The 144,179-nt window shown below is 42.6% G+C and overlaps 1 protein-coding gene across 1 annotated transcript; it reads right to left on the reverse strand.

Annotated features, from left to right (window-relative positions):
* Window positions 1-4,687: 4,687 nt before the first annotated feature.
* pdzrn3b (PDZ domain containing RING finger 3b) lies at window positions 4,688-106,809 on the reverse strand. Its single transcript, XM_079241841.1, has 10 exons — window positions 106,003-106,809; window positions 94,982-95,068; window positions 91,831-91,938; window positions 12,845-13,092; window positions 10,471-10,558; window positions 9,784-9,882; window positions 9,645-9,707; window positions 9,444-9,545; window positions 9,038-9,154; window positions 4,688-7,072 (listed from the first exon to the last, which is right to left on the reverse strand). The coding sequence occupies exons 1-10, from the start codon at window positions 106,714-106,716 to the stop codon at window positions 5,576-5,578; spliced, it is 3,123 nt and encodes a 1,040-aa protein (XP_079097967.1). The 5' UTR covers window positions 106,717-106,809; the 3' UTR covers window positions 4,688-5,575.
* Between the last annotated feature and the right edge of the window lie 37,370 nt (window positions 106,810-144,179).

Here is a 144,179-nt window from a genome sequence, read left to right on the forward strand (position 1 = left end):
ATCTCTGCTGTTTTATGTTGAAGCCTGGGACACTGCTGTCCTACTTAGAGTCAGGAAACACAACCAGAATGTTTATTTTGCTTCAGGACTTCAGTTTACGTCTATTCTGAGAATTCTGTTCAGACCTGAAAAAATATAAAAACAACTTTAATACGTCATGTGAAACTCCACGTGAGAGATGAGAGATGGACTGAAGGACGCAGCAAAAACAACAAAGTTCAGTCAGAAGAATAATCCAATCAGCTGCAGCGTGGTACTAATAACAGATCAATAACAGAAATATATAATCTCTCATTAATCACTGTGTTTCTGTTGGTCTTATCAAAATAAAACGAGACATTATAAAACCTTTTCCCCCTTTCTTGATTTTTATTTATTAAGGAAATGAAGCTTTCTAAACCCGCAGAACCGTTTGTGAGAAAGTAACATCCCCCGTAAAGTCTTGAGTTTACTGTGATTAACTGTATTTTAGTTTGGGAAGCTGAGTTCAGTTTCACTGACCACACACAGGCCTGATCACTGCCACATCTGTGAAATTGGGAAATCACTTAAACAGAACCTGTCTGAGAAAGCAAAGCAGACTGTGAGAGAAAAGAAACATATCATGCTGCGATCCAATGAAATGCAAGAACAAGTGAGAAACAAAGTGAAATATATCACTCTGGAAAGGGTTATAAAGTAATTTCTAAGGCTTTAGGACTCCACCAAACCATTTTGGAGCCATTTTCCACACATGGAGAAAACTAGGAACAGTGGCAAACCTTTCTAGGCTTTCCAAAATTACTCCAAGAGCGCAGCAACGACTCATCCAGGAGGTCACAAGAGAACAACATCTAAAGAACTGCAAGCCTTGCATTTCTCAGCTAAGGTCAGTGTTCATGTTCAACAATAAGAAAGAGACTGGGCAGAAATTATATCCATGGAAGAGTTCCATGACCAAAACCTTGACTGGACCAAAAAAAAAACACAAAAAAACTAATCTCCTGTCAGTCAAGAAACATCTGGATGATCCCCAAAACTTCTGGAAAAATATTCCTTGGACTGACCAGACAAGTTTAACTTTGTGAAGTTGCACATCCTGTTACACCTGGTGTTAAAATAAAACTGCTTTTGCTAAAAAGAACATCATGCCAACAGTCCAGCATGGCGGTGGTAGTGTGATGGTCCGGGGCTGCTTCACTGCTCCAGGACCTGGACGACTTGCTGTGATGTATGGAACCATGAATTTAGCTGTCTACCATAAAACTTGAAGGACAACGTTCGACCATCAGTTCGTAACCTCAAGCGGACTTGGGTTATGCAAGATGACAACGGCCCAAAACAGACCAGTAGGTCCAGCTCTGAATGGCTTCAAAAACAATATGAAGGCTTTTAAATGGCTGAGTCAAAATCCAGACTTGAATCCAATTGAAATGCTGGTGTGACCTGAAAGGGGAAGTTCATGCTGGAAAAGCCTCCAATGTGCCCGAGTTAAAACAATTCTGTGGAGTAGAACGGACCAAAACGCCTCCACAGACATGTGAAAGACTCCATTTCAGTTCTCACAAACATTCAGATGCAGTTATTGCTGCTGCAGGTCGAACAACCAGTTATTAGGTTCAGCAGGACAAATACTTTTTCACATAGGACCATCAAGGGTAGGAGAGTTATTTTCCACTGACAAATAAAAATCACCATTTACAAATTAAATTCAATACAGCTTTATCTGTATAGCGCCACTTCAAAACAATGTTGTCACAGGGCACTTTACATACACGAATCAACATACACATCATTTCAAGCCAATTCATACATATCCTATAATAGAAAACCAACTGATTGCATCAAATCATGACTTGGATCCAATCCCCCATCCTGAGCTGCACGCGGTGACAGTGGGAAGGAAAAAACTCCCCTTTAACAGGAAGAAAACGTCCGGCTCAGGGAGGGCAGCCATCTGCCTCGACTGGTTGGGGTGGAGACGACAGGAAAGACAGAACAACATGTACAACTGTACTTATTCAGGAAGAACTACAGAAAAAAGAAGAAATGAGTTAGAGACGGCAATATTGTCATGTATTTATATATTAATATATTAGAGTAATAGAGCGAGGTACTTTTCAGTGCATCAGGTAACATCCCCATTGCTACATAAGTAATGGATGGCTAGACTACCCATAACTATAAGAGCAGTGAGCATAACCTGGACAGTTGGGTCCCGTACATGCAGACTCCAACTCAGGAGATGCTCATATCCTAACTATAAGAATCATGAAAAAGGAAGGTTTTCAGCTCGATCTTACAGGTGTGGAGGGAGTCTGCCTCCTTCGTAGTACTCTTTGAGACTCTAGGAATCACCAGTAAACCTGCAGTCTGAGAGCAAAGTGCTCTATTTGGAATATATGGAACTAAGATCTTCTCTGTACAATGGAGCTTGGTCATGGAGAGCTTTATATGTGAGGAGAAGAATTTTAAACTTTATCCTGGATTTAACAGGGAGCCAGTGTAGAGAGGCTAAAACTGGTGAAAGATGATGTCTCCTGCTAGTCCTCATCAGAACCCTCACCGCAGCATTTTGGATCAGCTGGAGACTGCATTTTATATTAAACTCGTTGCCACCATTTTTACTATGGTGTCTCTGAATGAACACCTGTGTGAGCAAAGAGCCCTCTGCTCTGATGGAGAACTGTTTGAGGTCATAACTCCGAAAAGCACCATAGAAGTAGACAGTTCACATGTAGTTGCCTGTAGTGCATCATTGCTGCACTTGGATCAACACAAACATAAAAACATGTTTATGTCTGGAAGACGTTTGGCCATTGAAGGCTGCCGTAGATTCTCAGAACACTATACCCATCTTTACCACTAGATGGCAGTATTTCGACACACTGCACCTTTAAGTCCTGCCAGTTGCAAGGCAGGGCCTTCATGTTTTGGACTTGTCCAGGATATTTCAGAGATGCTTGCTTGGACAGGGTTCAACACGTCAAACATTTCTTCAACCTGATGTGGCAGCTTTAACATCATCTACACCTGCTGTGTTTTTCCTGCTCGCAAATGCTCACTGGGAATAAAGAATTCACTGTTACCGTCAAGAAGTTACCATTAAGACGTGTTACCAGATGCAGATTCAGATAGATAAGAGGAAATTAGCCACACAGGTACTTTTTTTCTTATTTCTAACATGTCCTGTCCACCATCATAGCAAAATGATGGTCAGGCTGCTGTTTGCTGGATGGATGGAAGAATGAAAATTAAATTGGTTTTTCATTCAAAAATTAGTATTTTGAGCAATAAAAACCACAGTTTTAATTACTTGTGATGACTACCACTTAAATTGTTGTTAAATTTTGTGTTTTTAATTAAAAATTTATTGACAAATTGGGAAAAACCAGGTCTTGTTTTTCATCATGTAGAACAGGGGGTTCACAAGTCCAGTCTCAAGATCTACTATCCTGCAACGTTTAGATACATCTTTTGTCCAAACGCCTGAATCAGATCGCTGAATTCCCTCATCAGCATGTCATGCAGAAGACTGGTAACAAGCCATTTGTTTGAGTTAGGTGTGGTGCAGAAAGATGAATCTAAAAGTTGCAGGATAGTAGCTCCCAAGGACCAGACTTGGGCTCCCCCAATGTAAAGTTAATCTTGGTGCTTTTCTACATCATGAGAAAATTTAATGATAATGATTCAGCAGCTAGAAAGTTACAAAGTCAGCTGATCAGCAGATAGAGATCTGGAAAATACAAAGCGGATTATCACAAGAAGCACGTATAAAAAAGAATGGAAAACCCACAGAATCACACAGGTGTTGGTCTCAGTCAGAGGAAGAACCCAACTTAAAGGGGTGCTATTATGGTATTTCAAGTTTTCTGAGCTTTCTACAGTGTTACATTGTTGAATCTTCATCAGACATGTGAACGGTTTTTTATCACCTAAACGCATGTTTGAGTTTGAGTTCCAGCACTCTCTCCGTTTGGTTTCCGTGGCGACGAAAAACGCATCGTTTTAGAGTTTTTTCTACTTGGAAATCCTTGTGACGTCCCGGGGGATAAGGTTCGGTGATTGGTTACCTTCTACTGGTTAACAAGGGCATGTACAAATACATCAGGCGGGTGGAAAACGTGGGATAAAGTTATTTCCAACGATGGCTGGTGAGTTTACCAAAGAGAGACATCCTGCTGCATTCGTTGCTGTGGGTTGCTGTTTTCCACTTCGTTTTCAGGCTCTGATTCAGGTTCCAACATGTAGGGCTGTATGCTGTGTGTTGACATTGTATTTTGTTTTTTTATTGAGTTCATATGAGCCTAATCCTTCTGTTTATGAGATGTTACAATGACGGCGAAAGCAGTTGCGGTGCGCGCTCCCGATGTAGTGCAGTGGCGGGAGGCGGGGCTTAATGCGGAAGAGTCTCAATCCACTCGTTTTGCCCACAGGCTGATCTGACAGCCTACGGAGAGGGCCGGTCTGAAGTAAATAAAGCCATTTGTGACGATAACTCGATCAATCCCAGCCCTTCTGATCTCAGAAATAAAAATAAATTAGCCTGAAATGCACATAATAGTTCTACTTTAAGGAAGACCCGAGCCAGAGAAAGGCCCCAGCCAGAGTGCCCTGTAACCATAAGACCCGGCCTCAGGACGCCCAGACCAGGATTTCAGAGCATTTCCCAAACATCAGAGAACCAGATTCTCATTTTTTCTTCAATGTCTTTAATGACAAACAACATTTCAAAGCTCATCATATATAAAACAATAATTTATAACTTCTCTCATTTTACACAACTTAAATTGTTTGGCTATCTACGGATTCTTCCAGCTGTTATTCTGTCTGATAAATGAAATCCTACGAAAGCAAAACCAGTTAAATGTGAGCTTAAAGAAACACAAGACGTTTGAGTGGGAGAAACATCTCTAAATGTACGTACAGGACACTGTAGGGTTAGGGTTAGGTGATGACGTTTTCCTCATCATTTAACAGGTGGTACATCACTGATGGGACTTAACTTTGGGAAATTAGCACCATTTGAGAGAATTTAAAACAAAAAAAATAAAAACAATTTCTTTTTTTTTTTTTTTTTACAACTTTTTTTTCAATTTACAAAAGTCCTTTTGAAAAGGTTTGACTTTTCTACCTTTCAGGGAATATGACATTGTTTCCATAAAAGAATTAAATGCAACAGTTAAAAGATATAAATATATATATATATATATATATATATATATATATATATATATGGTAGGAACAAAATAAATGGCGTAAATGCTGCCTGCTTTAAGTTTGGCACACTTTCTTTACACACTTTCAAAACCATTCACAAAGTCAAATATTGTGTTTTTTTTGTTTCTAAAAACACCCAAAAGCACAAGCACAAAGGTAGAAAAGGTTATTGAAAAATGGTTTTAAATCATCGTCACACGGTAGCCAAGTCCCATCCAGCTGAGTCCAACCGTCTCTAAACGGACCTCCACACCACCTCAATGGTGGAAGAAATTTGTCCAGAAAAACTTTCCTGATTTCCTATTTACACGTCGCAGGAGGCAGGAACCTCTACCCTGCTGGTTCTGGTTTATGTCCAGTCTAGGCTGTTCTCCTCTTAGACTGTGGTCACCGACAGGAGCGAGTTGTAAACCCTTGTGCCATCTGGTGACTTGGTGCCGTGGGTCAGAAGTTCCTGGATGGTCATCCAGTTGTCAAATATTTTCTTGTTCCTCTTTTTCATCATTTTTTTGTGACTGAGTTCGATGATGTTCGGCTCCTTTTTGTCCTCGGGGCCCGTCGGCTCCTTCAGGCAATCTGCTCGGCTCTGCTTCATGAACTCTCGGCGCTGCCTCTGCTCCTTAGCTCGTACCGCGTGCTGCTTCCTCTCCTCCTTGCTCCAGTAGCGGCCCATCTTCAGCTCGCTCAAGGCGTCATCGTCAGTGGTCATGCCGCTGCGCTCCTCGTGGATCCGGAGAGCGCGCTCCCTCAGCAGCTTATCCCGAACGGGTCGCTTGGTGATGTATCGCGTGCCGTCACTGCGGATCTTCACCTTCCACTCCATCTTGGGCTCCAGGTCGCCGGGGCTGATGGGGTCCCTGCACATGCTGACCAGGCTCATCTGACTCTGGGCGTATTCCACAGCAGACTTCTGCTGGATCAGCTGCATGTAGCTCTGGTAGTGCTGGGCATGGGCGGGGATGTGAGCATGCTTGTACGGTGAATGGGGGTGGGAAAAACTACGTCCACTCTTACTGGACTCTCCTAACTTCCTTTCCTTGACCTCACCATCTGGATCCTTGGAAGAGCCTCTGGTCCGACTGGGACCACAAGCCTCCTGGACAGGGGACAGGAGAGGTTTGAGCATCCTGCCATTGGACGGTCCGGCTGAGCCCTGGTTCTCGGCTCCTCTACGAAGCGAATTATCCGGAGACAGCTCCAGAGTCAGAGGGGTGCTGCGGCAGCTCTCTCCGGTGTTGTAGGCGCTGGAGCTGTCCTTGTCAGACTTCTCAGGCAGCTCTGTGATGTCCGACAACTCGTGGCGGCGAGCGTCTATGCTGGTGTTGTAGTTGCGGAAGCCGCTGTTATGGAGCATCCACGACTCTCTGCACTGCTCCCTCAGCTGCTGCATCTTGTGAGCACGGACGATGTTCAGGCACTCCAGCTCGATGCTGCGCAGCTCCTCGTTGAGCAGCTCTAGCTCCTTGTCCACGCCCTCCTGGTCCTGGGCCCCTGCGCCGGCACCCTGGCTGCAGAGGCCCTGCGCTCCGCCGCTCCTCATCTGACACTTGAGCTCCAGAAGCTCTCTGAAACGCTCGCACTCGTCGGCTGTGATGCCCAGAAAGTCCGTGTCGGCGTAGTCGGTGGAGATGAAGGATTCGCCGCTGAAGGGCAGGTCGGTGCTGCCGAGCGTGTCCTGGCTGTAGGTCAGCTTTCTGCAGCTGCCCAGCGTGTTGGAGGCCGTGGTGGTTTGGTCGTCGCAGAGGTTTTCTTGCTCAGAGCTCTCGTCGTTTCGGGTGCTCTCATCTGTGCGACCGACGCCGCTGTCCTTCTCGTGGTGGTTGGAGAGCAGTGTGGCTGTGTCTGTGGTTCCTCCATCTTCCTCGAGCTTCTTCTGCAAAACAAGAAGCAGAATGAAACACAGGAAGAATTCTGTTAGTGCGGAAGTATGTAACCTCACAATGGGCTTTTAAGTGAGTTTTTAACAGATCCTGTACAGTACAAAGTTACTTTTGGCCTGGTCATTTCATACTTTGTCATGACGGTGTGGGGATATGAGCTGCAAATCAAACAGTCGTTGTTTTAACAGAGTACATTAAACCAGCAGTTCTTCGCCACGTGATCATACTTGGGTCTGGAGCACAACCTAGAGAGCCACAAAAACTTTAAGTTTTAAAGCTGTCGGCTACGAGGGCTGTGGGGCAGCATGCGTTATCAGCTGCAGATGAGAGACAGTTCCTTCCTCATCCACTAGGGGCTCCAAAACAGAGCAAATCCCCATAGACTCCCATGTTAAAAAGACCAACTTCACAGCAGAAATAAACATGTTTACAGCCTGGTTCAAAAATCCGTTTTCAGTTTATTAGGTCAGGTTTACCTTCATAACAACTGTGGGGGGAATGAATTTTTTTCTAACTCGCCCATTTAAAAGTAATTTAATGTCTAAGTTCGGCATATTTAGGGGCGTGTCATTTTGATTGACAGGTACCCCATCTCCCGCTTTAAGTAAGAAAAACGTAGAACAGACGCGGTTTTTAGCCGGTGAACAATGTGACTTAGCTTTAGCCTGCTTACCTCTGTTAGCTGGTTAGCTCCTGTTATTTCCAGGTTAGCATGGTTAGCTCTTAGCTACAGAAAGCTCAGAGTTCGCTAGATGTCAATCATCCACCATGACACTCACAGCGCCCCTCTCAGCTCCACTTCTTTGCCCATATTTGTATTTTCCGGGCAAGACGACATGCATGACAGTGCCAAGATGGCGATGGTAGGAACCGCCCACTGAGCTTCAATCCAGCTCTTCAGAAACCTATGGGCGACGTCACGGAGGCTACGTCCATCTTTTTATATACAGTCTATGGTTGCTATCCAAGAGAACTCAGCTGCAGTACAGTTTCCCACCACCTGATGGCGGTAACGCATCAGTAAGTTGTTTAACAAACTCTAAGCAGAAGAAGATGTTCAGCTAACTGCTAGCATGTATTCAAAAATATAGAAAATGATTCTTTTTTTTTTTTTTTTTTTTTTTAAAAAAAAGGGGCTCCAAACATCTGACTACTTTTAGGGTTTAAAGTTTGATTCAGTATGAGTCAACATAAACAGAGGGCTCGATGTGGGGAGTGTTAGCTAATGCTAGCTAATGCTATCTAGCACAATATCACTGAAATCTCCATATTAAAGCAGAATCCTGAAACCAAACATCCAATGAGAAAGCTGCTAGAATGTTTTACAAACAAACTAAAGAAGGTGCAAACAATCCTTCACCAATGGCAACTCTTCAAAAAGTCTAGTTTATTTCATAAATACAATATTTAAACCTTTGATTTATTAAAGCATACAGGCAGACAAGTTTATATAATTGTATCCTTTTCTTTTTTCTTTTTGCATCTTGTCATGTAACTAAACGGATAACCTGAAAGTGGTTTTGGTTTTGTTATTTACGACAAATTAGGTGTGATAAGTTAAACCAGAACAGTGTTGATGTTTGAATAGGTCCCAGTATCCTGCAGTAACTCGGGACTCCGTCTCTGGAATGAAACAATCATCAACAAAAACAGCTGACTTGCTGTACAGTTTCACCTAATCGAGCACATCCACGTCCCAAAGTGGACATTAATATGGCTTTGTAATGGTTCCTCAATGTATCAACAGATATTCATTGAAAATATTTTAACGTGAACTAAATGTTTATACATAAACACAAATATTTCAGAGTCAAGGATCTGTTACTCATGACAAATCTGTCAAATCTATAAATCTATAATCTACAGAACGTTTATAAATCTATAGATTAACATTAAGATTAGTCCAGGGTTGATTATGTAGCTGCTGCAGCATGTTGTAAATATGTGTGTGTACGTACCTGCTGCAGCATGCTGGCAGTGAACTGCATGGCCTGACGGTGCTGCTGCTCCAGCATGTCCATGTGGAGGTCGTCCAGGAAATCATTCCTGTCGTCGTCCAACCAGCCTTCGTCCAGCTAAGATGCAGCGTAGAGGGAAAAACATATCATGAGATTCTCATTTTATCCTTTCAAGCTTTTTTTAAATAAAAAAAAAAAAATTAATAAACAAAAAGTCGAGAATAAGGGCTGTGAGGGAGACGATACATCTTGCATTAAAGGCTAAAATATAAAGTGTTTATGATCATTTTCCGGGTTTTCGCCTGCTGTTCTAACCTCAAAGTATCGTTAAAGAGATCATACAAACAGACCATATTTATGATTTGTTGCTATTAACATTTACTGAATGTGCTGACATGCTGATTACCTGGATCTCTGGTCTGGCCACTAACAGAGAGATATTCTGGTTGTTCTCACTGGTCAGCAAAGCCACAGCCTCTTCTCGATTCTGGATCTCAACGCCATTGATCTGAATGGATGGAAAAACAAGTTGAAAAGCCAAATCTTTGTTGAACTCAAAGTTTCCTGTTTGTACGTTTATGCTAAGATGGTAAAAATGAGATATTACCTGTATGATTTTGTCACCTTCTCTGATTCTGCCGTCCTTCGCAGCAATGCTGTTCGGATCAATCTGAAGGAAACAATCGTTATGTAGAGCCAGTTGAACATCGTCAGCTGGAGTTTGAGCGATGCCCTACAACACTGACCTCACTAATATAGATCCCAGCTTCATCCTCATCATCAGTTCTGTAACAGATGGTCAAGCCGAGCTTGTCCTGGATGTTGGCTCGGTACAGATCCACCTCCTGATAGGGGACAAATTAAACCTGGAGTAAATCATTGTGTCAAAGACTGAGCAGAATTAGCCGTTTGGTGTATAAATTAGCTTCTGTTCAGACTGAATGAAACAATGAAAAGCAACAGCTGTAATAAGTGTTTGCAATGTTTGAAGTTGTGACTGCAGTGCATCTGCCTTTGGCTTCAACTCTTTGCTGTTTGCCTTTGAGTCGCTCCTTGATTATTGCTAACAACAGACTGAAAGTGGCTCAGGGTTAATGAGAGGGGGTGTTGGGTGGGTGGAGGTCAGAACAGCAGTGGTCAGCGTCATCACATCCATCACTGCAACCCTATTATTTGTGTCATATAATTACCCAGCAGGTCTCATCTCCACAGCATGGAGCAGAGGGAGACCTAATAGTCCCTGTCATAATAAGTACTGATGCCACCGTTGTACATCTGCTAGAACAAATCAGCTCCGTTCCTGTCTGGCTTACATCTCCATTTCTATGTTCATCAATAACTAGGGGCTATTAGGACTTGAGACACTGAGGTAATCTTTATGGACTATAATAACCCACTTCTGTAGCAAAGTCAGAATGAAAATAACGTCTTACCTCGTACTCCAGCTCCTCGCGCTCAATGTCCTGTTGTATGCCTTCCAGGAAATCATTGGGGTCAAAGTACTCATGTGCAGGAGAATGCCTAAGAAAAGACAAAGAAGGTGAGATCAATTAGAAAAGAGTGGCATGCAAATAAAACACAAACACACACACACACACACACACACACACACACACACACACACACACACACACACACACACACACACACACACACACATACATAAGGAAAACAATGTGCCAACACGTTTGTCTGGGTTAAATATTTTGACTGGGGGAAGTAATGACAAGTTGAGGAAGAAATGGTGTTTAAATCAGATATATTGAAGAAGCACCCACAGGCTAAACACAAATTAGCATGCTGGGGTATTAATTTGACTCAGAAATCAATTAAAATATCTCAATTATCCACTGAAGGGCATTTGCTGCTGCTGTGGAGTTCCCCAAGCTTCCCAAGTACCAGAACCGAACACACACAAAAATCATTTTCCTACCTCTGCACCAAGTTCTGTCCTACCACTACAATATGTCCAATCAACTGAACATGTCCTACCTCTGTAATAAGTTCTGTCCTACCACGTCAAGATGTCCTACCACTGCAACATGTTCTACTGTTTACGTCCCTTCTTCTCTTTGGTACTCTGAATTGTCTATTTGTTTTTATAATGCAAGTGAACCCCACATGAATTCACTTGCGGCAGTTTAATTTTTAGATACACACAAGGGTGCGAATAAGCAATAACAACAGAAACCATACTGTACTTGGAAGCAGACTGGTATAGATCCAAAACACAGTGCAGCCTAAATAAAAGAAACCCCTCCCAGCTTCATTGAAGGACTGTGCATGTGCATGGATCTACAACCTGGTCTTTGTTGTATGTGTTTTTGTGTGGTTTTACACACACACACACACACACACACACACACACACACACACACACACACACACACACACACACACACACACACACACATGTAACTCAGGAGGAGGAGCAGTCGTCTTTCAACTGGAAAGTTGGGAGATAGATTTCAGGCTTCCCCTGACTATGTGCTGAAGTGTCCTTGGGCAAGTCAACCCTGAACCCCCACTCCCAATGTTCCTGTCGAGGTATGAGCGTGTGTGTTTTCACTCTCATATGTAAGTCTGCTAAATGACTATAGAATAGAATAAAACAGAATAGCAGAGTCTTAATTTCTTCTGAAATTCCGATTGGGACATCCCCATCCATCCATCTTCTGCCGCTTATCCGGGGTCGGGTCGCAGGGGCAGCTGCCTAAGCAGTGAAGCCCAGACTTCCCTCTCTCCAGCCACATTTGCCAATTCTGCGGGGGGATCCCATGGCGTTTCCAGGCCTTGCCGAGAGATATAATCCCTCCAGTGTGTCCTGGGTCTTCCCGGGGTCTCCTCCTGGAGGGACGTGCCTGGAACACCTCACCAGGGAGGTCCAGGAGGCATCCTGACCAGATGCCTGAGCCACGTTCACTGGCCCTTCTCGATGTGGAGGACTACTCTGAACCACTTCTGGATGACCGAACTCCTCATCCTATGTCTGAGGGAGGAAACTCATTTCAGCCGCCTGTATACGAGATCTCGTTCTTTCGGTCACGACCCACAGCTCATGACCATAGGTGAGGGTAGGAACGTAGATCGACTGGTAAATCGAGAGCTTCGCCTTCTGGCTCAGCTCCTTCTTCACCATGACAGACCGGCGCAGAGTCCGCATTACTGCAGACGCTGCACAGATTACACGCTCCATCCTTCTCTTACTCGTGAACAAGACCCTGAGAAATTTAAACTCCTCCAGTGGAAGCAGGACCTCACTCCCGACCCGGAGAGGGTAATCCACCCTATTCCAGCTGAGGACCATGGTCTTAGATTTGGAGGTGCTGATTCTCATCCCAGCAACTTCAGACTCAGCTGCGAATCGCTCAAGTGAGCGCTGGAGATCACGACCAGATGAAGCCAACAGGACCGTGTCATCTGCAAAAAGCAGGGACCCAATCCTGAAGTCACCAAACTGATTCACCACCTCGGCTGCACCTAGAAATTCTGTCCATAAATTTATGAACAGAATCGGTGATAAAGGGCAGCCTTGGCGGAGTCCAACCCTCACCGGAAACCAATCTGACTTACTACCGGCAATGTGGACCAAGCTCTGACACCTGTCGCACAGGGACCGGACAGCTCGTACAAGAGGGGTCCGGTACCCCATACTTCCGGAGTACCCCCCACAGGAGACATGGTCGAATGCCTTCTCCAGGTCCACATCTTTGGACATCCCAAGAGATGTGATTACATGCAAAGTAAATCATTAAATCCAAACTTGATTTCATGCCAACTGTTTTTCCTTCATGAGTGGGTACTTACTCCACTGGTAGCAGATACTCCTCCAGCTCTGTCATGGGTGGGGAGGACGAAGGCAACTTGGTGAGGGCCATGATGTGCTGCAGGGTGATGTCAGTCTGGGTGCTGATGTCTGAGACATCAGTGGTCGGGTTGAGTAGTTTGGGGTACGGGGCCCGACGGAGAACCTGAACCATAATGGGCTCCTTGGCGGTGCGGAACGCCTCCACCGCCTGATCGTGGGTGGCTTTAGAGACGTCTTTGCCATTGACCTAGAAGAAGAAATAGAAAGCTATAACATTTTTCCCCCAAAATGAAAATCCTGTTGCTGAGAGTAATGAAGGGATTTCTCATCGTTTTAATCTCGCATTCATTATACCAAATGGATCCAAACATTGTCTTGATTATGAATTACCGTGCTGTTTGGAAAACGTCACATTACTGCCTCAGCTTGTTTTACAGGTTCAAAATTGGACCAAGAAGAATAAGTCATTAATTAAGTATTTCTTTCATTTTTAAAAAATGAATAAACAGAAAGGAATTTAATTTAATAAATTACAGTAATTAGCAAAACATTTATCTGATTAATTCCTCCGCTGAGGATAAATTCGGGAAGTTGCTACTGTCCACCTTCTAGTACCAGGTATGATCTTCTTTTTGATTCCTAGTGTGATTGACTGAACAAGGGGGAAACATTCCTCTTTTCTCCATATTGACATGAAGCATCACAGATAACTCAACTTATTGACTAAAGTAGCCGAGGGGCCCATGTTGTCTACGACGTCAGTGCTGAGAGCATAAAGACTAAATTCAATCCTCACTGGAAGTTCACTTAAGAAACAGTTATGAGTAAAAACTGTTGTGATGTACTCTCATCCTATCCTGCCACTGACTTTTTTCTGAAGCCATGTTTTTGTTTGTTTTTGCTATGGCAAACATGATCATGTGACATTGATTAGGTGATGAATGTAAGGTTCACTAAATAAAAGCAAAGTGTTCCCGCAAATGTGTTTGATTCAGAGACACAAAGAGCGGTACGTTCATGTTGAGCTTATCCCATGTTGAACGCTGTGCATGTGGATCCTGCTAACAAAAACCAAGAGGAAAAAAAGAACTGCGTTGTTTTCAAAGGATTATTGATCCACTTTCAATCAGTGCATCTTATAAAACAAATTAATTTATGATTCACGACGTGTTGACAGATTTAATAGTGCTTCAGTTCGCTGGTTTCCTCTTTTTGCTTCACACACACACACATCCTTCTACTTCCTAGAGCCTGGTGATTAGGCAAGTCACGAGTCTTCAGCATTCTTACTGACATCCAACACACATGCAAGGAGAATAATTATCTGATAAACCCATGGCTGGTTGGTCTGCATGCCTCTGGCTGGGATGATCTCATCCCAGTTCACAGCCTAGTTTGCAGACTTAACTGTGCATCAGTAAACAGCAGCAACATGAAAACAGCTGCAGGAAATGATGCTTGTATAAAGGCTGATAAGGACAATGTGAAAACAGCTCCTATCTGAGGAGAAATGATGGTGATGTGGCCACTAAAACACAGCAGATTAATGCTAATCCTAACCCTGCAGGATAATTGGATTATCTTGGTGGACTTTAAACTCTAGCTTCTACTTTGCCCCAAAAATTTGCAGAATAAAAAGTATTGTCAGGTCTTTGCTTTTATGTCCAACACTGATCTAAAACTAAGATGCAACAAATAAAAAAAATAAAAAAAACGTGTTGCAACATGGAAGAAGGAATGCCATCCTGCTGGTGTCCAGTGTGAGCCGTGACAGCCCTCTTCGTCTCCCACAGCGACTCATGATGTTGCACATCAGCTGAGGAATACAAGCAACTCCTGCTGCACGCAGGCTGCAACGCTCCAATCTGGTTAGCGAAGCAGAGACAAAGCCTTCACACCCCTTCTTGCCTAACCCCCGACATTCTGCCTCCCTGCTCTTAAAGGCGTGATTCTCCTCCCATCTGTGGATGGTGGAGGAGGCGGGGGGGTTCAACCTATTCACTCGGCTCACCTCTGACACGGAGCAGCCCACAGGGAAAAACACGCAACCCTCCCTGGACACACTGCCGCACCACCACACCAACCCTGTCCTCCTACCGGTGGCGTGATCAATCTCAGTTCAGCTTCCTGAGACACACAGTTTGCATCACGCTAATGCAGCCAGAGACGTGAGGCGTCTGCCAACCTCAACTTTCCCATGTGGACACCGGAGCTGCTGCGTCCTCATGTTAAATCCCGCTTTATGATGGCATTAATTAATTCTACATTAAAAAAACGACAGCGATGATTTGGATTTGGCCGTTACGAATGATCAGAGTTTGGTCAGTCGTCAGCCTGTTTGGTGGTGAACTGTTCTGTAAACTCGTTTCAAATCTTTTCATTTGGAAAAGGCAAATCATAAACAAACATCTTACATGAGTTTCATATGTAGTTAACATATTCCTTTTCCCTTTTTTACCTCCCTTTCCTTCTTCCCCTTCTTCTTCACCCCCGAATGTGAAAAAAAAGAAAAAAAAAAAGAGAAACAAAAAATCTAACATTCCGAAGGTAAGTTTTTCCTTCTGTTCTCCTTTCCTATACCTATTTTATTAATTTAAAGAACGGATACAAACAAAAAAGGGGGACATAAGCAGGCTCCAACACAAAATTCAAAGTACTCTACTAAGGACAAAACCCCCAAAGAGGAAGGAGAGAGGAAGGAAAAAAAACAAACAAACAAACTGTACTGTGAACTCATCGTCTCTCAAACACAAACTAATGCTGATGTGCAGGTTCAAATCAAATTCACTTTATTTATCCGTTAGGAACTACTTTCGCAAAGAAGACAACGCTACAGACACAATAAAGACATTAAAACATATATACATAACACGTCCATTCATACTGATCATCACCATAAAAACAGGTTAACGTGCTCAGAAAACGCTTGTGTGCCAAGCAACCACCATCATTGTCTTGTTTTACTCCGGATGAACCGAAACGGCTTTAAGTTTTCATTCATGCCTCGTTTTAATCAGCTGACGTCACCGAAAGCAAAATGAATGAAAAGTAACAGAGTATCTGAATTATGAAAGGGATCAGCTGATACCCCCCCTTTACAGCTGCAGGACTTTCATGTGGGGAGGGGGGGGGGGGGGGGGGGGGGGTGTTCAGATTCAACAAATAAGAATTTATACATTTTAAACAAATGTTGAGAGAGATTTCTGTTCACCCATCACTCAGTCTTTAATAAAGAGCAAAGTGGCTTTTATTAAAGAGCCAGTGTCTCGTTTTCTTAGTGTGGGGGTTGGGGCTGAATGGATGGAAACTGAAGAGGAATCCCTGAACACTTCACACTACTGACGAGCATTTTAACGAGTGCCTTCTCTTCCACCTCTTTCAATGGTTCTTTTAAAGACACTGATGTGGTTTAAGGCGTGACGACTTACTTTCAGGATGGGGGCGGTGGGGGTGGGGGGTCATCTGTATCAGGTTTGAGTAGCATGGTGAATGTAGGTCATCCTACTTGCAAAGCACTGACAATTCTCTCTTTATTTCATTTTAAACTTTAATATAAGGAGGAAAGAAAAGTTTAAGCAGGAGACAGATTTCAGCATGTTCACACTGTAAAAATCTGCTTCTTGTTGTTTTTAACGCTGAAAACCCTCCACGGTGCGAGTCTGCACAAACACAGCCGTCTTTATTTGCAGCAGTGGAAGCTTACAGAGGATTACAGAACAAACAGCTCAAAACTGAGAACTCTATTTTCACTAATCAGGCAGAAGCATGAGACAGAACGTGCACCTGAACTCAACACAGCCTTCTCTGCCACGCCGAAGGAGCCCAGCTACTGTTTCCTTTTTCCAGGTTCCTAGTGATGTACACTACACAGGTACACAGGTACATAGTGATGCTGGAGCTTTCATTAAAAATCTTTTATATACTGCAAATTGAAACAACAGCTGACATTATGCTTTGATTCAGGCCTTTCAGATACTTTGCTGTCAGTAGAAAGTTTCATAGTGTTCCACAATACAACTGGGTTAAGTCCATAGATTGTATACAAAGATGGAGCCTCTGTAAAATTCCAAAAATGGGCAAAGAGGTAGAGCTGAGAGGGGGCTGTGAACATGGGGGTGGATGATCAACATCTATCAAACTCTGACCTGCCTCTAGCTAAGAGCTGTCCGAACTAAACTGGAGCTAACAGGAGCTAACCAGCTAACGGAAGTAGGAGTGCTAAAGCTAAGTCACGTTAGCCAGCTAAAAACCGTGGTTGTGCTACATTCTACCTTCTTGCAACAGGACGTCGGGTACCTGCCAATCAAAAGGACACATCCCTAATTATCCCAAAGAAGTTGTAAAAAAATCACTCCCCTCACAGTTGTCATGAAAGTAAACCTGATCTATTAAACCTAAAATGGTTTACAGGCTGTAAACATGTTTATTTCTGCTGTGAAGTTTTTAACATGGGAGTCTATGGGCATTTGCTTTGTTTTGGGGCCCCTAGTGGATGAGCGGGGAACTGCAGTTTTCTAACACTTCTGCAAATGCTTCACTTTTAACCACCAGAGGTTGCTGCTTGGTTAACTCACAGCTGGAGACATCACAGTTAGTGCAGATCCTGATGTTCACAGCACATGAACCAGACCACACGTCCCCACAGAGGGGTGTGAATTACAAGCTGTAAATTAGCTAGTTAGCTCGCTACACACTGCAGCAAAATAAATTCATTCCTTTCTTACACCATTTGATTCAGGGTTGTGAGAAAAATGGAGTTAGCAGGTTAGAGACACCTGGACAGGTGACCAGTCCATCCAAGCTGTACATTTTCTGTTTTCTGTTATATATATATAACTTTTTTATATTTTGTTTTTTAATGTTTTTATACCACCTGCACAACCGTTTTTTTTTTTTTTGTTGTTGTCCTTTTTTCTCACTTCTTACAATTGTTGTTTATATGGGGCAAATAAAATCAATAAAAATAAAATTAAATATCTTCTTCATTTATTAAACTAAATCATTTTAATGTTTTAAAGAATAAAAAAAGAAGCTTTATTGGTGACACAATAAAATTTTCAAGGTGGCTAGCTAACTGTTTAGCTAGCTAATTAGCACTGTTGCTCTTGTAAATAAGATAATAAATAAGTTGCTCAATTTAGTCTAAGTTACATAAACCCAATTTTAAAACTGAGAGTTAGTTTTAGCGAATCGTTGCTGCCTTAATCAGTTTGCCCTGGCTGTATCATCAGGATATTTTATGATGATTCAGGACCTCTGATCCTGTCTGACATTTGCTTTAGGATGACTCGATCAAGCTTTCCTCGCTAACCACCTGCTCTAGGGTAGAACAGATGTGACAGCACAACGGGGCAAATCTTAGCTGTTATTAAAAACACAGAGCCAGGCTCCAGTGGCCACACTGGGGATCCCTCCTCAAAACTGAATATCTACAAGTCCTTCTTTTCTTGGTACTGGATTTAATGACAGGGAGGTGGGGGCATGGGGGATCTTGGACAGGGATGAGGGAGAGCAGAGGACTGACAGCATGAAGACCTAGCTTTATGAAAATATTTCCATCTGATTCTTCTCCTGATCCACAAGATGCCATACTGAGACCATCTGGCATGAAGACAACTTCTGCTGGGACATATTTGCAGCTTTCAATAGTAGATGTGGCTCATTAGGCAGTTTCAGACAGTAACAGTTCTGTCTCATATATAAACTTATCAGTCATCAGACCAATTGCTTTCTCGTAGAAAACGTTATCATTCTGCAAGACACAAAGAAAAAAAAACAACAACAGAGAACTAAGAAAAAACAAAAGTCCAGTCCAGTCCAGCATGGGTCAGAGAGAAGAGCCAGTTTGTGCCAGGACTATAATTAAGCTCTGGGTCTTCTAAGACCTGCAGCGAGATGCCGCAGAGCACTTGTGGAAAGATGAAGTGACTGTAGAAAAGACTTTCCAAGGCTGTTGCCTTAAAATCCTTGAGAAAATAAGCTGATCTCACATCTCTGCATGGTGCTTACCTTCAGCTTTGAATAAAAGACCGGTGGGTCTGCTGCTGTCAGAAGTGTTAGCTTTAAAAGGAACCCTGGGTTTGCTGCAGCTCAGGCCTTAAATGTACACCATGAAAAAGAGGAAACTGTACAGTGTTGGCTATGTTTAAAAGACCTTAACCGTGTTTGATCTGCACTTTGGTTTTATTGACAGTCTGCAGGTCCTTCCAGACAGTAATGTTTGCAGATATCAAAGCTCTTAATCAATTTTATACAAACTGACTGTAAAAGTCCTGCCAAGTCTGCTGAAAGGCCTCCAGGTGAAATACGACATGCAGGTTGTTGACTTTTATAAAAGCCTGCAGAATCATATTTTATATGCTTCCAATACGGGAGAAAGAGCTTAACTGTTTAATGAACTGGAAAGATTTCAAGTGTTCATGGATTATTAAGTCCTCTGAGAGACGATGAAGAGAGAAGAGTGGGCCGTTTGCCAGCCTCTCGGATGTACATAAGTATTATCAGTTAGAAGAAACAAGGCAAAATAAGACTTCCCAGAATACCCCACACCCATCCACCCTTCCATCCTACGAGGGACAAGTCAGAGATTTGCTCATACTTCATCCCTGTTCGCTTGATAATGAGCAGCTACAGTGGAATATTAACATGTTTCCTGTGTTTAAATAAATAGTTGATTTGCCTGAGTGAGACACTTCACATCAGAAGAGATAAAGGAAAACACTTTTTTTTTTAAAATAAATCCAACAAGAAGTGCATCCTGCAGAATCAATACATCAGGAAACGGGAACAATTTCTGCTACAATTCTTTTTAACCCTCTTTCTCATCAGCAGTAAACTGGTTAAACTGAACACTTTTTATATATTTACAGTCATATACATGGCTGGCTTGACCTCACACATGACATCATTCCTACAAATCTACTTTCAGACAAAAATAAATGAACAAATAAATAAGATTAAAGGTAATGGCTGAGGAGATTAGTAAAAATAATAATAACTAGAAAACAGTGCACTGCCGTGTTTACATTGTGTGGAGTGGAGGGACATGTATGTTTGGAAGCTGGAGACCTGAATCCTGGTCCTTCAGACCCAAACCCACCTCTGTAATAAGGACTGGTAATACAAAATAGTTCCTGTTGATATGCTACTATCAGTTTATGGTGCTTTTACAGTGATTTATTTTCCCCTTGAAGGAAAAGCCTGATTGTACCACATGTATTATTATGGTTATTAATGTAAGTTTGATATGTATTTGAAAGAAAAGCTTTTAAAACAATAATTAATTAAACTAATGAGTAAATTCAACAAAAATGACATAAAATTAATCTTTTTAAAAACATCAATTAAACTACAGATTAAATAATTAAACTAAAGATTAAGTTATTATGAAAAACTTAAAATCCTGCAACCCTCAATTGTACAAAGCGGTTAAGAAAAGAATGAGTGAATAAGATAAAAAATTATATGTAAAATAATATATCTATCTATCTATCTATCTATCTATCTATCTATCTGTCTATCTATTTATCTATATATATATATGCAATAATAAGCATTTAACTACTAAAAAATCCAAACTAAACCTCATCATTATGACATCAAGACATCTGATTGACTGCTGTGATCATGTGATGCAGAAGGAAAACAGGTGGCTTCACACACCGTTTTATTGTCTAAAACTCTCAAAAAGTAGAACTAATGGCATGTTTTCTGTCAGCAAGATTGTATCTACATCTTTATAAAGTATCAATAGGGTGATATCAAAGTATCGACTCTGGGTATCGATACGCCAATCCCACAAGTGTAATTACTACCCCGTCATGCAATGTATGTAATATTTAAACATACAAAGAGTGTCACAGTCTTAAAGTCCTTTAGCTAACCTAATAATGGTTAAATTCATGTTCACCTCTTAACCAGCTAGTTTCAGTTTTAGGTTAGGTTCAGGATGGAAAACTGGAATTAAAAATTAAAATTAATAAAAAGCCATATTTGCCTGAAAGACAAGTATTTTAACAAAATGTTACTTGTCTTTATTAAACATGAACAACACAGAAATAAAATTGAAATAGTTAAAATAACTTTTGGAAGGATGAAAAAGCTACGAATGGAAAAGGACAATAAAAGAAAAATCTGATAATTACAGCTGTTAAGTCAATATCTCCAGACATAATGATGGTTGTTGCTTTATAGTTTCTTTTAAAAGAAGTAAAAATCTTAAATTCCTAAAAGGTGGGTTCATGTGGTTTAATATATTTATGGAAATTTAAACACAATAATCATAGAATCTCCGATCTCCACTTGCACACCCTGATAAAAAAGTATTGCTCATTTATCTAATAAATGCTGGCTATATTTTTCTACAAAGATCCCCTTGAAAATGTCCTGGGATCTCTATATGGGGAAGAGACCCCTAGTTTGGTAAAGGTGGCTTTAACAAGTCCAAGTAAGGCTGGCATGGATCATCCAAAGTTCCACAATACCCCCCCAAAATAAAGTCAAGGCATGCATAAGCTGGGTCACCGTACCTGGCAGACTTCATAGAGTAGTTTATATTTCTCCTTGGGCTTCCTCGGGGTGCAGAGTCTGCATCCCATGATGGAGGAGACCCCCCCACCCAGGACCCCTCCAGTCGTACCAGCAGGAAGAGACAAAGCAGATTTCTGACTTCTTTCTGTCCGGTGCTGACAGAGTTGACTCTGGCTGACAGGGCCGACCCCCCCACCTTGCTTTCCCGGCTGGCTCTTAAGGACCCCCCCCCCCCCCCTCTCTCTCTCTCTCTCTCACTGGTTCTTCAACACTTGCCCCCCCCTTCCCCTTTTAACTCCTGGCTTCCACGCTGCCTCCGTCTCCAGTGCTCTCCTTCTTACTGCTGACTGTTGGAGGCCGAAGCTCCACTACATACACCTCCCCATGTTTATTAAGCAGCAGCTCATTGATTATTAATGTGGTGGTGGACGTGGGTGGGAGGCAGAGAGGGGGGGGGGGCTTACACCATACTGAAATCCTCTGAATTAATAAGCAGCGGCATTAGATCCAACATTCAGAAACAAGCAGAGTGACAGAACAGCTTTTCATTTCATGACAAGGATGACATGTTTCCTTTGATGCCCCCCCTTACACACACACACACACACACACACACACACACACACACACACACACACACACTCTCCCCCACTCCTCCCGGCATGCTTATGAGTTTACACTCAGAGCTCTGCAGCTCGCTTATTGAAGCATTGTCCCAGATAAATTGGCTCTCGGTGACCTCTGCTATGCTGATCCAGCCCTGCGTTCTGCTTTGTTTCCCTGCAAACATTCGGCTCAACGCCACAGAAAACAAATAAAGCAGACAGAGATTTAACCCTCTCCTCTCCAGTGCTGCCAGACTGAAGCTCTCTGGCTTCTTTACGTCGTCCTCCACAGATTTTGTGCCTCAAAGTCAGTGGAAATAAATGTCAATTAGCAGCCAATGAAGAAAAACAAAGGTTTTATAAACTGTTTTCAGCTTCAAGACGTGGAAACTCGATTCCACTTTCAGTGTGAAAAATGATGGGCTGCCGAGTTTAATCCAGAGTCCTAAGCCTCGTACCTGGACTGACTTCATGGTGGAAGGTGGGGGTGGAAGGTTAGGGTGGTCCTGTGAGGCTGAAAGTGAGGCTGCCAGATGTGTTTTCTGATTCCTATCTGCAGTAATTTTTTTAATCTATGCATTACTTTCCATTTAAAGCAGAATTTCACAATCACAACAACAGAATCACACCAACACTTGTGTAATAACTCGCATCTTCTTCCAATTAATCTGGCAATTTTTAAACAAATCTCATCTCACTTCAGTCCTCCTCTGCTTGTTCCCACATCTCCCTGTGCAAATACCCGAGCAGATTGTGGAAAAAGATGCGTACAGCTGAGACAGGCTGGAGAGAAAAGCTGCCTCGGGGCAAACACTATCTGTGTGAACTCAACAATCGTTCATTATTACTGGGAGCTTTGCTTGTCTGAATCCTAGAGGCTCAAACTTTCATCCCGACCAGCATGAAAACTAATTCTACGCTCACATTAGCTGCAGTGTTGTGCCCGGGGCAGGGATCAGTGGAGAGTTGTAGCCGGGCTAATCTTTCCTTCACACCCAGATTATCCCATTCACAAAGTCAGATCAGAGGCAGCGCTCGGATACCAGAGGCTGGCCATCAGTATGAGGACGTGAATATTAATAAAAGAAAATCTACAGCAGCAAGCCTGATCAGAGATTTTGTTTCCCTCTGGATTCCAGCGGTGTGCTGGAGCCTTTAACTCATTACTGGCCAGACATGACAGCATCAGAGGCGGCTGTCGCTGTGACCGAGACCAAAACATCGAAACGTCACCTGCTTTCTTATGATAAATGCAAACATCTGGATCTTCTAAATGAAGCTAAAAGGTCAGATGTTACTGCATCCTTTCAGACTGTCTGGATTCTGGACATCTGACGCCCAGCTGGATCATTCACACAGACCACCTTGTGTTGTGTCGCTCCGACTGGACCCAGTTTAGGAGTCAAGACTTTTAAGTGGAGGGATCATAACTGTATAATGCATCTTCCCTGCATCTCCATCACGTTACGTGTGCAATCAGAACTTCGGACCAAACCAAAACCATTCAAGTTAAAGGTTCAACAAAGGTTTAACTCGAGGTTAAAGCTTGTCGAGGTTACTGATGCTTAAAGAACTGAGGCCTACGATGGAAACTTGGGTCTGCACATCATCTCCCACATCATCACACCACCTCTGCTGGACATGCAGTTAGCCGTTTTTTTTTCTCCTTACGCAGGAAACTGATTATCAGCATCTCCAAACGTTTTCACTTTGCTTTCTTCTGTGTAGCAACCAAATAAAAACTTATTCATGAAACGTTTTGCAAACGCTATTTGTGTGTTTGTGTCTTTTTTCATTGCGTAGCTATAAATTCCCGGTCATCTCCTCTCTTCTTTAAGCTGTGGCATGTAAACCAACGCATTCAATTACCGTAGTAATCGACCAGTTAATGAGACGAGCTGCTGGACTTTAGGAAGCCTCTAAACAGGATTTACATCCAGCTTTTAGGAACAGCTTTAACTCATCAGCATGTGTAACTCTGACTGGCAGAGCTGCATCCAGCTACAGGCTCTCCGTGTATTCGCTGTCTAGTGTCACATGACCCACTGAAACGACATAACCTGATGGCTGCAAGCCGCTTCGTGACAAACTGCAGAGACATTTATCTCAGTCATCAGAGGAAAGTGCCGAATTTCTTAAAACGTTGGTCTTAAGAGGGTGTGGAGACAAAGTCTGCAAAAGGTGACGACGTGGCAACACGCAGAGAAACTGAACACTGATGGCTGGAAGAGATAAGACCAAGCAGAAAGCTCCACGTCCATGTTGCCTAGATGGACTCTAATGGTCAGTCCAGACAGCAGGATGGAGGGACGAGGGAGGGCTGCAAGATGAGGAACCATAGGATGGTGAAAGTTCAACCGACTAAAGGAAATATCCGTTCATAAAGATTAGATGAGTTTCCAAGAATAAAAAGATCAGTAACATTTGGAAAAAATAGATTTCTTCTTAAACCTGCAGCTTAGAGATTAATTTTGGAGGAAATATAAGGTTCATGTGACTTGCTGAATATTCAAAACATGCAAAGGGTTACAATTCAAGCAAATTATAATGTTAGAATAAATCTTAAGAGAAAACACGTCAATGTCAACTAAATATATAAAAGAAAAATGAAAAAAGATAAATAAAAAATAATACTAACTCCAGGATGTTAGCAGGCTGAAGCTGACCTCCGTGTGAGGAGCGTGTAGAAAGAAAACACGTTATGAGTCATGAATGATTTTAGGAATCTAAAAGACAGTGTTGTGGAGAAGAACCAAGATTTTATTGATTGCTTCTAATAAAAATCTAAAACAAGGAACTGGTTCAGACTGGATCCAGTCTGTTTAACAATGGTTGAACATACTACCAAAGCATGTAGTATGACTGAATGACATGAATATTGTAAACATGAATAAAGTAAATATTCTTAATGGACAGCAGTCTGACCTTCATCTTTATTTTCTTGTTTTTATCATTTTCAGTTTACATCACATTCAGTTCACCGTCATTTAAAAAAACACAGGACACGTTAGCAGGATCGTGTCTCTCAGGTGGGCCAGGCAATATCTTTGGAGTTTTTTGGGATTTCGTCCTGCGATGGACAGGCGAGCCGTCCAGGGTGTACTCTGCCTTTCGCCCAAAGACTACTGGGATAGGCTCCAGCTTCCTCGCGACCCTTCACTGAACTAAGAGATTAAGATAATGAATGAATGACTAAATGAATGTTTTGGGATTCCCTGGGATAAGCTGGAAGAAGTGGGCGACTGTACTTCAGCAGGAAGAGGAGTCGTCTTCCGACTGGAAAGTTGGGAGATCGATTCGACGCTTCCCTTGACTATGTGCCGAAGTTTTCACGGGCAAGACACTAAAACCCCAAGTTGCCCCCCAATGTGTTTATCGGGCTATGAGTGTGTATGTAAGTCCCTTTGGATAAAAGCGTCTGCTAAATGACTGTAGAATAGAATAGAATAGAATAGAATAGAATAGAATAGAATAGAATAGAATAGAATAGAATAGAATAGAAATGGATAGATGGATGGATGGATGGATGGATGGACGGATGGATGGATGTATCGATAGATGTACAAATGGATCGATGGATGGGTGGATGGATGGATGGATGAATGGATGCATGGATGGGCGGATGGATGGATAGGTGGATGGATGGGCGGATGGATGGATGGGCAGATGGATGGATGGATGGAGGAAGAGATAACCTTAAACATCTTGAAATTATCATCATATCTTCCATCTAAAGTGGAATTTCTCCCAGCAGTTAGACCATCGACAGCATGCGGTTATAAGGACTCGATCTGCCTCCACCTGGCTGATATCAGCCCTGTGATCTGCAGGATATGAGAGGAGAAAGGATCTGCAATGCTTCCTGCTAATGGAGAAGCCAGATGAGCAAACAGGAGTGTGAGAGGATGTGAGAGCTAACAGGAGGGATGTTAAACAGAGGTGTGAAGCAGAAACAAGAGGGAGGGAGAAGACATGAAAGTGAAATGAGTCTCCAGAATAGGGGGGGGGGGGGGCGCGAAACGTGCCCACCTCTGAAAACTGCAGTCAGCATTGTATTCTTGTTTACAGATTGAACAGTTTAACTGCAGATTAAAAGTATTAATACTGCCATCATGGCCTCATCAGTGTCTGATATATTCAGATATTACCCCTTACACACTCGAACGGCTGCGTATGACACTGGGTATTATTGAGTTTTTATTTTCTACGCAGTCAGACGGCTGTGCTGCAAGACTAAAACAAGCATAATTTTGCTCTCGGCTGAATAAAACATCTTCAGGCTTCTGTCATGTTGCTACCACTCAGATGCTTGTTTCAAACATTCGTTAATTTGGTAGCTTTCCCATTTTTACCACCAAGTTTTAAAGCTGAGAACAAAGTCAATCACAATGAGCTATAAATGATTTCCTGTACTTTGAGATAAGCCTGTATAGATGCTAACTGGACGCAGGCAGTGCTAATGTAGCTCCTGCAGTGAATCGCTTGGTTTGATCCCAGCAGTATGCTCTCCTACCTGCCACCTCCTTTAGGAGACCCGTCTTTAACTCCATAAAATGGCTGGTAAAATAACAATCTAACCTTTGTCTCTGCTTCTATGTGGTGGAGAGGAACAACACATTACTAATTATGTGCTAATGATCTGAATGCCATGACATTCTTGCAGAAGGTAACTCACACCGCTTGTCAACACAGCTATTAGGTGCGATATTAAAAGGATCTTATATTTCATCCTGTCCTGAGCTGAGAGCAGGGCTCCAAGTTCGACACAGAGCTCCTATCACCAGCTTATCCTCCAACCTTCATCACCCCGGCTGCTCCAGCATGCTGACAGCCAAAGTCACCTGCAAAACCTTCCAGATAGACGGGAGAAAATGTGGGTACAGAGCAGGCATGAGCGGTGGGCAGAGCCGGGAGTTCACAGGGGAACAGAGATCAGAAGAAGCACATTTTCCCAAACAGTTTCATACCTGACTTGTAAGATCTGAGAATAGAAAGGGTCTTTTAGACACCATTAGGTTTGGTTAGCGCGTTGTTTAGGCAATAAAAAGCAAACTGGGAAATTCTTTGAAAGCAAGATCTTTTACCAAACAGGAACTTGAAAGATTCCTGCGCAGGCTCCTTTTCCAGTAATGAAATCACTGGACATAGAAATAATGTCAGACCCTTGAACAATGCCTACGCACAACAGTAAAATCGGTTTGGTTTCCGAAGAGGAAACCAGGAATGAGTCAACCCGTGTGGGCGAAAGGTTGTGCCGAGTGAGTTATGGCCTAATCTCATTACTTTACAGCGTCCTTCCAAATGAACAGCTCCGAGTAAGAGCTCAGGTCACTGGAGGGAAGTGACTGACATGTGGGTTGACATCACTCAGATATCTGACCAGACTTAGCCCCAACCCAGACAGCCAGGCTGAACTGCCGAAGTCCTCCATGATGAATGAGTCCGTTGCCCCAGAGGGGAGACGTTATGTTTTACACACATTCCTGTCTTTAGCTCTCGGCAGGAAATTGGATGAAATTGCTCGTGATGCAAACTAGATGTCTTGACCAGTCTGTAAATCTCTTTACTACGTGACCTCTAACCCATTAGTCCAGCCGAGGCGGTGACCCCTACGGCCCGGTGAGCAGTGAAGTCCAACTGGCAGCCTCCCTGTTGGCTTTTTGCTGAACTGGTGAACCATTTCAAAGAGAGACGTCTACTCCAGTTTAGATGTGTCAGGCTTACCCGGCTGCTCCTCACATCACTTTAACCAATGGTTAGCACTTCATATGTGGCTGAACAAACTTCAATAAAAAGGAGGTGGAGGATCATTTAGCCTTTGCACAGTTTTTTACAGTCCCTCGGCCAGAGGTAAGCGCGGTAAACCAAACTAATCCAACTCAGAAGATCCCAAACCAACGAATCCCAAAGGATTCCTCAGAAAATTTCACTTAAAGATGAAAATCTGACAGTTTCATAGATTTAATTTTACATCAATATGTTTTCTCAGTTCCTTGTTTTTTGTAAGTGAAAATAACTGAGTGAAGTATATATCTGGCATATGGTGAAGACACGTCTGTACCTGCCTTTTATGGCCGTTTCGGTATTGGTGAGAAACATCTGCTGTTAACATCTGCTAATATCTGGAATCTGGGGTCCTTTGGAAAAGTGCTTAATCAGAATTAAGTTCTTATAAATGGATATGTCAGGGTCATGAGCAGGACAAGAAATACACCTTTAACACCAACCAACAGATGTTCATGGAACATGTGATGGCATCGTGAAGATAAATAACCAAAATGATAAACTTCGTTCATCACCTGCCAGACTGTCCTGAAAGTTTTCATTTATCTTCATCATGATTAATCCTAAACTTGCAGGTTGGTGGGGTCCATTTGAATCTCCGTATGTGGGTATTAAGAGGCTCCATCTCAGGAACACAACATCTGGGTGCATTTTTTACTGATTCTGCTGCATTTGGTGTTAAGACTGATCGTATCTGAAATCTTTAGATCAGGTCTATAGTTTGTATTCTCCAACACAAACACCAACTTGTTGGTAAAAAGGATGAAATTGATCAAGTTTATCCAAGCGATCAACCTGTGCTTTATAGCTTGCTCTCCGTCCTGATGTCCAGGACCAACATCTGAAGTCCTTAAAAAAACAGCCAGCAGGATGCGTTACAATGTGGTAGGGGTGTTAAATATGGTAAATTATGAGCCTTCGGTCCATACTCTGCTTTACATTTGGACATATTCCATGTTTGTCTCTGGTGAGCTTGAATGAGATGAACTCTGCGATGCCCTCTAGTGGACGTGCTGTCTCACCGCGGGTTTCATGCTGCGTTCCATTTGACTCGAAAGTCGGAAAACTTGGAAAACCATTGGCAACAGTTCCTAATGTTAGCTGAGAGACAACATCTAATGCTTTTTATTTAGAGTTTTGTACATGCAGGTGTTTTATATACATAGAGGTTACAAATCACTGCATTTATGACCAGTTAAACAAGAACATTTAGACATACACTACCAGTCAAAAGTTTGGACACACTTTCCTATTGCATTAAATAGGAAAGTGCGTCCAAACTTTTGACTGGTAGGGTAAATGTACGCTTACTCTTTGCTTCACTCACCATTTGCTGGGCAGCCATCTTTACTAGTTAAAATTTTAAACTTGGCATCTGGTCCGACTTTCAGAGTCAGATTTCCAACTTCAGGGAGCATTCATGTATTTCCCACCAGGAACTCAAAAAAATCTGACATCCATGTACAAATCAAACTCAGCAGTAGTACACTCGATCACACAAGGATTGTCTCATCATGCGATAGTTGGTGTTCTTGTTAAGTGTACAATAAACCAACAAAGAAGTTATTTAGCAAGTCCAACCGGGTCAAAATCAAATCAAAGCAAACTGAATTTACGAAGCACTTTTCACACAATAAAATGAAGCCAGGACTAAAAAGATCTGCCCATTAACACACTCCACATTTCCACCACACACACACACACACGCAGGAAACAGGTCCTTGAGGACCAGGGTTGGGGATCCCTGGTCAACATGACCCCTGGCGTAGAGGGCTGCTTCTGAGGAACACTGGAAACCAGGTAAAAATAAAGCAATAAACTAAATATCCACATTAAAACAATAAATACAAAGTAAAAGCCCAATAAAAAAGGTAAGTGTTGAGCCCATTCTCTTAAAACATGAATGTTATTTGTTCGACTTCACGTGGGCTCAGTGGGGATGTCTCTCTCAGCAGGCATATGTGGTGTCAAAACAATACAAAATGGTGCAGATTTTCACCTGAAACACTAAAGTCTCGTCGTCTACAGAGTCAAGTGAGACGCTTTCTCACCTGAATGGTTTGTGCCATTAAAGGCACATGGCTCTCAGAAATGGTGGCTTGTGTCTTGCTTCTAACATGATGTGTGACCCTCACATAGCCAACGTTTTCAAGACCTCGCTAGTCCTCAAAGAAATGTACACTTTCGCCCGCTGTGGTCACAATTTCTGATGGATCACAGATTTAGGTGTGACCATGGCGCTTCCGGGAAACGCATCATGGTGGAACCACTGCGACTAGAGTAGCAGGGGTGCTTTCACGTTTGGTGGAACTGTAGATGAGCATGCACAGGACTCGTGTGAGCAGTGATGTTTGACATGTTTGATATTTCCTTCCGTAAATAGCATAAATGAGTTAGTCTTTCATCTTTGTCCCCTGGAAGGAGACCATTCCTCAGAGTACTGAGAGCAGATGTGCTACTGGCTTTAAGAAAGGAGGTTAGTGGGTCTAGATGACGTTGAAAAGAAAAAGAGACGTTTACTTTTGGTGTAAAAGATTGCCATCCACAAGATGTAAGTGTTTCAAGGAAAGAATATCTGACATATTTTAGGCTATAACACCTAAAATATGAGGAAAAACTATGATTAAATCTGAAGATTTTTATCGTGAAAAATGTCATTTTTAATTCAAATATTGTGAAATTTCTAAACAAACAAACAAAAACAACAAAGAAAAAAAAAAATCAATGTTGAGTGTGAATGTTGCAGGATATTCTACGTGATTGAACAAACAGGCATGAGTGGTCCATGATGAATTATATTTCCCCCAATAAATCTCTCTCTAACGCTTCCCGTGAAACATCTGCTCATGACAATACAAACCAGGTTTGCCTGAAGCTAATTTAATTATCAGCTGCCAGCAAATGAAAGCATGTAGACGCTCCTGTTCCCTGCCGGAGCAGCCAGGCTTTTAACAAAGGGACATGCTAATGACATTAGCGCAAATGGAAAATTCATTTGCTACATATGTCAATAGAAGTATTGGAGCGATTGTGCAAAGTGGTTTTTAGAGTGCAAATACAGACAATTAGTGTGTAAATGTCTCGATGCACAGTTGTGTACTCGCGGCTGTAAAATGAGGATCCTTTCCTTTCTACACGATCAACCTATCAGGACATTTATAGACACCTTATTATCATTTAAATTATTATCACCTAAATGAAAGACGTTAGAAACTACGGCGGTGGTTGGATAACAGACCAAATGCAAAACGCAGGTTGAAAACATCAGCTGGAAAATGGTGCCGATGTTTTCTGGGATTTCCACCCCGTTGCAACTTCAGCGCTGCTGAGAGGAAGATCCAGTCCATTCAACTGGAGACGGAGACACAAACATCTAATGTTTGGAGCGCAGAGGTGGACAGTAAGGGACCGCAGGCAGAGAGGGACAACATTCTGGGGGTGGACATGCAGGGAAGAGGTGGGAGTACGAAGAGACAAGAGGGAAGGCTTAATGAGGAGATGGGGCGGTGGTGTTGATCTTTGACCTCTCAGATCCCTCGGTGGTCTGACGGGCCTGAGTTCAGAGGAAGGATTAAGGAAATCAGGAGTATTAATGAGGACAGAGGACACATTCATAAAGCACCTGGACCTGGACATTGTCTTTACCTGCAGTGGCTTCCTTCAGCGGGACAGAAGGAGCCGATGCAGACAGATATACAGATATGAAGGATAACGCTGTCCCTCTCTTAATGTCACTTTTGGAAGACATGTCCACATATATAATGCATGTTGATGTTTGATCTGAATATTATATTATATTATATTATATTATATTATATTATATTATATTATATTATATTATATTATATTATATTATATTATATTATATTATAGGGGTGTGACGATATGCTTTTGTCCCGATTCGATTCGATACGGATTTTTTTGGGTGCCGATTCGATTTAAATTCAAAATTCTTCAATATTGCTGATTTTTGTAAATTTAAAAAGAAAAACTGTATAAAAATTCTTTTTTGCTGGTTATTTTTCTTCCTTTCAATGTGGAAAAAACAACATAGCCAGACCATCATTCTGCTGCTCATATGTCCAAGAAGACAAGTAAAAAGATTAATAAAAAAACAAAAATGACAAAAAATCTATAGTGCATTCATTTTATTTATTTGAAAAAAATTTGTGAAGAAAAAAACCAATTTCCGATTTGATTTTCCCACCCCTATTATATTATATTATATTATATTATATTATATTATATTATATTATATTATATTATATTCACACATCATATTTACACATCACAGCAGCCAGATCATGATTCTGCCGCCGCTGTGCTGGAACACAGAGAAGTCTGACAGAAAAAACGGTGCGATCTGAAAGTGTGCTGCTGTGATGACCTCCTTCCCTGACAAAAGTGCTCCTGGACCCTCTTAGAGACCCGACAAGGCCAAGAAAGTAGAGGTGCGTCTGCAGCCGTCTGACCTCGGCTCAGTACAATCCCTTTTAGTTCTAGAAAACGCTACGCTTCCACGTCTCCTTCCTACAGAGGGACGTTTAAGTTAACGAGGACGCCACATGTTGGTATCATCTTTCACAAGTTTTCCTGCTGGACAGAGTCACGTTCATGACTGCCTTCTTGAAATCACATGCTTTCAATTACTTCTTCAGTGTGTGTGTGTGTGTGTGAGGAAGGGACTTAGGAGCTCTGAGCACACACTGCAGACTTTGTACCTGTCAGTCAAGCCAACATACATGGTTTAGGTGCCAAGCATATGACCTGTGTGGAAATAAAAAGCTCCTCAGAGCAGCAGCTGCAGAGTTCAGGAGGAATTATAAAGATGATGTAACTTTTATAAAGATTTTTATGTTTTCTGATGAGCTTCTGCTCCTCAGCGTCGCAGCATGTTTAGACAAAGTCATTTTAGGAACATTTTTACTGCTGCAGTTACTTTTGCGTCAGTAAAAAAAACCCACGTGTAAGTGAATGCATCACCTCATGTTAACAGGCTTTCAGCTCCATCTGTCTTTGTCAAAGTGTCCGGCTATTAAGGAGTCCCTCCTCAGTCTCTAGACGTTCTTATCTGCTGCTCCCTCACAGCACACCATCATTCAGGCTGCTCCTGACGGCCGAACCAAAGGAGAAAAAGAACGTAGAGAAACAAGAACAGTGGATCTTTTCTGTGGCGGTGAGGCGGTGAGCTGAATGAATTGCTTTGGGTGTGAAGGAGGATGAAGATGCTAACGCTGTAAAACATGCGGTTTGTGGTTTTTAGAGAAAGAAAGCAACTGCTGTTTTTTCTCCATATATTATTTTAATGATCTTTTTCTGCAGCCGCCCTCGTCTCGAAGGAAAGAAGCGAGATGCACGATGCGTTACACTTCCACACTGTTTGACGTTCACACAAACAACTAGAAGCTTTTCTACATGCAGAGAAGGAAAACGTAGCGATCTGACCGCTTGTTTTAACAACTAGCTGTCTGAGGACAGCAAGGGGACACAAGGGGGGACACAAGAGGGACAGCAGGGGGACACAAGAGGGACAGCAGGGGGACATAAGGGGGGACACAAGAGGGACAGCAGCAGAAAGTGACAGAAAGAGCTGAGATACACACAATACATCCCGTCTCCATGAGACTGGATAACACACATACATACATATATATATATATATATATACATATATGGCATTATGAGGACATAAGGGGGACAGCAGGGGGCAACAGGGGGACATAATGGGGACATAAGGGGGCAACAGGGGGACATAAGGGGGACAACAGGGGGACATAAGGGGGACAACAGGGGGACATAAGAGGGACATAAGGGGGACAATGCCAGCTTCCATACAAGCTTATAGTTCCAGCAGATTACAAAGCTGCTCTTTTTACACACTTTCAGAGGTTTGTGCATGTGTCTGTGTGTGTGTGTGTGTCTGTGTGTGTGTGTGTGTGTGTGTGTGTGTGTCCATGTTTCAAATGACCAGACAGCCATGAAGGCATCATCTGAGAACAATAACAATGGAGACACTGGGCAAGATCCCAGTCGCCAAGGAAACACGACCTGTTTCCGATGGTCTCCATGGCAACCTGCATCCAAAAAAGTATCCAAGGCTCACTTCTAAAGAACAACTTCCAGTTGTTTGAACTTTCTGTGTGGAGTGGAGACGTGAACGTCGGGATCAGCAGCAGATTTCCTCTTTCTCAACATGTTTACATAAAACCGCCTCCCAGCTCCAACCTTTCATCTGCATCATAATTTGTCATAATCTCCTCCAATTAGAACGGGGATAATTACCAACAGCAGTCAGAGCAGGACTGTGCACGCTGGGGTGTGTGTGTGTGTGTGACTGTGTGTGTGTGTGTCGGGGGGGTGTTATGCAACCAGAGCTGGATTCAGAGATTGGCTCCGTTCAGCGGCTTCTGCTCTGACTGAGGAATGAAAATAAGCTTTCAGGTGGATTTTTTCTCTCTGAACATCCGCTTTCATGTGGATATAGAGGGCCCACATGGGGCTAATGGGTGTGAGGGGGGGGGTTTAAGGATGGCATGGAACATGTATGATGCTTGTATGTATTTAGGGAATCAGGACACCAAGCGCTGCCATGCGTATCACCGACAGAGCTGCTGGGTAAGCAGTGGAGCAGAGATTAACTCCTGATTACATCATAAATCTGCCCCGAACTGCTGGCATCTGCTAATACATGCAACACTGAGGTTTACCCCCCCCCCCCCCAGCGCCTCAGTGACATGCGTGGAAAAACAAACTTAGCCATGCGCACTCTCTTACTGTATATTCCACCAGCAGTGGGGAAATAAACAGCTTTACAATGTGAAACAGCCCGAGGCCACTCAGAGTTCAGCCGATGTCCCACGGTCCAGACTAAACACGTCTAATTCTGCTCCTATTAGACAAAGAAGTCATGAAAGTTGGGAGAGGATGGAGGAAGAAGCTCCTCAGGGCTAAAACCCACCCGCTCGTCCTGAACGTAGTCAGAAAGAAAGCATGAAGAAGTCAGGACAGAACCTGGACCTCCATCAGGCCTGATGCCCCGTTACAACCTGACATGTTGTTACTCTGATGGACTCTGCAGGGATTTGTGTCCAAAAACTCCCAGAAGAAGAGTAAACAGTCTCACCTTCTCAGCCTAATACAAATTCATCAGACTGAAAATCTCTCTGTCTCAACGAGACCGTGTCCTGCTGAAGGGATCATGTGAGGCCAGAGAGGAGCACAGCTGCATGTCTACAGAGCCACGTCGCCACCTGCAGGCGAGTCGGAGCAACCAAGGAGCCAAATTCCAACTATCTTCAGCTTTCATGATGCTGCAACGACTTTCACAAAGCAGCACAAGTGAAATAAAAAGGGGTGAAAAGACAGAAAACAGAAGGAAAACAAGGAGAGTAAGAAGTGGTTTAATCCCAGTTTGTGGTGGTGTGGGGAGGGAGGGGCCACACTGGTGTTTACCTGCTAAATTCTACAGCCGCTCATCAATCTCACACCGCCTGTTCCTGCTGGCTTCTCCTCCCTCCATCCCTCTGTCCCGGCATCAACCAGCTCCTCGACATGTCGGAGGGTGTCGACGTGTCTGTTCTGGGGATGTTTCAGCTGCTTGTGTCGACAGTGGGAGGAGAGCGAGGAGGAGGACCAGGGGAAAGGAGCTGTAGGAGCTGGAGCCATGGCTCCAGTCTAGCATGAATAACGTGTCTGGCTGCATCCATGCCCTCAGGGAGGGAAAAACAACATGTAGCATAACACACTGCTCTCTCCCACCTCCTCCCCTCTCTGTAATCAGTGTGTTCAGATGATCACTTTCCCCCCAGTTAACGAGCATCTCCCAGTACCAGCCCAGCTGCTCGGCGCGGTGATGACAGCAAAGACAGGAGGGCAACTGGAAAAGGACTTCCTGCATGTGGGACTGGAGACCAGCAGCAAACTGGGCAACACGAGGAGGGCTGGTGGGGGGGGGATGCAGGGGACGTCCCACCTGTTCAAACAGCCAGAGCTGTCCCGAGGAAATGAAAACTTCCATCTCCTTCCCCTTCCTCACCCGCTCATTCGCTGTGTTTCCACAGCTGGAAACTTCTCCGCGTGCACGTCTGCACATCTGCACAGAGCCGAGGAACAAAATCCCACCATGCATCTGTTTTCTGCTGCATGTCAGAAGGAGTTGTGCTGTTCAGTTTGACTCGGAAAGTTTTGTTGGTCAGTCTGCGGAGCGCATGCCGACGCGCACCGCGGCTTTCCAGCAGAGGTCAGCGCCACAACCCATCTGACCTGCAAGAGCTGCTCCCCCTGCACCATTTTTTAGCCTGGAAAGGAACAGCTGAACTGCGCCCATCGCCGTGACGATACTCCATACTCCCTCCAGGCGAATGGGGGGGGGGGGGGGGGGCTGATGAAAAAGTAGAAGCTGCCGGCAAGCGCCGTCTTTTATGAGCCTCTAATGTTCCCACATGCATCTGTCAGGGTTTTCTGTTATTTATCACCGTTGTTGCAAGTGCTCCTCAGCGGGCTCATGGGGGTGGGGGGGTCGTAACGGGAGGAGAAGCCGTTAATGTACTCTGTCACCCGTTCACCTCACCGCAGGCTGAAAGGTCTGATCTGCTGATTGTCAGATGAAGATGGGGGTGTGTCTGATCACAGCTCTGGCTGTGTCCTCACCATGTCTGACAAGACTTACACTCTTTTAATACCGCCCCCCACCCCCCACCGACACCGCCCCCCACCGACACCCCGGAGCGTCCACCTGAAACCTCAGATTACACCTTTCAGAGGAGTCGTAAATCACAGCTTGTTGGTTAAATGTTTTTGTGTCAGACGTAAAGCATGAGCTTGACAGGTGGGGAAAAGTGAGTCAGCTAGTAAAACGGGGGGGGGGGGTTGCTGCGGTGGAGAAGAATCAGCTAAAAGCTTCACCTTCCTGGAATCAGGACTGGTTCTGGAGTTGCACGATGGCACGCTGTCCACCAGGGGGCGCTCATTCCCTCCGATGCTTTGCAGACAGGGGGGAAAAGCAGCTGGAAAGGAGTCAGGAATGATCTCCACAGGGGCCTGGATCCAGATTTAAACCTCAGCCTGCAGAGAGAGGGGCGACCTGCACTCCTTTAGCAGCTACAGTTACATATAAAAAGCATATTTTCAGGAGCGTATAAATACTTCACTGAGCTGCCGCGGTCGCAGCTAAAACTTGTAAATCCCTTCTCATTTGTGAAAATATTCCATTGTCCCAGGATTATTAGCTGAGCACAGCTCCTTTACTGAACAATGCAAGAAATAAAGGGAGGAGAAAACAATACGCTTTTCAAGATAAAGTCCTGTTCAAGTATTAAATCTGCTTGTTTTGACGGTGCGAAAGACCACACATGAGGGGAGGGAGAGGCGCTTAGACGAGGAAGGTTTGGCTTTTAACCGTTTCTGCAGATGCTGCTGACAAAGTCAGGCTTTGCATTGGAGAGCTGGGGAGGCGGAGGGTGAGAAAAGAACAGCTGGATGCTTAAAGCTGCGGTTCGTCGGTCCCTCAGGGCAACGACGGAGAAACAATCACGCTTCACAGATCAGCTGAGCCGTCAGGCAGGAAGCAGTTGGATGGTAGAGGCTGGAGAACAGAGAACAGAGGGGATGCAGCTTCCCACCCCAACGCAACACATCGTCAACTCATCCAGAGGGACTCGGTGCTGCATCCAAACCCCCCCCCCCCCGCCTCCCAGCTGCCTGGCCTGTGTGTGTAAACAAACATGCTTTCATTCTGCTTCAACCCTCAGAGGAAAAACTGGCTCTGAGATATGCCTCTTCACAGCAGTTTCCCCTGCACTGGGGAGGAAACCAACCCAGCTGTGTGGCGTTCATGACTGATGGAGTCCTGTGATGTTCTGGGCGGAGCCTGGACGCGTCGTGACCCGGCCGGGCGACGCTTGCTGTTATTTCGGTGAAACTACTGAAGCCGCAGCAACCAGAAGCAAGTGGCCAAAATGTAAACAGATGATTTTGGCAGCGAAACTGAGGCGCTGCTGTAATTACAGCAGGTCAGGAGGAGATGAAAAGATTCAGGGAAAGGGAGGAGAACTGGGGGCGGGAGCCTGTTTGGGGCGGGGTCTGCACGGTTCTAACTGGTGCATCGATGTTTATCTTAAACAGAGTCCCGTGTTGGGAAAGAGGGGAGCACATCACGTCAGCGCAGTGGCGGATTTAAGAGATTTGGGGCCCAGGGCAAAAGTAGGCATGGGGCCCCATGGTAAATATCTTCCTGACTACCAGTAGTTCAATTTGTCCTCTGTGGAGGACCTTTGTAAACCTAAATATTTTCATCTCCCTGAATGCTACTGAACTAACACCTTTTGGTCTTTAAAGAGGACATTTAGTGCTTTTAAATGGTACCTCATTTGTGGAGGTGGAGCTTTGTGAACTTTCTTTCTCTTTTCAAGAAAAATGGCCTCCATTGCAACAAGCATGTTTTATGGGAAGAGCAAAAGTGCATAAAACTTTTCTTTGTGCTGATTTTTACTTGAAATTTTGTAGTTATATTTTCGTTGAATATTTTATAAACACATTAAATCGTTTCTTAGATAAATATACATACATATATACCACAATATTTAAAAGTTTAAGCAATGTCCTCCGTAGTGGACATTTGTAGTTACACATTTTTTTTTCCCTGGTAGTCAGGAGGATATTGCACTTTCTACTCCTCTACGGTATATTATTTAACAAACAGCCAGTGTAAAAGTCTCTTTGCTGACTGAGAGGACCGTCTATAATGACAGGGAAGGGTTGCTTCACTTGATGGTATGAACCGATCATTTATTGTGACGAGTCCTTCTTTCAGTCACAGATCAACTCACTGACCGCATCACACACACAGACCACATTAGGTATTAGTGCGCCGCCCTATATACCAGAATTGGGGGGGGGGGCGAGACACACAATAATCAAAAACATAATTTTTGTTAGTAATAAGTAACTAAGTAATAAATAACCAGAAGTGTATGACAAGTTTTATGGGGTCCTAAAGAACTGGGGGCCCTTGGCAACCGCATAGTTTTGGCTAATGGTAAGTCCGCCGCTGTGTCTCTGTCGCTATCGGAGTTCCGATAACGACGTTAGAGAAAAGTCTGCTCCCTCTTAGAATTACATTAAAAAGAAGTAAAGTTGCTCCCAACATAAGTCGATGTTTGCTGCGACCCGATGACTGGAAGAAAAAGCTCCATGTGAAACACGTTCCAGCCAGAAGGAAAAACGAATACAAGCGTCTGACGGGCAGCATTGTTCGCTAAACCTGCTTGAGTCCTCACAGTGATACCTCATCCAGCTTTTTCTGACCTTTTACAACATGAAAGCTTTGATCTGAGGAGGGAAGACAGGAGAAGACCCCCCCCCCTGAGGGTTTATGTTGGACGCTGTGACTGATTACAGGTCATGCTTAACGTTCACTTTGCCAGAGATTTCTCTGAAAACAAGTAATTCCTGGAGTTTCCACTGTCGAAAAGCCGAGCGACCTCACAGTTAGATATTTACAGAATGGCTGCCATTTTCACTAATTCACGACCACGCGTGTCCCGATCCGTCATACACTCCCTGGAGCGGAGCTCGGAGGGAGTCACGCTCCGCTACATCCAGCTCGACTCGGACTCCTCTGATCTCTGCTGGGCCTGAAATCTGTCGCCGCTCTGATTGACAAATCAACAAGCCGGGGGATTTATCCTGGCCTCAGGTAGCGGCGCAGGAGTCCACGACCTGTCTGCCGGGGGATTAAGGCTCCTTTATGCCCAGATTACACAACAAGTCCCCCCCCCCCGCCTCGGTTTGTCGGGGGGTTCTGAGTGGGGAGGGCCGTCAGGTGTGCCCTCGCAGATTAGCACAAAGCTCCTGGTAACGAAAGAAAGGATGATCGCCCTTTGAAGTCCGATCAGACGGGAAAAAGGACACCCCCCCTTCCGTCTTTTAACAAACGGAGGTTCTTGATCAAGATCCATACTCACACACACACACACCCGCACGCACACACACACACACACACACACACACACACACACACACACACACACACACACACACGGCTTCCTAAGAGGTCAGAACCGACAAGGAGGATCTGGATCCATCACTGCAACAGCCAGAAGTGACAAAGGAAGTCTTGTTCTTGACTCTCTTCCCCCTCTCTGGACTTTCCGGTTAGAATGAGTCGGCTTTGAACACCAAGTTTCAGCAAATGGGGAAATAAAAGGTGCTAAAGTGTGTGAGAGGATGTGATTCAAACATCGGGATTTTCTCAACAACAACAAAAAAAAAACCAAACAAAAAGCAGAAAAAAAGGGCAGAACTCGTCCTTTATGATGCATTAAAACTGGCAAGACTGTCAAAGCAGAAACAATGGCCAAAGGGGGGGTTGGAGGAGCACAGAGGCGAGGAGATGGGGGGTGAGGAGGTGAGATGTTTGTCAGAGCAGAAGCAGGAGATGCTCCTGATGGGCACGTCTGACATCGGACTAACAAGCAATCTGTGTTTACGCACCGCGTGCAAACACACACCGCCCTGCTGGCCACAAAGCCGTCGATGTGGGGCGATACCGCCGAGAAATAAAATCTTTTACTTTTTAAACCAAACCCGATTCCCTGTTAACGAATAAAAAATACATTAAAAACCAAAAATAATCTTTTTAAAAAATGCTTTTATTGCAGTCAGCCGAGATGTTTACCTGAATTTTGTATCTCAGATATCATATAAACACACAACATGTTTGTACTCAGTGCTTTTCCACGGGGAGCTAGTTTTTAGGTTTTTAGCATGAAGAACAGGCTTCACTTCACTTGTACGACTTTATTCCAACATAAAAACAACTAATAAATGAATAAATAAAGGTTTCGCCTCTTGGAAGAAAAGTAGTGACTCCTTTTAGAGTATTTTGACAATAAAAACCAAAACTATTTCCCACGTTGGGAATGAGCTCTTTGCTAGCTGCCTTGTTGATTTGTTTCTGCGGTTCTGTGGGAAACCAGCGGAATTTCGCTACAGAAGCCCGAAACGCGCTGGCAGGACAAAAATATCTCAATTTTCTTAAAAATAAATCTTCATAAACAGAAAATTCGAATGAAACACTCAGCCCGACTTCTATCCCTGTTTCACACACCGCACTGCAGACGTCTCATTTCTCCATAAAGCCTCCGAAACAGAAGAAAGATGATTAAAAAGCTATTTAAATTAATCATCAATTATTATAAGCTGTTTAATAAAATGAATCCAAACCCAAATAAAAAGATAGAAAAGATTTTGTACATTTCAGACAAAATATCCACGTTTGTTCTTTTTCTTCAACCTGAGTCACTTTCCTGTCATTGTCTCCACTCCAGGACTTTCCAGGAAAAGTTCTTCAGAGTCCTGCAAGGACTTTCCAGGAATAGTTCTCCAGGATTCTGGAAGGACTTTCCAGGAATAGTTCTCCAGGATCTTGGAAGACCTTTCCAGGAATAGTTGTAGAGGATCCTGGAAGAACTTTCCAGGAGTAGTTCTTTAGGGTCCTGCAAGGACTTTCCAGGAATAGTTCTTCAGCGTCCTTGAAGGATGTTCCAGTAATGGTTCTCCAGGATCCTGAAAGAACTTTCCAGGAGTAGTTTTTCAGGGTCCTGCACGGACTTTCCAGGAATAGTTGTACAGGATCCTGGAAGAACTTTCCAGGAGTAGTTCTCCAGGGTCCTGCACGGACTTTCCAGGAATAGTTGTACAGGATCCTGGAAGAACTTTCCAGGAGTAGTTTTTCAGGGTCCTGCAAGGAATTTCCAGGAATAGTTGAACAGGATCCTGGAAGAACTTTCCAGGAGTAGTTTTTCAGGGTCCTGCAAGGACTTTCCAGGAATAGTTCTTTAGCGTCCTGGAATGACTTCCCAGGAATAATTCCACAGTATTTGGTCCCAATCCTGTCCTACCAGTTTAATTCAGTGTAAACTGGTTTCGTCACCAGCAACAGCCAACACATTTTTGTCTAAGTGACTCCACCTGATCCAAAGCTGCAGTTTTCCACATGAGGGGCTTTAAATCCAGGAAAGGACCAATCCCTAACCTGGGTGAGGCAGGAATGCTTCCCAGTGGCTCCAGAGGAGGATTTCTATCCACCAGAAGTCCCTCCAGCTGCTCTCCAGCAGAGTAAATTAAAAACGAGCTCCGCAGCTCACTGTGTTGGCTTTCCACTTAAACCCACAATGTCTCCATTTCAACAACCAGGATCATTTGCTCCGACATCTCCTGAATGAAAGTCAGTGACCCCGTATGCAGACGTTAGACGTCATCATCATGCGCCCCGATGAGCTGGAACTGCAGCAATCCCTGGAGTCCTGACCCTTTCCCTTAGTCATCAGCTGATCAGCAGACGCTCCCCCTCCTCTAGCATCTTCGTCCACTGTCGAAATGACGGAGGGGCTTTAGAGTCACAGGGAATTATATAAGAGAGACGGAGATGCTACAGAGACAGAGGTCGATGAGGAGCACATGCAGATTCACAGAGACGACATGAAGGAGACGAAGGGCAGATACAGTAGATGTAGCACCACCAGAGCAGCAGATGCTACTGACAGCGTCTGTTGGGGAGGGGAGGGTGTAGAACGGTAAAAGAAAGCTGATTACCACCTCGGTCACCGACACCCTTCCTATGTCTTGCTCTTGTCTGACAACAACAAAGTGCCGTAACAGCACGGCCTTTACGGCGAGTAGCTCGACTTGACCACAACATCTGTAAAAGTCAAGCAGCTTCAGCGTTCACGTTTGCACACCTTTTAACGAGGCCAGACTAGATTTTAGAGCAGACAACAAGATCTCTGTTAACTGATCCCATCCTGTCCTCGTTACCGCTGCACAAAACAGGCTAAAACAGGTCTGGATGTGTCCGTCCGCGAAGATGAAGGCTGTGTTTTTTACTGCCACTGCAGCTCTTCCTATCCTGTTCAAGCCATCGACTCTACAGCCAGGCCGACTCCAAACCGCATCCAGAGAATCTACTGGGCCAATCTGCTTTGCTTGACAGCCGCGATTCTATTCCAGAAAAACACTCATTTCACATCATTTCATTGAGCAAATGTAATCAGAACTGTTTATAAATACTGAGGGGTACCTCAAGATCTGCTCGGCTTGTAAGCCCTAAATGCAACTGAGGGCAGTTAGCAGCCAAGCGAAGCTAAATGTGATCCCTATCTGAGGTCGTGGCCGCGCTGTTGAGTGTAAGACCCAACGCGAGCCAGCCAGCAGAACTATCAGCGTTTAAGGATGTGTGGTCTGGCCCAAAGTGGATGAAGGTTTGGAAGGGAAATGAGGGTTGAATGTGAGACTGCACAGCTCATGCCGTTTTCTGAACCCAACAAAGCTCACAGGGTTGGCTGGTCCCGCAGAACCCCAGTTCAGATGTGGCAGTGATCTGCGATGCAGCCTCGACGCGGTTAGCGGATGACGCAGCTGTTTTATGTCCGGGAACGCTGAGCTTAATGGGCAAAACAGCGATGACGGCAGCCATCGCAGCCCATACAAGGGTTAGCACGTTGTAGAGGCCAAAAACTGCTTTTATGTTCCTCCGTACAACCTGACCCGCATGTGGAAGCATCCTAGGAGGAAGGCTTTCAGTTTGACTTCTGTCCTGCAGCAGATTTACGTGGCACTAGCAGTCTTTAGTTACCAACTTCATAATTACACCCTTCGTCCGGTTCCTTTTCTCTTTAAATTTCTTCTTTTGTCTCAGATTCATGAAAGTTTGGCCGATAAGAACAAAAATCTGTTGTTGACTTTAGTCATTCTGTGTGATAAAGATGTCTACGACTTCCCAACGGTGTGAGAGTAAACGCTCTTATCTCTGCTGGCCTGCTTGTTCTGCGCCCCTCCCGGCCAGGGGTCGGGGAGAGGCAGGTCGGCCATGTAAGCAGGAGTTATGGGTTTACGGAGGAGTGAGCAAATGTGGGAGGTGTGTTTTAGTCTGGGTTGTGTGGGGAGAGACACCACCAGCAGACGCGTCAAAGCAACACAGAAGGGAAAGGAAGTGTTTAAAACACAAACCTACGTTTCCAGATGATCAAGGGGAAGTGGAGCGACTCCCTCTCATTGTCATGGTCAAAGTAAACCTGAAAGTGATGTTCTTCTTCGTGTTATTTAGGCTTTGGCTCAAAAACATATTTCTAAACTCCCAGCAGGAATTCACTTTGTAGCACAAATGAAGGATTGTGCAAAAGACCGAGTTAAGAATCTATCACGATGCAGCCGATGTTCCTCCTCCCGGCGCCGGACTGCCAACCATCACGCGGCTGCAGCGCAGAACGGGGAGCGGCGGCTCGTGTCTATGATCGGCAGCCAAGTCTGACTGATGTGCAGCATTATTAGCACGGCGGGCTGAGGAACAGGAGCCTCCAGATTACAATTTGCACATTATCTTGTAATGCTGCCAGAGTCAAGAGCCTGTCACAACAACAGGTACCCTGGGGATATCGCAAAGAGGATAAACACGGCGCGCCAGGGAGGGGAAAGGAGACACAGATAAAGAACCAAAAACTGTGATATTACCACTTACTTGGCAGGACAGAAAGGGTTTGTTTTCGGCACAGGAAATCTCTCTTACCTACAAAGGAGACAGAGATGAAGAGTGTTTAGTGTGTGTCTTTCGTTCTGATGGCGGAGGGCGACTAGATGTCCATATTTGGCCACTTGGGCACTCTCCCAGACGGTCTGTGTTTAATAACACGCTGCCTGGTCTCAGCTGGTTGATGGGTGTACATTAACTTCCCTGGCGACACGTCATCTTCAACAAACACAGACACCATGAGCTGTAATACCAGTAATACCAATAATGCCAGTAATGCTTTGACGGTTATCACAGCTTTATGTTTTCCCAAATTACAACTGCTTTGGTCAAGACTCACAGGATCTTTGGATGATATTTCTGACTCATTGTCTCCAAAATAAACAAGATCTGCTACTCTGCTGTTGGAGAAAAGCAGGTTTCAGTTTTCTGTTGAGAAAATGGAAAGTTGATCCAACATTTTCAGGCCAGTGATTGGACAACCGTGTTTATCAGTGATGCATTTACAGATTCAGCCCCCTGTTTTGTCAAATTTTCTAATCCATTGGTCATTTTCTTCAAGCAGAATTAGGATTTTATGCCATTTTTGCTATTAAACTGTCATTTATGTAGCTTTAAAAAGACATCTAAAGAAGAAGAACGAAAGCTTTGCAACAATCCAGCAGGACTACAGTTCATGAAGGAGGCAGAGAGGGGCTGGACTTCCTCTTAATTCCCTGTCTAATTACTCGTCCCAGGCTCACCCGGGGTCAAAGACCCTGCAGGTCCAGCTCTAATCCATCTCCTCAGACCACTTCAAAGGGCCCTGATTACAGGGAGGAGAGGAATGAAGCAAGAGGAAGAGAAAAAGAGAGACAGAACAGGATGGAAAGACAGCAAGATAAAAAAAAAAAAAAGGAAGAAGGAGGAAAAGGACGGTGGACTGAGCCAGAACTGAAAGATTTCTGGTCTGTCTCATGTGGTCTGTTCAGATGCAGGAGGTTTCCTCGCAGGAGGAAATGAGCCATGTGGGGATCGAACCTGCAGCAGTGGACCAAATGTTGTTTTTCTACCGTCATGTAGAGGCAGCGCTGTCCACCATTCCTCCACTGGAACTGGATTTCTGGCACCACTGGCGTCTAGACTGATTCAGCCTGAATCTGCGTCTCAATCCCAAACAAGTACGTCCAGCGAGTCTGCCTGGACTTTCAGTCATTCCTCCAAATGGAGAAGCAACGTTTACTTCCCAATAAAAGAAGATTGTTTCGTAAAATGCTTCATTTTGTGGGACATTTCAACATGTCAGGTCTCCACTCTGTCATGCTGAGAGTGTCTCAGTGGTTAGCACTGCAGTCCCACAGGGAGAAGGTCGCTGGTTAGAGCCTCGGCCGGGGGGAGGTGGCATTTGCATGTTCTCGGGGAGTCCTGGCTTCCCTCCACAGTTCAGACATGCATGTTAGGTTCTCAGGTGTGAGTCGCTTCGGATAAAAGCGTCTGGCAGATGAGTGTGGAACAGAACAAATATCTGCTGCCCTTCATGTTTTATGTACAAGAACTGCAGCGAACTTGTGAGGCGCCGTACGACCCGTCAGCAGTAAAACCGCTTATGGAGGGAGAAGAGCGGAGGACAGATGAAAAAAGATTTAAAAGGCCTCTTTCTGTCTCTGTGTGTGGACAACCGGGCTGGACGGTGGCTGGACACGTCTGTCCACAGGTTTAAATTTACCCTGGATCAGACGGGACGCCTCGGCCTTTGGCAGCACCGCCAGCCGACCAGCGGCTCATGGAAACCATCTCTGACCACGCCATTGTTTTCTTCTCTCACCTCCCACTGCTGGAGATGCGACCACCCAAAATTTTACAGGACTCTACGCAAACCCGGGAGTCCTTTAATACTAAATGCAGCACTTTGCTTTGAGATGGCGAGTAAACAGCTGGAGAATGTGTTTGTCATGTGGTCTCCCATGTTCAGTCATTGGGTTAAAAATGTCAGAATATTTACAATCCACTGACACACACCTTTATGCCCCAGACTTTTTCAACTAGATGCAATTGGGAGGTTACACTTTTAGAAAGGAAACACATATTTTGAGGTCATATGTGCTTGAAAAATGATTTTTTTATGATTTATGACACGTTATTGCAGAAAAATATGACGGAAATGTAGACTGTTTTTTATTAATTTAGTGATTTATTTCTTTATTTCAGGATTTTCATCAATGTCCATGAATGTTTGTGCATAAACTTTAGCTTTTCAAGACAAAGAATCCAGATTTTCCCAACAGGAAAATTCCTGCCATAGACCGTATATGAAAGATGGACGGAGTCTCCAGCGGGTAAAAATGAAGCCTAGGCGGAATTGTATAAAACTGCAGTTCCCCCTTCATCCACTAGGGGCTGCAAAACAGAGCAAATCCCCATAGACTCCCATGTTAAAAAGATCAACTTCACAGCAGAAATAAACATGTTTACATCCTGGTTCAAAAATCCATTTTCGGTTAATAGGTCAGTTTTGCCTTCATGACAACTGTGGGGGGAGTGAATTTTTTCTAACTCGCCGGTTTAAAAGTATTTTAATCTCAAAGTTTAACATATTTAGGGGCGTGTCCTTTTGACTGACAGGTACTCGATCTCCAGCTTCAAGTAAAAAAGAACGTAGAACAACCGCGGTTTTTAGCCGGTTATCAACGTGACTTAGCTTTAGCCCGCTTACCTCCATTAGCTGGTTAGCTCCTGTTATCTCTGGGTTAGCTCAGTTAGCTCTTAGCTACAGAAAGCTCAGAGTTCGCTCGATGTGAATCATCTACCATGACGCTCACAGCCCCCCTCTCAGCTCCACCTCTGTCCATATCTGTATTTGCTGGACAGGACGACACGCATGCCTCTGAAAAAATTGGAATGGTAGGAACCGCCCACCGAGCTTCAATTCAGCTCTTCAGAAACCTATGGGTGACGTCACGGAGGCTCCGCCCATCTTTTTATATACAGTCTAGTATTCCTGCCTGGGTACACGTTGTGCAGGTTGTTAGAGCAAACACAGCAGTGACAACGTTATGTACCCAGAGGTTTTAGAACACCCGAGATGGGATGCAGAAGGCAGTACTAAGCTATAGCGTCCCATTTCAAGCAGCTAGCTCTACTATTTATCAGGCTACAAATGTGTCCATGTCACCAGCATGGATACAGGTAAAGAAAGGAAGAAACAACACAAGCATTCGACTTGTAATCTAATGGTTTCTTTATTTCCTGTCTCTCTCTGACCATTGTCTCGGACATTTAAAAGTAGCACCACTCGTGTTTCAGAAGCTAATTCATGTTTTGTGTCCAGTCAGCAGTAAACCTGTTTTTTTCTTACACTCTTACACTGGCAAACCGGGCAGACATTAGCAACGGTTAGCTAGCTAGCTCGCCTGCTCACTCATCCTACTTGCACAACAAGCTCATTTCTCTCATGAATATTTACTACAATCCTTGTTTTTGGTCTTTTTGATGCAGAACAGGCTCGTAAAAATACGACTGTGGCTTGTTTTGTGCACGTGCATTTACAGCCGTCGGCGTCTGCGTGGATCCATGTTTCAGACTGCATGACTGCTGACTTTAATGACTCAAAACTCTGAATCAAACAGTATTGAAGGTCATTGCAGGACATTTTTAAAGCCGTGTTTCTGCCGTAGCAGCTAAACGGACCTTCTCCGTTCTCAGACGGGACCTGTCTTCCCGCGGACAATAGAAGAGAAAATGGGAGGAAAAGCAATGCTAAACTACAACAGAAGAAACTGCTTCTTCACAGCAGTGCGTAAACAACGGTTCTGTGATGATGATGATGATGATGCTGAGATGTGTTATCAGCGCCTGTGATGTGGAAAGTCTGACCAGCATTCAAATCAGAAAATAAGGGATAATTGCAGGCAGGTTCATTCACATCTCCGTCCATCAAAGAGCAGCAGACGGAGGGAGAACGAGAACTTTCCTCTTCTGGCCGTCCACGTCCTTCTTTCTGTTCTGTGACTGAGCGTCATTTTACTGGACTGATAAGGGAGCGACGAAACAGGGACACCGCCTTTCATGTAAACATTTCCGTGTTGTTTTTCTTCTTCTTATCGTCCCTGTTTTCTCCTCTTGTGTAATGTGTGTGTGTGTGTGTGTGTGTGTCAGGTTTGATGGAGGAGTTGTAAACCTCAGACAGGGGACAAGATGCAACTTTTTCAACATTAAGTGAGTAAAAGAGACAGCGTGGAGTCTCTGCAGCTGTTTCCTCGTGGCCGCAGAGGGGAGCTTTTAATTGAATGCGAACATACAGGCCATTAATTTGGCCTTGGCTGGAGAGACACACACACACAACCACACACACACACACACACCTGGGGCGGGCAGTGTAGGTTGAACTGGAGGGGGGAGCGCTGAGAGAGACGGCCCCCTGACTCGTCCCGCCGTCACCTCCCAAGCCACACACACCTCCACACACATCACACACTTGTAATTACTAGCTATGGGAAAGCAGGAAAAACAACAACAACATTTTACAACAAGACATTGTGATGTGCTCACATCAAGCTGTAACATCCGCTGAGCCTCAAATCAAATTAAGGAGCACAAGCAATAAAAAAGGGGAAAAAAAAGAAAAAAAGAAAAAGGTGGCTGAGCTGCATGCTTGCGTAACGAGCAGACGAGGCGAACACGTGAGGCCCGGGGTCCGTGTACACCAAACCGTCTGTGTAGTCAAACAGCTGTAATTGTGAGATAAATGCATCGGTTGGATGGGCAGGAGGCTGACGCTGGATGGCCGAGGAGCGCTGCCTCTTTCAACCCCGCCGCTGCGGACCCGCCCCCCCCCCCCGCCCCTCTGCTGCTCAGTGGAAAACGTTGCATGAGAAACAAATGGAAATCCAAGCACGGGGTCACTTTCTGATGCAGTAACTCACAATGTCTGCGATTGACATATGGGTTTCATTTCAGCTCTGCTGTAGGTAACGGAGGGAGAGAGACAAAAGGAAGTGGAGGCCTAACAGCGTGAGATAAATACGCTTCCATCGCCGCCTTTCATTCCGGGAAGGAGGATTCCTTGAAGAGCTCAGCTGACTTGCATGTACTTTCGTTAAGTGCAAGCATGAAGCAACAACCAGACTTGTTTGCTTTCTTCCAGAAAAACATGGGACTGTTTAACGTCACGATGAGCCCAGTTTGTTGTTGCAGCACACACCTCGTCTTAATGCATGTGTGTGTGTACACAACCACACAAACACAAGCAGATGGGCTGGAGGGGGGGGGGGGGGGGGTTGCGAGCCTTGTGTACCCATCCATGAAAAGCTCCTCTGCACTGCTGGGCCCTCAAACAGAGCACCGTTTCAACAGACAGCACTAACTCATGGGTTTCCAGTGAAACTGCCCCGGGTCGTGGCGACGGTGTGAGGGCCAAAGGCATGTAAACACCCCACGTCAATGCGCGGGCTGACCAGAGTGCACGCTTCTGTCATTCAAACCCACTTTACAGCCCTGTTCCCACAAGCCGCAGAGCCATGCTGGAAAACAATACGCTTACTTTGCATCACTCGCATTCTGTCAAGCAGGTCTCACATGGGCCAGACGAGAAGGGAGCGTAGAGGGGCAGAAAAAAAAAAAAGCGTCCAGTGTGAACTCAGTGGAATGCTGCCCAGCTTGACAAAGACGAGTCTTTCAGGAGTTTTTTTTTTTTTTTGGTGGTTTTTCAGAGTCAGAAAAGGCAGAAAAAATCAACATGAAGCCTATTTCTGAGACACAAGGCATCAGTCTGCTGCAGAAAGAAAACTATCATCTTTAAAGGCTCATGAGGCATTTGTTTGGACCTTTCAAATTACATCTGGAGTCGTTTAAATGTCATTAAAATATGCGCTGGCTGAACGGGTTTGGCTCAGATTACAGCTCTGAAATGGCTGCAGAAACATGAAATTCTAGCGTCTGCCGTCATCGCGACTTTGGCAGAGTCGGCGAAACGTTTAGGATCCGGTGGTGTGAAAGCCTCTTTAGAGGGGAGGCAGATAAAGGCCCAACTCTCTTGTAAATTTATGTACATGAGAGCAGAGGTGAAGAGATGGAGCGGAGAGGGGGGGGGGAATGGGTGAGAATGTGATGGGTGGGAATGGTTCTGTGTGAGTGTCTGTGTGCGGCCCTTGCCAAAAAAAACAGGACCGGAGCGACGCTGGGATCTGATTTCATCGTGGAGGCATGGCAGGAAACTGAAGGGGTGGGTGGGTAAGTGGGGGGGGGGGGGGGGGGGTGGGGGGGGGGGGGGGGGGGGGGGGGCTGGGTAAAACTTCATGTCCTCCCAGGGAAAACAGGAAAAGAGCGACTGTCTTCACCTCTTATCGATCCGCGCCGCTTGACATGTCGTCAGCGTGTGTTTAGGTGGTGTGTGATGCGTAACCACCAGCAACAGTTGCGCAGCGCTCTGCTCTGCAAGTTGTGCGATGTGCGTCGCTGTGCCACACCGAGGTCAGCAAAGTTCAGAAGCTTCTGCATCTGGATCCCAACTTCACCGCTGAAGAGCAGGAGGGATCCGACATATGCAGGGAATTAACTACGACTACACAAAGTTCACAGGCTTAAAGCCCTTTTTTACTGAACGCAACACGCTGCTCCACATGTGCAACACTGCTTTTGCAGCTTCACAGTAAAGAGTGCGGTAAAAAGCAAGCTGCAGATAGACGGGTCGAGTTCAACTACAAGTGTACACCAGGGTAAAGGAGATGTGGATGATGGAAAGTAGAGCTTCTGTGTATCAAAGGGTGTTAGGTATGGCGGGGTTTCCTCAGACATGAAGGAACTTTTGTGAAAGGGGGAAAGAGAGAAGCTGATGTCTGAGGCTTATGTCAAAGGAGAGACTTTCCCAACATAAACACAGCAAGCAGTCACTTGCTTTGTTATTCTTGCAGCACATTTCATGTAAATTTTCTCATGCAGGAAGCTGCCAGAGTCCAGAGTTGGTAGAAGCTTTAAATTCTCTGTATTTAAAGAGTGACGAAAAGAAAATAAAGATAATGTTCCCACCAGGACTTGCCAACTTCTGAGAAATGTTAACAAATTTCTCTGCAAAACTGTGTCCATTTCACCTCCAAACGTACAGACCGACAAAGGTCACCACAGAAATAAATAACTTCAGAGAAAGATCAGCCAAATCGTGCATAAATTACACAGCTTGTCGTGTTTTCTGAAAAACTGAGAGTAAAAAGCTCCAGAAAACTAGTAAAAAACAAGTAAATCGGATTTTAATCTCAACTACGATCTGGGTTTTCAACAATCATAAAAATAAAAAGGGTGTGATTATTTTTCTCTTTACAGTTTCCTCTCCTGCTGTCTTCAGCTGCGTTTCCTCTCCTGCTGCGTCTCTGGCGTTGCAGTGCTGTGCTGTAAACTCCTCCCACAGCCGCTTTGCTTTCATTCAGACACTGTTGCCAACTTGGAGACTTTCTCACTAAATCTGGAGACTTTTTTTGTTAAAAGCAACAAATCTAGCAACTTTTACTGGAGTTATTAGAGACTTTTCTGGTGTTTTGGCGACTGACTTGAAGGCACATATTGTTCTGCAGTTACTGTAAGGAAGGAGCAGCGGGAGCCTCTCCCGTCCTAAAGCACTCCCAGGCGGCCAGTCTCAGTCGGCTCCGGCTGCAGGTCCATGTAGAATAACTGCAGTAGGTTGTGGAAGTTCACCTAAACATAGTTTATATTTATCTACTCAGTTTACATCAGTATTTGCACTTTGTTAAGACAAAGCTTCATGTTACTTGTTTGTTTTCTAAAATTTGTGGAATCCTAAAGGCATTGTTTAATGTTAAATTAATTCATGTTGTTAAAGATAACGCATAACTGTGTTAAAGAATCGAGATCTCAATTTCAGTCCAAATAATCATGATTATTATTTTTACCACAATCGAGCAGCCCTAGTAACACCCTATTATTTCAAAATAAAACAATAAGTTAAACTCGAATAATGCTGAATCATGTCCTGCATGAGAATGTTTGAGAGCTGATGGACCAGCAGAAACTAAATAAAGTTGGACAAAAAGAGGTGAAATAAGCAGAAAAACAGTTGGTCTGTACGACTCAACTGTAATGGGCTCGACACACAACAATGACAGGCAAACTTTATGGCCGACAAAGTGCGACTCAACACACAAACAGCAACAACAACGTCGCGCATCGCGCTCTCAGATCGCTTGTCTCCAGGAAAGGCGACTGGTTATGATACTGGTGGGAATTTTGGCATTTTCACTGTAGTATGTGACAGATAAAGCATGAAGGATGATGAGTTGGGAGATTTTGCTCACTGCAAAACAAGAAAAGAATATACAAAAATTAGGTAAATGTTGCTTAAAATAAGATACATTATCTGCCAATAGAACAAGAAAATTTGGCTTGTCAAGACTTCCCAAAACAAGTAAAAATACTCTTAAAACAAGAGGATTCTAAATTTACTCAATTTAAGATATTTAATCTTACTTAGATTTCAGTTTTTGAAGTCCTCAAACTGACAATAATCTTGCTGTTATTTCTACTTTACAGAAGAAACAAACAACCCTGGTTTATTTTATTTAGAAAACAAGGAAACATCCTGATGAATATCATCCTTTCATGGCAGATCTCGAGTCGAACAATGAAAAATTCATGTTTTACTTGATCAGTCACTGAAACCTTCACTGATTGGTTGCAACAAAAGCTGAACATTTTTAAACTTTCTTGTGTCGCATTGCAAGCCTCCATGTTAACCTCTACATGAACGAGGGTTAAATTTCACTTTTTATTTGACACGCTTGATGCTTGGCTGGAGGACAGCAGCATAGTTCGCCTCATCGCGCAACTTCTGCTGGTTTCTTCGGCTCAGGATGCTGCTGGGTAGAAGCAGCTCTATAAATAAACATGACAGATGTCACTGTGTCATCGAACAAGTCCGGACAGTGGAGTTTTACGCCAAAAAGTTACATAATCTGTCTTCAAGTTTGCAAAATTGCTACAAAATAGGTGACAAACTTTTAGCCAAACAGGGTAAAAACATTAAAATAAATGTGTTTGGAAGTATTTTACACTGTAAATATTTAATAAATGAAGGATGAGACCATTTTTCAACCTGAAAACAAAGCAGCTGTGACTCTCCGTCATAAGCAACACTCTCTTGTTTAATGCTGACTTACAATAAACATCTCGCCCATCAGGTGGTATCATGAAGTATATAGGAGGGCACAGAGCTGACCAACTGACTCATGATTAGTTAACTGTATTAAAAAAAAACAATCATGTGTGTGAATACAGTGATATGTAAATACAGACTATCCAGCCCGGCATGTCGAACCTGACTTGTGACCAAATATGCAGATGTACAATTCTGATTGAAAAGTGTCTCCTTGTTTTTCCACCTTTTTTCTGCCATATTCTTCCTTTTCACTCTGATTTTAGCAGGACAACAGCTGAGTTTACTGATCTCCAAAATGAGGCCACTGAAGGCCAGATTCATTTGGACCAAATGCTGCATCTGTTCAGTGTCAACTGACTGCCTGCCATTCAGCACATTCAGCTACAGCAGGTTCATTCGCTGGAGTCTCGTAAAGATGCCATCCCTGACAAGACAGCAAGATTTACATGCAAATATATGCGGCTCATTGGCGCTGTTTAATGACGGTTTTAGGGGTTGAAATGGTTGACAGTTACGTCCTGTGCACTAAGGAGCTGAGAGGAAACCACGCAGCTGTCCATGTTGCAGGAAGCGTCGCAGCACACTGGACGAATTGTGAAGTGGTCGTAGCCGTCGCCACCGACCATGAGCACAGAGGATTGTGTGTGTGAGGCAGCGGTGTGGGGGATTTTTAAAGAATAGAAAGATTTGTGTGATTTTGTTGTCTTCTTTAGGGAAATAGTGGCAGCCCTACCTCATTGCAAGAGTCCATCATCTAAATAGACTGCAGAAATGATGGCCACTTATATCTCCAGCTGAAATCAGCGCAACACTTGAATGAAAGTCTGGCTTTCATCCCAATAAATAATCCAGTAAATTTCCTGTTTAGTTCGAATATGAAGCATTTTATGCAAGTTTTTAAAGACCTAAAATTCAGACAACTGGAAACCACCCAGCTGCTGAAGTTCGGTTATGAACTCTCCACCAATCACAAGACACTTCATTTCTACTGACAAGAGCTCCGCCATAGTGATTTTCCTCCAGACTGTAATAGAGACCAGCAACAGTTCTGGCTCAGAGTGCTAGAAGCCCCTCGAGGCACAGGGAGAGAAAACAAACATGACGGCCCCAGCCAGCAAACACAAATGCAGCCATGTTGCTTTTAGCTGAAGCCCCCTAGTACCCAGCGCCTCCAGGGGCTGCCCCCACCCCTGCCCTCCATTACCCTGTTTCTGGGCTCTAGTTTCAAATGGACAACACAAAGGTAGACGTAGAGACACCAGATGTGACCAGTGGAGCTATTAAAGAGCAGGATCGACTGTGGACTCCATCAGGGTCTGTATTGACTGAATTAGGGTCTGCTGTGGGCTGCTTCGGGATTCCTGTGGACTGGATCACGTCCCAGTTTTGGGGTTCTGTTGTGAGGGTTTGTAGTTCTTGTCGTCCTAAGTTCTGGTCTCATGTTTTATTTTGTAGTTTTCCTCTTTTGTGTATTCTGTTTAGCTTCCTGTTTATTAGTTCACCTGGTTTCATTTAACTGATTCACTCCACCTGTGTGTTTTTAGTGTTCTGTGTCTTTGTGTATGTGTGTGTGTATGCATGTGCATGAGTGTGTGTGTGTATACACCCCTGGTATTAGTTATCGGTTGCCAGTCCATCCTTGTTGACATTGTTGTCGTCTTTCCAGCTGTTCTGTGGAAATTAAACCTAATTTCCTGCATCTTGACTGTCTCCGAATCATCTGTGACACATCAGGGTTCGCTGGTTGTCAGGTCAGTTTGTTCAGAGAAGAAGATAAAGACAGAGGACAGATAGAGACGGAGGAGATAAAACTGTCCTAATCCTACCTACTTAGATTGAAGAACCATCATGTCCAATAAATTCCTCTTTCTCAGTTTTGTCACTTTAAATAAAAAAAAAAGGACTTTGGATGATTTCTTGTAGGTGTTTGTCTTTTCTTGCCCTCCATCTGTCTTTCTCTCCAACAGACTCCCTCCATCTCTCTGCCTTCTCTACGCATTAGCTTGATACCCGCTCTGACAGCAGCTTCAGCACACATCCAGCCACAAGGAAGAGTTTCGCCGTTGCAGTGAGATTTGGATTTGTTGGATATAATACAAATCAAACCTTTGGGGACCTGGAGGAGAATTCCGGGGAAAAAATGGAAAACTACAGAGGAACAACACACTTGGAGGCGTTGTGTTCAAGGCGTTGTGTTTGAAGCACTGTGTCTGAGGTGTTGTGTTCGAGGTGTTGTGTTCAAGTCATCGTGCTCGAAGCGTCGTGTTCGAGGCGTCGGGTCAGAGATGTTGTTGTTTGGTTCTTTGTCTTTGTAGTGTCGTGTGCGAGGGGTCCTGTTCGAGGCGTTGTGTTCGAGGCGTTGTGTTTGAGGTGTTGTGTTTGAGGCGTTGTGTTTGAGGTGTTGTGTTCGAGGTGTTGTGTTTGAGGCGTTGTGTTCGAGGCGTTGTGTTTGAGGCGTTGTGTTCGAGGCGTTGTGTTGGAGGCGTTGTGTTTGAGGTGTTGTGTTCGAGGTGTTGTGTTTGAGGCGTTGTGTTCGAGGCGTTGTGTTTGAGGCGTTGTGTTCGAGGCGTTGTGTCTGATTCTTCATATCTGAGTTGTCGTGTTCGAGGCATTGTGTTGGAGGCGTTGTGTTCGAGGTGTTGTGTTGGAGGCGTTGTGTTTGAGGCGTTGTGTTCGAGGCATTGTGTTGGAGGCGTTGTGTTTGAGGTGTTGTGTTCGAAGCGTTGTGTTCGAGGCATTGTGTCTGATTCTTCATATCTGAGTTGTCGTGTTCGAGGCATTGTGTTGGAGGCGTTGTGTTCGAGGTGTTGTGTTGGAGGCGTTGTGTTTGAGGCGTTGTGTTCGAGGCGTTGTGTTGGAGGCGTTGTGTTGGAGGTGTTGTGTTGGAGGCGTTGTGTTTGAGGCGTTGTGTTCGAGGCGTTGTGTTTGAGGGGTCGTGTTTGAGGGGTCGTGTTCGAGGCGTTGTGTTTGAGGTGTTGTGTTCGAGGCGTGCTCGAGGCATTGTGTCTGATTCTTCATATCTGAGTCGTCGTGTTCGAGGTGTTGTGTTTGAGGTGTTGTGTTTGAGGCGTTGTGTTCGAGGTGTTGTGTTCGAGGTGTTGTGTTGGAGGCGTTGTGTTCGAGGCGTTGTGTTCAAGGTGTTGTGTTTGAGGCGTTGTGTTCGAGGCGTTGTGTTCAAGGTGTTGTGTTCGAGGCGTTGAGTTCGAGGCGTTGGGTTCGAGGCGTTGTGTTTGAGGTGTTGTGTTCGAAGTTTTGTGTTCGAGGCATTGTGTCTGATTCTTCATATCTGAGTCGTCGTGTTCGAGGCGTTGTGTTCGAGGTGTTGTGTTCGAGCTGTTGCGTTCGAGGCGTTGTGTTCGAGGTGTTGTGTTTGAGGTGTTGTGTTCAAGGTGTTGTGTTAGAGGCGTTGTGTTCGAGGTGTTGTGTTCGAGCTGTTGCGTTCGAGGCGTTGTGTTTGAGGTGTTGTGTTCGAGGTGTTGTGTTCGAAGCGTTGCGTTCGAGGCGTTGTGTTTGAGGTGTTGTGTTCGAGGCGTTGGGTTCGAGGTGTTGTGTTCGAGGCGTGTTCGAGGTGTGTTGGAGGCGTTGGGTTTGAGGTGTTGTGTTCGAGGTGTTGTGTTGGAGGCGTTGTGTTTGAGGTGTTGTGTTCGAGGTGTTGTGTTCGAGGCGTGTTCGAGGTGTGTTGGAGGCGTTGGGTTTGAGGTGTTGTGTTCGAGGTGTTGTGTTGGAGGCATTGTGTTCGAGGTGTTGTGTTCGAGGCGTTGGGTTTGAGGCGTTGTGTTTGAGGTGTTGTGTTCGAGGTGTTGGTTTCGAGGTGTTGGTTTCGAGGCGTTGGGTTCGAGGCGTTGTGTTCGAGGCGTTGTGTTCGAGGCGTTGTGTTCGAGGCGTTGGGTTCGAGGCGTTGGGTTCGAGGCGTCGTGTTCGAGGCGTTGTGTTCGAGGCGTTGTGTTCGAGGCGTTGTGTTTGAGGCGTTGTGTTCGAGGCGTTGTGTTCGAGGCGTTGTGTTCGAGCTGTTGTGTTCGAGGCATTGTGTTCGAGGCGTTGTGTTCGAGGCGTTGTGTTCGAGGCGTTGTGTTTGAGGTGTTGTGTTCGAGGCGTTGCGTTCGAGGTGTTGTGTTGGAGGCGTTGTGTTGGAGGCGTTGTGTTCGAGGTGTTGTGTTCGAGGCGTTGGGTTCGAGGCGTTGTGTTTGAGGCGTTGTGTTTGAGGTGTTGTGTTCGAGGCGTTGTGTTTGAGGCGTTGTGTTCGAAGCGTTGTGTTCAAGGCATTGTGTTTGAGGCGTTGTGTTTGAGGCGTTGTGTTCGAGGCGTTGTGTTCGAGGCTTTGTGTTCGAGGCGTTGTGTTCGAGGCGTTGTGTTCGAGGCGTTGTGTTCGAGGCGTTGTGTTCGAGGCGTTGTGTTTGAGGCGTTGTGTTCGAGGCGTTGTGTTCGAGGCGTTGTGTTTGAGGTGTTGTGTTCGAGGCGTTGTGTTCGAGGCGTTGTGTTCGAGGCGTTGTGTTCGAGGCGTTGTGTTCGAGGCGTTGTGTTTGAGGCGTTGTGTTCGAGGCGTTGTGTTTGAGGTGTTGTGTTCGAGGCATTGTGTTCGAGGTGTTGTGTTCGAGGCGTTGTGTTCGAGGCGTTGTGTTCGAGGCGTTGTGTTCGAGCTGTTGTGTTCGAGGCATTGTGTTCGAGGCATTGTGTTCGAGGCGTTGTGTTCGAGGCGTTGTGTTTGAGGTGTTGTGTTTGAGGCGTTGCGTTCGAGGTGTTGTGTTGGAGGCGTTGTGTTGGAGGCGTTGTGTTCGAGGTGTTGTGTTCGAGGCGTTGGGTTCGAGGCGTTGTGTTCGAGGTGTTGGGTTCGAGGTGTTGGGTTCGAGGCGTTGTGTTTGAGGCGTTGTGTTCGAAGCGTTGTGTTCGAGGCATTGTGTTTGAGGCGTTGTGTTTGAGGTGTTGTGTTCGAGGCGTTGTGTTCGAGGCGTTGTGTTCGAGGCGTTGTGTTCGAGGCGTTGTGTTCGAGGCGTTGTGTTCGAGGCGTTGGGTTTGAGGCGTTGGGTTTGAGGCGTTGGGTTTGAGGCGTTGGGTTTGAGGCGTTGTGTTCGAGGCGTTGTGTTCGAGGCGTTGGGTTTGAGGCGTTGGGTTTGAGGCGTTGGGTTTGAGGCGTTGGGTTTGAGGCGTTGTGTTCGAGGCGTTGTGTTCGAGGCGTTGGGTTCGAAGAGTTGTGTTCGAGGCGTTGTGTTCGAGGCGTTGTGTTTGAGGCGTTGTGTTCGAGGCGTTGGGTTTGAGGCGTTGTGTTTGAGGTGTTGTGTTGGAGGCGTTGGGTTCGAGGCGTTGTGTTTGAGGTGTTGTGTTCGAGGTGTTCAATATAATGAAAAATTAAAGTGATATTTTAAAATAACACTTTCCTGTTTGGAAAATATTCCAGAACATGTGCAAATCATTCAGATTATTTGCACACTAATGACATCTTGGAGCGTTTTTCCATCTCTTTTCACAGAAAAGGTCCAGTAACTTCTGTACAACCCAGTGACACATATTTGTTTTCCTAAATGTGTGTTTGTACGAAGAAAAGGTTTAAATAAATGAAACTTTAAGGATTTTATTTGTCAGAGGATGATCATATCTTTCCTTAGACATACAAATGGAAAGTAGTGTATGTGGCTTTCTTTCCCCTCATGTTTATTCCCCCCTCGTCCTCCATCAGCCTCTCCAGCTCTGTTCCCTTCCTGACCGTGGAGCTCAGCCATCTTATAAGCAATCCGGAGATACAGCAGCAGCCTGACAACAGCATGTTCCAGACATTTTAGATAAACTCATATGATGTTTCCTGAGGCAGAACAGAGGCCAACAGCCTTTTTTTCCTCCCATCTGGGTCACCCAGAACTTCAGTTTTATTAGATTCTCTCTCTGCTCTATATTTAACTTATTTCCCAGCCAGAGAACATGTGTACTTTTAAAAACTTCTTTTCCACTGGAGGGTGTTTTTGCTTTAGTTATATGCTTCATCTTCAAAGTGATTACACTGCTTCTATCTAAATGAAGTTATCATCAGTCTCAAAACAACCGGATTAAATGCACTTCTCTCTTTTACTTTCATTATCTTCAGTTCAAGAACATTGATTGTTTTATCCATGTAAAAATAAACATGACAAAAGCTTTTCCAAACTGATGAGCAGCTGCTTTGCATAGCTGCTAAATCCCACTCTGTCCTGATCAAATGCACGCTGTGGGCATGCAGCTTTAATCTGTTAATCAGTCGCGTTGCTTCTCTTTCCTGCAGCTCGGTAGATGATTGTACAGCCCTTAAGAAATGAATGACAAGTCTTTAAAGTCAAATGCCGAGCTTTATGCAAATGTCACTTTGACTGACTCAACGTCATCTTTAGCATCATCATCTCATTAGGATTCAGCTTTTACTGCACAGAGAATCAAGATTTTTAGCTAACGGAGGTATCTTAACCGTCTCTCTCCAAAGAGCTGACGCAGCTTCAGCCCAATCACACAACAAGCGCTCTGTTGTAGGTCGGCTGCTGGCCACCGCTGGGCCTCGCCAGATGAATGTAGACCTTTAAGAGTAAAACCCACACACACTCACATATATCCACAAAGGCTGGAATGAATGCAAGAGAGGCAGACCAGTGGAAAACAGTCTGCACATTAAAAAGACGTCTACGGCCTCGTAATTAAAACCCCGTGTCACTTGGAGGATGTTTGGATGTGAGCAGCACGACGCTTATGAGTATCACATAAACAAAATGGAACCGGAGCAGCGATTGGGCACTGTGCAGGCATGTGGGGGAGAAAATGCTGCATTTACACAGAGACCTCTCTCACATTTGGTCATGCTGCTTAAAAGCAGGCCTCCAAGGTGTAAGGATACAAATGACCTAATCCAGGATAAACACATAGCTTGGCGGTTTATGTGTCTGTGCTACGGGGTGAACAGCATGCCTGTATTTTAGGGGGCTAACTACACAGAACACCTCCTGGCTGCGTCCCGAGCAAACAGAATACCAACATCTGAAATGAACACAGTTTACGATCCACTGCACCGCCGCTTGCATATGTATGCGTTCCTATGCACTCAGCACTAGTTTATGCTTGTTGTTATCAGTATAAATCCAAATGGAGGCATGTGCAGGCTGGATATGAAGTTACACGGCCGTGTGCTCATCAATGCTATTAGTTTCCAACGGCAGCGATTGCTTTGACACTTTGTGGCATCCGAGCGTGGCGATAAAACTTTCTCACACGCCAAATTAAAGGCTGATATATGACTCCTCTTTGATGGTGAGGTTTGGATGCCAGGCTCAGAGCGTGTGAACCAGTCACAGACTTGTCATATCAGAATGTGAAGCAGAAACATGACATCTGAAGATGACAAAAACACACCCAGGGATTGATGGGATTGCTTTGCGGTAACATGCAAGGCTGATCGCGAATGTATGGCGTAGCCTGAGAATAGCAGCAGCACCTGTTGGACGGCGGGCACAGAGTACGAGCCATCCAAAAAACGAGCAGCAGAATAATGTGACACATACAGGTGGCAAGAGTTTAAAGAGAAACATAGTTACAATAAAACGCTGATAACAAACAAAAAGTAATCTGTTGACTTTTGTTGCTAGTACCTGTCTTGTCCACTCATTTTTGGTGATCATAAGTTTAAAGGTCAATTCTAACTGTGGAGAAATATTTCATGCTAATAAAAAAAAGAAAAAATACTTTTAAGCAGAGAAAGCTAGCATGAAAACGAGAATCTAAACACACGCAAACTAGCATGTAAATGCATTTTATACTAGCATATAAACTTGCATGTAAACTAGCATATTAGCCTAAAAATATATGTATACTAGCATGTAAATTAGCATTTAAACTAGCATATTAACCTGTAAATATATGTATACTAGCATGTAAACAAGCATACTAGCATGTAGAACGTAACCAAGTATGAAAAAACTAGCATGTAACCTTGCATCTGTACTACCATGTAAAATAGTGTGTATACTAGATGTGTGCAATATCACAATTCAATTTGATTCGGTTTGAGTTGACTCAATCTGATTTTGATTTAAGGTGCTACAATTCAATTATTAGACAATTATCAGGATTTTCATGCATCTTTTTTCCACATTTAGGGTTTTTTTTCCCACACACCATGACTACCTTTATACTGCTTTTTACACTATTCAGTTTGCAATATTGAAGTAACCAAAAAAAGTGTCCATATTTTTTTTTATTTTTTATCTTTTTTATCTGGAACCATAAATAAATCAAACATATGTTTTTCCTCATATTGTCTTTAGATGTTTCTCCTAGAATCTACAAAAAATAAAATAGTTTGGAACAACAACTTCCTCTCACCTGGGCTGGGAACATGTTTGCAGTCTTAACCCTAACCCTGTTAATATGTCTCTCTATTCCCTATTAGCAGACACGTTTATCCAAAGCGACTTAACAAACACACTCATAACCCAATAGGCACATCAGGGGGAAACTTAGGGTTCAGTGTCTTTATCAAACTCCCAACTTTCCAGTTGCAAGTCAACTGCTCTTCCTCTTGAGCTACAGCCGCATCTGGGCCGCAACAAGATTTTTTGCTTTCTGCCACACTTAACAGCTGTGTTTCTGTCATTTAGTTATTATAAAAAATTATCTTTTTGAACATTTACAAATCATAATTTATTAAGTGAATCACCTCAACCATAACGTATACCAGTATGTAAACTAGCATGTGAACTTTCATGACACCAAATAATCTGAGACGTTGAAAGTGAAAGTCCTTTTCTTTTGCTTTAGTATGGAACATTTTTCATTTGTGCTGTTTTGATATTGATTTGATCATATATATATCATTCATATATTTGATCAGCCCTGCGATGGACTGGCGAGCTGTCCAGGGTGTACCCTGCCTGTCGCCCAAAGCCAGCTGGGATAGGCTCCAGCTTCCCCGCGACCCTGAATTCGAATAAGCGGTTCAGAAAATGAATGAATGAATGATATATTTGATCATATTGATCATATTGATGATTTCTTATTCAGCAGAAACACAGACACTGATTTTGACACACTTCAGTATGAGTATGAACTTTATATCAGAAGAATAAAGAGAGGGAACAAAGCTCAAATGTTTAAGCAAGTAGAAGAACCGCATTGCATCAAGTGAATGTCAAGTGTTCATTGTCTGACTGCAGTATATTCATACTATTTCATGAGATGGGCTTAATAAACTTGGACACAAATGTAAAACCCCAAGTCACAATACCAATAGATTTACAGCATCTGAATGGAAAATGTAAACTGATGGGATTGTCACGTTACATTCTGTATAATAAGCAGCTGAAAAAAATCATCATAAAATCAACACTAATGGTTTCATGTTTATTCTAAAATCTGACCAAACTTAGTTTTGGAGAAAACTAGCTTTTAGCGCTTATACCAATTAGCCACCGCAAGCTAGTCCTGTGTTGTTATTTTAAGAACTGTCATATTCGGCAATGGCTGTTTACATTAATCTGGCATAAATAAAGATCATGCCTAACCGGAGCTCTGCTGACTCATCAATATCCCCATCAGCAACGGGTCACACGACAAACCCAAGGAGAATTATCAGCAAGCTGCAGCTGCACAAGAATTTTTACTTTTGTTTAGCTTTGATCAACGTTTTAGTCCTGCAGATGTCTTAGCCAGATGTTTTTCTTCAGGGTTTAAATTAAAGCAGCATGTTTAAACGGACTGTAGACCGACAGCCACACAGTAGACAAAGAAAAGCTGTAACAAGCTTTTCTTTCAGGAGAATCCCCTGGAAGTATGAAGGACACCAAAGAAAAGTCAGGACAGAAAAAGCCTCCAAATGAATGTTGCTTTGTCTCGGAAAAACATGGAAGTCTTTCAGCCTGGATTGTTTTAACCTCAGCAGAAAACGGTGTCTTTAGATGCTCCTGAAGAAAAAAGCTCCTCGAACACTGAGTGTGGGGTTGTTTGTAGCTTTGACTGTAATCTAACAGGACACTCTGAAAAACACAGAGAGATTTAGGTCATTACTGGACACGCTACACATCGCTCTCCCTGAGCTGCCTGATGATGTCTAACTGCAGCTATGTGATCACACAGAGCAGGCCGATATTAATAATACACCTCTCCATATTTCAGTCCCACACAGACGTGCACACAAACGGATGATCTGCTTCTCCACTCAGATCTGAGTCAGCCCGCTGGGAATGAGCTCAGCTCCAGCTGGACGCTGAGGCATTCGCCATTACCCCAACATCGCTCAGCACAGACCTGCACCGCCAAGTTTAACATGGCTCCCTGCAACAGTACCCCGTTTATAGAAGAACCATCAGCAAAACTCCGGAGATGGAGCAGTATTTCATTTACATATGGACTCCAGCATGACGGATTAAACTGGGCTGTGTATATAGTCTGCTAATGAAATTAGAATGTCTCGTCTGTGAAGACAAACCTTCGGCACATGGATGGGCTGCCGGTGCTTCGCCTGGACCGGCTTTAAGCTGATTTATTCTCCCAAGAGGGGGAACAGGGATCCTTGGTCTGGACCTAAATCATGACTGGAACTAGGAGAAGCTAATTAGCAGAGCAGTCCGGGGACTGTGTGGTTTCCCGTAGGTCTGCTACCACTGAGCCTCATACAACAAACCTCTCCACCACTTCAGTGGTGTTGAGTTCGCTGAAATCCTTTCTTGCTTTCTTTGGAACTCGTGTGTGGAGTGTCCTCCCAGAGATTTGACAGTGAAGCAGACATCTGGTTGGTTTTAGGAGGTGGAGGTAAGAGCTGCTAGCTGCTCATGTGCAATGAGGCTCGTATCTGCAAGTCAATAGGCACTTGGTCTCGTCTTGGCAAGGAGCAACAAGACTTTACCTGCACTGTGGGATATCAAGGATGGGTAGAAACCAGCCATGTTGAACTATGTCATGTCCCATGTTCACTAGGAGCTCCGTTTGCTTCACAATGCATGCCAACCCAACCAGTTCACCTGCCAGTGAATCCCGATTTCAACCCAATTTTACTTCTTTGTTCCAAACCAAAGTGCGAATCCACAGCCAAACAACCTTGAGGAAGGTTTACCATCTGTGGAAGTGGATTATGGTTTGTTTAAGAGACTGAATGCCACCTTCAGAAAAGGAAGCACCCTGATTTTACACCATAAATGCTTCGAGGAACGTGAAACTGATGTTCCTGCTGTCGAGTCTTTTCAAATCACAGCTTCTAGATGCTCACACAAGCCTGGTCACGATTGAAAAAAAGGAGTTTCCTTCTCCTTTCAACGTAAACCAAAATGAAAGTGACAATAAAAACCCACTTGAATCCTTGAGGTGCATTTAAAGAAAACCACGTTCCTTTTCAATAAATCCAAACTAGATTTTTGCAGGAAGCATCAGTCCCAACCTGCTACAGACTGTCTGCACTTTTACCTTCTGACGAAGGCAGAGACAGACAAGAGGCAAAAGAGATATTTACAATGCTTTTCAGCGGTTTAACTTTAACCCCGAGGACAGCCAGCACTGTCCTTCCACCATCTGGAAGGTCTGAGCTCCTTGAGTTAGTCCCACCCAGCAGATAAAAATGACTCCTGCACACAGCCTCCGTCAGCCTTCATGCATTACACTGAACTCAGGCCCAAATACGACACTAACCAGGCAGCATGTGTGGCTAATTAGCAAGCAGTTGATGCTAATTAGCTGGTTATGACACCTGCAACCTCGGCTGCTGTTAAACACACAGACACACTTTCTCCAATTAGCCCGGTGGTGTTTAGCTATCAGGCTTTACGGGACTATAAGACTGACTTATGTGGAAAGTCCACAGGGCTTTGCTTACACACACACATACTCACTATGACACACACACACATCCAGACTAGCAGGCATGATCTAAATTTATGCCAGAATCCAGTGACACTTTGCATGTGAAACCTCCAGAACCTTCCATGCTGTTCTGCCAACGACGCAGCATCACGAGCGCACGGTTCTTCTTTTATTACACGTTTGTCCGCTCCCACTGAGCTGCAATCCCCAACATGAATGAAATATGAACACATAATAGCAAAATTGTCCTTTGGGAACTTTGTTTTTTCAGGCATTCTGTTCCCGGGAGGGAGACGTAATTCAATCTGCAGTCGGAGCAGCAGTGTGAAACAACAAGGCCAAGCATTACCTGATTCTGCCGCTTCTCTTCACAGAGATCGCTACACCTCAGCTGATCAGCCAGAACTTCAGCTCCTTTCTGTTCATAAACTCATCCGAACTGATCAACAGTTTGCAAATTTGTTATGACAGTATGAGAATGACTGGTGTCAGCTTGACTAGAAACAGGAGAAGCGCAGGTTGTATGGAGCAGAGTTGGACTCCAGTTACAGAAAGTTTGGCTTTTGTGCAGCAAATGACTAAAAGGTGCAGAAGAAGAATGCAATTGCTTAATAAAGTATTGGGTTATATATTGCAAGTCATACTGTCATTGCAATATTTAATGTTTTCTTCTTATTGTGTATCTTTAAAAAAGTTTTCTGCATCACTTGTATCACGTCTTTTGCTGATTTGCTAGCTTCTCTTGCTCCTCTGAATATGGTTAAACTCCTTCTGGTTACACATCACTGACAGCAAAGCACAAACTGGTGTGTTTCTCAGAGCTTTTGGTGCTTTTACAGTTGCTCATTTCCATCAGTTGATTAGCATAGCTGCTAGATTAGCATAGCAGCTTGATTAGCATAGCTGCTAGATTAGCATAGCTGCTAGCGCTGCTGCTTCATCTGCCTTATTCTGAGCCAGATGGTCCTTTTATGGTGCTAGTTAACCCCTCTTTCCTGTCCTCGCTTCTTCAGTTATGCCAGATGGTGTCTTCCTGAGTCTGGTTCTGCTGGTTTTTCTTCCTCTTTTCCTCTTCACTATCGCCCACCACATGCATGCTCAGAAAGGGGTCACAGTTACTATAAACTGGACGAATATGGATCATACAGGGTGTCCATAAAGCTTCTTTACAACTTATAAAAAAGTATTTTAACAACAACTGATGACATATTAATCAAATTCCTTCCATGTTCACTACCAGTCAAAAGTTTGGACACACTTTCCAAAAGTTTTAAATAACATTTAATTGGTGTATTTCAGGTTCCCTTTTAAAGTTTATTAAAACCCCCTCAAGAAAATGCACGATTTGTCTCATTGAAATAAAATCAGACACACAAAGTCAAAATATTTTTTGACTTTTATGTACAAAATGTATATAAAAGTCTGATAGTTACACCACAGTGTCCAGTAGGGCTGTGATGATATGCTTTTGTCCGATTCAATTCGATTACGATTTTTTGGGTGCCGATTCGATTTGAACTGCGATTCTCACAATTCTTCTATATAGCTATTTTTTTGTATATTAAAAACAAATAAAATGTACAAAACTATTTTTTTCCTCATCATTTTTCTTGATTTCAATTGGGAAAAACAACACAGTAGCCAGATCATCATTCTGTAGCTATAATGCCCAAGAAGACAAGTTAAAAGATAGAAAACACAATGACAACAATTTTGTAATGGATTACTTTTTATCTATTAGAAAAAACAATTAATTCATAAACAAAAAAAATCTATTTTAAAATTGTGAAGCAAGAAAATCCAGATTTTCGATTCGATTTTCCCACCCCTAGTGTCTAGTGTGTTGGTATTGGTACTACCAGCTGAGAGACGTTAGAAATGTCATTTCACACTATCATTCACAATTTTTACAATGTTGCACTAGGGGCCCGTGGGACACTCTGGGCCCAGGGGCCTGTGTACTTTTATCCGGCCCTGAGTGATAACAGCATGCAGGAAAAAAGCTACAAAACGCAGGAAGATCCAAATCCAGGCCTGGAGCACTGTCCTCCTCTGACCGGACGGACTTACTCCACCAACACTGCTTCTGCACATGTTGCTGGCGTGTACATGACTCTGATCTACACGGCTGTAACGACTTCATAAAGTGAAACTGACACTTTAAACATACGAGTGGAAATGAATCAGATATGGACAGAAGTAATCTATATGCAGCCATGATTGGAATCCATCTTTAGATCAGTTGTTCAAAAACTGTTTAAGCCACACCTGCAAGATAACATGTTGCTGTTCGCGACCCCTGATCCCCCCCTCCAGCATATAAACTCTTTGCCTTTATTCCAAAACAGGCCACAAGCCTTCCTGTAAGCAGGCAACAAACCAGCTCATGTGTCATTGGGGCAAGTTTTCCATCCACCCTCTCCTGTTCTTACGGTATCCTCTGGATGTGAAAAGCAGTGGTGGAAACCCGGAGAGTCACCACAGGAAACACCTCAACACTTGATTTATGTGTTTTAGCTTTTATTTAATCAGGTTAGTCACAATGAGATAAAATATCTTATTTGCAAGGGACACATGGCTGAGAAAGCGGTACAGTAGATGAACACACAGATAAGATAAAGTGAAATGATACCTCCAGAACTGCAAACTCATTTTCGGTAAAAAACAAGGAAGAAGATTTCTATTTATTCCACGTATGGAGTTCTTGGACTGGGCAACATCTTGCAAAGCATCCAAGCATCAGAGATCAGGACTTTTGCGTAAAATATCCCACGGAAATGCTGCTTGTGTGAGTTGATGTTAATCTTAATGAGGAAAGTGATCATTGTTTGGTAGTAAATTTAATCTAAAAGCCAAACGTCACAGCTAGAATGACGTTTAGGTCTGACTTCACTTCACAGAACCTCATGAGTTTAAAAGGTGTTGGGATGCTCTTCGATACAGAAACACTAGAACCCAGACACGCACACAAAGAAGACTTTATTCCAAATGCAGACACAAAGAGTCCAGCAGCACTGCCGATCCAGTCCTGTGAGTTTCCTTAGCCCCACAACAGGACAGACCAGTTCTCTGGTCCCCTCTCCACCCCCCTCCCCCTCCCAGACATGCTCTGATGAAGAGATAAGTTGAAGGTCATTCTAAGAGAACAGAGGCTCCACTCAGGAATGTGTGGAATGACTCTTGTTCTGTGGACACAAAGCATATCGGAGGCTGGTATGGTGTCATCGCTGGGCTCCGTATGAGGCTTGGACCGATGGCTTGATTCCAAACAGCATGGGGGGGTGACACATACCATCAGCACCTTAGTAACGAACCCAATTTTCTTTGATTATCCCATTTCAGTATGTTTACGCTGTGAACAATTCCAAGGAATACGTCTGAAATCTGAGGGTCATTTACTGGACTGGCAAAGCTTCAGTCCAAAGCAGGAAGAATTTCAAAGCTGTCTTTTGTGTGCAGCTGTTGATCCACCCAAAGCATTCGTTATGGTGCTAAAAATGCTCCTAAAAGCATGACGACGAAGACTAGTAAATAAAATAAAAGAGGAAAAAACGACACACACTTCTGAAAGCAGATCTCTTAAAAGAACCTTGTAAAAAAAAAACTAAAAAAAAAACAGGATTCCTTTTTTCTTTGCGCCAAAATGTTCACGTCCAAAAATGTAGATTCCACATCCTGCTATCGCTAACATCAAGCTGCTGAAACATGAACAGCTTATCTAGTTTTCTAAAAGCAGTGTTTGGACAGGCAACAGAACCGAGACTTCTAGACTCATTTCTCATTACTATAAAGAGATCCAGCTGATTCATCATGGATATGGATGCAGTGATAAGTGAGATCTCTGTTGGCAACAGGAGTCTCCTTCTGCTGGCACACATTAATAATGTGTTTGTGACATGCGAGCCTCCTAGCTGCTGCTTTCCAGAGCCGTGGAGGCTGGGTGAGTCAGCATGCGAGCTGGAAGAAAATGAATATGGCTGCAGATGTGCTGAAGAGCATGAAGGGAAGCTTTCCAAGTCCACTCCAAGCTCCAACAACCACCAAAAAGCACATAGATGGGTCTTACTGTGATGGAAATCAAGTATGGAGGGCAAATATAACATATGATCAATGTTTCCATTAACTTGGATGAGGTTTGAGGATGATTTAACATGTGCTTCATCACTATTTAATATTCTCCAACGTGCCTGAAAGGAAACCTTTGCAGTCTCATGCAGCGTGTAAATACCACTGAATTCAGGAAACAATAAACTTAAACAGACTTTACTTCAACTAAATAAGTTTTAAGACATCATCTGTCAAAAGTGGAGAACATAAAACCCCTGCATGATGCATGGAAGTAGCTCGTATCCTGAAGATATCCATGCAGCATGTGGCATGCATCACAACATCCAAACACATGCACACAAGAGTAATTACAGCTTTTCCTTTTGCCTGCAGCGACCCAGCTTGACAACCTCCGAAGTAAGCAGGTTTACACACAGCTGTAAACATGGCTGCAGCAAACTGATACTAGCAGTGCTCTTAGGGTGCACATTAGTGCTCTAAACTCGGTCCGATTGGGGACTCGGCTCAGTTGTATGGGGGGTGTATCCATGCGAACTGAGATTGCGTTCATGCTGCATTTTGGTCAAACGAGCCAAACCATTCGAATCCTCGAAAAGCACTCAGAGAGCACAAACCTCCACCAGGAATCCTTGGATCCAATCGGTGATCCGGACCATCACCAAAATTAAATAAATTCTTCCTGTTCACATTTACAACAACTAAAAATTTCATGAAAATCCATCCATAACTTCATTACACAAACAAATAAATGCCGGTGAATACATAATGTCCGTGGCGGAGGTAAATGAATCCCCATTCCTATCAAAAGTGGCGCTGCACTAGCATTTAGCAAAAGAGAGGACAAGACTTAAGAAGAAGAAGAAAACTCTGGAGCGAGTTAAACATGGAGACAAATCTATCGCTGTTTTTAGGGTTTTTATTTTGTCTTATGCAAGTATACTGCAGAAAAACAATGGGCGCAGTATGAACAAGAGACAAGGCAAAAGACCATTACTATGTATTTACCCACAATGCCAAATGCAGGAAGTCCTTTTTCGTAACCTGCTTCCTGTGTTTGGTCCGTTAGAAACAGACCGAGACCTGCGTTTGTAGGAGGACCGGGTCCGCTTCTTTTATCTGAATCAGAATTCGTTTGGTGCATTCACAGCTCCCCAAACGAACTTTCTGAGCAAACGGACTGATTCGGATCATAAAGGCTGATGTGAATGTGCCCTTAGTGCAGTCAGCCCTCATCTACCTCCTCTCCAGTCATCCCAGCACACTACATGCTGAAAGACACCAAGCTGAGGTTGACTCTCCAAAAAGTACACTGCCGTGTCTCCACCGAGTCTGCAGGAATTTATGGCGCTGCGTTCCTCTAATCTGTCGGTCAGTGACCCCTCTCAAAATCCACAAGCACTAAGTGGACAATTATCTCTGACAGAAGGATCAAGCTAGCAAGGCCCCTGGAAAAAAGGGTCGTCACTACAAACACCGGAACGTCTTTTAAGTGAAGAGAGCTACATGGCATTTGTCCATCTCAAGATTTGACCATGTTGTAGATCTCCACCAGGACACGAGAAGCATGAAGGAAAAAGATGCAGCTTTCCCAGGATAACCACTAAAAAAGAAAAACCCTTGTGACCTGATGGGAGCAACAGGAAATGTGTTTCTCGGCTGCATTTACACCGATAGCATCATGTCTCGGGCAGATACCATCAGATCTGAGACATGAAGCATCCATGAAGTAAATATGTGTTGCTGAGATGTGCCAATGGAGGAAGAAGAAAGACTTGTCTTGTGTATTTCTGGAAGTACTAATGGAAACCCTCGTCTAAAAGCAGACTGCAGATGCAGGATGGTGCTCGGAAATGTCACTTTTGATTTCTGGTGCACTTTGGAGGTCCACAGTCACAACGGACCACACATCCAGCTCAAAGAAGGAAACTTTGGTGCTGAAAGTGAGCACTGGGAGAAAAACTGGGCCAGACCGGATGTGCTCAGATAAGTGGAACTTGGAGGGATCTGCCCCTTAGAGCAATACAGCATCAGCCTCCAGGCAAGCTGCAGCTTTTTCAGCAAACCAGCAGGAACAGGGAGAGCTTTAATTCCACTCCCTTCTTTGTCTCTTTCATATTTTCTTTCCCCCAGTCTGGCTCTGCAGCCTTTTTCCAGATGGGAATCCAAGCAGGAATGTTTTCTCAAGCCCTCTCCACGGTGATCAGACAGAGACCATCTTTTCCTTTGTGCCTTCTTGTTTTACAGTACACAAAGCTCCATTCAGAAACCGCAATGCAATCTTTGTGAAGACTTAACAAGCCGGTCATGTCACACTCCGTGTACAACTTGCGTTTTAACAAATCTTTCACAGCGGAAATGTTGCACCTGAACAGAAGCTGTTGTTCCTCCTGAAAAAACAGCCATCTGGAGGGTCAGGGTTAGGTTCCAACCCTGCAGTCCGGCTCCAGTAAAAGCATCACTCTGATTTTTTAACGTATGAAACGGATGAAAGAAGTATTTATGTGCACCATGCAGCACGGCAGACTCTTCAAAGCAGCTCCTTCACGTCATCTGCACTGCTTTCCCTACTGTCCATGTAGCTGTGTGTTGTAAAACAACACATCCTACAAGCCTGGTTGTTTTGTCCCATTATTTCCACTTCAGTGATATGATGTAGTCAGATTACATTAAGCCTGACGTGGAGATTCTGCCTCTGTTTTGATGAAAGCATACAGACTCCATGGTTTAAAGTAAGTCGGGACATGCTTTGGAGAAACTCATTTGACTGAACACTCACTTATTATGCACACCTGTTCAAATGCTTGTTAACCCAAACATCTAACCAGCCAATCATGTCAAGGCCGGATTATGGGGCCCATGTAAGGCAGACATCAGCAGTTTAAGAAAACAAATATATTTTTAAAGTTTTTAAATCATATGTTTCAGACATGGGAGCCGATAACTAATAAAAAAAAAAAGGCTAAATGTACATAAGAGCCAGATAGTTACACCACAGTGTCAAGTGTATTACTATTAGTACTACTGGCTGAAAGATGTAAGAAATGTCATTTCACAGGGTATCATTCACAATTTTCAATGTTGTGCTGGGGAAGGGGGGCCTGTGGGTCACTCTGGGCCCAGGGGGCCTCTGCATGTTTAATCCGGCCCTGCATGTGGTCATGTTGAAGACGACTTGCTGAAGTTCAAACCCAGCATCAGAATGAGGACGAGAGCAGATTTAAGTGAGTAAAAAGCTTTGCTGAGTGAACAGACTGAAGCGGATCATGTGTTTGTGGGTGCGTTCCTCTTCCCGTTCCAGCTGGATGATTCCTGCTCTTGTGGAAGAGAAGTTTTACTTTTTCCTCTCTAATGTGGAGGAGCAGACAAACAGCTCAGCCAGCTGTGAAAGCTTGTTGAACGGCCACCACAGCAAGCCGGGGAGGGTGGCACTCCAGTTGGGTCGAGGATTACTGACCTAAAGGATATGCAGCACACGGGAGGAGACGTATTTCCAACTTTCCTTTCCCCATGATGAGTAAAAAATTGCAGTTTTTGAGAAGAAACTGAGGTGTTAGAAGCAACACGCTGAACCGCAGGGTATTTTTTAACCATCATGCGCCTGAACAAGTGCAACCCAGAGGCCCCGGTTTGCTTTATGTTGAGTAATTATCGCTGATTATGAAATTATGGCTCTCGGGACCCAATTTGAATATATGACGATAACAAAATCATTTGCAATTTGCAAACCCCCCCCCCAATTTGCTGCAGAGGGATAACACTCACTGTCCCTCATGAAGTCCAGGCTTCATATTTAGCCGTAAACAGACCATATTTGGATCCGCTGACAAGAAATGAAGCATCAAAACCACCGAGTTGCATTTTTTCCTCAGAGAGTCATACGTGATTAATCAGAGGTTGGAGGAGAATAAATGTGTAGTCAAGATGAGGAGAGAACCATCTGAGAAAACACTGCAGGCTGAGGCAGAGAGAGAGTTCAAAGTCAAAAGCAGCTCCTTGTCATTTCAACACGATGGCACAGAGTCCTCAAACCGGGAGAGTTATTTGACTGGCTCTCACCGCTGAGAGAGTGGAGCCTCCAGTCTGGCCCCCCAGAGTTTCTGCATCGTGTAATTTAATTCAGGACTGCAACACACAGCGGAGAGAGGCTGAGACGGGACGGGAGAGACACGACCACCACAGCCAATCACGGACGACGGGGATTTTGTTTTTACTGCCAGACAAATGAGAGGGAAAACATCTGAGAAAACACTTGAAGAGTGGAGTTAATCTCTTCTTTTAGTCTGTAAACAGCGTTTCCAGGGATAAAAACTCGCCGTGAGATCTTACATTTAAGCCGTTGCCATACCTCTAGCAGCGGTGGTCGCTTTACAGCCCCTTGACTTCACGGTGTTGGTATGCTCTCCTCAACACAAAAGGTGAAGTTTCCCTGATCCTGTGAAGCCACATTTTGGGGTGTTTTTCTCAGAACAGCTAAGGCTAAATAACTGGATTGTGAGAGGAGGGTAAAAAAAGAAAACTGCCAAGTTGTTTGTCAGATATTAGGTTAGAAGCAGCACATGATCTTGTTAAATGACTGATTTAAAGGCGTTCCACGCGTTGTCACGCTGACAAACAGCACTCAGAACGGGAAGAGGATCCTGGGGCCTGGAGCCCTCACATCCATTCGTTCCTCATCAGGACTTCGACTTCTGTCACTGCCACTGGCGAGAAACAAAACAGTCACGTTGAGGGTAGGGGCCAAACGTACGACTGACCACCCGGCTCGGAGCTTCTGCAGGTCCAGTCAGGGGAAGGTCACAGATAAAAGAGACGTTAGATCACAGCTCCTGACCCTGACGAAACTGCAGCTAACAGAACTACTGACAGGCTTTTCCAGGGTCTGCCGGGCAGAGACAACATGTCTCGGAGGCGCTGACTCTTTTCATTCCATGAATCACCAATTTCTCCAAATCATCACATTTTTCAAACGTCTGTCTTCAGATGAACATGTTACACGTCTTTTGCCGATATCCTCTAGTTCAGCGCAGCAGGAGGAAACCCAAACATCCTTGGTTCTTATTTGAAAATTGGAAGACCTATAAGTCGGCCGTCTGTCTGGACACATTTTAAGGCAGCCTTCAAAAGGTGGGCTGGAGTACAGATGTGTGTATTTGTGTAAAAACCAGCCTGATGACTGCCTGACAAAATGAGGCAGGGTAAATAAACCGGGGAATGAATAAAGAAGGTTTCTGGCAGCGCCTTTCGCTGCAGGAGAAAGAGTCTGGAAAAGAGAAAAGTGTGTATCGTCGCTGAAGCTAAATCATCTGCGAGGTTAAATCTTTTAGCAAAGGTCACAAGTGGTTCAGATCAGGGAGGTCGCGACCTTCGCCGGGTTTATTTGGACCTTTGTGCAAAAATAATCACAGAGCTCTGTCTTCTTGCTGCAACAGACATTAAGAGTCTGGAACCACTTCGCTTTCTGACCCGCTTACCTGAAACCGGAGGGGGGGTTGGCCACGAACATTTCCTAATTATAGTTTGAAAAGTGAGAGTTCTGGACATGTTTCCTTCAGGATGTGGAGTGCTTCTCCGAGGCAAGCAGAGCATGAGAGTTTGTCTTTGTGGTTTGTCTGCAAGAACGAGCAGACCACTTGGAGGTCCGGGTCTGGGAGGAGGTCCAGATGAGACAGAGAGGCTTTCAGTTTTTACCTTCACAATGCAACCGCACATGCAGCTGCTTTAAGCACACACTGATAATGTCTGAGGATGCAGAAACCGTGGAGTTAAAGAGCGGACAGCTGAATCTGGGCAGAGGAAGCGTGACGTCGTGGAGGTTTTGTCCTGTGTGGCCGTCCCGCTGATGTTCACCGCATGTTGCGCAAGACTCCGCGCTCTAAACAGACTCAGCTGCAACTGTGCACTTCAAACAGCACCAGCTCAACCTCTCCAAAAAGACAAGAGAAAATCTGATAAAGACCTCGTCTTGACGGGCCAAGGGACAGCTGCGAGACGGTTAACAGTTCTTTGGCTCCACTTCAAGGTATTTGAGGTGTGGAGCGCAACGCACGGCCTTTACCTGAGAAGTCTGCAGCCGAAGAGAGCAGCTCCGCCGTGCAGACAAACACTAGCACGTAAGCACGGCTTCCAGGTTTCTGACTAACATAAATAAACCTTTAGATTTCTTCTAGGACAGAAGAGCTGGGGTTGTGTGGTTTTTCTAAGTCATAAGCCCAAAAATAAAGGGCCTTGTGTAAGATCCGGTGTGTGGAAGCCGAGCCCGGCAGTCAGCATGCCTCTGCTGAGGGACAGCAGCTGCTGGCCTGATATAGCCTGGCTGCACAGTGGGGGGGGGGGGGGGGGGGGTGGGGGGGGGGGGGGGGGGGGGGGGGGGGGGGGGGGGGGGGGGGGGGGGGGCACAGGGGTTAAAAGAGACTCTATTCTCTCAGACATATTAAAGAAATGATTTTACACTTGTTGCTGTGAGCTCAATAATATAAAAATTAGGCTTGATTCAACTTTAACAAGGCAGAATCTCAGAAGCCCTTCCTTCTGACCCACTTCATTTATCTGCATCAGTCCTGCTTCAGGTCGCTGGAATCCTGCACTCCCGTACTTTCCATGTTAGTTTCTTTATCAACAACATTGCATGTCCTGGCAGAAGAAGGCCTGATGAGGCCATGTGATATGACAACATGAGACAAATAGGTATCTGCTGTAAATCTGCGTTGGGGTGATGGTGGCCGACTGGCGCTTGGAGGATCAACACCAACGCTAACAGTAAATTATCCCAACATTCGGTAGAAAGGGACACAACAATATGCTATTTGACCAAAAACCTTCCTTTTGCGTTTTATGCCACGTGATAGCAAACGTTTCAGAAAATGAATGAATGAATGATCGCGCTCATGTTCTGCATGAGGTCCCGAGTAAAAACAGAAGAAAAGCAACTTTCCTTGGACCACCTTCTACCTGCCTCCTTTTATTCTCGGCCGAACTGTCAGAGAGGACGACGAAGCAAAAAATGTAGGGACAATAGATTTAATTCCCTCTATTTGAAAGCAAGCTTGAGGCAGCAGGGTTCATGGTGAACATTAAATAACTAGGAGCATCAAACTGGCTTACAAAGGCCTGCTGTCGAGCCGAGACAGGCATCACGCTGGAGACGTTAGACAACAAATTACTCCTCTTGTCCTTTGCTTGGTCAGACTTTCTGCTTTGCTGTTTTCAGAAAAATGGCAAAGAGGGAAACATTTTCTTCTATGTTTGATTGGAACCATGACTCAGGGCTATACCCTTTACCACCTGCACACATCAACAATGCCGCTGCTTGGTTAGAATATGGGGGGAGGAAGGAGGGAAAAGCTTAAAGATACAGACAAAATGGCTTCCCTTTACCTCTGCAAGCATTCCTCTCTGATTAAAAACTACATATACTCGCTGAGGCTCTAATCAAAGCAGCGCTCTGTAAGCTTGGAGTAAAAGTACCTTATTGACACCTTGGCGTTGGCCTTGGCATGGGGCTCTGTGCTCTCAGCCGGTGGTCCCGGGCTTCTTCTGAACCTGCCAGAGACTTTTTCCGCTGGAGTGCTATCATGTGTCAAAATCCAGCGGAGTTTTGTGGATACAACCTTTCTAACCCCAGATACAAGGTGTTTTAATGTGTTTTAATGAAATCCTGACCTGGAAGGATCGGCGTCAAACAGAAGCAAGTTATGAATGTTTTTGGATTCCAGCTATTCACAGATGGGGCCTGAATACTCTATGGTATGCTCTGTAGTGAAATGCGCTCTTTTCGGCTCAAACCCTGAAATATTTAAGAGAGAAAAGCTTTTTTTTTTCATTTCAGGCACAATGAACATGCGGTTTTCGTAGCTGCTGATGCACAGGTGGAATAAAAGTTCAGAAAAGTGTGCACCTGTGTTTTCTCAGACAAAGGGGAGTAAAGGAAGGAGCATACTGTACTTCCCTGCATGACAACGTCCATTAAAAGCCTGTTCAGCGAGCCTTTTCCAACCATTCCCCCAGGCTGCTTGCCAAGAGGACAGAGGAAGTCCTGAATGGGACAGAGGTAACATCTCTCTTGGTACAAGTGGAAAGCCAGAGCAATGTGTGTAACATCCACGCTTATGAACAATGTTTCCTATTTGCACACATTTGCATGAGAAAAGGCAGCAGCTCGGGGCGTTGGACTCTCTGGTGGGACCAACTGAGACTCTAAAGCAGGTTGTGTTGTCAAGATTAGTTGACAGAGGAAGGAAAACAGTCTGAAAGGGGATGCCATGCTACCCACCACTGTTCGTCCCATCACGGTTAATGCAACACACCAAACTGGGACACGACTACAAGCCAACACCATTTCCCAGTGAGAGGTAAAGCTGAAAGGAAGCGTTATAACCAAGTCAAAGTAAATGTGCAATTGTTTTTTCAAGTAAATGCTTGTTGATATATTCCAATTAGTCCAGATATTGGTGAACATCTGTCACTTACAGGAGGTGCAGTGATATAAATTCTATGCAGTGCATGTGTTTGGTCCTAATGGAGCCTGGAGAAATGAACCCAACATCTGCTGGCAGCAGAGTCCGACAAGGTCACAGCACCAATTAGGTTTAGACCTGCTCAGAGGGCCAGAATGGCAAATACACCACACTGCTTATGATATTAAAAAAAGCTGTCATCAAGCCACTACTGAAGAAGAAAATCTTAAACTTGTCACTCGTGAGCAGCTGCAGGCTGACATCACACCTCCCCTGTCTTAGTAGGATTATAGAATGACTGTTTTGATCACTGTTCAGTCAGATTTTCAACCACACCAAAGCACTCGGACTGTCTAGATCAGGTCTTAAATGACATCTGCTGGAGCACAGATAACAGTAACATGTCCGTCCTTGAACTACTGGATCTTAGTGATGCATTTCATACGGTTGACTGTCACATCCGACTAGACCAGCTGAAAAACTGGGTTGGATTCGATGGCACTGCAATTCAATGATTTGAACTCTATTCAAAGGACAGGGACTACTTTTTGTCTATGGGTAACTATAAATCTGAGTGAACTGAAATGACCTGTGGGGTTCCCCAAGGCTCCTTTTTTGGGCCACTGCTGGTTCAACATCTCCATGCACACATGGAGCCATCTTCAGCCATCTTGACCAAACAACAGAGAATTACATCACAAAAGGTTCTTCTCATGCTGGAAAGGTTTTTCAGAAAAAGAAAAGACCGAATGAAAAAGGAACAGCAGAAACAAAGGTTCCTGCGGCCCAAAAACACAAACGATCTCCATACTCCTGAGGGAAAGTCGATGGAATTCATGCTAAAATAATTTATTCAGGACCCCAGAAATCTCTGCCATAGTTTCCATCTACAGGAGGGGACTTCCTCTCGTTTTGTGCACAAACAGCAGGAACTGCAGCCATTTAAGGAGTCTGTTTTAGGTCTTACTTTAAAAAAGAAATTGGTAGAAATTGGTAAAATATTGGCAACAGCCTCTAAAAACCAAAGCAGAATTAAGAGGAATGAATCCTTACATCGGTTCTGTGTTGTCCTACCAGGAGCTTCCCACACTCCACAACCATCAGGGAGTCCTTAAAACTATCCGATGCAGCCATTTGCTCTAACTCAGGACCCTGCGCTGTTATGCATGTTGATGTTTTTATGTTCTGATGTACATCAGTAACAGCGAGTTGATTCTAGTGTGGGAAAAGAAATGAACTTCATCATCACTCACAGCACAACTGTAGTGGTTCCGTATGAGAGGAAGACCGGCAAACTCCAGCATAGTGATGGATGGGTAAAATATAGCCTGTAATCTGCTGTAAGAGTGACGCTGGATCACAGAGTGCCACACAAACCATGCTGACATTACTGTCAGCATATAGTAATTTCCATAGAAACAACTCCACGTGTCAGAGCTTCTGCTGCCAACGAGCAAGACGTGGAATAAGTGGAATAAAACAGGAAAGTCCCTGCGTGTGTCATCAACTCGTTGGAGGTGCTTATTAAAGAGTCTCATGGGAATCCAGTTGTGTCGAAGGAGAAACAATCTCCAACAAAATGTTTCAAATCAAACCTTGAACAAAACTGTAAGTCAACATCTTGTGATTTATTCCTAAATAGGCAGCTTGTTTCTTCACTTAAATCATTTCCCGCCGTGGGGTGCTTCCCTACTCACCACTTCCAGCTTGTTTCTTATGTTTGCTGTGAGGCTTCTTTCTATCAGCTCTAAGTAGAATAAACTCCCTCTGTTGAAGCCTTCTGCTGAAGACTCGCTTTATTTGACAGCTTCCCTGCTGACGTGTTTAACTGTCGTAAGTTATTCCTACTCTTTGTTCCTAAAGCTGAGGCAAAAAAAGTGAAATAAATCCTTGAGATTTCTGGCTGTTCTGCAGAAAGATTTACAGCTTCTTAAATGCAGTAACACAACATCTTTAACTGTGGTCTACACAATAGAGGCCGAATGTGGTGAAAACTGTCATCGCTTTCGTTAAGCGGACCGTTTTATGCCTTTGCCACTGTTTCCTATTTAGGTTGCGTTCCCTTGTGAGATTCCCACTGTGATCATCTCAAATACTGACATTTTGTGCTATTTTTAGTGCTGTGACAGGGAAAATAGAGCACAAGATGAAGGAATGATGTGTACATTGAACCATGGTCTTTCAGCATCAAGGAGTTTTATGGTTTGTTAACAGATTAAAAGTTGAGTTTCCATTAGAAATGTGCAAAACCTAAACTTCACAATAAAAAAAATCGCAAATAGAAACACCTACATTTGGAAAAAAAAACCTCTTGTATGTCGCTAAAAAGGTTTACGCTCTCATGAGGTGGTTTTTCAGACATTTCAATATAGAAATATATCTCAAAAGTGTAACGGGAACACTTCAGCTATGTGACATAGCTGTGACTGCAAGGAAGTCATATGACCCCTTCATTTCCGGTAAAGATGGCACGGTATGGATCAAACAACAGCTAACTGCAGAGTTATGCAATGAATTAGAAACAGAAATGAGGGAGAAGGGCTTCAAAAAGCTGTGGAAAAGTAGAAAACCCTGAAATAACACTATGTGGCAACTTTGCATGAGCCACACGTCTCGTAAGATTTAGCTAACCAGACAAACAATCAGCCTCTCATGGTCCTGATGGCTTCAAAATTTATCTGGGGGACCATAAAATCTTGGGGTACACGTCCTCTTGTCTAAAATGAACACAGCACACGGTTGAATTTATTGCTACAGTGAAGTAGCAGAAGAAGCAGGTAGGAAAGGTTCAGTTTTCAAACTTACATTTCCTTAAAATATTAGATGTTTGATAAAACATCATCCTACCAACCTGTGCGCTAAGCTTTAACTTCTTCTGAGAGCTTGACTCTGAGCTCATCTCCAGAGTTTAAAGGTGGAGTATGTAAGATTTTCAATATTTTAAAAAAAAGTTAACTAAAAAATAACTACAATCATAATTATAGTTTTTTTTAAAACATGTAGGTTCCAGTCTGTCCATATTTGATGTGTTATTAAATTACAAGTTTAATTAATGACAAAGACCCTTCTTGAATGTTTTCCTACCAGTAAAAAAAAAAGTGCTTTTTGTCATTTGTCATTAATTAAACTTGTAATTTAATAACACATCAAATATGGACAGACTGGAATCTACATGTTAAAAAAAACGATCTAATTATGATTGCAGTTATTTTATTAGTTAATTTATTTTGAAATATTGAAAATCTTACATACTCAACCTTTAAAAGATGAGTTGGGGCGTCTGCAGCTCAGGAGGAAGAGGAGTCATCTTTCAGCCAAAAGGTCGGTTTGTTTCCAGGCGGCAAGACACTAAACCCTGTAGCCATCAGTGTGTCTATCAGAGTATGGGAGTATAAGTGTGTGAATGGATAAACGCATCATGTGGTGAGTCGTCAAGCTAGGGCTGGGCGATATGGCCGAAGAATAAACTCTCAGATTTTTTTAAACCAAATCTGATTTCCGATTTTAATCGATTTTTGACTGAAAAACTGAAAACACTACGTTTCCATTCCACATAAAACTGCACAAAAACCTAAATATCGCCATAAAAACCCGCTCATGGAAACACCTACATTTTAAAAAAAAAAGTCTCAAATGTGGCTAAAGTTTTTATGATCTCGACATGGTTTTTCAGACATGCAAATATAGAAGCATGTCGCAAAAGTGTAATGAGACACTTTTTATGCGTCTACGTGTCCCCAGACGTGACGTGGGGGTCGTGACCAGTTAATTCCCTGTAAAGATGGCGCGGTGTGGAATAAAAAACAGCGAACTTCCGAGTTTTAGAAAAGAAAGTGAGGGAGAAAATCTTTAAAAAATCTGAAACAAATTCTCCGTAGCAAGTAGAAAACCCTGAAATAACGTTACGTCCCCACTTTGCATGAACTGCAATGTTTGTAAAATCTCACGAGAGAAATTAGATTTCACGAAACGTGATGCTAATGTACTACACATTGTTCAATGGAAACACCCGCAAATCACAACTGTTGTTTGTCGAAACTTACAAATATAGTTTTTATTTAGCAAAAAATGTAATGGAAACACAGAGGGAACACTTGTTGTACGTTGCTTGCTGCCATGTTGTTGTGTTTATGCGCTTTTGTGGGAAACCAGCGGGAGTACGCTGACGTTACTATAAGCTACAGAAGCCAAAAAGGTGATGGCGGGGCAAAAAAAAAAAAAAAAATCCCAATTTTCATAAAAATAAATCATCATCAACAGCAAATTCGAATTAATCAATTAAATCGATTAATCACCCAGCCCTAAGTCAAGCTCACTGGAAGCGCTGCATAACTACAAGCTGATTTACCACCTAAAACCTTTTCAAAAATAGGAAATTTTCCAAAAGTTCAAGGCTGTTTTCTCATTTTTCCATGATGTAATCACAGTGATTTGTGCCTCCAACAAGGAAACCTTAGTGTTTACACTGAACGCAGAATTATTTCTGAGGTTCTTATCGTGATACTTTTATGAAAATGTTAAACAGATTATACATGGGAATGTTTATATAATCCATATCCTGCTGCTCAAAGAGGAGAGAGAGAGAGAGAGAGAGAGTTGGTGGTGATTAAGATGCTCAAGCCAAGATGCATTTTAGAGGAGCACAGGGAGGAAACGACGGGCCATTACAGCACAACTCAGACTCTGTTAATCAGCCTATTAGGGTTTAATTGAGGGTAGTTAATTAGGAGTCGGTGGGCAGTCTGTGCTTCGGGGTCAGGGGCTGACATGAGAAGCAGCAATAGAGCGGATTCTTGTCCACTAGCCGGTGATTGATTGGCAGGAAAATTGGTCCTAATTATACCTGTCTGTTTTAAACCTTGTTGGAGCCACAAATTGACCCAGTAGCTCCAGCGAACAGGGAGCCAGCTGGGACGGTGCTGGAGCAGAGCAAACACGCTTACAGTACGCCCAGACTGCATGTCTCCACGAAAATCATCAGGCGACGGCTCGCCCTTCAGGACACGAGCTGTTTAAAGAGAGTGGAAAACACAATAAATAGGAAAACAGACAAAAGCAGCTTTCTGGCTGGGCTTCACATCACACCATCTCCACTGAGACGACGCCACATCTTAACCCCCCCCCCCCCCCCCCCCCCCCCTACACACACACACACACATTCGGAGCAGTGGAAAACAAAGATGTGCTTGTCCTCATTTCGTAAAAGCTGCTCTGGATAGAGTAGTGGCTACCACCAGAAGCTGATTATGGACTCTTTAAAGTTAGATTTGATTTAATGTCCTGCTCCTTCCTCAGCTGGACCACGGGGCACAAGAATGTGGCTCACTGCTAGGATTGGCCCACTTAGGCCCCGGGTGGATTCATCCTGTCCTGGGGCAGTAAAGAGCACTGCTAGATTCAGCTTTCCCATCTGAGGAATAAACACGCTGCATGCTCAGGGGCCAAAATCCAATAAAGGTCTTGACAAAGGTCTGTTTCTTGACTCAAAATACCAAACAACATGTGACTCCCCTTAGGGGAATAACTCCTGTGTCTGTTCCCTGCAGCCCTCTACATCAGAAATAACGCCTGGGGAACTTTTGGCACATGTCCTGTTATGTATACCATGTGCTGTGACAACTTGCTAGTAACAATTTGATGTGGAAAATTCCGCTAATATTTAACAGAAATGATGTTTTCCAAACTGGTGGCCGGCCACATGCATGTCAGGACAGAACATTGATCGTTAAGTTCCATCATAATGCAAAAGAAAGCAGGATCCATCGGTGCATTTCCATTCAACAAGTAAAACATTACTGAATCACGTTGGAATACTGTTTTGCAACATGTTGACAAATTGAACAATGAACATCTAATTTTGCTTCTAATTCCAACAAAAAGAAAGAAGCGCTGACGGACCTGCATGTTTTCTGACCCCCCCCTCCAACACAGACCAGCAAGTTATCACGCTAATAAAAACAGTTTTAGTTATTTAACCTGGTGGTAAAAATAAAAAAGGCTACCTGACCCCAGCTCAGCGGGGGAGGGCGGGACTTTAGTTTGATGGGCAGGGAACGCAACCAATCACATGCTAAGGATCATACCTTTAAAGCTTGGTATGAGGCAGCTGTTCTAAAAGCGACTGGGCACAGATGAAAAAACCCTGAATGTTCATCTGACCTCCAACCAGCTTCTTCTTTTATTCTACACATCCTGCTCTGTTTTAACCAAAAGCAGCTAGAAAATAAGAAGCAGCCGTCGCAGTGTAGAATAACCACACGGCACAACGTACATCTTATTTCCAATAAAGAAATATTGTACATACATATGAAATTTACAGAGCTGTGAAACCATTTGATCAGACATCAATGTACCCCCCCCCCCCCCCCAGCTAAACTGTTAGCTGTTTTAGTCTGTGACGTAATAGCGTGAAAAGGTAAATATTTCCACCTATCAGAGTAGATTCACATATTTATGTACACTAGCTAGTAGGTTAGCAGAGCAATCCAACCAATGACTTCCCAATGAAACCAATGAAAATGTTCAGATTGAAGTCAATCCCTGCTAAGTGCTAGCTGAATGGTTTTTATTCTGTCTCTGCTCTGGTATTTTAAGATGTTTGAAGCACAACTGCAGAAGTTTTCAACCTTAAAAACTGCTCGTTTTGATGGCGCGCTGACATTCATTATGCACATTCCTGGAGACATCACTGCCCTTCAGCATTCCAAGCCTAAGAACACAGACTTCACACATTATCTTCCACGCGACAGCTGTTTTACTTCCGATGCCAGCAACCAGACGTCGACACATCAGCTGCTTTCAACGCGCACTGTGGCGCATTTAGCAAACAGACCTACGAGGTCATTATCGGAGGAAGCAAAAGACACAAGACAATAGTCAACATCAGACTGACTTTTACTGGCTGGAGAGATCTCAGGTAAGAGACAGGATGAAGACATTATGTGTGAGACATTTTACACCCAAACCTTGATTACAGTTTATGTGATTGCTTATAAACTAGTTATAACTACAGCAGCTTGCTCCGCAGACACTGTAAATGTAGTTGTTCCTCCTGCTGTCTGCAGCCAACAGTCTGCAGCTTGTTACAAAGGAAATAAATATTATTGTTTGGTCCAGTGTCGACACATTGTGTTTAGTTTATTAATCCTTCTTATCGCCATTTTTCAATTCAACTGACATCCAATGTATGTATTTGTGTAAACATTGTCTAAGCAGGGACACATTCCTGCTGGCTTGCCCCCCCTCAAAGAGTGCCCTGTCTCAGTGTTACTTCATTAATGCTACAATTAACAGACTTAAACATATTCATTTTCTCTCACATACATACATATCTTATCTTGTTTTTTAATTATTAAATACCTCACCTACTGTGTAGAAGTATGGGGCAATAATTAAATAATGCAATACTGTGAGTAATTTTACCACAAAAAAGCAAGGCTGGGTGTCCTGAACATACATGCCGCTTTCTTAAAAAAAAATCATTAAAAAAAGCAAGATCTTTAAACTTACAGTATTTGTTAAAAGCTTTCCATTACTTCTTTCCTGTTAACATTCAAAGCTTTTTGTTTCTCATAGAGACCAGCCGTTTCTGTGTGTGTGTGTGTGTGTGTGTGTGTGTGTATGCGTGTAAAAGTCTGGTGCTTGAACTGAAGCGTTTACCGTTTTAAATCCCTTTATAAACAGAACGTCTGGTTACAATGCAGAGATAGTTACTTACCCTTGTGGTATTCCCATTACCATTGGAGGTATTTGAAAACCATTGTTACCTGTGGTATCAGTGTATAAATATGAATATTTATGTGTGGTTTTACACATGTGCATTAAACTGCTTGTTGTTCTGAGATAACTGAAAAAAGGAAGCAGTTTTTTGTGTCTGACTTCTTTCCTGGCATCTGTGTATAATTCTAGTTTTAGCGTGTCGTGACTCGGCTGTGCAGCTACTTGCCGTTCTGCATCTTCACACTATTTGCTCAAAATTAAAAATAAAAACAACAATAAAAATTTAAGTAGTTGTTGCAGTTTAACCTCCGTGACCTCAGAGAGTTTGCTGAGGGTTTATAAGGCAACATTTACAAGAGCAGCTCGGTTCTCCTCCCCTTTTCCCAGAAGGCCAGACAGAAAACATCCTCTTCACCCTGAACGCTCAGGCACGGCCATTCTGCAACTGGGACTCTGGATTAGTCATATTGCCCAAGCGAAGAGGTTCAAACATGACTGGATGTGGAAAAAACAATTTAAAAAAAGAGAGAGATTGTATGTACATGGTCAACATGTACATACAAAGTTGACCAGGAGGCAGAGCCTTTGGTTATCAGGCCCCTCTCTTATGGAATAAGCTCCCAGTTAGTGTTAGGGAAGCAGACACCCTCCCCACCTTTAAGACTAGGCTGAAGACTTATCTTTTTGATAGTCTTTGATAAGTCCTATAGCTAGGGATGGTTAGCATCCCTTAGTTATGCTGCTATAGGTTTAGACTGCTGAGGGACATTTCCTGATACACTGAGCTTCTTTCTCTTTATCTCTTTCTTTTACCCCCCCCCCATAACAGTGTTGCATCATTAACATGTATGTCTCCTGTCTCAGCAGGTCTCCCTGGCCGAGAGTAGCAGTTCCTGTTGTCTGTTGTCTTTCTGTCCTCTTCCCCCCACACAGCAGAGGCAGATGGCTGCCTGTCCTGAGCCGGGTTCTGCCGGAGGTTTCCTTCCTGTTAAAAGGGAGTTTTTTCCTTCCCACTGTTGCCAGTGTGCTTGCTCAGGATGGGAGATTGAGTTGGACTCAACTCAATCTGTTGGTTTCCTTATATAGGCTGTTATGAATTGGCTTTCATCATGTTTTCCCCTCTGTCTGTAAAGCGTCTTGAGATGGCATTGCCGTGATTTGACGCTATATAAATAAAGTTGAATTGAATTAAATTTTCATTTAAATAAACCAATTCATCAGACACTCACACTAGACTGAATTAGAAGGCATGTATTAAATCTCCATGCTAACCTGACCAGTGTTATGATTATTCTGTGGAGGGGAGAGCAAAAGCAAACGCAGCTCATGACCTCATGAGAAAAAAAACGCCTGAACAAGGAAGCATTCATGAGCGGATTCATCGCAGCATGTAGCTCCGTTAGAGGACAAACATCTGCCATCACACACTTCTGCTAAGAGCCTGTTATAGAAGGATGAGCAATCTATCACCATGTACATGCTACATCCATATAGACTTACTGGAACTAACACCTGACCTGCAAGAAAGGAAAACAGCTCCGCGCTTGTCCGCCTCCTCAGGTGAACCAGCATTTCACGGCTGCATGTAATGCGATTGTCAGTTTATGTAGTGCTTGATCCCCATAGCAGGGTCGTGCCGTGCCTCAAGCATGGGTGTCAAAATACTGGCCTGCTCGGCTTGTAAAGCAAATTTCACGTGTTAGAGAAGGACCAATATTTTCCTTTCCACTTTCATGGAAAAAGGTGGAGGTGTTGCCAAAAAGGAAACTTGTTTCTTTTTGCTTCAAGTTAAATGTCGCTAACCCCACTTATTGTAAGCAGCATGAAAGGTAAGTTTTCTTTTTGTTGCAAATTAGGATTAGAGTTAGGGTTAGGAGCCACTTCATCACAATGTCGTTGAAAATGTATGAAAGCGTAAACCTGTTTTGTTTTCCACGTCAAGTCACAACTTTCCTCTTGTTCACCCAAGCGGCAACCTCCGGCAGTTAGAAGTGAAGCCTATGCGGAAGTGCATAAAACTGCAGTTCCCCCTTCATCCACTAGGGGCTGCAAAACAGAGCAAATCCCCATAGACTCCCATGTTAAAAAGACCAACTTCACTGCAGAAATAAACATGTTTACAGCAGAAATAAACATGTTTACAGCCTGGTTCAAAAATCCATTTTAGGTTTATTAGGTCAGGTTTACCTTCATGACAACTGTGGGGGGAGTGAATTTTTTTCTAACTCGCCCGTTTAAAAGTAATTTAATTTCAAAGTTTGGCATATTGAGGGGCTTGTCCTTTTGACTGACAGGTACCAATCTCTGTCTTCAAGTCAGAAGAACGTAGAACAACCACGGTTTTTAGCCGGTTAATAACGTGACTTAGCTTTAGCCCACTTACCTCCGTTAGCTGGTTAGCTCCTGTTATCTCCGAGTTAGCTCGGTTAGCTTTTAGCTACGCAAAGCTCGGAGTTCGCTCAATGTCAATCATCCGCCATGACGCTCACAGCTCCCATCTCAGCTCCACCTCTTTGCCCATATTTGTATTTTCCGGACGAGACGACGCACATGACGCTGCCAAGATGGCGACGGTAGGAACCGCCCACCGAGCTTCAATTCAGCTCTTCAGAACCCTACGGGTGACGTCACGGAGGCTACGTACATCTATTTCTATACAGTCTATGTGTTCGCCACAAAAGACGTCAACTCTTCCTGGCTCCTGGTTCATACCGCGTGTTTTTCACACATCAGCCGGGCAGAAGTTTCTTCTCGTCGGGTTCTGAGAAGCATTGATTGGTTGGATGTTTGAAGAGCGCGTGGTTAATGTGGGAAAAGCGTGACGTGAAGTGTTGCTACTTCTGTATTTCTGCTGACGCAGGTTGAGAGGAGCACATTAATGAAGCGCTGCCAAGGTTTGAACCGAAACTCACTTTTTGGCACCAGATGAAGATTTCATTGTTTTAACAGAAACTCTTATTTTTGCAAAGTTTGACCATTTATCCCCCAAGTTCAGCCTCCTTTGATTCGCTCTGTGTCTATCCACGCTGCAGTTTGCCTGATCTTGCAAGTGTGCTTGTTCAATCGTGTCTGACTACTCCGGTCAGGTTGTACTGGAATATTGTTTCCTTATCTGGTGCACATGTACCTGGCCATTTGTCTCCTTTTAACTGTTATAGGGAGTAATAGGGCATGGGTGGGGGTGGTTGTGGGTGGGTGTAAGGGAACTGTGGATATATGTGTGTGTGTGTTTGTGTTTTATCTATTTGATAAATCCCTTTGTATTGTCTTTTTTAAGCTCGAAAAGTGCTATAGAAATAAAGTTTGATTTGATTTGATTTGGAAGTCAAATTTCTTTGTACTGCGACGCCAGTTATTCATGATTAATAAACTTTGGATTCTGATTATTTCCAAATTGGCCACCTCCTTTAGCATTGTGACTCTAACTTCTTCCATACCACCTCTCTTTGGTTTACATGATCTGTTCGCAGCTTATTGCTGACTTTGAACGCTTCTATAACTACATCTACGCCAGCTTTTTTCATCTGAATCCTGGTCCGTTCGCTGGGAAAGTCACTTTATTTACGGATTTGTGTGAAAGTTTAAGCAAAAAGATTTGTATCAAAGAAACAAACTCGGTCTATATGCGAAGGCACATCTCTGTCTGCCTAAAGTGGACCAAATACAGAAAGTGGACAACAAAACAATGTGCATTATGGGTAAACAAGCAAAACGTCCATGTATGGGATGATAGGCGGCTCTGAATGGGAGACATGGATGAAGTCAGTAAAAGTTCTGATAGAAACCTGATAAACCCAGACCACAAGGATCTGATCCAGGTCCGTTTTTTACTCTGATAGAAACACGAGTTGTTCTGCATCAACCAACAGATGAACCCGTATCCCTCTTTACTGGTTCTCTCATCTTCTCCTTCGGTAATTCATGACACAGCGCCTCCTGTGGTGGACAGTGGAACGCGTTGTTTAAAAGGTCTGACTTGTTTGAGACGTGCAGTCTTGATGCAGTCATTGTCCAGAAGAAGACATCTGGGACAATGTTCTATGAAGAGGAAATGGCAGCACCTCTTCTAATAAATGAGGTAGAAAACAATTCAGAAGTCTACATGGCATCCCCTACTCCAAAGCCAAAGTGGTGAAATGTATCCTGACACAGATGCGAGCTGCAACAGTTGTCGAAACACTCCAGCTGACTTAAGCCATATGTGCTGGTCATGTCCAGCCCTGACAGCTTCATGGTCTTCTTAAAACAAGGTCAGCGGCGCTCTGATCTGCAGCCCAAAGCAGCAGTGTACGATATTCCCAATAGACCACACCAATAAGGGAAACTTTAAAACATAATTGCTTTTACATATACATTTATAACACGTGAAACTGTAGCTGTTAGTGATATCATACCTGAGAAAACGCACTTCCCGAGAGGCGTGATGGTGAATGAGAAAGCTGCTGCATGTCTGATGTACAATTTCCCACATTAAATGTTCAACGGGACACAGTTGCAGGTCCACAAGCTCAAAACATGAACACGAAACTGCCTTTAGGCACTTGGGATTCATTTCCTTAGATTCCCGTCTGGTAACCACAGAGTTCAAAGAGCCAATCTCCTCAGGTTAAAGGTGCAACCCACACAATTGCAAACCGTATCATGACGTTGCACTTCTTTCTAAAGGCTGAAAAACCATGACATGAAACTATTTGCTCGTATCAGTCAGCAAAGAAAGGGGCAATGAAACATAAACCATCTTCACGATCAGGTTTCCTCCAACAATGAAAAGAAGCAACGTAGAATATCAACTCTGAGCTGTCTGTATGTTTCCATTTCAACGAAGAATTGATTTATTTCGTTGGGTTTGTCTAATAATCCCTCACCTTGTGAAAGGTAAAGGACATTAAACATGGAGCTTCGCCACCTCCTTAGGCTCTTCACATCCTCTCCAAGCTGGAGGTCTCCTCCCAATGGAGACATTTCGTGACTTTACTAACAATAGATCACAAAATGAGACAAACACTTGCAGCATCATCTTACAGGTAAATCTGCTCTGTTTTTTCTTAAGTCGATAGAGGGGAAGGACTGCTATCTAAGCATTAAAACCTCCATGAGAAACCTTTTCAAGTAACCAAATACAGCAACATGTGGGCCATTTACACTCTTTGCCAACCTCAGTTCAGACACACACACTCATAGAAACAGACACTGTGTGCAAACACACACCTTTATTATCATGTGGAATAACCTCTCAGTAGCTAGCATCAGCCAGTGGCCCACTTGTACATCTGTCACATTTATGAGCTTTCTGTGTTTCCAGCTACATTACTTAGTTTGAACCACGGCTTGGGCCGGAGAACTGCAACTTTTCTATTTGTATCTTGTTAGCATTTGACTGTATAAACGGAAGAATAGAGCGATCATCAGAGTCCAGATGTGTGAGTCCTCTTTTCTTGTAAACACTCTACACAAACATCTCTGTGAGCGATGTGCTGCTAAAAAGCTCTGGGGCAATTTCACTGAGGTTTGACAATAAAGCCTGCGACAAACCATATTTGTCATCTTGTGGCGTGCAGAAATGCACACACGTAATCCATATAAACCTCTCATTTCAATGCAGGCATTGTGCAGGATTCTGGGTTTTCTATAAAAGAGACCTTTGTGATGTTGTGTTGAAAAGTTGACCTCAGGGTGAGGTACCCTGTCCACACGAGATTCTGTTTAAAAGCCAGAGGAGGATGCTTCACGGCAGCGCTGTCAGAAGGGATTTGCTAGTTAGAAAGCAAACACGGGGTGCTCTCAGTCAAAACCAAAGACAGACAGTCTCCCGCCGGGTTTGTCTTGGCCCGTCTGTGGTGATGCCTCAGTTAGCAGGACTTCTGCCTGACTGTTGACTGGTAGGAGTACATGGTGAAACAAAAGTCATCTGCAGGTCTATCCCAATTAAGATTTTTTGGTGCCGATTAGATTTAAATTGCGATTCTTATGATTCCTCGATATTGCTGAATTTTTCAGACTGAAAACAAACCAAAAAAATGTATTAAACTTTTTTTGCTCGTCATTTTTCTTCATTTCAATGAGGAAAAAACAACACAGTAGCCAGACCATCATTCTGCTGCTATAATGCCCAAGAAGACCAGTAAAACGATCAATAAAAACAATAAAAATCACAAAAATGTCATGGATTATTTTTATTTCTTTGAAAAAAAAAAAAAAAAAAGGATTTTAAAATTGTGAAGCAAAAAAATCCTGATATATTTTTCAATCGGATTTTCCCGCCCCGACTATCCATGCTAGGAACTGGAATAGATTTCCAAAACGCAAATTATTCCACATGTCTTCACCGGCACATTCGTTGTTGCAGTTCAGAGTACATCAAATCACATACCTCAACTATTCTGTCGTGGATCTGAAGGCCTCCCTCCTTGTCTGCCGGACCTTCCTCAACAATCTTGGACACAAAGATCCCTTCGTTTGACGCGCTCTCGTTATCGTCCTGTGGAATAAACAGCTGTTACTCTCCAGCACAACACAACCATGATGTTCACATGCTTGTAAAAAGAAACCGTTTATTTTCTTTTAGCACGTTCACACTGCTTTGCTGGTTTTACATTTGCAAGGCGGAGCATGACTTCAGCAAATGTTCAACAACATGTTGTAACTGCAGGGTGACATGCAGCGCCTCCATGTCACAGATTTAAACTGGGAAGGTTACATAACAACCTGAAGAAGAAATCCCTGCAAACTTTGGGGTTTTGGGAGAAAGTTGAGAACAATCAAAGCTGTCTTAGCTGTTGTAAATGAACTGTTATCATATGATTGGGCTTGTTTTACTTCAGCTTAATACGGGTCTCAGCTGCTGTTTTACTCCTCACTTCACATTTGTAGCAGTCGAAGACAGAAGTGACGTCAATTTCCATCCCATATTACTGAATGTGGCAAAAGTAAGTTACATTTTAGCCATTTCATGGCATTAATAAACTGATCGAGGACAAGAATGTCTTAAATATGTCACAGGTTGATGAGCAGATATGAGTTTAAAGCCAACATGTACGACTGGAGCAACTAGTAGATTACGTTACTTTTCAACAAACTGTTGCCTTAGCCTTCTTAAGACACTGCAACTAGGTCTGGGCAATTAAACGGATTTTAATCTCAATTACAATCTGGGTTTTTAACTATCATAAAAATAAAAGGGTGTGATTATTTTTCTCTTTGCAGTTTCCTCTCCTGCTGTCTTCAGCGGCGTCTCTGGCATTGCAGCGCTGTGCTGTAAACTCCTCCCACAGCCGCTTTGCTTTCATTCAGACACTGTTGCCAACTTGCCGACTTTCTCACTAAATCTGGAGACTTTTTTTTTGTTAAAAGCGACAAATCTAGCAGCTTTTACTGGAGTTATTAGAGACTTTTCTGGTGTTTTGGTGACTGACTTGAAGGCACATATTGTTCTGCAGTTACTGTAAGGAAGGAGCAGCGGGAGCCTCTCCCGTCCTAAAGCACTCCCAGGCGGCCAGTCTCAGTCGGCTCCGGCTGCAGGTCAATGTAGAATAACTGCAGTAGGTTGTGGAAGTTCACCTAAACATAGTTTATACCATTGTCAGTGACAACTGGCTGCATTATTTTCCTATACATAGTTCAGCGAGTTAAATCACTGTAATATCCCTCCGTTATGGGGTGTTACCATAGCAACGCGTTAACCAGCTGGTTCAGATCAGCCGTCTTTTAACAGGTGAATGAGAGAAACGCGCTGCAGCCTGACAGCGGTTGTTTGGCATAAAACGTACATCCAGGCCAACGTAAAATAGTTCCTATATAAGTGGTAAAAGCGGATTAAACAACTCAGAACCGTGAATTAGACGGTTATATTGTACGACACGGAGTCTAGAACACCACGACGCACAGCGTTGTTTAAAAATACTGGATAATTATGATAAATAATAGAGATCTCAATTTCAGCCAAAATAATCGTGATTATAATTTTGTCATAATCGAGCAGCCCTAACTGCAACTATGTTTTTTTTAAAAAAATATATTAATCAACATAAAGGCAAAGTGTGAAGAATAACAGCTGATTGCTGAATTTAATTTTTTCTTTTTTTTTGTTTCTTGAAAGGTTGAGGGAAAAAAAAGTTTTTAATTAAGTTTTAACCTTCAGGTTTTAAAAGCCTGGTGTGTGTGTGTCTTAAGCGTGAATCAATGCTGATGAAATGATTTCAACAAACCCCCAAATGACCAAAACACAGAAACAGGATCGGTTACGAAGAGGTGCACACACATGAGCCACATATTTTCCTGTGGACATAATCTACCTCAACATCTCAGCAAAAGCAGCAGAAAATATCTGCAGGTCTAGATAACAGTGTGGCTAAGTGGAAAAATATGTCTTCTTCTATTCTGGGTGAGGTGACCCTTTGACCTCGCCTTTTAGTGTGGACTTTAGGATAGGCTTTAACTTCAGATGCTTTGCCCTGGAGGATTGACCTTGGCCCACAAATGGGCCTAAATATTAACATGTCGACGTTCTGAAGGGGCATGAAGCAATCTGCACCCACCACTGTGCTGGTGACCCCAGATCAGAGCTAAGTCCAGGTTAATGGCTCCTCTTAGCAGTCTCTAAAAACACATCAAATGTCTTGCACACCCCTGCTGAGCATGACCACACAACTACAACTTAATAAAGCTTCGGGTATCACAGCGCAGACAATGCAGATGTAGATAAGATCTGCTTTAATGCAGCCGAGGTGCTAATAGCTTACAGTGCACAGCTTTTCTGTGTATTCATTCAACAAACTGACTATTCAACACCAGTCTGTTGTCCCAAGAGCTGCAAGAACTACATACATTTTCACTAAGTGCTGATTTGAGGTCAGCAGAGAGGCTGGTATGGTGCATGTGCTAATCTATGTGCTTGTGTGGTTAAGACTGGTGCTGGCAAGCCAGTTCGCAGCGCTATGGGACCACGGACAAAATGGTTTATATGAAAAATAACTCTTATTTTCAGCTAAGTCTGTGGAAAGAGCAGCCAGCTACGGTGGAGCGATAATCTGGTGAAACAGTCGCGGGCAGCACCGCGTCAACAGGCTGCAGGGAAAAAGCTCCATGAATGGGAGGTGGAACTGGGACCAGCATGGAGATCTTTCAGCCCTCCACTAAGCAGAGTGCGGGATTGTTAATGGTTTTATCTCACAGCCTGAAGGTAGGAAACACTGGCTGTGAGAGGTTCAGGCGGGGTTAACGGACCCTTCCTCTGTCTCGACCTCACCACCAAAATCCACTCAAATTAAAGACAAAACAACTGCGGTGAAAACCATAATCCCAGATTTAACTCTCATAAAAGTAATTATAGTTTTTTGTTTTTTTTTATCCAAATCCACTGAACCAGACCAGCGAATAAACTAAATAAAATTTGATAGTGTGGTTTATCCAACCAGCGACTACAGCGCTGTCAGTCAGGCTGGCCGCGCTTCCAGGATGTTCAATTCATTCCTGGGTTGCGCTGAATGAGATGAAACATCCAAAATGCTCGGCTCTCAACCTACCGCGCATGGCCTCCCTCCTACGATGTTAAAACCCAGAGACCCGCCCTCACGAAGAAGGACAACTGTCACAGTTTTGGTCTCGTCTTCCTACGAACAAACAGAAAAAAGAGAGGAGCATTATTCCCTGCAGCCGAGCAACATTGTGATGAATGGAGGATTCAGGAAAAGCTCATCAGCACAAACAGGAAAAACTACTTCATGACACCTAAAAAAAGACTTCATACAACTATCATAGAAATAAAATCATAAAACCAGTTTCTACACACTAAGAAGTGATGTTAGCACATGGAAAAATACCAAGCTAGCTAAGTGATCTAATGTACCAATCAATCATTTCCTCAAGAAGATTCATCATAAATCCATTTTTCCCCTCCAAACAGACAAACAGATGAAGTTAATGTTTTCTGTTGTTTTTGTTCCCTCATGGTGGGGGGGTGGGCAGGTCATCAGCCTGTAAAGCAGCCATAAAAAGGCAGTAAAACCAGGAAAAACATCCAGATTGCTTCCCGTCCTGCAGGAGAACCAGCGGCGTTGTGCGATAAGGGGCAGGTGGGCGTTCAGTAGCTCAGTTCAATAATGTTTAACTCACATTGGAATGAATGTTACTGTGTCATTTGGCAGCTGGAAAACTAAGACTGAGGCTGAACTTGCAGAACAACATGAGGTTCTATTTTACAGGGAAATAACAAAACAAACAAAAAAAGACACAGTTTCTCTGTTCCAACACGGCCGACTGGTGGTGAGGTCCGTGTGTCTGACGGTCTGCAGGAGGCACATTTAATCCAGATGTGACATCTAGTTTCTTTATTTCCACTGTTCCAGTATTACTTATGAGCCAAGCAACATCTGGAAGTTTTCCAGATGTTCCTGCTTTCTAAACAAATGTTCAGAAGCATGTTTATAAAGAAGTTTCCAGAAAGAGGATTTTTCTAAAAAAAAAATAAATGCTCCATTTTCAGAATAAATGAGCCAGAAACCAGTCCAAACCAGTACAATGTGAACTGACTGGTAAAATGTATCATTCTGGAATAAAACCAGGATTTCCTCCCAGTCCGAGTCTCCTGACTTGGTGGGTGGAGCCTCGGAGTTCGCATCTCCGGCGCGCTGCTGCAGGTCAGCTACATAACAGTAGCAGTCGCTATAACTGGTCCTTTGGGGGTTAGGCTTCATCGCTGTGTTCGCCATGACGTTTATCCTCCATTACCATTCTGTGCTGGACAGAGTGCACGGACAAACTGTGTCTCACTCTTTAAATCTGGTGCCATTATTATTCTAAAGAAGTAAAATCATCATATTTATTATAGACCGTCTCCCTGAATTATTTTGACTGTCAGCAGCTGAGCGCTCATCATCCTCAGCTGAGAGTCGCAGTTGCCGAGGAGCTGAGAAAGAACTTCTGTTTGCTTCGTTTGGCGCTTCGAGGGTTAAGTCCAGGGCTGTGACAATATGCTTTTGTCCCGATTCAGTTCCGATTTTTTGGGTGCCGATTCGATTTTAATTGCGACTCTTACAATTCTTCGATATTGCTGATTTTTGTAGATTAAAAACAACATAAAAAATGTATAAAACTTATTTTTGCGTATTGTTTTTTTATTTAAATGAGAAAAAAACAACACAGTTGTCAGACCATCATTCTGCTGCTATAATACCCAAGAAGACAAGTAAAAAGAGCAATAAAACAATTAAAATGACGTAAAATTTTTTCATTCATTCATTCATTCATTTTCCGAACCGCTTATTCCAATTCAGGGTCGCGGGGAAGCTGGAGCCTATCCCAGCCGGCTTTGGGCGACAGGCAGGGTACACCCTGGACAGCTCGCCAGTCCATCGCAGGGCCACACAGAGAGACAAACAACCACACTCACGCTCACACTCACAGGGACAATTTAGAGTGACCAATTAACCTATCATGCATGTCTTTTGGATGGTGGGAGGAAGCCGGAGTACCCGGAGAGAACCCACACATACACGGGGAGAACATGCAAACTCCACACAGAAAGGCCACTGACCAAACCAGCCAAGGATCGAACCAGCGACCTTCTTGCTGTGAGGCCACAGTGCTAACCACTGCGCCGACGTAAAATTTTGTTTATTTAAAAAAAAAAAAGTTTTTTTTTTTTTTTTTTTGTAAAAAAATACATTTTGAAATTGTGAAGCAAAAAATCTCAATTTTCGAATTATCGATTCAATTTTCGCTAGTTAAGTCCAGCTGCATTAGGCACACTGAGGTGAACTTTTGGCCCAGCTGGACGTGTAATGTCATCATGTGATGTGTCTTTAGTTTTGGTTTCCTGTCTTGTTTCATACTTTTCCCCGTTCAGTTCCCTCGTGTCGTTTTCTGTTTAGCCTTGTTCTATCTTCATTAGTTCACCTGTGTTCATTTAGTTCATCCGTGTCTCGTTGTGTTCTGTGCATTTATCTCACTTTGCTGGTTTATTTTGTGTGTTAGTTCCTCCAGCGTCTGCCTGAGTTTAGTCTTCTCTGGATTTCCACATCCCCGGCTCCCGCTCCTGCCTTGGGTCCACACCTCCATCTCGCATCGTGACCGTGTAAAAGTTGCTCAACAAATACCAGCTAATAGATTGTTGTGTGAAGTTGACTGGATTCTGCTTGTGTGGCTTTGAGCAAGTCCAGGCTGATGAAGGGAAATGTGCTGCAACAACAGCAGGAGACTGTCATACGTTGCCAGGAGATGTCGCCGCACCACAAACTACAGTTACACAACTGGGATTAAATAAAATGTGTTAGCAAGGCAGAAGACACTTTTTCCACACAAGTTTGACTCGACGCAGCTGCTTCAGCTCATTTAGTTGACAACAACATTGTTAACAACATTGCGTGACCATGACAGTGAGCATGGGACGTCCTTTAGCTAATGCAGCTACATGTAAAACAGCGGTTTGCCACGATTTACACCTACACGCGTCTCGTTCGAACAAGCTAACATGTCGGCTGTGAAAAGTGTCTGTTTCAATTTTGTTTTCTTAGCTGGAGGTGTGTGTGCAACAAGCTGATGTTTCGGCAGGCGAAATGCAGAGAAACACAGTAGCATGGCAGCAGTTCATGTCCATAACTGGTCCATTATCAAACCAGTTTATGTGCAAATAATTGAGATGCTTCAGTTTCTGCTAACTGGTACATTTATGTCTTTTTTTTGGGTGTGTATTATTCTCATAGACTGTATATAAAGAGATGGATGCAGCCGCCGTGACGTCACCCGTAGGTTTCTGAAGAGCTGATTTAAAGCTCGGTGGGCGGTTCCTACCATCACCATCTTGGCAGTGTCATGCGTGTCGTTTCGCCCGGAAAATACAGAAATAGGGGCAAAGAGGTGGAGCTGAGAAGGGAGCTGTAAGCATCATGGTGGATGATTGACATCGAGCGAACTCCGAGCTTTCTGTAGCTACGAGCTAACTGAGCTAACCCGGAGATAACAGGAGCTAACCAGCTAACGGAGGTAAGCGGGCTAAAGCTAAGCCACGTTGTTAACCGGCTAAAAACCGTGGTTGTTCTACGTTCTACTGACTTAAAGCCGGAGATTGGTACCTGTCAATCAAGAGGACATGCCCCTAAATATGCCAAACTTCGAGATTAAATTACTTTTAAATGGGCAACTTAGAAAAAAATTCACCCCCCCCACAGTTGTCATGAAGTTAAACCTGACCTATTAACCGAAAATGGATTTTTGAACCAGGCTGTAAACATGTTTATTTCTGCTGTAAAGTTGGTCTTTTTAACATGGGAGTCTATGGGGATTTGCTCTGTTTTGGGGCCCCTAGTGGATGAAGGGGGAACTGCAGTTGTATGCACTTCCGCATAGGCTTCACTTTTAACCTCCGGAGGTTGCTGCTTGATAATTCCATACCTGGGTCATTTTCCCTCTTATCTGCCACTCTTAGGTCTTTATATGGCGATTTTCCAGTTATGCTGACCACTCCAAGCACTTTACTCTACATGTACATTCATTGATTCACATGCAAAAAACTGAGACCACAGCCATCAGAGGGGCAACGCGGGGTTCACTGTCCTGCACGTACTCAGGGGTATCCTGGAATCGATCCAACGACTGGTATTGTCGAAGCAGCTCAGGACGTCAGCAGTTACAACTTGTTTTCTCGGATAAAATAAACTTAATATATGATCTTAACGTTTTAATATTGATTTTAAAAAGTCTTTAGATCTTCCTGAGTGAGTCAGTAAACCCTGTTCAGCTCATCCAGACCAAAGAAAGTCAGACATGAAGGGGTCAAAGAAGAACTGGGAGCCCCTTTCTCTCACCAGTTGCCTCCAGTATAAAGCAATACACCAGTGGAGCTCTTCCTCAGAGGCAACATGACATGAAAACGTCTAGGAAACTCACACTCAGACTTTATTCTGGTTTATAAGCAGGCCTTAGAGGGGAGTTATGAGCTAACATAAAGTCAGCGACACAGAGACTAAATTTAAAGCGGGCATTATTGGCATGTACAGTGGCCTGACCGTCATGCAGCCGTGTTCATGCCAGTCCACGCTGGAATGTGCACTCCTGCACAATGTCATGGCACCATTAGCAGCAAATGCTTCCAAATGATGGCAGCTACAGCCATCGCCGTCCACAAAAACACACAAAACAAAGACGTTAGCAAGAACTCCCCAGCAAGGCAGCTTTCTTTTCTTTTTTATTTTATTTTGACAAAAGACATATGACCAAAAACAAACTGAATTAAATGGCAGGGTGATCCAAGAATTAATGGAGAAAAAAAGCTAAATTAATAATAAAATAAAATGAGAAAATATATTGAGTGTGTGTGCGTGTATGTATGTGTGTATTAAATGTATGCTAAAGCTTTGGGGATACTGTGGGTTGGGATTGTCAAGAGTTCAGCATAAATTTGCTGTGTAGCTGTAAAGACGACATGTCTCCTAAGATGTAGAGTTGTGGGGACAGAGGGATATGGCAGCCTAAAGTATGAGATAGGCAGCTTTCTTTATCTCATCGTCAAAACTAGAATGTCCTAATAGGCCTGTCGCAATAAGCAGTAAGTCAATTAATCGCACGATAAGAAAAAATGTGTGCAATAAGTTCGCTGGACGCAATCGTTTTCATTTGTCTTTCTTATCTCTCTCGCACTCCTTTTGGGTAAGAGAGCGAGCAAGTGTCGCATTTGTTTTATGACAATATAAACTAATCACAGTAATACAACAAGCTTCCATCTGCACTTAAAACACAATCATCAACTTCAGTTTTCCCAGCTGGGAAAAAAGAAAAGACCTTAACAAACAGGCTAGCTCCATCTTCCCGACAGTCTACGATCACTGCGGTGTTTAATGGACAGATTAAACACAAACAGGATGGTGCAACATGGCGTGCACTCAGACAGCATGGTTGGTAAAGCGACGCTGTCCTGTAATGTTGTTAAAAAGGCGACATTTAGAAAAATGTTGCAAACATTTCACAGCCAGGATTAATTACCTGGATGAACATACATGTTGCAAATGGCAATTTCCACAATGACATGAAAAATTACACTGAAGGCGATTAAAGACATTTAATTTTACCATTACACCTCTGGTCCAGTCCAAACATGTCCTGTTATATGAGCTTTACCATAGACTATGTAACTGTGTTACAGGGTGTTGTGTTACACGTTGCCAAAACCCCAGGAGAAACCCTGATGTGTTTTATTAGACTGGGAACTGGAAGAGCATAAACTAGTCTGCACATCGAGCTAAATGTTCTTTAGAAAGTAAAGTTTGTTAATCTTTCAAAGGGCGTACTTGCATTATGATGGCATTAACAACAATAATTGCTCAGCGCAATGTTATCGTCCATCGCGATAATTTCTTCCACAATTAATCGCATGGCAAAATTTGTTACCATGACAGGCCGATGTCTTAACCACCAAAAATGTTTAAAAAAAAAAAAAAAAAAAAAAAAAAAAAAGTTCATTTTGGGGTAAACACGTTTAGAAAACAAGCCGAGTGGAAAAAGAACAGCTGAGTCTGTAAGAGAAGCTTTGTTCTGCTGCAGGCGACATAATGAGGCTTCACGTTCACGCTCGTTACAGTTTGACTCTGATTCAACTCTGTTCCTACTCCATTCCCACTTTGTTCCCACTCTGTTCCTACTCCGTTCCCACTTTGTTCCTACTCCATTCTCACTCTGTTCCTACTCCATTCCCACTTTGTTCCTACTCCGTTCCCACTTTGTTCCCACTCTGTTCCCACTCTGTTCCTACTCCGTTCCCACTTTGTTCCCACTCTGTTCCTACTCCATTCCCACTTTGTTCCCACTCTGTTCCTACTCCGTTCCCACTTTGTTCCTACTCCATTCTCACTCTGTTCCCACTCTGTTCCTACTCCATTCCCACTTTGTTCCTACTCCGTTCCCACTTTGTTCCCACTCTGTTCCCACTCTGTTCCTACTCCGTTCCCACTTTGTTCCCACTCTGTTCCTACTCCATTCCCACTTTGTTCCCACTCTGTTCCTACTCCATTCCCACTTTGTTCCTACTCCATTCCCACTCTGTTCCTACTCCATTCCCACTTTGTTCCCACTCCATTCCCACTCTGTTCCTACTCCGTTCCCACTTTGTTCCTACTCCATTCCCACTCTGTTCCTACTCCATTCCCACTCTGTTCCTACTCTGTTCCTACTCCATTCCCACTCTGTTCCTACTCCTTTCCCACTTTGTTCCTACTCCATTCCCACGTTGTTCTCACTCTGTTCCTACTCCGTTCCCACTTTGTTCCTACTCCATTCCCACTCTGTTCCTACTCCGTTCCCACTTTGTTCCCACTCTGTTCCTACTCCATTCCCACTTTGTTCCTACTCCATTCCCACTTTGTTCCCACTCTGTTCCTACTCCGTTCCCACTTTGTTCCTACTCCATTCCCACGCTGTTCCTACTCCATTCCCACTCTGTTCCTACTCCATTCCCACTTTGTTCCTACTCCATTCCCACTCTGTTCCCACTCCGTTCCTACTCCATTCCCACTTTGTTCCCACTCTGTTCCTACTCCGTTCCCACTTTGTTCCTACTTCATTCCAACTCTGTTCCTACTCCATTCCCACTCTGTTCCTACTCTGTTCCCACTTTGTTCCTACTCCATTCCCACTCTGTTCCTACTCCATTCCCACTCTGTTCCTACTCCATTCCCACTCTGTTCCTACTCCATTCCCAATTTGTTCCTACTCCATTCCCACTCTGTTCCTACTCCGTTCCCACTCCGTTCCTACTCTGTTCCCACTTTGTTCCTACTCCATTCCTACTCCGTTCCCACTCTGTTCCTACTCTGTTCCCACTTTGTTCCTACTCCATTCCTACTCCGTTCCCACTCTGTTCCTACTCCATTCCCACTTTGTTCCTACTCCATTCCCACTTTGTTCCCACTCTGTTCCTACTCCATTCCCAATTTGTTCCTACTCCATTCCCAATTTGTTCCTACTCCATTCCCACTCTGTTCCTACTCCGTTCCCACTTCGTTCCTACTCTGTTCCCACTTTGTTCCTACTCCATTCCTACTCCGTTCCCACTCTGTTCCTACTCTGTTCCCACTTTGTTCCTACTCCATTCCTACTCCGTTCCCACTCTGTTCCTACTCCATTCCCACTTTGTTCCTACTCCATTCCCACTTTGTTCCCACTCTGTTCCTACTCCATTCCCACTTTGTTCCTAATCCATTCCCACTTTGTTCCCACTCTGTTCCCACTCCGTTCCCACTCTGTTCCTACTCCATTCCCACTCTGTTCCCACTCTGTTCCTACTCCATTCCCACTTTGTTCCCACTCTGTTCCTACTCCGTTCCCACTTTGTTCCCACTCTGTTCCCACTCTGTTCCTACTCCGTTCCCACTTTGTTCCCACTCTGTTCCTACTCCATTCCCACTTTGTTCCTACTCCATTCCCACTCTGTTCCCACTCTGTTCCTACTCCGTTCCCACTTTGTTCCTACTCCATTCCCACTCTGTTCCTACTCCATTCCCACTTTGTTCCCACTCTGTTCCTACTCCATTCCCACTTTGTTCCCACTCTGTTCCCACTCTGTTCCTACTCCGTTCCCACTTTGTTCCCACTCTGTTCCTACTCCATTCCCACTTTGTTCCCACTCTGTTCCTACTCCATTCCCACTTTGTTCCTACTCCATTCCCACTCTGTTCCCACTCTGTTCCTGCTCCATTCCCACTTTGTTCCCACTCTGTTCCTACTCCGTTCCCACTTTGTTCCCACTCTGTTCCCACTCTGTTCCTACTCCGTTCCCACTTTGTTCCTACTCCATTCCCAGTGTGTTCCCACTCTGTTCCTACTCCGTTCCCACTCCGTTCCTACTCCGTTCCCACTCTGTTCCTACTCCGCTCCTACTCCGTTCCTACTCCGTTCCCACTCCGTTCCAACTTTGTTCCTACTCTGTTCCCACTCTGTTCCTACTCCGTTCCCACTCTGTTCCTACTCCGTTCCCAATCTGTTCCTACTCCGTTCCCACTCTGTTCCTACTCCGTTCCCAATCTGTTCCTACTCCGTTCCTACTCCGTTCCCACTCTGTTCCGACTCCATTCTGACTCGGTTCAGACTCTTCCCTCCATGATAAATACTGACATGTGACGAAGAGGCATTTGCAGTTTTAACGCTTATTTGTCCATTGTGAGACACCGTAGTAAAAATGTGACTGCAGCATGTATGTGGAGCCACAGTGAGCAAATACAAATGCCTTATTTGGAGAGAATAAGAACATAAAATGGATTTTAGTAAAGTCATTAGAGACCAATAGAAACAGCAGTTTACGGTTAGATTAGATTTTTTGCTTTGCTTCATGCTGGAGCTTTAAAACTCATCTGACTGGTTTTATGGACAGTAAACTGGACGTCCTGGAGACGCTGTTGTCCTGCAGCATCCTGACACTGAGAGACAACAAAACAACAACTGTGTTCCAGCCCGAAGCGTCACATGACTGCTGTGCTTCGTTGTACTGCACCACATCACACATTCGCTGCTGGGTATCAACACACTAACTGGTTTGGAAGCGCAGCGTGGCTTATTCCAGAACGAAATGCAAGAGAGTTACTGGAGGAAGACATGAGACCGACGGTTACTGGCTGGCTAACGTCTAACAGTGTAACGCTTCCACCGTGTCATTCTGCAGGCTCGTCTTGTTTAAGGGCTCCTAGCGCCCCTTAACAACGCATCTAATCGCCGTAGACGACAACCGGCTGATGTAAAGGTAGAAATGAGTAAATTCTCTCTCTTTCACAGCTAATTTCTCTGGATTTGCTGTGTTTTGTGTGACCTTTTTCACAGTGTGGGTCACAAAGCAAACAATCCTGTTGTCTTACTGACGACATCGTCCACTGAGCGTCTCATTCCAGCCTGTGGCCTCTCTTCTGTGGATGATTTCCGAAACAAGTCCTGTGTCATTTAAACATCGAAAGGCTTTCCAAAGTGGGGAGTTTCTCCTCTCACAGGCCACGGGGAATAAGTGATTTCATGTTTCAGGACTGAGAGCTGCTGTATCAACTATAACTGGATATGCAACATAGCCTGCAAGCTCCTCTACAGCAGTGTGAGTGATTGCACCATCAACGCCGCTTCGGTGCTTCAGATGCACAATTTACCAGTCTACTGGAACAGTTTGCTGGGAACTGAGCCCATGACGAGCCAAGGAAACCAACATGGCAGAAAGAGGAGAAAAGACTTAAGTGAAAGATGTGTTGAGGGATGTAAAATTAAAGGATTTTCCTATTTCTCCAAACTTCTCCACATGCAAGTCTGCTAAATTCCTCCTCATCTCTACAACCAAGCCTGGTCCACCTGATCACCAAACGCTCCTTCATTAACTGGCTTATGACCTGCATCCTTTGTGATAGCTCTTAACATTTGAACCGTACAACGCCTCATATACAGGCGGCTGAAATGAGTTTCCTCCGCAGGGTGGCCGGGCTCTCCCTTAGAGATAGGGTGAGGAGCTCGGTCATCTGGGAGGAGAACAGAGTAGAGCCGCTGCTCCTCCGCATCGAGAGGAACCAGTTGAGGTGGCTCGGGCATCTGGTCAGGATGCCTCCTGGACCTCCCTGGTGAGGTGTTCCAGGCACGTCCCTCTGGGAGGAGACCCCGGGGAAGACCCAGGACACGCTGGAGGGATTATATCGCTCGGCTGGCCTGGGAACGCCTCGGGATCCCCCCCACAGAGTTGGCAAATGTGGCTGGGGAGAGGGAAGTCTGGGCTTCCCTGCTAAGGCTGCTGCCCCCGCGACCCGACCCCGGATAAGCGGCAGAAGATGGATGGATGGATGGATGGAACATCCCATTAAAGAATTTTTCTCTAATGTCTTCAGATTTACACACCTTGTGGACCAGACAAATGGATTTATGCTATTTTTAACACTTAGCTCAGAAGGCAGGAGGATAAATACCACTCCTCTCTCATTAACACATCCCCACCAGTGTGGGATTTCCAAATGCTTCACAACACCTCCCAAGAACCAGCGCGGATCGGACTGCCTCATGCAACCTTTAACTCCACAGGAGCTCTGGTTTTATCTCAGGGTCTGGGCGAATATCTGACAGCACAGAGTCAAAAACTGGGGGCTGTAAAGCTGGAACCTGTGCTCTGGTTGTGTACAGAACTGCAGTAAATATTTGGTCCCCCCACCCCCACACTGATTGCCAGCTGGCCAGAGGCACAGCTGACATCCATGTCACAGACCAGACAGACTCCTTCACATTCCTGACAATCTGGTTGTAAAGACATAGAGCTAAAAAAAATCCTCTAAGTTATCTGATGTTCATGTGAGCTGAGGAGAAACAACAGACAGTAACATGGAGGAGGACACATAAACCCCCAGAATGCAGTACACATGCTGGGAAAAAGATACTTTACAGGGCTGTAAAGGTGGTCGTGAAACATTTGCAAGGGTGGATGTCACCACGAGACAATGTCACAAGACTTGGGGGTCAAAAGAAGTTACGTCTCAGCAACCTGAAAGCATAGATGTACTTTTACCCCGTGCTTATAAACAGTTTTAATCTCTCAAACTTGAAGGGTTACCTTGCAGGAGAAAGCCACGGTCTTGGTGAGGGAGTCGATCCTCTCGCTGTATTCGGTGAATTTCTTCTGATATTTCAGCGCTGTCATCTGCAGCTCAGTGTGCACGGAGGACAGCTGTGCCAGCAGAGACTTCTCCCTCTCGTTGGCTTTAATAGCCTGCTTCTTGAACTCTCTATCCAGGATGATGAGCTTGCACTGCAGCGCGCTGTTGTGCGCCTTCAGGGCTCGCACGCAGCAGTGACTGTTTAACTTCTTCTCTTTGTGGCTGAGCATCAAGCCGCAGCCGCCGTCGCAAACCCCCACCGGCCTGTAGTCGCACTCCTCCCGCATGTGAGCGTCCACGTCTCGCAGGCTCAGCACCTCCTCGCATCCTTTATTCCTGCACTTGGCCGGAGAGTAGTCGCACATCTCGGCGTGCTCGGCCAGATGCTGCAGCTTCACCACCGCATCGCAGCCTCGCGCGTGGTTATCACATTTGATCTCCAGCTTTAGGATGAGGTTTTTCAGAGGCAGGACGTGGTTGAGCTCTTTGGTGGAGATCCTCTGACATTTGACAGGACAGCTGCTCTGCTGGACGACCCAAGGCAGCACGCAGCCGGAGCAGAAAACGTGACCGCACGGAGTCGTCAGCGGCTCCTCCAGGACTTTATTACACAAGTTGCATTTGAAATCCGGGTCCACGGTCCCCTTGAAGCGGTCCAGCTCGAATCCCATGTTCTTTTCCAAAGGAAAAAAAAAAAAAAATCCAAACTCAAACTTCCCACCCCCGAGGATCTGTGTCGGAGCTGTGGGGCGTTTAGTTGGTCATCGAAGCGCTCCCAGAGACCGACTACCAGCTCTGCTCAGACTCAGCTTTAATTGACCAAGACTTTGGTGCCTTTAGGTCCGCCTCGAAACAGTATCGATTACACTTCTTAAAAACTTTCTGAGCCGTAAAAACATTGTATTTTTTTTTTTTATCACATTTTCGAACAGAAAAACACTTGTTGCATCACTAAAAATATCCATAAAATGTAAAATGATTGTGTTGATTCTTGTTCCAGACGTTTCTAAAAGTTTAAAGTTGATGTTTCACTACAAAAAGTCGCAAATACGACCGTTTTCAGGTTTTAAATATCACGAATGACAAAGTTTGTGGGTTTAAGAAAAGTTTTGAGACTTTTTTTATGCAAAACACACGTAATTTAAACTTTTACTCACGTGACCCCAAGTGTTAACCCCACAATTCCGACGGTCAGTGAAGGCAACTTTGTTAATAGTTAGTGAAGGCAACATTTCTGATAGTCAGTGAAGGCAACATTTCTGATAGTCAGTGAAGGCAACACTTGTTATAGTCAGTTATGGCAACTTTGTTAACAGTTAGTGAAGGCAACATTTCTAATAGTCAGTGAAGGCAACATTTCTGATAGTCATGTGAAGGCAACATTTCTGATAGTCAGTGAAGGCAACTTTGTAAACAGTTAGTGAAGGCATTATTTCTAATAGTCAGTGAAGGCAACATTTCTGATAGTCAGTGAAGGCAACACTTGTTATAGTCAGTTAAGGCAACTTTGTTAACAGTTAGTGAAGGCAACATTTCTAATAGTCAGTGAAGGCAACATTTCTGATAGTCAGTGAAGGCAACACTGCTTGAGGCAAAACTGTGAAGGAATTTTCTACCGTAACGGTCCTACTTACTGCGCATGTCAGGTTTACCTCCACATCGTTGTTATGGATCGCCGTTAGTTATTGCTATGGCAACAGTTATTCCTCCTCGGCTCCACACACAAGAAACAAGACACACATATGCAACATTTTAATACATAATAAAATATAACATCCAAGGAAACATGACACTTTAATAAACACAAACATACAAAGAGCTCAAAAAGTCCAATAAAAGTGATGAACTTTCTGTTCGTCAGTCTCAACATCACAGAATTCAGTTTCTGCTTCTTCTTTTTTTCTTAAAGCAAAATTATCTTATTGCATTTAAACAAACAAACAAACAAACAAACCACATCTTAGTGGCAACCTGTGTTGGTTACTGTTTGTTCCAGTATGACACATCTCAGGATTTTTGCCGCCAAGGTTTGTGGTAGTGTTTCTCTACCAGCATCTAGTGTTATAATTTATTATAATTTTGTTGATCAAATGTGCATGTTAGCTGTTAATATGAACAAGCAGGTTCTCTTGAAATGTTGATATCCCCAATAAACAAAATCATGCTACAGTCCAGTCTGTCTTCTTCCCTCAGCCACGGCAGCTTGGTCCTTTCACACCGTCTCTCACTGAGATGCTCCTTCCGAGTTACCTGGATCTTACTAAGTTCCATTAGACCAGATGGATGGACAGTAATCACAGTAGGACAAAGCTCATGACTGTCACCAGATTTAAAGTAAAATCCGTCAGAAACGGACATCCAATGATGAAAATATCTTTACTTATTTTTGCAACCACATTGTTGATCTGAGTTGACCATGACAAAGTTCCATCAAATGCAACACGCAATAGTTTTTGCATCTCTAACTTGCTCCATAACCATAACCTTCTAAAGATAAGATTAGCTTTTTATCATTTCACAAAGCAGGCTTTGGTCCTGAATAACAGATCCTTGTTTTTGTAAAAGTTCATCAGTAAATATTAACATTTGCATGATTCCATGAATATTTACTATTAAAAAAAAAAAAAAAAGTGTGAATAATGTGCAAATGTGCCTAAACCACAAAACCCAAATGCGCCACCATTATTTACTTAAAATTTTTATTATTTTTCTTTTATTACTTAAAACCCTTTAGGTAACGGGCAACTGCTTTGTTACATCCAGCAAACAGCTGCATTTCTGAATCTATATGCAGATAGTTTGATTAGCAGCAGCTCATGATCTGTCACAGAGCCCCACTATTTAATTACTGTTAATCTGTCCTAAACAGCCATCCATTAGCTGGGTTGTTGTTGTACCAGTAGAATAATGATGACGTTTTCTGACAGGTAAAGCTGAATCTGCTTAAAAACAACATCTTCCAGTGTTTGCTCAAACTGGCATTATACTATAGGTCAACTTCACCAAACCCTTCTTTAATATTTTTTGGAAGAGGATGACCTTTGCGATTCTACATTTGAGGAAAGAGACCTTCTCTCAGACAAGAATTAAAGAATATGACACAGTGGCTCCCAGCTGAAGCCATTTACCATCTAGGTTATCAGGACCACCTGCAAACTGCGCAGATTTTCTGTTTTCTTTGTAAAGACGAAGAGGACTTTTCAAGAATTCAAACTGATAATGCAAGTTTATAAATCTTCAGTCACAACACTAAGCGAGCTCTGAGGGTTTGCACGTGGATTTAGAGGTGAAAGTTTAATGAAGTGGCAAAGAGGAGCCACATTTAGTGTGTGTTGCTCAGTCAGTAGATATAACTGACTGCAACGTCCAGCAGGATCATCATTCACTCTGGAAAGCATTAAACAACAGCTTTGACTCATTTCCAGTGTCAAACACAAAAATTACAGGTTTATTAATGCAGATTTATTTTTAATAGACTTAGTTTTGTACAATGAAAGTAAAAATCCTGCATTTGTGGCATTTAAGTGTGTCCTGTTACTGAATTCTTAAATGTTAGAAAGGTTAGAGAGCAGCTAACTGGTATAACAAACAGAAAACTGCAGAGTTAATGCAGAAAGTCTGTTGACCAGTTTGTCAAAGTGAAGCTGCTGGAATTGACTGGCTGAAATGTTGCTCTGGTTTTAACCCATTAACTGGTCAAACCTTCCCACCACCCTCCTGTCTGAACATGGGCCACATGCTACATAGCCTAGCGAAGCTAAGCTAGGCTAGGCTACTGAACATCAACATTTGTCGTCACCTTCAGTCAGTGATTAAAAAGCTGGAAAACAGTAAAAGCTTGTTGTTTTGCAAACACGCTGACAACGAACCTGCTGCAAAACAAGCAAAGTTTGCTCCTTTTCAGTTTTATAATATTAGAGTGAAGTCTACGGTAGCTGGGAAGTGCAAAACAAATTAAAATGTCAAAAAACACATTTCAAAATTCAAAAACAAAATTACATTTTGAAAACCAATCCAGAATATAAAAAGCATTTGTTTCCTAAAAATGTGAAAATGTTTCTTGAACTATAAATTTGTTTGTAAAAATGTATATTTGTTTCCTAAAAAGGGATTTCTTTTAGATTTTACATACAAATCTAAAATTTAAACTTGGTCTTTAAAATTGAAATTTGTTTTTTATATATTGTGGATTGGTTTTCAAAATATAATTTTGTTTTTGAATTTTGAAATGTGTTTTTTGACATTTTAATTTGTTTTGTACTTCCCAGCCACCGTGGAAGTGACACAACCTCTCGGTTCCTGAATTTACAACAGTCACTCAAATAACTGGAGACTTAAAAAAGGAGCAATAAATAAAAATTTGCAAAAATGTAATTTAGTATTATTAGACACTGTTTTTTCATTTAATTGAGTTGAAGAAAGAAAAACAAACAAACAAACAAACAAACAAATGTGTCCTGGACAAATTAGAGACTTTTTTGTTTAACAGTGGGACAAAATACCTGTCAACAGGTGCAGAAGTCTGACTGAGAGGAACAGAAAACACCTGACTGGAGCGGAAACATTAAAGGATTGTTCAACTAAATATGACTTTATGACTGATGTAATATGTAACAAATTATCTTATTTGTTTGCTTTAAAAAAATTTTTTTCTATTGAACCAGAATTAGAAAATAATGTAATGATTTTCATAAAAAAAATTTTTATTATTACTTTAGTCAATTTCAGCTTATTTTACAAACCTGCATCTATCTGACCAGAAATCTGCTTTCACAACTTCAGTTGAGACTTTTACTGTGATTGTCATCATAGATTGACAGGTGCTGACCTTGGATCCCATGTAGTACCGGTTGTTACAGGGGTGGCCAATGAAATTTCAGGGCTGATCCTGCCCCCCTCAAAATGGGGGGTTTGATGATGATAAACATGAGGAATATTTTCAACACACTATGAATAGAGACCCGATCAGCTGGAAGAGAATCATCATCAGTGTTTGAAGCTTAAAGTACAGAAAGCAAACTGAACCCCGTTCCTGGTCTGAAGGAATCAGTGTTAGCATGGAGGGTTAGTAGCTCTGAGTGAATCTGAATTTTAAATGAAACCCCTGCAGGCGAACTGGACCTGCTCAGTGAAGGAAAAGAGCTGCTGCTCATGCAGAAACACAAAGCCTGTCAGTCCTGACCTTCACTTGATGAGATACCCTTCCCGACGGTTAGCTCCTCTTTCGGAAATCCAGTTTTATGCAATGCCATGCTCAATAAAACCTTTCCACACGTGGATTATCCACAACTAAAAACAACGGCTCAACAAAGGCTTCACGGAAAGTGTGACAGAAGGTTTGAGCCTGACGGTAATCCATCACTGAGGCCTCAGATGTAAGAGAACATCCACAAAGACCCAACACGGCAAAGACTTTTCCTTTTCTTTTCATCAGGTCTAATGGAAAACAAAAGGCCCTGAAAACAGCAGCTATATGGCGTGTCAAGATATGTCAAATGTAATAATGTTTCAAGGTGTCATTTACTGATCAAAAACTGAGCTAAAAGCAACAGCAGAGTGAAAAATGAAGCTCTGCTTCCCAAAGGAATGAACTTGGTGAGCAGCGTTTAGGTACTGCTAATCAAACACACTCGATGAACTGCTATAAAACCAGATGTTTTAACAGTTTGCTGGTTTGGAGAAATTCAGGTGTGAGTTGATACAAAGCCAGGGAGGAACGTTTTTAGCACGTCGTAGAGAGACAGCTGTTGCTGCCCATCAATCTGGAGGGGTTTATAAGACCCTTTCCAAACCAAGTAGAGTCCATCTTTCCACAGTGAGAAGGAGAAGACAGCTTCGGTCTCTGCAGGAGTGGATGTCCCACCAAGTTCACTCCAAAGTCAGACCATGCAAAGTGCTGGCCTCACTTAGCATGCTAGGTTTTAACCCTCTGATGCATAGTGTCAACTACAGGGGAAGCCTACGTTCAGGCTGTTTCCCAGTTTCTGCACAGTTGAGGAAGTTTTGTCCGTAGATGGGTCACTTCAGTGGATGTCTGTGAGTCATCCAATACACTGCTACTGAAATAAAAAGTCATATTTACAAAGTAAAGTACATAAACATACATTATAATTACCGTATTTGACTCAATAATAAATAGGACAAGAAGATAATACAGCTGTATTTTTTAAAAAGAATATTCAAACTATTTTTTTCATAATCATTTTTCAACCAGGATCATTTCCACCTGTTTCCAGGATCTGTGCCTTTACAACAAGACGAAGCTTGTCAGTAGAACGTGGTGTAGACAGTAAAGGCAATCTGAAGACTGAACAGATTAAAGAAAATATTAGTTAAAATACAATGTGAATGTTATAATGTCAAAAAGAGGCATGAGTCCTCTCATCTTTATTTTCTCACCTCAACATTACCACATGAAATCAGTTTTGGATAAATGAAGAAAACAAACCAGAGTATCCCACAGTATCCCAGTATCAGTTCAGTCTCTGACTGAAACCTAAAGGTTCAGTCAGATACAAAATAAATGGAGTCCAGCAATGGCGCCAAAGCTTCCAGATGTCCCAGATGTGTCCAGTGGAGACCTTAAAGAGGCATAACTAGAACAGAAATAATTCACAACAGTATATTTATTCATTCATTCATTAACTGGTTAGTCGAATGAAGGGTTGCAGGGAAGCTGGAGCCTATCCCAGCAGTCTTTGGACGAAAGGCAGGGTACACCCTGAACCGGTCACCAGTCCATCGCAGGGATTAGTATATTTGGAGAAATCCAAACACCTTATAGCAACATGGTGTCATGTTCTCAGCTCTGCTCTGGGTTAATCAGTGGATTCAGTTCACCTGGGATCACCTGATTGCCACTGTTTCTTGCCATGGTTTCCACTCTGACAACCAGTCCAACTCATTCCACCTGGGTTTCCCAAATGGCCGCCTGGTCTCCACACTATATAACCTCCCCTCATTGTCTCCTTCTCTGCCAGATTATCCGCACAGCTTCCTGCCTAGTTGAAATCCTGAGTTCTCTGACAGTCTTCTAGATTGCCAACCAGCTTTGATTCTTGGATTTCCCGTCTTGCCTTGCCCTTATCGGATTCCTCCTGCCTGTCCTGGACTTCTGGATGTCGACCCACACCTTGCCTATGGACCTCGAACCACGCCTGTTGCCTTGATAAGCACTGTTTGCTCCTGGATACTGGCCACTGCCTGATCCCTGACCTTGTGGGTTTTTCAGCTTCTCTCTGATCTTCAGGACCAGCCAAGTCTCATCAGACTCATCCCCTGGCTCTAATAAAACTGTCTTTTCTACTTCTCCTGTGTGTGGTTGAATTTCCACAGTCTCTTGGTACACATGGTGGTGGAGGGATGATGATCTGGATACCTTCCAGTTGTAAAAAAACAAAAACTCCTCTCGAGCTAGAGCTTGGCTGAAACATGGTCCTGATGATCCCAAACGCAGCAGCATCTCTACAACAGAATGGTTGAAACAAAGAGTCGAGGTCTGGACATGAATCCAAGTTCAGGCCTCTTCCAGGTTAAAGTGCTTTGTTGGGACATTACAGAAGTTTTACAAGAAACTTTGAGGAGTTGGACAATAAATTCCCCACAATTATGTGAGAGACTGATAATTTCCCAAAGATAATTGATCCTTTCATGCATCATGTTCACTACAGTGGAACCTATTAAAAGGCTGTTTTCTGGTAGAAGTAAGCTGGTATATTTGTAATTGTGCAACTTCACTGGACATTAAAACAGTCGCCCAACATGCTGCCAATCAACGAAGAAAAAACAAATATAGTCTAAAACTTTGCATACATGTAATTACCAACCAGGGGCGGATTTAAGAGATTTGGGGCCCCAGGCAAAGGCAGGCATGGGGGCCCCATGCCAAATATTGCACTTTCTACTCCACTACGGTATATTATTTAACAAACAGCCAGTGTAAAAGTCTCTTTGCTGGCTGAGAGGACCGTGCATAATGACAGGGAAAGGTTGCTTCACTCAATGGTATAAACTGATCATTTATTGTGACGAGTCATTCATTAAGTCACAGATCAACTCACTGACCGCATCACACACACAGATCACATTAGGTATTAGTGCGCCGCCCTATATACCTGAAGGGGTGGCCCCGAGACACACATAATCATTGTGCTGACAGTTTAGCGAATGCATTTTAATCAAAAACACAATTTTTGTTAGTAATAGGTAACTAGGTAATAAATAACCATAATGTGTGACAAGTTTTATGGGGCCCTAAAGAACTGGGGGCCCTAGGCAACTGCCTCGTTTTGCCTGATGGTAAGTCCGCCCCTGTTACCAACTTCACCCTAATGATAAACAGGACAAGAAAATTATACCAGTATTTTTTTCATAAAATATTTCGAATAAGAGAATAATATGTTTATAGAATCGATAAAATAAATGACTAACAAGTCAAATAATGTTCAAGACAAGTATCTTTGTACATGTGTGACCCTAAACAGCCACCCACCCTGTACAGAGGAGATGGGACTATACACATATTTCATAACCTTTGCACGGAGAGATGTTTTACTTTGTTTTTCACATGAATGTATACAAAAAGCAATGGATGGTCTAAGTATAGAGAGGATGGGTAAATTGGCAAATTGTTTGGTTTTTTTTTGCCATTCTTGCACATCAGCTTCATGTAACTGTTTATTACTTCACGGCTGAAGGTTCCCGTCAGATCTTGTGCTTTTGTTCAGGGTTTACCTCAGTCTTCTACTGTAATAACTGTGTTTAAAGCTGCTAAATCAATCCACCTTGCTCTGAACCAGCCTGTGATTTCTTATTTCAGCCTGTATGTCTGCATATGGCTGTTCACTGTGACAGTAGGTTGTCTGCTGGGCCTCAGATGGAGGAATGTTTGCTCTTAAAATGGGGAGAGAATAAATAAGCAGTTGTTTTTATAGACTGTGTTGGACTTTGAGCAAACAGGAAGGTTGACCCTGAAGTTTTTAGGATTTCAGGGTAGAGATTTTAATAGAAACTAAAATGAAGGTCCTCTGCTGAGGAATGTCTTATGAACAGAAAGTGGCAACAGGGACAACGTGAACAAGTCTATGCTGGGTCTGGCCAAAAACAGACAACATCCCAACGGAGATAAGAGATAATCCCGCTCCTCCAACCTAAACTGTGAGTGAAGGATCAGGACAGACTGGATTTAAAGGCTCCCACCAGACCTGCAGTTCAAAATAGAAATGGGAGATAAAACCCAGAGATTACAGCTTTTTGACTTCTTATTACCAGACAGAGGTGTTGGAAGACGTGAAACATGACTGGACCCAAGCTGCATGAAATGTGCTCCAAGTCATAAATTTACTTCCATGCGTAACTCGTTCAGCTACAGCTGTGCTGCAAACGCACTACAATGTGTGTGTGTGGGGGGGTTTCCATGGTTTTACATCAGGTTAATTCCTCATTTCCTTTGTGGTTCACATCACAAACGTAAAGGCGAGGTCTCACCCTGACAGTTTGGACTCGATTCACTTCTCTGTGCAAACCAATGATCCGTCTTACAGCTCTAAACGCCATCCTCTTCTTCAGAACCACCTTCTGCACACTGCAAAAACTCAGCCTTAACAAACAAGAAAAAAATACACCAAAATGAGGTAAAAGTTGCTTAAAATAAGATCAATTATCTGCCAACAGAACAAGAAAATTTGTTTTGTCAAGACTTCCCAAAAAAAAGTAAAAATACTCTTAAAACAAGAAGAATTTTCTGGCATAAAAACAACTAAGAATTATCTTACCTTTAAAAAAATAAGCACATGAGTACTCATTTTAAGATTTTTTATTTATTTATTTTTCTATTTTATTTTAGTTCATTTATTTATTTTTTTTATTTAAGCAATTTAAGATTTTTAATCTTACTTAGATTTCAGTTTTTGCAGTGAGACCCCTTCTTAAATAAGTGGCATGGATTAAAAAAGGTGGAAACATTCAGAGGTTTTTGCTCCATGTTGACATGAAGCATCACACAGTTGCTGCACATCATGATGAGGATCTCCCGTTCCACCACGTCCCAAAGCTGCTCTGCTGGATGTAGATCTGGTGACTGTGGAGCCGTTGGAGGACTCGGTGTTGGAAAGCAACTAAACATGGCCCGTGACATGAGGCTGTTTGGAGTTTAGCACTCATCTTTTCTTTTCCCTTAATATACCAAAACACAATGGCCACGTGGGAAACTGTAAAGATGAGTTATAGCTTATTACCTTTCCCATCTCGCCGTGGTTCCCCGTGCACCTGCAGCTCTCCCAGGAGTCAGTTATACTGTTAAAGCTGAGGCGAAGCCTCCAGATGATTTATACGTCAGTAGTGAGCAAACACGAGTCACTAATTGTGTTTTTTTCACAAGGGGGAGATGTCGTTTTCTGGCTCTGGCGCCGTGAGTGAATGAGTAACTTTAAAGGTTGTTTGGAGAGGTGACCTTCCAGACAGGCTGGACTTGTGTTTGGAAAGCAAGTGACATTTCCAAACACGCCAGACGGTTAAATAACAGCTGAAACCTTGTTGGTCTGTCATGACGACACACAGCAGCTTAGCTGTCAGAACATCCCAACAAGCATAAACATATACACGTGTAAATGGTAGATTCCACCACACAGGAGTCAGCGGGGTGCAGCTGGAAGAAACTCTGCAGCACCCCCCCCCCCCCTCCCGCTGTTAATCACCGAGCTGAACGACGTGGGCAGTAGATGCCAGAGATGGTGAAAAGGTTGCATGTGAAGTATTTGCTTCAGCTAAGATCTTTATCAGACCTGGTGTGCAGAAGCAAAACAAGCGTTCGTCGTTGCTTCCCAGCTGCCTGCTATCAGGGTGGCAGCATGTGAGTCAGTGAAGGCCACATTCACCCAGATGTAGAAAAAATGTCCATTTTACACTAAATCAGTGGAATTCAGAAGAAAATGTGAGCTGAATCTGAACTAACTTTTAACGACAGAAGCAGATTATGCAGACTGTGTCACTAACCTTTGTGGTCTTCAACTTTTTATGGATCTAAGCAAAATAATAATTAAACTATTACTAGTTGTACTGGCTGCTGATAGTACTTATGCTACTATTATAATAATTACTACTGTGAGAAAGCCTGCTCGCTACATCCTGCTTTGTACATGAATGAACAACTCCTTCAGCTGTTTTTATGATTATAATTATTGCAGTGAAGTTCATGCTTTGGCTGCTCTGCTTGTTGACTAATTTCTTATATTTGAAGATTTGGATTAATCAGGAAAAGAAACAAACTAAGGAAACAATCGACTACAAAACAAAATGAAAGTCAAAGATTATAAAGAAAAGGTTTTAATTATAATGCAGAAAATCATGGATGATATTTCCAACCTACACTGCAAAAACTCAGCCTTAAAAAACAAGAAAAAAATGCAAAAATGAGGTAAATTTTGCTTAAAATAAGATCATTTATCTGCCAACTTAACAAGAAAATTTGGCTTGTCAAGACTTCCCAAAACAAGTAAAAATACTCTGGCATAAAAACTAAGAATTATCTTACCTTTAAAAAAAATAAGCATATGTGTACTCAATGTAAGATTTTTAATCTTACTTAGAGTTCAGTTTTTGCAGTGTGATCAGTGTTTAAGGTGAAAATTCTTACTGGCATTATTTCTGTCTGCACGCAGATACAGAACGGCTCTGCAGTCAGATACTGAAAGCAAATCTTTCAGCAAGGATGCTCACGGAAAATGTTCTTTAAGTTAGTGACAGAGAAATATTTCATCTGTAAATATGAAGCATAAAAAGCATGCAAAGCCTCATATTTGCACCAATGTTTGTAAATGCAGGAGTGAAACAGCTTCTCCTCTCTAACTCTGGCGTCAGCTTTGTCACAGAACAGAGCTGTGAATCTGAAAACACCGTTCACATCCACACCTCTGCACAATCCCCATTTCTCTGTCAATAGTTTAACCAAGCAGATCACCAGGCTCGTTCATTCAGACGGAGAGTGGCAGGTGGAGGAAAAAACGGCGTTGTGACAGACTGAAAACATGAATCCTCACAGCTGCTGAGTTCACTGTAACCAGATGCAAACCTCTCTAGGACTCTCATGTCTATACCTGAAGTAAATCACACCACAGTCAGGGTTCTTTGTATTATCATTAAGCAATCAGGATAAATTAGCCTTCTGATTTTTATACTTATAAATGAACATTTAAATATTATGTTTAAGGAGAATGAGTGAACTGAGAGAGACCAGAATATATAATAAAAAGTCAGTAAGATGCTCACTTTCAGTGCGAGGACGCCTGTATTATTCTGAAATAACTATTTTTTCATGTACTCATGTTGGATTTTTTTCCTGTTGTTGTAGATGAGAGGAAAAGCTCAGCGTTCATATATCACAATTCTCAGTCTGCTTTATACCTGAAACGTATCTGCACAGTTTTCTCTGTTACATATCTCACGCAAAGCCGTCGGCATTTTTCAGATGGAGCAGCATAATAATGCATTAGTTACAGAGGTTTCCAGGCACAAGTGAGCAATATTAGCACCGGATGAGGTACACTGCAGGAGGATGAGGAGAGGAGGGGGAAGCCCTTGAGAATCTCCAATCAAAAGTTCCTCTCTGAAGCCGCTGAAGCACTTCTGATTTTCTGGAAGCTCTGTTCCCAACGACTACATCAATAACACTGAACTAAACTTGGCACATCCTATGTCTGCAGCTTATTACAGCAAAAATCCTTTGAGATAGAAGATAAAATGAATGAAACGTGGTTTAAATGCTTCAATTTCACTATTTAATGCTCAGTATGTTTTATGTAGTTAGATTTTTGCAGAAAAACCCGTCTTTCCTTCATTTGGATCTACTGTCTGCTTACAGCTTTAGTTATGAATGTGTTTACATGGTTGGACATGTGTTTGAAAACTTCTGGTTACTATTTTGCAAACCCAAAACAGATCAGTAATGCAAAGTTTTAGTTCATTACAGATGGCATGAAGCTAATTTAAGTCCTGCTTTGCATCAGAAACCAAATTTCATTCGCTGAAATACATTCATGTCTCATGTCAGGCTTGTAATCCTTAAAAAACAGTTTAGGTAAAGTTTTACTTTTGAATGTTGTCATTCCTTCAAGTTTCAGCTGTTTTGTCATCCATTCTTCCTTCAAACATGTGTTAACATGTGCAAAAGTATGAGGTTGTTGTCCTCCCAGTCTGGAGACCAGTCAGGAGTCCCAGATGAAAGGTCCCTTCTTCCTTTCTGAGGTGTACACGATGTTTTACCTTCTCTTGGGAAATGTAGGGATGTCCTTAGAAGAAACACCACTTTGAAGGCAGCCACAGATCCAGATCCGGGCCTTTGGACTTGTTCCTGAAGGCTGAAGTCGTTTTCATGTTTGATTTGAACACGCAACACCCACTTTCTCCAAAAGTCGAAATGTAATACTGGTTTGATGGACTGCATACTTAGATGTGTGATGGTCCATCCCAGACTCATTAGAGAGGATTCTGGTCCTTTCGGAAAAAGTTTGGAAAGTTTACGAAGAGAAAACTCTTTACTGCCGTTTGAAATGCCATTTCTGAATGTATTGTAGCTCTTGATAGAAATATCCCCCAACAATGTGGTTATATAACTTATAAAATTGTCACTTTGGATTATAAGGAAACAAAATCTTTTAAAATATCTAAATGAATCACTATCAATCACTGAATTTCACTTTAAGTTGTAACTCCTTCTTTCTGGTGTCTTTGTCGTGTTATAAATGACTTATTCTTCTGAATCTCTCCTTATACGCTTGAGTTTAATATCAAGTTTTTAATAACTTGTTTCTATTTCCAGCTCATTGTTGGCCTTGAATTGCTTTGGCATGCAGATATAAGGTGCGTTTTGATTACGCCTAGAATTGCACAAAAACTAAATATTACTGTAAAAAAAAAAAAAAAAAAAAAAACGCTAATAGAAACACCTGTTTAGAAAAAAGTCTCAAATATAAAGTTTTTACGCTCATTAGGTGTTTTTTTTTTTTTTTTTTTTTAGACATTTTGATATAGAAACATCACAAAAAAGTAATGGAAACACTATTACTGTATTTACGTGTCCCTGGATGTGACATGAGGGTTTTATTTCCAGTAAAGATGGTGTGGTATGAAACAAACTGTGAATTTCAAGAGTTTTAGAAAACATACTCAGGGAGAAAAGCTTCGAAAAGCTGAAGCAAATTCTCTGTATCAACTAGAAAACTCCAAAACAACGCTATGTGGCTACCGCAGATCTCCTGAAATCTCATGAGACGGATGAGATTTTATGAAAACTGAGGCTAATGCCCTAAACGCTGTTCAATGGAAACGCCTGCAAATCGCAATTGTTGTTTGTCGAAACCTACAAATATCACTTTTATTTTGTAAAAATTTTAATGGAAATGCAGCTATAGATGCATTTAGAAACAAATAAACAAAGACAGAATATTGAATATTTTAACCATCCATGGTGAAGGAAGATTGCATTTGCTAAGTGCAGCTATTCAGAGATAGCTTTCTTTCCTGGACACTCAGGATTTATGTAGATCAAAAACACTATTTTAATGTGGAATAAAAGTCCCGCTCAGTGGTATACATCAACATTTACTCTCTTTTTTATTTTATTTTTTTTAATAAAGCTCATCAAATTAAGCTTTAAGATGTGTCACCAAAAGTGCAAGCAACAACCAAGTGACTAGCTTGTTAGCATTAGCATTAGTCAGCAGCTATAGGGCTAACTTCACAAAACGCAGGGATTCATAGCTGCTGAAAATAGTGGAGAAAAGTGTGACTTTGTATTCCTCCACTCAGCAGAGAAATGACTCCATATGAAATCACATGTTGGATGTATAAACAATCAGCTGTTTGCTAACGTGTTTTCTGCTAACACAGCTGCTGCTTGGTTTCGCAGTTCTTTCTGTTTCACTGATCAGCCGGCGGCGTGGGAAAAGCTGTTCGCTGCTCTCATCTAACACCTGAAGCAGAGTGACAGCAGAGCTGGAGCTGCAGATAAAAACTGCTGTGCTGAAAGCTTGTTGATAAAGAGAGCAGCGACCGTGAACCAGCAAGCTGGGACCGTAGTGATGACAGGTCAGCAGGCATAGTTCACACTCCTACCAACCGTTCAATCATGGACCATCAGCGTTATATAAACACAAATGTTTACATTTATCAACCAAACCATTCCTGATGGTTTTTATACCTTTAGAATAAAAGTTTAAGTGAATCTAATCGCAGAGTAAATCAGATTATCCACAAAATGCCACGGTGGAAAGATTTAAAAGTGAAATTACTGAGTCCTCTTACTGACCTCAAGCGGTCCAGGTCCTGTTGCTGCAAAACGATCACCATTCCTCCACCACCATGCTTGACAGCTGACGTGTTTATGCTGATTTACAGCGGTTAGTTTGCTCCATTTTGGTCTCACCTGTCCAAAGATTTTTCCAGAAGGCTTGTGGTGTTTGTCCAGATGTAATTTTGCAAACCTAAGCCGTGCTGCCATGTTCTTTTAGAGAGAAGAAGCTTCTACTCAGGATCAGCCTGGCATTATGACCCAGACCGACACACATATACAAACATATATACAACAAGAACTAATCATACACTGCAAAAACTGAAATCTAAGTAAGATTAAAAATCTTAAATGGAGTACACATATGCTTATTTTTTTAAAGGTAAGATAATTCTTAGTTTTTAAGCCAGAGAATTCCACTAGTTTTAAGAGTATTTTTACTTGTTTTGGAAAGTCTTGACAAGCCAAATTTTCTTGTTCTGTTGGCAGATAATTGATCTTATTTTAAGCAACATATACCTCATTTTTGTATATTTTTTTCTTGTTTTTTTAAGGCTGAGTTTTTGCACTGTATTTTTCCTGCTTTAGCGGATCAGCTGGTAGAGCAGGTCCATTACTGAAAGGTTGGACTTCAAATCCCACCAGTTGATCTGTTGTAGGATCCTTGTACAAGCAACTTTAGCCTCCTTTCCTCCATCGGCGTTGCGTGAATGTTTTGCAGGGACTGACTGCCATGCTTCTGTCATGTAAATCAGATTTTCTTCATGCATTTCTGTCTGTATAATAACCAATATTTAAAAATTTAATTTAAAACCTGAAATAAAAGCAATCGTCATCCAGGAAAGTTTAATTTGTGATCATAGCTAAGAATTTCACCTCTTTCACCTCCACGGTCTTGTTTTGAAAAAATAAACAATAAATCCAAAAAATAAAAGAAAAACCAGCTTAAATGTATACAGAGCTTTTTACTTGCAGGAGTGTAGAAAAGGTCATCCTTTTAGACTGCTGAGGGACATTTCCTGATACACTGAGCTCCTTTTTCTCTCTCTTTATCTCTCTTAAATTCTGTTCAAATAAGAAAATAAACAAAACAAAACAATATAAATAAAAATAATTAAGCCAAATACAGAAAAAAAAAAAAAATTATCCACAAAACAATGTGAAGTGAAGAAAGTGAGACATGAGGCCAGTAAGCGTGACCACGGTGTAGGAAAACTGAAAACCCTTCACCTGAAAGGTTTTCAGAACCATTTTAATAAAAGTGATTTGTTAAACTGGAAACATATATCAAGTGGCAAACGCAGGAATAACTGACTGGCAACGCCACTGCAGGGTGTGTTAACGAGGACAAAAGCAAACAGCCTGATTGGAGCAGCGGTAGCAGCTATTTCTGCTGCGCTGCTGGGAGGTGGAGAGGGGGGGCTTGTTAGGGATAATTCAATATACATGGAAACAAGGCAATGGTCTGTGTAAGCGACATTAGGAGCTAATCGGAAACAAGCCCCCTCTAATTAGCCATTACCAAAATAACAGACTGAGGTCATAGTTATGGCTTTCCCTTATGGGGGATGCTGCTCTGCGTTTGACTTCAGCAGCAGCTGACATGGACTATTTTTAGCCTTTTGCTTATAACATGCATAATCACACGACTGTTGTCATTCTGTGCTAAACACAGGTTGCTATCCTGTGGAGTCCATAAATACAGATTGATGACAATATTTGTGGTCATTTTGTGTCTTTATTTCCATCTGTGGCTCATAGTTTTCACATTCATCATCATGATGTGTCTTGTAAGATGATTTAAAGGTTCAGGGACTGGAAACTCGTTGATTAAACCATTAAAGAGCCATGATAGCTATCTTTTTCTTTTAGTAAAGTACTACTGCATTAACTCACTGTTTTATTTCAAACTTACACTGAATAGGAAGATGCCGTGTCATATATGTCCATGCACCAGTCAGGATGTTGTATAAAGCCAAGCTTTATGGTGGCTGTGAGGACGTTTGCTTCCATTGTCAGTATATATCACATCTTCTATTTCTACCTTAGAAAAGAAGTATCAGGGGGTTGTAGCACACATTGTAATAAATCTTATTTAATTATCTTACATTTGTCATATAGGCGGCTAAAGAAAAAGTCTTGACTCCAGGAGCTGCGTGCCGTGTACAGCTCTCTCACCGCCCCACTTCACATGCCTGAGAGGCAAATACCTCAACTCTGTTTGGTCCAAAGAAGCCTTCGCCTGCCAACGCCGCTGCTTACCTGGCCGGATCAGATGGGGAATGGAGATAGAGCCTCTGCTTATGTTCTTTGGAGCGATGTGAAAACAAACACACCTCATTTCCACAGCTGAAGACAGCCTTCTCATAAACACCGTCCAACAGGGGGGAAAAGGCTGTTCTTTTTATTTGGCAATTTTAGATGCCGGTTGCTCTGCTTTGGATCAATCTGGAAGATAAAGATGACAAAAGGAGCACTGTGTAGGCCAATCTCCCAATTACAAGCTTTAATTTACAAATATTATGTAAGAAAATATGTTAATTCTTGGTACAAAACAGAAATACCCCATTTAACATTCCAGTTTCTGACCTATTTGTACAAATGAGCAGGGCTGGAATAACGTCTGCGTTTTGGTGGAGGAATATAAAGACATTAACCTTTAGAAAGTCCTGTTCTGTAGCTATAATAGCAAAGCATCTTCCTTCTGCTGCAAATAGCACAACAGAGAATTAACATCTCTGAAAGCACAGGATTAAAACATAAATATCTTGCTTGCAAAAGTGTTCATTTCATACAAGAATTTGATAAGAGAGTAATTGAAATGGATTTCTTTATGAAAGTAATTGCAGAAAGACAAACCATGAGGCTGATCTGAACAAAAACAGAGAATAAGTTTAAAAGATGAATTTGTCAACTCATTTAGTTGTATTTAGTATTCACTGCGGATTGCTACGAGCCGTTGGCTCCTTTAACTTCTTTCTAACTTTTATCTATTGTTAACCAACCACTCACTTTAGCGCACAATATCTTCCCAAACCACTGTTCTATATATTGCATTTATTTTTGGGATCTTTGGCTTTCTGTTTACTGACTTAAACAGCTCAAGCACTCGGTTTTAGCATGGCTGCTAGCTCTCTTCCCACACCCCGGTCCCCTGCCTTTTCTTGCTCGGTGTGTCTGATGTTTAGCTACTCCTCCGCCTCCTTTAGTGATAACGGTAGGTGTATTAAGTGTAGCAGCTTGGCAGCTTTGGAGGCGAGGCTCTGTGAGTTAGAAGCCCAGCTCCGCACTCAGTTAGGGAAGCAGTTAGTCAGCAAGCCCCCATTAGCCTGTGCGGAGCTACCAGCCAGGGCAGCCATCCCGAGCCGTCCCTCAGCAGTTCCCGCGCAGCCGGGAGCCGAGGCGGGCTGGACGACGGTCAGGCGGAAGCGTAGCCCCAAACCAAAACCCACTGGCCACCACCGACCTGTTCACGTTTCTAACAGATTTTCCCCGCTCGGCGACACACCCGGTGAGGCAAAAACCCTGATTATAGGTAGTTCCATAGTCAGAAACATGGCTCTAGAGACACCGGGGACCATAGTCAGATGCATTCCTGGGGCCAGAGCGGGCGACGTCGAATCGTATTTGAAACTGCTGGCTAAGGCTAAACGTAAATACCGTAAGATTGTAATTCACGTCGGCGGTAACGACACCCGGTTACGCCAATCGGAGGTCACTAAAATTAATGTTGCTTCGGTGTGTAACTTTGCCAAGAGCATGTCGGACTCCGTAGTTTTCTCTGGTCCCTTGCCAAATTTAATCAGTGATGACATGTTTAGCCGCATGTCATCCTTCAACCGCTGGTTGTCTAGGTGGTGTCCCGATAACAACGTGGGTTTTATAGATAATTGGAGCGCTTTTTGGGGAAAGCCTGGTCTTATTAGGAGAGATGGCATCCATCCCACGTTGGATGGAGCCACTCTCTTATCTAGCAATATGGACTCTTTTATTAGTCAGCTAAATTGACAACTCAGGGTTGGGACCAGGAGGCAGAATTGTAGTCCTACACACTTTTCTGCAGCTTCCCGCCTGCCGCCGCCCACCCAAAACCCCATTCCGACCTTATACAACTTTCCAGCAGTAAGAATTAAACAACACAAAAACACTTCTGGGGTTAATCGTGAAAACCTCATTAAAAATAAAAACAATGGATCTAATAAAATCTGAAAATAAGACAATAAAGTGTGGCCTACTGAATATTAGATCCCTCCCAAATAAGTCTTTATTAGTCAATGACTTGATAGGTGATCACCACATTGATTTATTCTGTCTTACGGAAACCTGGTTACAGCAAGAGGATTATATTAGTATTAATGAAGCTATGCCAGCTAACTATTTAAACTTTCACATTCCTAGAACTACAGGCAGAGGAGGAGGTGTTGCAGCTATCTTTAAGTCAGAATTTTTAATTAATCCTAAGCACAAAACTAACTATAAATCCTTTGAATTCCTGACATTAAATTTATCTCATCCAAAATGGAATTGAGAGAAACCGCTCCTTTTAGCATTAGTGTATCGCCCACCTGGACCTTACTCCGAGTTTCTGACCGAATTCTCTGATCTCTTGTCTGAGTTAGTGCTGACTACTGATAAGGTCATTGTACTAGGTGATTTTAATATTCATGTTGACGATGAAAATGATAATTTAAACATTTCCTTTAGCTCTATTCTAAACTCAATTGGGTTTTCACAAAATGTCAATGGAGCCACTCACTCTCATGGCCATACTCTTGATCTTGTTCTAACATATGGTATTGAGACTGATAAGCTCAAAGTATTTCCTCAAAACCCTGTCTTGTCCGATCACTTCTTATTAACCTTTGAATTCACTTTATTTGATTACTCACTGACCAAAAATAAATTCTACTATAGTAGATGTTTATCAGACAATAATATTACAAAATTTAAACAATCAATTGAATCAATTTTTTCCACATCTACCATGTGTTAGCATGACTGAGAGTCCCCCTTTAAGCCTTACTCCTGCTCAGATTGATCAACATGCTGATACTATAACAGCTTCAATGCGTACAACCTTGGATAATGTTGCTCCCCTAAAGAAGAAGAAATTAGGTAAGATTATGAAGGCTCCCTGGTTTAATTCCCAGCTTCGAGCTCTAAAACAGGCATCAAGGCGTTTGGAAAACAGATGGCGTTCATCAGGACTAGAGGAGTCTCACTTAACCTGGAAAGAAAGTTTAATTGTATACAAAAAAGCCTTACGTACAGCAAGAACAGCTTATTATTCATCATTGATAGAGGAAAACAAAAACAACCCTCGGTTTCTTTTCAGCACTGTAGCTAGGCTTACTAGGAGCCGGAGCGCTGTGGAGCCATGTATTCCTTTCTCACTTAGCTGTGATGATTTCATGTATTTTTTCACGAATAAAATTGACACTATTAGAGATCAAATTCACAATACTCTTCCTTCTACCTATAATGTTGAGCCTGTTGTGGTCTCCGAAGCATCCTTAGAACCAGGATCTGACTTGTGTCTAAATAGTTTCTGTCCTGTCCAACCCTCTGAATTAACTAAAATAATAGCTTCATCTAAACCATCCACCTGTATCTTAGACCCTCTCCCAACGAGCCTCTTTAAGGACATTTTCCCTTTAATTAATACATCACTACTAAATCTTATCAATATGTCTTTAGTGACAGGATATGTACCACAATCATTTAAAACTGCTGTAATCAAGCCTTTACTTAAAAAGCAATCTCTGGATCCAGAGGTGATAGCAAATTATAGACCTATATCTAACCTCCCGTTTATGTCCAAAATTCTGGAGAAAATAGTTTCCGCTCAGCTACATGCCCACCTGAGCAGAAATAATTTATGCGAGGAGTTTCAGTCAGGATTTAGAGCTCATCATAGCACTGAGACAACATTGGTGAAATTTACTAATGACCTTCTTATGGCCTCAGACAAAGGACTTGTACTTATCTTGCTTGATCTTAGTGCTGCATTTGATACAGTCGGTCATAACATTCTGTTACAAAGACTAGTACAGGTGATTGGAATTACAGGTACAGCGTTAAGATGGTTAAAATCATATTTATCTGATAGACTTCAGTTTGTTCATGTAAATGACAAGTCCTCCTCCCAAACTACAGTAAGTCATGGAGTTCCTCAAGGTTCTGTACTTGGACCAATACTCTTCACGCTATATATGCTCCCTTTAGGCAAAATTATTAGACAGCATGGAATAAACTTTCATTGTTATGCAGATGATACTCAACTATACTTATCCTTTAAACCAGATGAAACAAATCAGCCCAATAGGCTACAAAATTGTCTCATAGACATAAAGACTTGGATGTCTAGAAATTTTCTCCTCTTAAACTCAGATAAGACTGAAGTAATTCTCGTTGGATCTGAAAAACTCAGAGCTAAATTTTCTGGTTTTGTAATGAACCTGGATGGCATTACTTTAGCTTCCAGTGCTACAGTGAGAAACCTTGGAGTAATATTTGACCCTGACCTGTCCTTTGGTCCACATATTAAGCAGGTTACTAAAACAGCCTTCTTTCATTTACGTAATATAGCCAAAATTAGGGACATTCTGTCTCAGAGTGATGCAGAAAAACTGGTTCACGCTTTTGTTACTTCGAGACTAGATTACTGTAACTCTCTATTACTGGGCTGTCCTAAATATGCCCTGAAAACCCTTCAGCTGATCCAGAATTCTGCAGCCAGAGTCCTGACCAGAACCAGCATGAGAGATCATATTTCTCCAGTTTTAGCCTCTCTTCATTGGCTGCCTGTTGAATCTAGAATAGAATTTAAAATCCTTCTCCTTACATATAAAGCCCTCCACAACCAGGCACCACTATATATCAAAGACCTCATTGTTCCTTATATACCAAGCAGAGTACTTCGTTCGCAGACTGCAGGCTTACTTGTGGTTCCTAGAGTCTCAAAGAGCCGAGCAGGAGGCAGAGCCTTTGGTTATCAGGCCCCTCTCTTATGGAATAAGCTCCCAGTTAGTGTTAGGGAAGCAGACACCCTCCCCACCTTTAAGACTAGGCTGAAGACTTATCTTTTTGATAAGTCCTATAGCTAGGGATGGTTAGCATCCCTTAGTTATGCTGCTATAGGTTTAGACTGCTGAGGGACATTTCCTGATACACTGAGCTTCTTTCTTTTTCTCTTTATCTCTTTCTTTTACCTCCCCCCCCCCATAACAGTGTTGCATCATTAACATGTATGTCTCCTGTCTCAGCAGGTCTCCCTGGCCGGGAGTAGCAGTTCCTGTTGTCTGTTGTCTTTCTGTCCTCTTCCCCCCACACAGCAGAGGCAGATGGCTGCCTGTCCTGAGCTGGGTTCTGCCGGAGGTTTCCTTCCTGTTAAAAGGGAGTTTTTTCCTTCCCACTGTTGCCAGTGTGCTTGCTCAGGATGGGAGATTGTTGGTTTCCTTATATAGGCTATTATGAATTGGCCTTCATTATGTTTTCCCCTCTGTCTGTAAAGCGTCTTGAGATGGCATTGCCGTGATTTGACGCTATATAAATAAAGTTGAATTGAATTGAACTGAATTTAGTACAAAACATTCAGTGTTTGCAGCACCCTTTGTTTCCTGTGGCCAAATCTAATTACCCTTTCATGCATAGTGGCCATAAAATAAACACCTATTTATAAGCTTTTTTTCTTGCATATTTATGAATGAGGATAGTATTTTTGTAAATAAACCACTTCATTGCATGCTAGTGAGTCATCTAATACATTTCCAATCACTGGAAAATAAATAAATAAATGATATAATTAAACATAATGTAATGACACTAGTTTGTCTTTGCAATAAAAAGGAAAAGAAAATGATACAGCTGTATTTCATGCAAGATTTACATAATATAGTTATGATTACATATTGTTTTATAAATATTTTAAAGAAAATATTAAAATAAATTATGAATTGTTATAAATTCTAAATATCACTAATAATCAAAAAAGTATCATGGCATATGTCTGTAGAGGTAAAATATCGTAAAAAAAAAAAAAAAAATATTACATTGTTTTTTTTTTTTTATTAATTCATGGATGAAAAGGTTAGTCTATAAGCCCAACCTTGAGATTGAATTAAGCTGGAAAGTGGATTTCTGTCAGTGTTGCAGGATTTAAAGGTTTTTTATGTCACTATGTTGCATCATCAGACAGTGATAATTCAACCAATTTTGATATCAGTGGATTTGTTTCTCTCGTTTCTAAAACATACAAAACATTAAATATGAAAAAGTGACCAAACAGCATTGTTTATTCTCTCTGGACACACAATGGCAAGACTCTCATTTGACTGACTCCTGATGCATCAATACTGTAGTTAAACATGTAATGTGGCGCCCTGATGGAAACAGGTGGCGCTTTCCTTCTTGGGAGGTCCACCATATTTGAACCACAGATAGTGGTCACCTACTTCTGTTTAATTTGAGGCTGAAGCAGCTTTTAATATTGATGCATTAAAACATCACTAACCTTTGTAAGCTGTTTTTATTTGCTGTCTCTGAAACACACTTCTAGTTAATCCTTGCGGTGTGAATGTTGGGATGAATTGTGATCATGTAACTCAGATCTGCAGTGGGAGAAAAAACATATCATTTGTTAACTAATGTTGCTAATAAAACCTTTTATGTTGGAATAAAGAAGATATCTGCAGTCTATGATAATCTGCATTTTTAACTTTTGAATTTATGTAAAAAGACCAATAAGGCAAATCATTGAAACCACAAAGGACCAGGGGGCTAATGCAGATGTCTATACTAATATTGAACTAGAAAATCACTGAAAAACCCCAGACCTCCACCAGGCAGCTCATTTTCACCTATGCTGTGATTTTAACCCTTTGTTACAGTCCTACATTCATTTTATATGTGTACTGTTAGATTAGTTGGTGATCAAAATATACCTTTAGCATTTGAAACAACAAAGACATTATTTTTAAACAAAATTATAATAATACCAGCCCCACCCCCCTACAAATTTTAATTGAGGCCAAAAACAATAGTCCTATCTTTATTTTATCTTGTGTTACTCAACATAAAACTGGAATTACCATAGTACTATGTTCTATACAAGTAGGAGAACCTACCTTTCCTGTATGAATATACGAGTTTAATGACGTTTCATATAAATAACATTAAGTAAAAGTAATGTTACACAATTTCTCCATCTTGCACTGATAAAAAATCCTTTTAAAAATGCTTGCATCCACATTTCCTTCCGGTTCAACCTAAATTAACTGGAATCTAAGACAAACCAGACTCCTTCTCAGACACCCGGCCCCTCCCCCAACCCTTTCCTTGAAGCAATATGTGTTCCTAATGCCACAAAAGAAAGTCTGACTTCCCAAAACATGGAAAAAGAACACTGGTCAAAGATGTTCGGACCAGTTAGACCAGTTAGACCAGTGAAGCTTGTTCCATATGCCAGGATAAGGGATAACTTTGTTCTTGCACTCGAGGTCACAAGAACAAGAAATTGTGTCTGGTCAATTCATACTTTATGAGAAGCTTTGTTTGCAACAAGGGGTTCACTGGGCGGAGGGTGGCTGGTGTGTGTGTGGTTTATTTTATTTATTTGATATTTAATAAGAAACTGCGGCAGGGCAGAATGTGTTTTTTAAATGCAACATACATCGTAAAAATTTTCAACCTTTCTGTTTTGTTTTATTTAAGAGCCCCACATGAAGAAAGCTGCAAGCTGTCCCAAGTCACATCAAAATGACGCCATTTTGTTTTTGTGGCCTCGAAAACTAGAAAAAAAAGTTCTTGTTACTTGCAAAGTATGTAACAGGCTTCACACCAGACTCTGAGACTTGTACTGCAGTTTGCATTCATTTGCAAAGTAAAACTTTTCTATTTTGGAAGAGACAGGCAAGAAAGAAATATTGATTTGATCTGTTTCCTATTTGAAGCGTATAAATGAAAAGAAATTAGAAATGTAACAAAAAAGTAAGTAAAAAAATTGAATCTATGGTACTAGTGGGTGTAATTCAGCAGAAGGTGGTTCTACTAATCCAGAAAAACAGGTAACACAAGAAACTAAAGCTCTTATCTCGAGAACAAGCTAAACAACTGTGGTGGACATCCACAAGTGGAAAAAAACCTCTACAGCAGAAATTATTTCAATTTCAGGGAATTTTATATTGCACTATATCTAAGAAGATGGATATGGCATAATATAATTCACAAGAGTTCCTTTTTTTAAAACTTGTTTGTCAACCTTTCCCAGTTTAACTTATTTAGTTGTAAGCATTAGTTGAGTTGTTGAGATTCAGACTATTTTAAGTTACACATTCTTACAGATGAAAAGAAATGGTGAAGATTTCACTTACCATAGAAACACATTTACTGGAACTGAATCTCAAACTGCTGACGTTGGGCTTTTTAGTTAAAAACTTTATATTCTCTGACCTACACCCTTTGCTTTTATCATAAAAATAAAATGCTCATTTCACGTGTTTGTAACACTATTGTTTTTTTTTGCAGAATCATCATATTCAAAGTGGAAGCATTATTTACAAAACACCAAACCATAACTAGGACTACCTGCTTAGCAACACGCACAACCTCTCAAACAACAGACTGAAAACCTGATTCTATCAAAAACACTTGTTTGACAGATAAGAACAAAGATGGCGTTGAAAAAGGTGTGTGTCCTGATCTATCAGTGTTATGCAATAAGACAAGTTGAATGCTGAGCTCAGCTCAAGCAGAACTAACTTTGAATCACAAGTCCATCGGGACGTCATTAGTGACAAGAGCAGCTTGAATAACTGTGATGCTTATTGGAACCAGATTTTTTTTAAACAATGTTCGTGGCACTAAATCAGTAACACATTTTTCAACACACTTTCACACACACGACACCTTCTGAACACACTTGAGTGGTTTTTATTTTCCAAAAGGAAAGTATGTGTGAGCAACGAGCTTTATAGTGATCACTAAAGAGTTTACTTTATTTCTGCATTTGTTGAGCTTAAATCAAACTTGCTTTTGTTTTAATCAAGCGGTGTTGTCAGCACATACCCAGAGTCTTGTTTAAGCTGCATTGTCCAGGAGATTTCTCTGAAGATACAAGATGATATCTTCAATGGTTGATGCTTATAGCTTCTCGTTTCATATGATATCTGAAAGAGCTGTCCATGTGTCTGCACCGAAGCCCTTTAGGTCAAATGCTGGTTATGCAGCAGGCACAAATCAGTGATTTTCAAGATTTCTAAATAAAACGCTGTTCTGCAATAAAGCTCCGAGCCTACATACACAGCCTTCACACCAGATGAGGCTTAAATGACTCGCTTATCCTACCACTTTTATCTGGAGGTTCTCCAGCATAGCTTTAGGTTAGCCCACGACGTCATGCTTCTCAGTGCTTCGGCCAAGCAAGTGATTTCATTGTGTGGGAATATCTTAGTAGCACTGCTCCGGGGAACACAGTGAAACCACAAAAATGGTATGACTTTTACATTAAACAAGTTTTTTCACATGTAAATACTACTCACCACTCCTGCTTACACATCCATTTCAATTCATCACAGAGTATTTATGGCTGAGAACTACTTATCTTTTCTTTGAAAACATAACATCTGCGGTAAATGTAATGTTTCCACCCAATGAAATATGGAGCAAATGCCCAAAACTAAATAGTGCGGACTTAGAGATGTTATGCAAGTCTTTGAATAAAAGATATTTTTGAGCTTATAATCAGGGAGCAGGTCCAACACATATGGGTCGACAGGGCAGGTACAATAGCAGGAGATTAAAGGATAAAGATTAAATTTGCAGTTTTCTGATTTTGAAAATCACAAACATTTTATTCAGCATGATAAGATGTTCTCAGCCTTTTTAGACAGATATAGAGGATATTTTTCAGGACATGTAGAGTAAAAAATATCCATGATGACAAGATTTGATCCAGAGTTTTACCTACTTGTAATTTTGCCCTACATGTATGGAAGCCAGTGAAGTTACAACCGTTTGTTGGTTGTTGGTTGGCTCACTATGTTTAGGAGCAGTCTGTGTGCTGTGTCCTGCAAACAAGGTTCCCCCTGCACCAGTCACACAGCAAACCCAGTACAAAAGGACTACCAGATAAAAACCATCTCTGGTGTCACCGTGAAGCAAGCTGCAGCGACACCCCACTACAAACCTAACTATCCTTACCCCCAATCCAGTCTGTAATACTAGGCACAACCGTTAAAACACAGCTAAACTCACTGTACACATTCACGCAATTAATGAAACAACACAACTTAACTTTTCAGGGTTCAAGACCCTCCTTGGGGGTCTGAGCTTTGGCGCTGTCTCAGGTAGAATACCAGCGCCATGAGGCCTCCACTGATGGCATGAGCACGTCTTTAGCTGGTCATGCTCCTAGTTGTCCCCTCTAGCTCCCCCTGTCCCTGCCTAGATGGTGAACTCCCCCTAATGTCCGCTCACTGTCTTCACCGCCGGCATCCGTAAACGCTAAATTCCACTGAGCACTACTGATTGCCTGGTTTGCCGCCCTATGACACCCTCTGACAGTAACCAAGCTCCTTTTCTCAGAACCCCTTTCCCACAGTGACTCAGTTCCTTTGTCACCTCTGTAAAAAATACATTTGATTAGCATTTAATATGAGGATATTGCTACGGAGATAGCGGTTCTTAGCTTAGCTTTGATATTGGTCTACAGCAGGGCTACTCAATTAGATATTCAGGTGGACCAGATTTTCAAATAAAAAAATTATCAGAGACAGTAAATAAAGTAAGGGAAAATAAATAAATAATTAAAAAAGACACATTTACATTTTGAAAAATAGGCAGTTTATTAGTTTTTCTATTCTAAATTCAGTCCCACGTGACAAGGGCAAATTCACAAAATAAAATAATGAAAATTCCAATCAGAACCTATTTTTCTCCTAACTTTTAACATAAAAAAGGTAATATCAAACTAAACTTCTTGATGTGGTGCCTCCTCAGATTATAATCTTTAAACACCGCCGCACACTCATTGCATATTAAACACATCAAATGTCACGGCAAAATAAACAAATACTTATCAGTCCAGCCAGGGCTAAATCTGGGGTTTTTGTTGTCAATTTTGCGTTTTGGGACAGAGAGCAACATGCTTGCTAGCGCTACTCTTACAAATTCAAAACACAACAACATGCCCTGGGGTAAATGTTGCTAGGCAACCAAATGCTGCATTCATGGTCTGCACGACTGTAGGATTGTAGGCTACTTAATCAGCAAAGGAATGACTGAAGGTTATTGATGAATATCTTTTTTCTTTTGCATACATTCTTTTCTTTTTTCGGTTTGCATGTGGCCTGCGGGCCGCCATTTGAAGAGGCCTGGTCTACAGCAAAAAAAGTTTCTTGTCCATGAAATCACGATAAGCACCTGTGCTTTTAAAACCTTACAGACTTTCTCCTGTGTATGAAGATGGGTTGTGTATCAGGTCGATGTAAATGTTTTGAAAGGAAAAATCCGGTTTCTTATCAGTAGATGTCAATGGTTATATTTAAAACAAGCTCTTAAACTCCTGGAAGCCACAAAGGCAAGAACAGGAGTAATAATAACCTCTTGGTTAAAAAGTCTGGGAGCCGAGCTTTGTATCATGTAGCTGAGGCATTAAAATGGTGTCTGAGTCAAAGAAGGAAATGAAAAACTGAATTTGAAAAATATTGCATAAGTTTTGCGATGTTCTGTAAAATCAAGTCTCGTATTAGATTAATTAAACTAGCTAAGACAAACCGACTTTATTTTTAAAGCATTTTAAAACACCAAGTACTGACCAAAGTGCTGAACAATGAGAATAATAACACTAAACATTTTAGATAGAAAATAAATGTAATAACATAATCAAAGACAAAACTTATATAAAATTAATACATTTTTAAGTGTTTATCAACAGAATGTATTCTTAGTTTATTGTCATCCTTTTAATGTTTATATCTTCATTAATAAAAAGTTAAAGTAATTAAAATTACTCAAGTAGCTAAACTGTATTTATAGTAAATTGGTTATTTTCCCACGTCTGGAGAAAATAAATGCACAATGCATTAAAAAGGTCATGCTTGATCATTAAAGATCATTCTCTCAGGAAACTGGAATAAACTTAATCCCTTTTATTAATCCCAGTTTATGTCAGCTTCTACATAAACAGAGATGTAAATAAAACCCCACACAATCAGAAAATTCAGTTTGTCATCAATCAACTGTGAAAACAAGCAGTGATGACCTGCAATTACCACTACGTTTATTATTATTTTGTTTAGTATAGTAGTAGTAAGTAGTAATAGTAGTGTTAGTGGTTGTACCACAGTGATGTATTTTAAAACCCCCCAAACATTGAAACCAAGGAAGACTGATATAGAGTCAAACAAACTAGATTTAGAGTCTCCAGGGCCAAAGTCTCATTAATAACCTTCCGAGAAGGCACCAGTGGCAAATAAACGCTGCTTCAACCATCTGCCGTTGCTTAGCGATGGACATTTGATGACACAAAACAGGCACAAATCAAGTGAGACGGATTTGAAGCGCAGTGTTTTTTAATTAGCCGGATATGAAATGTTGGCAGCACGTCTTGTCCAGAAAGAGACGAATGAGGAGAGGAAAAGAGGAAAAGAAACTGTGAAAAAAATGAATTTGTAAACTGCTTTGTGTTTCTGTGAAGGGCAGCGTCTTCAGCAGCATCTGGGTTGTTGCTCAGACAAACCCAGAGTTAACCAGACTGGTGAAAAGCACCAAACCTCCAGCCCAACAGTTTGTAAACTATCAAAACCACACGTGCATCTGCTCCTAAAATGCAGGCCCTGCATGTACCAAAAACCCCAGGAAGATAGCATAATTAAAAGGACCCTGATGAACGCTTGACACTGGTTCAAATTATCCCCAAATCCACTAGAAAAATACACTAAATGTTTTTTTTCTTTGCATGCCACAAAGCAGGCGCAGCGTGGCGGGTTTCCCAGGGACCTCCGATGCATGACACATGTCTTCTATTACAGTTCATTCTCAAACCTTTCTTCTGGACTTGTGGCTTCGCAGTCTGCTTTGGAAGGACGATTAGTCCACTCTGAAATTGATTTATATGTACGTCCTAACTGTTTATTAAATATAATTGACCATCAAAGTTGTTACAGAGAAGAGGAAGGGGGGTAGAAGCACATAAAGGGGAGCTTTCTTTGAAAAGCTATTTATCTAAAGAATGTCTTAGTTAGAGGCTAGACTGGGAGGCAGAAAATAGGTCATATTTCAACCACTAATACTACCACCCTTAGTGGCTGCAGGATTAATTAGAGCCCTGAGTCATAGAAAATGTGATTAGTTGTCTGGAGTGACGTTACACAGGAGCGGACTGGCCATCGATGTGTTCTGGAGAATCCCACAACGACCGCCCACCACATGATGGTAAAGCGGCAGCAGGCCACAATACCAGTTTTCCCCCTGCTAATCTGTTTCAGGTGGTAGCAATGCACCTTTAATACTAGAACTCCCAGGCCGAAGCCCCCCGTTGTAGATAAGGCTCCAAAGTCACCAGTTTGGTGTTGAGATTTGGTTTATGTGCTTCTATTTAACCATGAATCTGTGGATATTAAAGAGTTAATCTCACTGGGCCGGCTCACGGTTTTATAGTGTGCTATGTGATGTCATACAGACAAGTTTGAGCGCAAGAGTTCTAGTCTGGGTTGGATGTAGGGCAGCTGTTGGGAATTCTGGGACCCCGGAGAGAGTATCGCTATGGGCCCTTCCAATGCAGACCGTTGCCACTTTTTTATGCCGGTGTATTGTGATGTTTTTCTGTGTTCCTGACAGTTCCTGATGTAATGCGTCCAATTTGTATCCTCTTTAGGATGTGGTAGTAGTAGTAGTAGTAGTAGTAATAGTAGTAGTAGTAATAGTAATGGGAGTATGTAAATGATGTGGTATTAGTTGTTTCAATTCTTAATTGCACGCTATACTACCCATAACTACTTAAAAACATGTTATTACACTGATTGTAAATACATTTTTAATTTCCACTCAACTAGGTAGTGGGTATTTTATTGTAAACAATCAAATGCTTATGTGCAAAAAGCAATAACTTAGACTGGCTAAAGAAACACAGCTGTTAGACTGAACTCCCCAAAGTAGGTACTACATGCAGTATTTAACTATTTAAAGCCTTGTCCACACGTAGCAGGTATCTCAGAAAAACCAAGATATTTTTCTCTGATTTCGCCTGTTATCCACACAAAAACGCAGATTTATGCGATCAAACTGATTCTTTTAAAAACCTCTGACCAAAGGGAAGATGCGTGAATACTCCGTTTGCACGCCTGTGGTGTCGACATATAAAACCAGGGTTTTAAGTTTAGAAACGTCACTGTCTGCGACAAAAATTAGCATTTCCAACAGCATGGACTTCCTCAAAATGGTGATGCCGTTATCTGTTGTCCAGGAGCTTTGTGTTGAGTTTTCCACTGCTGTCTGTACCGCTTCACATACACAACCAAAGGCGATGGACGAGATAAGAACAGTTATTTTCTGCCAACCAATCCCATCACGTTGCAGGCATGTTTTGTCTTTTCTAGAAGTGACGTCGTGGAATGGAAGGTTTTTTCTGACTGGATAGGATTAGGGGCGCCACTGCCGCCTAAAGATTTGGTATGCTTATGAATGTGCTCAACAATGCGGTTATGCAAATATGTGTGGATGGATTTGTTTCTGAAAAACGAGGTCGTATGGACTCTTTTTTTTTTCCTTTTTTTTTTTTTACTGGCTGGGGAGGGAAGATATTCTTTTTAAAAAACAAATCCAGCTATGTGTGTACATGGTCTAAATCTTTTGTAGGTAAAATAGACCACATATGAAATACTTTCTTGTAAAAATATATATATAAAAAACAAAAAGTCTTCTCTTAACACAGGTTTAAGTTGACTTGTGTGCTTACAGTTTAACTGGCTTATACAACTGAGCAATGCCATGCTTGTAAGGCAAGAAAGATTTGCTGTAGCATGGAATAAGGACTGAAGTAAGTATACAAGTATAGTATAGTAATACTATACACCCTGAGGAAGGCATAGGCCGATGGGCGTTGGTGTATTTTTATGATTCTTGCCCATTTTTAATAAAGGCTTTTTATTCAATCCACTTTGAGTGCCTGGACCTGGATTTTCTCCATTTTTTTTGGATTCAGTCCTTTCCCCATGCTTATGCAAACCCTTCCATGAGCACCAGTGGTTCGAGGGATTGGCAGTGCACCTGCCATCTTCTTCTTTTTCATACTCAAAAGATTAGCTGTCTTTTATTTTATATTACTGTAAAAAGAAAAAACTAAAATACTTTAACATTAACATGTTTTTGCATTTAGGTTATTTAAATATTCAACCCATAAACAGGATTTTACAAGACTGAATTAGAACACTTCATAACAATGTAATCAACCTTTGCCTGATGCTAGTCATAATACGATTTAATGAGAGCCATGAAACTGAGTAGATGCTTCTGCTGTGCTGGAGGACCGACTGCTGTTGTGGCAGGTTTTCCTCCAGTTTTCCAGTCTCACCAGACCAGCGTCATTGAATCATCTGTCTTGTTCCAGTTGGGCAGTCTGAAAAACAGTGTGAAACACACACCACCGTAGTCGGCCTCCACATTAATAACATCCAGTTAGCTACAGTCGGAATTGTTGCTTTACAGACTTATCCAGAGTGTGTCCACCTTTCACCTGATGACAGCTAACGTAGGCTCCAGCCTCAGCGACCTCTCTAGGCTAGTTGTTTCCAGACAATGAATGAATGAACAAGGAACCGTTTCAGACTCCTACACAGCTTGGCAACGCCTGTCATAACGCAATGCGTTCTGGAGCGTAAGCAGCACACTGGCACCATTTTCTGAGGCCATTCAGAATTACACAATGATCGATATTTTAAGAGTTGAATAGATCAGATATATTTTAAACAACAAAAATGTTGCATGTTCAAAATGAAAATGATGTATGTTACAGAGACAAATTTTGCTGAGCAGCAAGAAGACGTTATATCAAAAATATCGTGATGATCGGCGATAATGGCCCACATGAAATGTCACCAAATTAGTGAACCAGGGACCCCGAAAACCTTACCTCATCTTTTCTGACATCTTCATGGATCTGGTCGTTGGCGTCAGTGCCTATACTAGAGAAGATCAAAAACCTGCGCTGAATCCAAAGCTGGACAGGAGAAGAGGAACCTGAAAGTTGGAAAGTTGTGGTTTAAATGTGGTTTTTGAAACAGCAATTTCCCTGAGATCAGCTCTTCACCAGATGGCCTGATTATGTGTGACTGCTGTGGAAAAGGTGAAATGCTCCTCCAGATATTATTCAGGCACCATTCAGCAGGCAATGGCCATGAGGGACAGAGACTTGTGTCTCCAGCAGATGACCTTCAGGTCAATAAGAACCACAGAGTCTTCACACAGACACAGACACAGATTTTAGTTACTCATTCCAATCACTGTGACCTATTAGTTTGGACAGAACAGGATTTAGTCGTGGTTTGCATCTTTCAAGACATTAAATTCTAGGAAACACGTTTAAAGAAGGCACAAGTCTTCCAGAGCGACTGGCTAAATATTAATCAAAGACAAAGGAGCCCAGCGGTGAAAGGGAATCTTGACTGCAGTGAATAACAATCCTCCCATGCGGTGTTCAGTCACTGACGATGCTTTTAACTTTATTTAACAAAGATTTTCTTCGGGGCCAATTGATGCAAGTCTATATGAGACAGGACACTGTGTGTGTAGGGTGTGTGTTAGGCCAGAAGGGAAGTTCAGTTTTGACCACTTGTCAACACGCTGTTGACACGCAGAATGCCATTTGTTTATGGACATATTGAAAAATGATCTGGAAAATAAATCGGCTTTTAACTGCAACTTACAGCGTCTGGACAGTTTATTAACAACATCTACACCATGTAAAAGTGAGTCAGCAAAACTTCCAGATCTTAAAAATTCTGTTCATTATTGAGTCAGTATGAACTCTAATGCCAACTGGCTGCATTATTTTTGTATACACACATAGTTTGACAAGTTAAATCACTGTTATATCACTTCTTTACTTGTGTCACCATAGCAACGCGTTAATCAGCGGGTTCAGATCTGCTGGTTTTTGACAGATGAGTAAAAGAAACATGCTGTATCTTAACAAGGGTTATTTAGTATAAAAAGCATATGGATGCCAACACTTTAGTATATTTAGCGAGTTTTGTAAAAAAAGAAATAAACATTTGTAATAAAATGTTTACTGTGTGGGACCACTGTGGTATAAACAGATTAAACAACTCGGATCCTTGCATTATTGGTTTTGATGTGCTTTGTAGAGGAACACCAGCCCGCTGCGTGTTGTGCATTAAAAAAGTGTAATGCAAGGATTTTCATAATTTACTCACAATTTCACATCAGACTTAGTGTGCATAGACAAAAACATCAATGATTCACCTCCAAATTATTTGCAATTTTGTGTATGAACTCCTTTAGACAGGTTTTTACTTCAGAGTGACCATGATTCAGGGAAGGGGCCCAGTCTGAATGTGACTCCTCCATCGCATTCAAGGTGACCAAAGAAGTCACATTATGACATATTATGATGCAAAGTTGGTTATAAATGCATCAGACTAAAGACACCATTCAATTTAATGTCCCACTAATTATTTCCTTGTCAAATCAAAACAAACTTAACTACAAAAGCACTCGGAGAGCGCAGAGCGCCAAGCATATTGTGATTAACACCCAACATAACTTTAAAGTGATCCAGAATCCAGGATCTCTTCCGGATCCACCAAAATGTATTCATGTGTTCCTTGTGAGACCCCCAACATATCCTGAAAATTTAATCAAAATCCATCCATAACTTTTTGAGTAATGTTGCTAACAGACAACCAAACAAACAAACTCCGACAAGAACAAAACCTCCTTGGAGGAGGTAATTTAAAGGTCTTCTCATGTGCCCACTGTCCTCTAATGGTTTTTGAATAACTGTTCAAAAACTTATTAAACAAAAATTTTTTATAAAAGTGCTTTTTCTGACACTTTATTCTTAATAAACATTTTCTCGCGAGAATTCCCGCAAGATTTTCACCAACCTGGATATGGATTAAAATAATGTTAATGAGGTGCTCGCTGATTGATCGCTGGAAGTCCGGAGTCGGAAGGGGGGCGAGGCCAGTAGTCTCCATGCTAAAAACATTAGCGCCTAGTCATAGCAGCTAACCCTACAGTAGCAGCTTTCTGAATTCAGCGTTGATGTCTGAACCGGTCTCTGAGCCTGAGAGAGAAGATACCGAGATGGTGGAAGGAGCACGTTTACACCAAACTGTCTCTGAATGGTAAAGTCCTCATTTTAATGTCTGCTTGCCTTGCCTGTTCAGATAGCATGTTGACAACGAGGCATGTCGTTCATGTTAATACGTCTCAGTTTTATTCTGTGTTGGACCATTTTTTAAACAATAAATGTACTTTTTAACACAATCCGAAGTTACAGATGTAAAAAATGAAACGGATGTTGACTGAACCGGGCGGTACGTTCAGTGTCCAGCTGCCGGCCGGTCTGCACCCAGATAAGCACACACACATTTTAACCGCACAGAGTTTCACGACGCTGCACTTTTTATTGAGGTTTTATTTACCGTCACGTTTTTCTAAATTAATTAGCTTATTAAGATTTCCCGTTTTAGTCAGGAATGTGAAAAATGTCGTTATGTCAACATGACAGATCTGTGGTTGATGCAGCCACTGCTGTGTTACTGTACAGATAAATAACATGAAGCCAAATATCTTGTATCATTGATCAGGCTTCCTGCTGACTAATATAGACTCGTGTTTTATATATTCCAGCATCACTTACCATTTATTATGTTGGTCTAATTGTTTGTTAAGCTGCACATGCCAACAGAAATAGACAGCAAGATATTATTACTGTGCTTAGAAAATAAAATTTCTCTTTTCATTTCCTTAGGTGCTGAGAAGGATAAAGCAGGTCCAAACTCCTCCATGTCTGACTCAACATCCTGGCGTGGAACCAGTCTGCTTCAATGCTTTTTCATTACAAAATGCAGGAAACATTTATGAGCAGGATTATGTACATTTTTACCTGTCGGAGGGACTTAGAGGCAAGTTTCTCTTCAATGCCCAAAAATTCAGAAATAAAGCTAATCAAATGGCAAATAACTGTAAAAGGTGATTATTTATGTTCTTGCCATTTCATATGACATATAACAAATAGTAACTTTGCTGCAGTCACTTAGTAATTCGCAATTGAATTAAAGTAAATACATAACTTTACCATATACACATTTATGCATCTGACTTCTGAAAGTAAAATGTAAAGCTGAAGTAAAAAAAAATGCAGCTCTTTACAACAAAATGTCTTTATTAGTGTACAGAAATAAAACCAATGCTCATTTTCAATGTAATAAAATAAAAATGATCATTTTCACTCTTAGTTAATGATTCTGTTAACACAGTAGCTGAGTTTTCTGGGTTTTATGTGGACTCTCGTGGTTCTGGAGCCAGATGAGCAAGTCTCCACAGCACTGTCTTCATCATCATCTGACTGGCTGAGATGTTTACCTTCACTGCTGTCGTCTGGGTTCCTTTTCTGCACAGAACCAGATACTGACATCAGAACAAGCAATAAAAGTGCTTCTTAGCTTCCATTAAGAATGTATATGTCTTTGATGTGTTATCATTTTCTGTATGTAAAATTAATCAAACAAACGACAAACGTGTATTTCTGAAGAGAGGGTGGAAAGTCCTTGATGACAGCTGTGTTCCAGTTGTTGCCTGCATTGTAGGGTCAGTCTGCTCCAACATCAACTTTTAGACATCAGTAGACCGCTGGTGCTGCGCATGGCGTGAGATGTGCTGCACTAAAATCTGCAAATACAAGTTATAAAAATATCAGATCATCACATAAATAGATTGTAGGTGTAAATAGCTTCAGTTTAAGAGTAATCAAATATTGTAATACAAATATATCAAATCAAACTTTATAAAGCACTTCCATGCCAAAGGCAACACAAAGTGCATACTTTTATTTTTAAAAAGTTGATCAAGTAAATCAGGTTTTCACACACCGAAATATTAACATAGAATATTAAAAACACACTCATTTTATTTCACACAGTTATACACAGACACAATTTTCCCTAACCTCTGTCTTCACTGCATGTAGATAAAATAAAACATATCTTTTAGATCCATCATACCAGGAGTCAGACCTCCACATCCACAGAGGCTGCAGCTCCAGATATTAATCCTGCACAGCTCCTGTTTTACAAACATGACGTAAAGATGTCAGAAGGAGGACGAGGATTGGAAATAAAATATCCTCCCTGCCGATATCCTATAGGTGCCAATATCAGACTACATGATGGTCACCTTGTTAAATTATCATTATGATTATTACAACTGCATGTCATGTTGGGGAGAGCAAGCTACATCCATCATGAGTACTTACTGTGTGGTAGCAGGCGTGAAAAATAATAAATAGAGAAGTCATTTACAAACATTTACGTGGCAGAGCATAGGATAGATATAAGAAAATAAAACCCGGGGCTCATTTATATGCCGCAGGACGATAAACCCCCAGGCTCGTCCCGTTTGCATAGCCGTTAGCATTAGCATTATCGTCATCTGCTTAAGTCACGTCTGTCATGACAAAGCAGAACTTTATAGACGTAGTGACACTTACCGACTGCATTGATGCTGAGCCGCTTAAAGTTGCAATTCCCCCTCTTTCCAACCGGGTTGATGCCATCTTCCCTTGGTATTTTCCCAAATGTTAGCAAAATGTTTGGCACAAACGGGCCG

Source organism: Telmatherina bonti, assembly GCF_933228915.1.
Source record: "Telmatherina bonti genome assembly, chromosome: 6".
NCBI lineage: Eukaryota > Metazoa > Chordata > Actinopteri > Atheriniformes > Telmatherinidae > Telmatherina > Telmatherina bonti.

Bases quoted from the DNA above. Each gene is read 5' to 3' on its own strand.
- pdzrn3b (XM_079241841.1), bottom strand. From the start codon at position 106,716: ATGGGATTCGAGCTGGACCGCTTCAAGGGGACCGTGGACCCGGATTTC. The intron at 9,883-10,470 runs GTAAGACGTTAT...GTCCCCTATCAG, and splicing joins GCGAGGAGCTGGAGTACGAG to GAGGTGGATCTGTACCGAGC. The intron at 9,708-9,783 runs GTCAGTGTTGTA...TGTTTCCTTCAG, and splicing joins CTGGGATCTATATTAGTGAG to ATTGATCCGAACAGCATTGC.